The 141,344-nt window shown below is 51.2% G+C and overlaps 4 protein-coding genes and 1 long non-coding RNA gene across 10 annotated transcripts in view; 1 reads left to right on the forward strand and 4 right to left on the reverse strand.

The window, feature by feature from the left end:
- Positions 1 to 227, reverse strand: part of SCN2B (sodium voltage-gated channel beta subunit 2) — a 14,390-nt gene extending 14,163 nt beyond the window's left edge. Inside the window, exon 1 of the mRNA XM_070426156.1 lies at positions 1 to 227. This exon is cut by the window's left edge and continues 50 nt beyond it. Within this exon, the coding sequence (XP_070282257.1) occupies positions 1 to 20 (20 nt within the window). The 5' untranslated portion in view covers positions 21 to 227.
- An 11,594-nt stretch (positions 228 to 11,821) lies between these two features.
- Positions 11,822 to 52,046, reverse strand: JAML (junction adhesion molecule like). Of its 3 annotated transcripts, none has more exons than XM_070426158.1 (11): positions 51,702 to 52,046; positions 49,501 to 49,616; positions 35,959 to 36,020; positions 31,464 to 31,618; positions 29,866 to 30,091; positions 23,652 to 23,764; positions 21,128 to 21,356; positions 18,094 to 18,232; positions 16,637 to 16,697; positions 14,477 to 14,563; positions 11,822 to 12,204 (listed from the first exon to the last, which is right to left on the reverse strand). In XM_070426158.1, exons 3-11 carry the CDS (start codon positions 36,011 to 36,013, stop codon positions 12,121 to 12,123), a joined length of 1,149 nt encoding a protein of 382 aa, XP_070282259.1. In that variant the 5' UTR covers positions 36,014 to 36,020; positions 49,501 to 49,616; positions 51,702 to 52,046; the 3' UTR covers positions 11,822 to 12,120. The 3 variants fall into 3 exon arrangements, with proteins under 3 accessions (XP_070282259.1, XP_070282260.1, XP_070282261.1); XM_070426159.1 differs by lacking the exon at positions 51,702 to 52,046 and adding an exon at positions 50,237 to 50,989; XM_070426160.1 differs by lacking the exons at positions 49,501 to 49,616; positions 51,702 to 52,046 and adding an exon at positions 48,690 to 48,972.
- An 83-nt stretch (positions 52,047 to 52,129) lies between these two features.
- On the reverse strand, positions 52,130 to 77,114 carry MPZL3 (myelin protein zero like 3). 2 transcript variants are annotated; one of them, XM_070426162.1, is made up of 7 exons: positions 76,999 to 77,076; positions 65,350 to 65,441; positions 65,054 to 65,220; positions 61,445 to 61,655; positions 58,743 to 58,908; positions 57,119 to 57,179; positions 52,130 to 52,948 (listed from the first exon to the last, which is right to left on the reverse strand). In XM_070426162.1, exons 2-7 carry the CDS (start codon positions 65,381 to 65,383, stop codon positions 52,922 to 52,924), a joined length of 666 nt encoding a protein of 221 aa, XP_070282263.1. In that variant the 5' UTR covers positions 65,384 to 65,441; positions 76,999 to 77,076; the 3' UTR covers positions 52,130 to 52,921. The 2 variants fall into 2 exon arrangements, with proteins under 2 accessions (XP_070282263.1, XP_070282262.1); XM_070426161.1 differs by lacking the exon at positions 65,350 to 65,441 and having other exon boundaries at positions 76,999 to 77,114.
- Positions 77,115 to 78,246: 1,132 nt separating this feature from the next.
- On the reverse strand, positions 78,247 to 95,306 carry MPZL2 (myelin protein zero like 2). Of its 2 annotated transcripts, none has more exons than XM_070426164.1 (6): positions 94,916 to 95,306; positions 93,925 to 94,091; positions 93,202 to 93,412; positions 88,429 to 88,576; positions 84,936 to 85,011; positions 78,247 to 78,457 (listed from the first exon to the last, which is right to left on the reverse strand). In XM_070426164.1, the coding sequence occupies exons 1-5, from the start codon at positions 94,971 to 94,973 to the stop codon at positions 84,948 to 84,950; spliced, it is 648 nt and encodes a 215-aa protein (XP_070282265.1). In that variant the 5' UTR covers positions 94,974 to 95,306; the 3' UTR covers positions 78,247 to 78,457; positions 84,936 to 84,947. The 2 variants fall into 2 exon arrangements, with proteins under 2 accessions (XP_070282265.1, XP_070282264.1); XM_070426163.1 differs by lacking the exon at positions 78,247 to 78,457 and adding an exon at positions 81,009 to 82,282 and having other exon boundaries at positions 94,916 to 95,299.
- Positions 95,307 to 95,795: 489 nt separating this feature from the next.
- LOC139018325 (uncharacterized) lies at positions 95,796 to 99,672 on the forward strand. 2 transcript variants are annotated; one of them, XR_011472907.1, is made up of 5 exons: positions 95,796 to 95,890; positions 95,984 to 96,480; positions 96,915 to 97,054; positions 98,133 to 98,974; positions 99,480 to 99,672. It is a non-coding gene; the product is annotated as an uncharacterized lncRNA (long non-coding RNA). The 2 variants fall into 2 exon arrangements; XR_011472906.1 differs by having other exon boundaries at positions 95,796 to 96,480.
- The last annotated feature ends 41,672 nt before the right edge of the window (positions 99,673 to 141,344 follow it).

A 141,344-nucleotide genomic window follows, 5' to 3' on the forward strand; every position in this document is an offset into this window, starting at 1 on the left:
AGCCAGGCATGTCTGTGCATTTCCAGAGCCTGGGAGCACTGGGATGAGGGCGAGGGCAGCTGAGGGCTACGCGGGAGGAATTGTTAGGGGCCAAAAAAATAAATAGGATACACGGGAGTACTGCAATGACACACACGGCATTAAGGAAGCTTTATTTCCATCTCTCTAATATGGCCGGCCTGTATGTTGCTGCTAAAAAGAACGAGGGAGTGTGTGAGGGAGAGAGAGAAAAGGGGGATGGAGTAAATCTTGTGGTTGTTGGATTTCAAACGGCAGGTGGGAGGGCGTAAAAAAGTCTTTCTGAAAAGAAGCAAGTTCCCCGGAAATGTTTACCCTCAAAAACAAGAACTAAAGCAGACCCTGCCTTTCTTCTTGGTTGGGTTTTGAAAGCTGTTAGAGGAACCCCTTTATTTCAAAGCTGCTGTAAGGGTGAGGGGACACCCCCAAAAAGGAGACACTTGTTCATGTTATTTGGAAAGCATTCGGGGAAGTGAGTCAGGAGACTTTGGGGAAGTAGGGACTTCCTCATTATTCTGGCTTTTTCACTGAAATCAGAGTATGTCAAAGCGAGCTGGTGCGAACGCACCTAAGCGGTCTTACAGGAGATGTAAGGCACATCCACAGCCCTGCGGGGAGGGGCCATGCTAACCTGATGAGCTCGGGGAGGCTGCGTGGCGGCCTTGCCACCTAGAGCCCCAGAATAACCACAGAAGGTGGTCTGAAATGAAAACTGTTTAACTAAAAGCCGTTTAAGGCAGGTGTCATGTCCGAGGCTAGAATCTTCCCTGATAAAGGCCGGTCTTTTTATTGTTGAGAGAACACACATGTTCCCGACTTTTCTCCCCTTTGCCCCCCTCTGCCAGCTCCCGCCCACCCCAGGCCTTCACCACACTATGGCCTGTGTCTGTGGCTATGTATGTATGCACTTCCTTGGTCACCTGCTCCCACCCACCGCCCTCTAAGAGCTGTCATTCTGTGCCAGGCGCCGTGCCTCTGGGTCATTTGTCAGTTTCTTTTATTCATTAGATTCCACACATGAGGGAGATCACGTGACACTTGTCTTTCTCTTACTGACTTACTTCACTTGGCAGAATGCTCTCCAGGTCAGAGATCCTTCATTTTCACTGCTGCATAGTATTCCATGGTGTAGATGTACCACAGCTTTTTATCCACTCGTCTGCTGATGGGCACTTGGGCTGTTTCCAGACCTTAGCTATTGTAAATTGTGTTGCTATGAATATAGGGGTGCATATATCCTTTCTGATTGGTGTTTCTGGTTTCTTGGGATATATTCCTAGAAGTGGGATTACTGGGTCAAATGGCAGTTCCATATTTAATTTTTTGAGGAAACTCCATACTGTCTTCCATAGTGGCTGCTCCAGTCTGCATTCCCACCAGCAGTGCAGGAGGGTTCCTTTTTCTCCGCATCCTCACCAGCACTTGTCAGTTGTTGATTTGTTGATGGTAGCCATTCTGACAGGTGTGAGGTGATATCTCATTGTGGTTTTAATTTGCATCTCTCTGATGATCAGTGACTTTGAGCATTTTTTCATGTTCTGTACATTCTCTTTGGAGAAGTGTCTATTCAGATCTTTTGCCCATTTATTTTTTTTTTTAAGTTGGGTTATTTGTCTTTCTTTTGTTGAGCTATATCAGTCCTTTATATATTTTGGAAATTAACCCTTATCAGATGTGTCACTGGCAAATATGTTCTCCCATTCCGTGGGTTTCCTGTTCATTTTGTGATGGTTTGGTGTTTGCTGTGCAGAGCTTTTTAGCTTCATGTAGCCCCACTTGTTCATTTTTCCCTTTGTTTCTCTTGCCCTAGGAGACGTATCAGCAACATCTTTTTAAAGATAGAGGAAAAGGGTAATAAGCCAAGGAATGTGGCCGTGTTTGGAATGGAAAAGGCAAGGGATGCTCCCCTACAGCCTCCAGAAAGCAATGCAACTCTGCCTCTGCCTTGGTTTTAGCGACGTGAGACCAGTGTCAGGCTCCTAACCGACAGAACCGTAGGATAATAAGTTTGTGTTGTGAAAACCAAACAGCCCAGCCAGTGTGGCTCAGTGGTTGAGCATCAACCCATGAACCTGGAGGTCATGGTTCCATTCCTGGTCAGGGCACATGCCTGGGTTTTGAGCTCAATCCCCAATCCGGGGCGTGTGGGAGGCAATGGATCAATTATTCTCTCCCATCATGGGTGTTACTATCTCTCCCTCTCCCTTCCTCTCTCTGAAATCAATTTAAAAAAAATTACTCTTCAATGGTTTCCATGCTCAAATAAAGGTCACTCTTTACCTCAATGGAGCCTGTCTGTGGTCTTTTGCATCTAACAGGCCTTTGGAATGTCAGGGTGACTTCCCTTCCTCCAGACCCCTCAGGGCACAGCCACTGCACCAGAGCAGAGACTACAAATGCCCTTGTTGTTATTTTTATGTTAACTGTTAACTACTATCCTGTGCCCACTGTTAGACCCGAGCGAGGACGAAGGGCGGGTACAGAAGGTCACCAGTGCAGAAAGCTCCAGGTGCCCAGCAAGGGGCAAAGCTGGGAAAACAAGCGCCTCGCTCCCGAGGTGACCCCTCTTCCCCTCCCACATCACTGGCCTGCGGTTTGGACCCCGATCTCTCATATCCCTGTGAGGAGGTTTAGACCCCGACCTTCCCTCCCTAGAGATAACATCGAGGCCTCAGTTGCATTTCGGCTCCAGGCCCAGAAAAGCAGCAAAACCAGACAAGTGACACCGTGGCTGCCTCAGGTCCAACTCTACTGACCAATGACCCCTGGGCTGGCCAATGACCCCTGGCCCTGGTGCTGACCAATCAGTGGAGACCACGACCCTGAAAGAGCTCACCTGGGAAGCAGATGAATTTTCTATTAAGGCCCTGAGCCCTCCCCTAAGATTCCCACCAGCAGGAGAGAGAACTATGCTCAGAGCAAAGGACCCCACGTGCACTCTCCCTCCAAGGAGCACGCCTGTGCCCTTCCCTTCCCCTCTCCTTCCCCCACAGGCACGTCTCCCCTAACCTCTAAGGGCCCCCATGAGACTGCAACCAGGGAGCCGTGGACAGTGGTAGCTAGTCCCGGGCTAAACCCCTGAAGCAGTCTCCAGCCCCATCCCCTTTTCCTTAAATAAATTCAATTTTCTTTAATCACCATCTGAGATGGACCACTGACCTTAACCTTTCACCCCCTGTGTAGGTGTCTGTCTATCATTTCACTTTTTATCCAATCCCAGAGACGCCCTCTCCTTGCACTTTGCTTCCTCCCGCCTCCCTGACCTGTCACCAATGGGTCTCCTGTGCCCACTTATGTCTCCTCTGTTGGTTGTAATGTATAAAACAAGGTGGGAACTGCCGTTCCCTGGGGCATTATCTCCATGAGGTGAGACTTTGCTTCCCTGTCCACAGTTTAGCTCAAATAAACTCACAGAAGTTCTCCACAGGTTTGAATGTTTCTTGCGTGGGCAGTAAAAAGACATTCCCGAGACAATTGGGGGGAAATGCATATAGTCTGTGTAATTGATTATATTAATGTAAGTTTATTAATTTTGTTAGGTATGAAAAGTGTTGTGCTATGTGCTCTGAGAGCTTTATCTGTCACACGCCAGAAATTTTACAGGTAAAATGATATGATGCCTGGAATTGGCTTGGAGATATTCCAGGGGGACAGGCAGGAGGGCGGTGGTGTCAGTGTTGGAACTGGTGGTGGGGCCACGGTTCATGACAGTTCTCTCGTCTGTTGCATATGCTTGACATTTTTCTTTAAAAAGGAAGGAAAAATAGGCTAATACCAAGAGTAGGAGAGCTTGGGGTGGAGTCCCAAGGGCCTCTAAGCAGAGAAGATCACCCCACTTTCTGGGAAGACATCTAAGTAGGTTCTCAGGCCGCAGCCACACGCGGCCGGATGGGCTGCCGATGCCCCACGCGGAGCAGCTGCTATTCTGAGCATTAATGCTGCACCGAGCTCCTTCCACGCGATTCCTCAGCTTGTAACCCCGGGGACGGTGGCTTCTTCTTCATCTTTTTTTTTTTATTCCAATGAGGAAACAGCGGTTGGCAGGTCTTAGCCACCGGGGGTTATTTGTGTATGTGTGTGTTTTAAATATATATTTTTTATTTCAGAGAGGAAGGGAGAGAGAGAGAGAGAGAGAGAGAGAGAGAGAGAGAGAGAGAGAGAGAGAGAAACATCAATGATGAGAGAGAATCATTGATCAGCTGCCTCCTGCATATACCCCACTGGGGATTGAGCCCACAACCAGGGCACATGCCCTGACCTGGAATCGAACCAGTGACCTCCTGGTTCATAGGTCGATGCTCAACCACTGAGCCAGGCTGGCCGGGCCTAGCCACCAGTTTGACATGTGTACGGTAGCCAGGTAGTCAGAGCTGGGGTTCACGGCGTCTGTGTGGAGCACTGGGCATTCCCAGCATGCCGCACTGCCACCAAGAGGGGGGCCTGGCCTCGGCTTGTCTAGGGCCACAGAGGGGCCAGGGCCCTGCCTGTGCTGAAGAGGAAGGAGCCAGGGCAGGGCCTGCAGGAGCAGGGCAGGCGGGCTCAGGGCTCAGCTCAGAGCAGACTCTCAATACACAGGAGCTGCGTGGCTGCACAGCCCGGCCCCGCCCCCCTGAGTGGGTGAAGGAATGGATCTGGAGAGGGAGTGAGGGGAAGCAGCCATCATGGTGAAGTTAGTGGGGCCCAGCCTCGGCCTTTGGGTCAGAATGGGGAGGGAAGGAGGCCAGGTGTGGGTGGCAGATGCTGGAGCCAGAGGGCTGATGGAAATGCTGGGGCTCTCTCCCCGCTGAGGGGTGTCCATGCCTGGACCTTATACAGACTCTGTCCTCAGGTACCCTCGTCGGTACGGCCCCCGCTGGCTCATCCCAGGACACACAGCCCATGGGAATGAAAATCAGGGAAGGAGAAAGGGGGCGACCCAGGGAGAAGTGCCCCCCACCCGCACCCCGTGCCCTTGGCCACAGCAGGCTCCTCCCGGCTGCCCCCTCCCCGCCCCCCACCTGCAGCCCAGCCCCTGCTGCCTGTGCAGCCAGGGCCTTGCTGGGCTCAGCCTCCTTCATGTCCCAGGCTGCACCCAGCCGCCCAGGCTGCCGCAGGCACATGTCAGCCGGAGAGTTTTGGTTTGACGTGGCCGGCCTCCTCCTTTTTCGCAATGCAGCTGAGGGTGCCCGCGCCCAGGGAAGCCACTTCTCCCGCTCACTTGGTCTCACACTGGGTCCAGGAGCTTCCATTTGGGGACATCTGAGATAAGAAGTGGATCCAACCCTGGTCAGGGTGTGGCTCAGCTGGTTGAGCATCGTCCTGTGCACCAAACAGTTGCTGGTTCCATTCCTGGTCAGGCCACATGCCCAGGCTGCAGGCTTGATGCCCAGCAGGGAGCAGGCAGCAGGCAGCCAATTGATGTCTCTCCCTCTCCCTTCCTCTCTCTTTAAAGTCAATAAAAACATTTTTTTTTTAATTTTAAAAAGAAAAAAGAAGTGTATCCAGAAGTTCCCTCTGCTTCCATTCAGTATTTGACCAAGAGAAACCAGGTACGTGATGTACAGCAGAAGGGTCAGAGGTGCTGAATCAGGGGCGAGGTCCCTCACAGTGTGACACAGAGGGGGGCTCCCCAGAACCACATCTCCCCCCCCCCCCCCCCCTCCGCTCACTTGAGCCTCCGGATGCCCTTTTGCCCGGGAAGAGTAGGTCTTCCCAGGAGTAATGAAACCCGGGAAGCAGGAAGTCAGAGTTACTTTGCAGAATGAAACACCAAAACCAAAATGGGCTGCATTTCTACCAAGTACCACACATCCTGCAGATTTTACCAGATGACACTCAGGTACCTGCTCTGCTGGGAGAAGCGGTCTTACACGTAACCCAGAGGAAGATGGCTGTCGGCCTTCGGAACGCCTACCTGAGGCACAGAGAGCCTCCCTCGCTGCACTGGCCTTCGAGCCTCACTTCTCAGAGCGCGGTCCCCAGGCCGGCATTGCCCCACCACCTGGAAGCCCAGCTCAGACCCAACCAATCAGAATCTTCATTTCTAACAAGAGCTCCAGGTTATGCCTGAGCACAGTGAAGTCTGAGAAGTATTGCCTTCAGCGAATATGAAAAGGTTTGCATCCGGGAGCAAGGGGCCGGGTTTGGGGGTTGGAGAAACGGGACTGGTGAGCAGGAGCAAGCTGAAGGGTAAATGCTGGCCTCGGGGACCTGCAAACACCGCGCTGGCTCAGGACACCAGGGCTTGGCAGCTGGCGGCTGGCGGGGGTCGGCCGCTCCCCTCTCCGCTCTGGCCCATGCACGTCCCAACCATCCCATTCCAGGGGAGGTTCTCTCACCCACATGGGGCTTCACCTCTGGTGTCTGTGTCTCGGCAGCCCCTCCTCCAGGAACACCCTCCCCTCCATAGGGGCACCTATAACCTGGTAGATAGAGCATCTTAATCTGAAACGTAATCATATTATTTAGATCTTAGAACACATATACTTATGTGACTAGGGGCTTAAGTTTCTTATATATGAACTAGAGCCCCAATGCACAAAATTCAAGCAAAGGTAGGCTTTCACAGCCTCGGCTTCGGCCCCAACCCCCACCCACTGGTCATTCGGGAAGGTCCTTCCACTGTCCAGTCTGATTAGCATGTTAGCTCTTTATTGTATAGGATGGGGGGTAAGTTTTTCTTAAAGCTTCCTTTTCCAGACCTTTGGGAAGCAATTAGGGAGGTGACTCAGCTGTGAACCCACCAAGCAGAACCAATAAGCAGACTCAGGGTCAGGAGTCAAACCATCATCTCAACATCATCTCATCGCCTGATGACTAGTTACAATAGCTGACATCTGCGGGACCCCCAGCCTGCACGTAGCTGTACCCCTCACCCCAGCCCCTTCCCCTATATAACCCTGCCCCCTGTGCCTTGCGGGAAGGCAGGATTTGATGCTTGTAAGTGCCCTGTCTTCTTGGTTGGCTGGCCCCAATAAACGCCTCATATGATTCAACCCCTCCTTCGTGAGTGGACACAGCGACAGGCAGCCGGAGCCCGCCCGGGGGGTTCCCGGTAACACTCTCTTGCCTGCTCAGCCAACTCCTAGTCTTCCTTTAAGTATCTGCTGCAGGGTCACCAACTTCCCATCTTCTAACCACCTCCTCTCTCTTTGCTCCTGTGACACAAGGCACACTCACTCATTTGTTTATCAAGTCCCTCATCCAACAAACTCGAATATCTATTTAATGCCCCGTACATGCCAGGCACCCACCTGGAAACTGGAGACCCAGCAACGAGTGAGCCACAGCTCGCCCCGAGAGCTCCCAGTCCAGATGGGGAGACAAAGGCCTAAGCTCTCCACAGAGCGAGGAGCACAGCCCGTTGCCAAGGACGGACACAGGCGCTCCTGGCATTGCTCGGGCCGTGCCGACCAGCGGAGAGTGCTGTCCGCTTTGTGACACTCCCACCCTCCCAGGCAGACTGAGCTCTGTGAGGACAGGGATGTGTCTTACAGCTCTGAGTCCGTGCTGGGCCTGGCCTGGTCCCCCAGCAAATGCGCATGAACAAATGCCTGTTTTACATCCAGAGAAAGGCAGCACCCCGCCACCCTGGCCTCGCGCAGCCTCGCACAGGTGGGCCAGGTGGCAGCAGGCGCGGCTCCTGGGCACGCGGGGCCTCTCCGGCCCTGGGAACTGATCAAGGACGGATTGTCCCCACGGGGTCCCTGCTGACCCGACACAGGTCTCTAAGAGCTTAGGAGCTCTGCGAGAGGTTACAGCCTCGCTCCCATAAAAATAACTAGAGAGCCTCAGAAGATGCACTCCGAAAAGCAGAAACATCCAGAAGATGTGAGAGCAGGAGCTGGGCCCGGCGGGCAGAACTCAGCCGCCCCTGAAGGCCTGCTGACGGCCGGCAGGAGGGAAGGGCAATCCAGGCAGGGGGCACCAAGAGCACAGGCACAGGAGCAGGAAAGACACAGGTGTTTGTATCAGAAGATTCCTGCCATGGCCCTGGCTGGTGTGGCTCAGTAGATGGAGCATCGGCCAGTGGACTGAAGGGTCCTAGTTTGATTCCCATCAAGGGCACATGCCCAGGTTGCGGGCTAGATCCCCAGTGTGAGGCCTGCAGCAGGCAGCCAATCAATGATTCTCTCTCATCATTCATGTTTCTCCCTCTCCCTCTCCCTTCCTCTCTGAAATCAATAAAAAAATATATTTTTTAAAAATAAGATTCCTGCCACGAAAACAGAGGAAGGGGCGGCTGGGCCGACAGAATTGCACCTGCCTCCAGGAGCGCAGGCACCGAGGTGGGGCTCAGGCAGGCGCTCCGAAGCTTCCCGGACGGCACACCACAGTTGCTCTCACACGAAGGCCTTTGCTTTCTGAGAAAATGCGAGTTCCCTCACTTCTTAAGAGAGAAGAGATGTCTTGCGAGTTGGTTTTACAGAAGTGGTAACGATTGCCTGACCCCCCTGTGGAAGACCAGACCACATTTGCAAACCCACTGGCTGGGACGGGTCGGTCGTCCTGGGAAACTGGGTTATCCTTAGGGAGAGGGCCGCCGGTCTCGTGGGAGAGAACTTGCAACCTAAGGTGCTTTGGGTCTAAGTCACTGAGCTGATTCAGCAGCTGCCTGACCCCTGCCGCGCGCGCGCGCACACACACACACACACACACACACAGTGGGGTGTGTGTGTGTGTGTGTGTGTGTGTGTGTGTGTGTGTGTGTTAAAGGCTAATGTAGCCCTAGCTGGTTTGGCTCAGTGGATAGAGCATCGGTCCTCGGACTGAGGGGTCCCGGGTTCGATTCTGGTCAAGGGCACGTACTTTGGTTGCAGGTTCCTCAGCCCAGGAGGCAACCAATTGATGTGTCTCTCTCTCTGTCTCTCCCTCTCCCTTTCACTCTCTCTAGAAATCAAGGAAAAATATCCTCGGTGAAGATTAACTAAAATAAATAAAAAATAAATTAATTAATTAAGTAAGTAAAACAAAAAACTTTTTTTAAAAAAGGCTAACGCTGACATGTCAGCACACTGACCCGGCAAAGGGAAAAAAGAGTGGGGTGGCAGCGAGCAACGAAAGCCTGCAGGGCTGGCGGCGGCGGCAGGCCAGACTCTGGTGCTACTAGATTCTTCATGACCCTCACGCAAGGATATTTCCCACTGATTTTTAGCGAGAGTGGAAGAGAGGGGGAGAGACCGAGAGAAACGTCGATGTGAGAGAGATGCATCGACCGGTTGCCTCGTGCACGCGCCCCAACCGGTGCTCGGGATCAAACCTGCAACCAGGTACATGCCCTTGACCAGAATCAAAGCCACAACCCTTCAGTCCGCAGGCTGACCCTCCAACCACTGAGCCAAACAGGCCAGGGCTGGATTCTTCATTGTTTATGGGCAGCCCCACCCTCTCCACCTTTAAGCTGCTTTCTATTGGCAAAGGCCTGTGTGCTTCTAGGAACTTAAAATACAGCAAATTCATGTAGAACACTGCTGCTGCAGGGCCTACCACAGGAGGCCTCGCTGCTCCTCCGGCCCTTTCGGAAGGTCCCTCTGAGAGTGCAAAGCTCTCCCTGAGCTCAGCTCCTAACTCTCTCTCTCCAATGGGAAGAGGAACTTGGGTATTTTGGGTTAAAGAGCTTCCTGCACAAAGAATAAAACGTGAGTGAGAGCCCAGCCCGCGTGGTGCAGTGACTGAGCCAGGTGGTCACAGTCAGACTCCCGGCAGGGCACATGCCTGTGTTGGGGCTCGAGCCCCAGTGTGGGGCCTGCAGGAGGCAGCTGATGGATAACTCTCTCTCATCACTGATGTTTCTCTCTCCCTCTCCCTTCCTCGCTGAAATCAATAAAAATATATTTTTTAATAAAAATTAAAAAATGAATGAGAGATGGGGACTGAGTCAGCAGAAGAAACACCCCCCTGGGGAAACCACTGGAGCGGTGGAGGCTCGGACCAGCACTGTCCCTAAGGGACCTCGTGTAGTCCCCCCAAAATGCCCGCGCCCCCATTGCCTGTGTAGGGCAACAGCCTCCGAGAGCTGAAGTAAACACTGCAATGCTGAAGAGAGAGCAGGATTCGAACTAGGCTCGTTGGACCACGAAGCCCATTCCCTGCGCCTAGGCCTCCAGGCTCCTGCGTGTGACAGACAATCCCAGGAGAAGGCACGCAGGGGTAGCAGGTCTTCCTCTCGGCCCCGGAGGGAGATGGGTTTTAGGCAAGGCTCGTTTCTGAGAGCTGTGGGCTTCCTCTCAACCGTGACTCCGTCCTGGGACAAGGGGAAGGTTCATGGGGAGGTAGGATCGGGGAGTGGGCTTCCTCCTTCTCCCCCCTCAGTGACAGCTGCTGAGCCCAGGATAAAAGCCAAGCCTTGAAAGAATCAAATTCAAATCTGGGCAAGTCAGACCCTGGAGGGTGTGTGCAGAGGGCAGGGCCTGTGGGAGCTGCTCGGCCACCCGCCAGCTCTCGCCCCAGCTACTCTCTTTGACCCAGAGCAGCAGTTGCGAAACCACCGTCCCCCCACCTACCCTATGCAGCCAGGGTTTGAGGAAGTAGAAAAGGCCACCTAGCCAGGACAACACATTGCTTAATAGCCCAGAAAGGAAGCCACTTCCTCGTGTCACCATGTGTCCCCGCTGGTAAGTCGTGGACAGGGTATTGCCTTCAATGCACATAGTGAAACTATCGGCACTGTCTTCATTTAGAGTTAAAGGTAAGAAGACAATATTTTTTATTTTTTGTAATCCTCACCTAAGGATATTTTTCCATTGATTTTTAGGGAGAGTGGAAGAGAGAGGAAAGACAGAGAGAAACATCGATGTGAAGGTAACACATCGATTGGTTGCCTCCTGCGCGAGCCCTGACCAGGAACCTGCAACCGAGGTACGTGAGACCGGTCAGAATCCAACCCAGACCCTGCGGGCGGCAGGCCCACGCCCTAGGCAGAGCCAAACTGGCCGGGGCAAGGAGACGGTATGTAATGACCCTTAGCCCTGGCTGAGCAAGAGCAAGAAGAGGCCTCCAAGTGGAGACCCCGGAAGAGCGGGAAAGAGGCGTTGCGGGTGGGTGGTGATGAGAGGGCGCTGACGGTTAGAGTTAGAGGACGCTTTGACAGAGGTAGCTCCACTCGAACTTGTACCAGAAGCAGAGAAGCGTGACGGCCCCTTCCCCCGCCCTGACAGCCCAAGGGGAGGCCGGGGGACAGAGGACGAGGAGGGGCCCACAGGAGGCGAGAGGGGATGTGAGCTGAGCCCAGGCTAGAAATCGGAGCTCAGAACCAGAGATTTTAAAAACTAACCGTAGTGAATCTTGTAATGGTAACCAGAGGTATAGGGACCTCGCATTTCAGACCAACAGTTAAGTCGATGGCTATGTACCTTGGCAACCTGTGAGCGTCGCTTCTGAAAGAGACAAATGCCCACGCTCCACCCGGGACTTCCGGGGGCCTCTGTGAGGCTCCGCAGAGCCACCAGCCACTCTGAACCCAGCCAGAGTTAAGAAGCACTGGTGTGCCCAGCTGGCATGGCTCAGTGGCTGGGCATCCACCTATGAACCAGGAGGTCAGGGTTCAATTTCCAGTCAGGGCACATGCCCAGTTGTGGGCTTGATCCCCAGTGTGGGCCTGCAGAAGGCAGCCCATCAATGATTCTCTCTCCCCCTCTCACTTCCTCTCTAAAATCAATTGTGTGTGTGTGTGTGTGTGTGTGTGTGTGTGTGCGTGCTTTAAGGAAGCGCTGCCTTACATTTTAGAGGTGTATTCATACCCCACTTCCAACCCTCCAAAACTTTCCCAGTCCCCTCGGCTGACTCCGGGTTCCCCCCCTCTGGCCTCAGCCAGGGGACGACAGGATGACATCCACAGAACACATTTATTTAGGGACGATGTGCCACAGGAAACATTCGGGTTGGTTTTCACTGCGATTCTTCCGGGGGCCACATTCAACCTGAGGGACTGATCGGATGGGGCGCTTGGTGCAGCTGGGGCAGCTCAGCCAGGGTCCGCTCCAGAGGGCCCCCGTCTGTGGCCATCTTCAGCCTCGGGGCAGCGAGGGAGGCAGGACAGCTGGGGGGGGGGGGGGGTCTGCATGACTGGCACAGGGACAGGCCACACAGGGACGCCTCTGCCTCATGAAGGTGAGAGGACTCTTCTTAAAAGGCTTGCCCTGTTAGGGGCACTCCCTCGGCCCACTTTTTCTCAGGCGGGTAATTCAGTGCTGAAGGCCACACTGGGTGCTGCAGGGAACGGAAGGAAGCAGCACAAAGCAATTTGTGAAACGTATTTAAATCCGAACAGTCACCCCGTACGGAGCCCTTTCCGCCCATCCGGCCCCGACCCGGGAAGTAGGTAATATTATTCCCATTTTAAGGATGAGAAAACAGAGGCTCAGAGACGCTGAGTTACCTGCCCAAGGTCACCTCGCTTCTAAGTCAGAGTCAGGATTTGGACCTGTGGGTCAGCCCAGCTCCAAAGCTGTGATCTTAGCCACTTTGGGGTACAAGCTGAGAAAGGGGCCCGGTATGGGGCCCTTCGTTTACATCAACTCAACAACAAAATCAAAGGCTCTGTGCTAGCCCTGCTGCCTGCCCCTGAGGCCCAGACGCGTGGCCGCAGGCGGAGTCGCCCGAGCTCATTTCGTTGGCGCAGAGTGTTGTACAATAACCCGACCGGCCCTGACGGCCCGGGAGTTGGCGGCCCATTTTCAGAGGACAGAGGTGCTATTTCCTGCAGTTTAAATTATAAGCACCGCTCCGGCCAGTTGTGCTCAGTGGATAGAGCATCGGCCTGTGGACTGAAGGGTCCCGGGTTCGATTCCAGTCAAGGGCACACACCTCAGTCGCAGGCTCCTGGCCCTGCTCAGGGGCATCAGGAGGCAACCAATCCATTGGTGTTTCTCTGTCTCTCTCTCTCCCTTCCACTCTTTCTAAAAATCAATGGAAAAATATCCTCAGGTGATAAAAGTAAAAATAAAAAAGTAAAAAATTAAAAAGTAAAAATAAAAAATAAATTAGAAGCACCTACCACTGAACCTGGGCAGGGAGCTTCGAAGACAACTCGCACCCACCTCCTCCCACAGCCTCTGTGAGCCCCTCGGGGCAGGAGCCAGGGCGGCTGCGTCAGCAGGTCTCAGGGCGGCGGGGCCGGAGGTCCCTGCAGACCACACGGCAGGTCACAGGGCAGTGATGGCCGAGGCGGGTGACTATATCCGACTGTGGCTCCAGAGAGGAGCTACTGTTCCAGCCGCAGGCACCAGGCCAGGCCCTGACCTCGCGTCCCTGGAGAGCCTCCCGGGCTGTGTCCGCGGGGAGTCATGTGTCCTCAGCCCCGGGTCAGCAGGAAGCGCACGAGCCATCACCCGCACAGCGGAACCTGCGCTCCCGGGGGCCTGGGCCTGTGATTAGTCCACAAGCAGCCTGTCCTGCCGCTCACCCTCTGTCCTGCCCCGCTCCCTACACCCAGGTGCCTCCTCCAGCTGCTATGCTTCCCTGGGGAACTGAGCCAAGAGCGAGAAGGAACCAGCTCCTCATGATTCTATGGGATCCAGTGTGCAGCCCTCCCGGCAGTTAGGTGAGGCCAACGCGTAAGAAGTCGCTCTCAGGGTGAAGAAATCCAGGAGCTGGGAGGGGCCCCCCTCTGCCCTCCTCCATCTCCACCGCCCTCCTCAGCCACCGCCACACTGCTGTCCGTGGCCATGAGTTCTCTTCTCTTCCCTCAATCCCCCACCCCCAGACCCTCCCCCCTCCCCAGCCCACAGCGCTGTGTGCCTGCCCACCATCTGCGAGTCTGCCCTTACAACAGCGCTGTCCAAAGATCAACGGCGCCCCTTCATGAGGGTGTATTTAACCTGACATAGGACCTAAGCAAGGACCCATGGTGCCCTCTTTGTCAGGCCCTATTGATGGGGCAGAGGCACCCTGTCATCCCACATTGAAGTTCCCTCTCACCCCTAAAATCCACCACCTCTGGCCTTCATGCCCCTCGTACTCAAGGCTGGGCGTGAAGGCACCTTGGAATGACTCTTCTATCCAGCAGAGCTTCAGCGTCTGACTTTCCTGCCGCTTAGAAAACTCTGCCCTCAGCAGCTCCCCCCCAGGTCCTGGCTGTATCCCACCCCTCCAGGTCCTGGCCATCTCCTCCCCCATATCCTCCCCCCAGGTCCCAGCTGTATCCTCCCGCCAGGTCCTGGCTGTATCCACACACACACACCCAGATCCCGGCTATATCCCCACAGGTCCCGGCTGTATCCTCCCTCAAGGTCCTGGTTGTATCTTCCCTCCAGGTCCAGGCTGTATCCCCCCCATGTCCCAGCTGTACCCTCCCCCCCAAGGTCCTGGCTGTATCCCCACCCCACGGTCCCAGCTGTATCCCCCCCAGGGTCCCAGCTGTACCCTCCCCCCCAGGTCCTGGCTATATCCCCCCATCTAGGTCCCGGCTGTATCCCCCCCATGTCCCAGCTGTACCCTCCCCCCCAGGTCCTCCGCCTCCAGACACCCGGCCCCTCCTCACCATGGTCATGTAGGTGGCCTCTGATCTGTCACTTGATTCTTCTTCCTTGGTCACCTCCCACGTGTTGATTGAGGAGTAAATGTGCTTCTACAGGGGAAAATGGTAAAACGTTCCTGAAAATCAGTGGTTCTACTTTTTATATATATACTAGTGGTCCAATGTATGAAATTCGTGCATGGGGGGGGGGGGGTCCCTCAGCCCAGCCTGCACCCTCTCCAATCGGGGGCCCCCTGGAGGATGTCTGACTGCCGATTTAGGGAGATCAGGCCATCTCTCTTGCAATCTGGGACCGATGACTCCTAACTGCCTCTGCCTGCCAGCCTGATTGCCCCTAACTGCCCTCCCCTGCTGGCCAATTTGGTTCTGATTGGTCAGTTTCTAGCCAGTCAGTGTCAAAAGCTCCAACTCCTAAGCAGCCATTGGCTCCTCACAGTTCACCCAGATTTGGTTCTGATTGGTCGGTTTCTATGCCAGTCAACGTCTCCAGGCCTATCTCCAGGCCTGATCAGAGAGGCGGGGCTGATCAGCAGCCCAGCCGGAGGCCCAGAGAGAAACAGACGTGGCTGCTGGCAAAGCCCAGAGAGAAAGAGAGAGGCAACGGCTGATCAACAGCTGCCATGGAGGCTGCAGATCAGACCCTGCCTCTCTCTCCGGGCCTCTCTCCAGGCCTGATCCACACCCCCCTCAGCAGTCAGTGCTGGGTCGCTACACCCACAGTGACTACAGGACTGACTTCCGGTGTTGGGTCAAGCCTTTGGTTGGTTGTTACGGATCCTGGGTTTTTATATATTAGGATTTATATTGATGTCAGACAGGAAGGGAGAGGGAGAGAGAGATAGAAACATCAATGATGAGAGAGAATCATTGATCGGCTGCCTCCTGCACACCCACACTGGGGATCAAGCCTGCAACCAGGGCATGTGCCCTGACCGGAATTGAACCCTGACCTCTTGGTTCCTGGGTCGATACTCAACTGCTGATCCACCCCCACTGGGCTCAGTGGTTCTGTGACAGAGAAAAGGCCACCTGGTATGATTCACAAGGCATCAGCCACCCACACGGGCAGGCGCAGAGGGTTACTGAAAGCCAGAGAATTATCATCAATAACGATAATTCCATGTCAATGTTCCAGAAAATTAAGAAAATTAACTCATCAGCAAAGAGCACTATCTTAGGAACCAAATTCTTTGCCAAACAGTCTTTGTTTGATGGGCCTTAGGGAGCAGCCCGAATCCTTATCTCACCAAATCAGATCTACTCCATGGTTACTTCCTCCTCATTAATCCTGGTGGGGAGGCCGGCACCAGCCAGCCACTGACCTGTCGTCCAGCCTTTCAGAGTCTTCGTGGCAGGTCGGCCTCTCAGAGCCTCTCACCTGGGAGACTGGGGCACTGGCGATGCCCATTTCCGTCTTTACTTGGGGAAGCAACGTCATCCAGTGGAAGACTGGGCTCTGGAGGCCCTGCATGTGAGGAAACCCCACTCCGGGCCCCGACAGACAAAAGGTGGGAAGTCCACATCCCAAAGGGGGTTTTAAAAGTTAAAAAAAGAAAGAAAAAGGAGTTCAAAGGAACAAATCCATTTCTCAGTCCCTAGCTGTAACCATTCACAGCTCTGTTACAACGAAAGCAGAAGAAAAGGGCTGGTGGGTCCTCGCTGTCTAAGGGGCCTGGGTTTTCCCCTTAACCAGGGGCTCCCCCAGACACTCCCCAATGCGCCCTGATTCCCCCTCCTGTGCACACAGCCTCAGCCATTAGGAAGCACCTGCGTGTCACCCCGACACCTGAGCCCACGGCAGGGCAGGTCTGGGTGCCCTTGTCCTGCTCTTACTGATGACAAACAGGCTCAGAGAGGGCGCAGGGCTGGGCCCGCACTGGGACTGTCTGGCCCAAGTCCAGTGCTCTCTGCTCAGGACCCCCCCCCCCCCCAACCCCGGACACGCTCACACACTGGGCAGCCCGGCGGCCCACACCACCCCTGCCAGGGGCTTTAGTCCAGCGCTGAGAGGCCGGAGCCAGGCTCTGTGCCAGCCGCTGGCCCACGTGCTGAGACGCAGGATGAGTGAGATGCGGGTGCAGGAGTGAGGACAACACTACCCTGATAGGCACAGGGCTCACCGGGCCTCGCCGGGCACAGCCAAGCGGCAGAGCCTCCTCTTACCTCGGGGGGAGCCTTGTCCCTGTCTTCCAGGCTCTTCACCAGGGCCGTGGACGTCCCGGAACTGCAAGGCAGGAGATGCAGGCGGTTAGCGGCCAGGACTGGCCAGTCCAGGTGCTGACGGCGCTTGGGGAAGAGGCACCAGGGCAGGGCTGTTCTCCCTGGACTCCTCCCCAGCTCACCCCGAAGCCGAAGCCCGTGGCGCCTCCCGGTGAGCAGAGAGCATCCTGAGACTGAGAGGCCGGGCAGCAGCTCCCCCTTCCCCACTGTCACCCTGACTTTCTGTCTGTAACCATGCAAGTGGGTGCACAGAGCCGGGCGACAGGCTACCGGCTTATCTCCCAGGACCAGGGAGGTGCCGCTGGGCCAGCAGGGGAAGCAGGTCAAAGGCCCAGCCGAGTTACCCCACAAGCACCCCACTGTGCGCTCTGACCCCTTCCCACTCCTCAGCCTTTGATATCTTTGGCCATTTGCCTTCTGCATTTCCCATTGAATACACTTTTTTCTATTTTGGCCTATTTTCTATTTTCACTCTCTCCCTCTCCTTCTCTCTCTCTCTAAAAATCAGTAAAAATATTTTTAATCATTTATCTCAGGCATTGAACGGCACCATTATAGTTTGTGCTTAAGATTTATACTCTTTAAAATTTTTTTAAAAATATGTCTTTATTGATTTCAGAGAGGAAAGGAGAGGGAAAGAGAAATAGAAACATCAATGAGAGAAAATCATCGATTGGCTGCCTCCTGCACACCCCCTACTAGGCATTGAGCCCACAACCCTGGCATGTGCCCTGACTGGGAATCAAACTGTGACCTCCTGGTTCATAGGTTGACGCTCAACCACTGAGCCACGCCGGCCGGGCAAGGTTTAGACTCTGAATCACACTGCACCTAGACCACCTAGACCAGTGGTTCTCAACCTTCCTAATGCCGTGACCCTTTAATACAGTTCCTCATGTTGTGGTGACCCCCAGCCATAAAATTATTCTCGTTGCTACTTCATAACTGTAATTTTGCTACTGTTATGAATCATAATGTAAATATCTGATATGCAGGATGTATTTTCATTGTTACAAATTGAACATAATTAAAGCATAGTGATTAATCACAAAAACAATATGTAATTATATATGTTTTCCAATGGTCTTAGGCAACCCCTGTGAAAGGGTCTTTCGACCCCCAAAGGGGTCGCGACCCACAGGTTGAGAACCGCTGACCTAGACCACCATTTGTAAAGGAGCTGCTAATCTTTGTAAAACACCGACTCAAAGGAGGCGGTGTGGGAATGCGCACGGCCTCGGGAGCAGGGGGCGGGTGGCTATGCCAAGGGCATCTCACACCACATCGTCCACAGAGGACATTCCCTTTTGAAACAGCCCTTCTGGGAACAGGGCACCGCTAGGCCGGTCTTCCCTCCCCCCTCGGGGGAGAGGCAGCCTGGCACCACCAGCAGCCTGTACCTCTTACTCCCATGGATCCTCCTCGCAGTCAGGATGAGCACAGGAAGCAGCAGGACAGTGACGCAGACAATGCCCACGATGATCACCAGATGGTTGCCGCCCAGGACCTCGGGACTGCGGGCCACGGTGGTCACCAGTGCTGGGGAGGGAGGAGGCAGTGAGGGCCTCAGTGCACAGGAAAGGGCTGAGGCCCCCAGTTATAGACGCAGAGCCACAGCCAGGCAGGAAGTGGGGGAGAAGGCCGGCTCCACTCCGTGTTGAAGCACTAGGGCTTCTGCAGTCCCTACAGATTGAGAACCAAGCCTGACGCCCTTGCTTACGGGGGAAGGAGAAGAGACGGCACCTCACCTAGAGCTCCCTTTTGCGTTAACAATTCGATCTTAAAACTTGGGTCACAAATGACGTAGACATAACAGACTCTTGGACGCTACTGATCTTTCTATGGGAAGTGATTTTGTTTTTTTAAATATATTTTATTGATTTCAGAGAGGGAGAGAGAGATAGAAACATCAATGATGAGACAATCACGGATAGGCTGCCCTCCTGCACGCCCCCCACTGGGGATCAAGCCCACAACCTGTGCCTGTGCCCTGACTGGGAACCAAACTGTGACCTCCTGGTTCATAGGTCGACGCTCAGCCCCTGAGCCGCACAGGCCGAGGGAAAGTGCTTCTTTTCAAGGCTCCGTGCTGCCAAGCTCAGCCCGTGGTCAGGGCGCCACGTGAGGCCTTCGGAGGCACTTTCCTGCACTCGTTTCCTCATTCATTCTAAACACACAAATACAGGGTCTGGCTTTTGTCCTGGAGGCAATGAGAAGCCACTGAGAGGACATCGCGATGGGGCTGAGCGCTTGGACCTGTGGCTGCTGCAGGAAGAGAAGCCCCAGCCAAGCATGAAAGCAGAGACCAGTCAGAGGCCTGAGCTCAAGACGGAGATAAAGACACCAGCACGGAGGCGGCAGGATGGACAGGAAGAAGGCAGATTCAGAGTCAGGCACAGACAACAGGACCGTCCACCGGGTAGACGGGGACTGGGAACGGGAAGCAGCGCGCACAACGGGTACGAGGCAGCATTCATGGCGGGTGGGGGGTGAGGTGGGCTGGGAAGAGGTGGCCGCGGCTGGATGTCTTGTATTTGAAGGACTTGGGGGGCACTGGGGTGGACCGCATACAGCTCTACAGAGATGGACAGAGATGGACAGAGATGGACTGTGTCCCACACGGAGTGTGTGGCGTCCAATCCCACGAGGAAAGGGGGCGGGATGTGCCGAGTGCCGTCAGATCGGAGCCGAGTGAGGAGCAGCGGCAGCCAGAATGCGGTGAGCGGAGGAAACGAGACGATGGGCAGTGAGACGAGAGATGCCACACGCAGCCCTGCAGCAAGCATCTCGTCAAACCACACACCCGATGTGGTCAAGGCTGCACAGCTCTGAACACCCACCACGAGCTGTGCACTGAGTGGGTGCGCTGTGTTCATATCTCAATAAAGCTGTTTTAAGAAAAAGGAAGTGCCCTGGCCGGTGTGGCCCAATGGATAGAGCGTCGGCCTGCGGACCGGAGGGTCCTGGGTTCGATTCTGGTCAAGGGCGTTTACCTCAGTTGCAGGCTCCTCCCCAGCCCAGGCCCTGGTTGGGGGCTTGCAGGAGGCAACCAATCAATGTGTTTCTCTCACATCGATATTTCTCTCTTCCCCTCTCTCTCTAAAATTCAATGGAAAAATATCCTCGGGTGAGGATTAACAAAAGAAAAAGAAGAAAGCTACAGGATGCGAGCTAAGCAGAGGAGCCTGGGGCAGGAGGAAGAGGTGAGCATTTATTTACTGAACCTTAGGAGCCACTGATGTGAGGGGGAAGGAGCGGGAAGGCACCTGCACACAGGGCTGGAGGCAGGGCAGGGCCAGAGGGTGGCGGGCGACAGAGACCACTGTGGGGAGGGCTTGGGAGGTGAACGTGCTCCCACTATGGCTGGTCTTTAGTCTGTGACGTTGGGATAAGATTCCGGAGATGGAGAAGGCCGTCTGTCCTGCTTCCCTCTGCAGCTGAGACCCTTTGCTACGGACAAGAAGGTGCCTCCACAGACTTAAGTCCCAGGCCAGGGGCATCAGGTAAGCTCCATCCTGCCCCCAACCCCCCTTCAGCCAACCACAGCCAAGCGCTGAGGGCCCTCGTGCAATGCAGACTCCACAGCCACATCCTGGCTGCTAACTGGGTTAAGGTTTAACTCTAACCCTCACTTAGCAACCTCTCAGTCAACACAACCCAGCCTTTGTCCTCCTCCACGCCGGCCTCAATGCCTGTGTTTCCCAGAACACAGCGCCTTTGATCAGAAACCCCCCCACCTACTTCTGGTTCTGGTGCCTTCCTGTTTCTCTGTTCTTTGCTGCTCCCACCAGCTCAGGGTCCCTTCACCCTCCATCCCAGAGCACACAGTCAAAACGGTCTGAACTTCAACTCCAGTCCACCTGCGGCCCGGACCTTTAAGCTGGCAGACGTGCTGGCCACCGGGAGGCCTGGCAGCGGGCCGGGCTCCCTGAACGTATTGGCTCCTTTTCACTGACCGACCAGCAAGGCCAGAACTAGGGTGAGGCCCCCAAGCTGCCCAGGGCACCACATTCAAAGAGGCACCAGCCACCGAAACCGGTTTGGCTCAGTGGATAGAGTGTCGGCCTGCAGACTGAAAGGTCCCAGGTTCGATTCCGGTCAAGGGCATGTACCTTGGTTGCGGGCACATCCCCAGTGGGAGGTGTGCAGGAGGCAGCTGGTCGATGTTTCTCTCTCATCGATGTTTCTAACTCTCTATCTCTCTCCCTTCCTCTCTGTGGAAAATCAATAAAATATATTTAAAAAACAACAACAAAAAAAACAAAAAACAAAAAAACCAAAGAGTCACCAGCCTCAGGGCCGTGCTAGTTCGGGGGCAGCACCCGCGAGTGACGCCTCCTGACGTTTCGCACCCTGTGAGCCCCGGGCTTCGCTAGTCCTGGTCCTGCTAACCAGCCACGCCCCCCACCCCGCTCCCCAGCACACGCTACACACCTCGGGACTCTTCCTGAATCACGTGCAGCTCAAAGGTTTTCCTGAAAGTCAGGTCCCCCAGGTGGATGCTGCAGGTGTAGCTTCCTGTGTCGGACTCCCGCGCTTCTCGGAGCAGGACGGAGGCCTTGTTGTGCGCGGTGTCCCCCGCCAGGGCGACGCGGCTCCCGAAGCGGCCCCCGCTCTGGGAGTACCCCGCGGGCCCGGCGTGATAGCTCAGCATCACCTCCTCCTAGAGGCAAAGGAGAAACGCGTGAGCTTGGGGGGGGGCGCGCAAATGTGTAAGCAGCACCGGTGTTGTCAGCAAGGACGGTGTGAACACACGCGGGCCCGTGTCGTCGGGAAGGACACTCCCACGTCAGGACAACGGTCCGTCGGGAGAGAGGGACGAGGAAGTGAGAACGGGCTTTCGCTTTCCACTCGTCTCCAGGACGAAGAAGTACGGCGCATTCACGCTCGCTGCCCTGTCCAGGTGGCTTCCCGGGAAGTGGCAGCGGGGAGCACTGCGCTCCGGGCTCCCGCCCAGGCCTTCCTCGACGGTTCTGTGAGCGGCGCCTTCCTCACAGGCTCAGGCTGCACCTCTCGGAGTCACCCTCGCTCCCTCCTCCTTGAACATCTCACCCCTCACCGCGACCTTCCCCGGCACCTCACCTCCAGCCCCTTCCCACCTCCTCCTCGGGCCATTCCTCACCCGGACTCCGCACTGTCTCCCACGTGCTCCCAAGCCGTCCAATCCCAGGAGACGAGTCGTTAGAAACGTAAGTGACCGCATGTTCCTCCTCTGCAAGCCCTCCGATGCGCCTGCTTCCACAGGCCCCCTCCTCGGAGCCCATCGCCCACTGGCTCTCACGCCGACTTGGGTCACTGCGCTCCAGCCTCACTGACCTCGCTGCCCCTTGAGTCTCGGCCTCAGGGCCTTCGCACGTGCTGCTCTGTACACCTGGACACTCCTCTCCCCAGACATGCACATGGCTCATCCCTTCCTTCCTCGGACCTCTGCTCCGATGCCACCTGCTCGGCGAGGCCTCCCCTAGGCCTGTGCAAGCAGCAGCAAGACCCTGCGGCTCCTTCTCCAGGTCTCCTCACTGATGGGCTGCAGCTGCCCCTGCATTAGCTGACTGTGGCTCCCCCCCCCCCCCCCCCGAGGGGGGCGGGGTCCCCATCAGGGCGGGGCTTTCACTGCACAGCAGATGCCCAAAAGCACTCATTAAATGAGGACATGTTGGCATTTTTAAAATAAGGAACATAAACATTCGAATTTTTCAAAGCTTTTAGGAGAAGAACGGGGATGGCTGTACAGACAAAGACGAATCAAAAGGCCTCGCCCTAACCTCTTACCTCTTGTGATTCAAACTCACAGCTCAGAATGTCCATTCTCACCTGTTTGCTGTGGGGACTCACTGGTGGCTGACATGTCAGTGCATGACAAGCTCCCAGCGGTGGCCTGAGACTACTCGGACCTCCCCGCAGGCCACTCGATGCTGCCCTTCCTGACCCTCAGAGCAGAGAGGAATCGAGTGAATTTCAGTGACTTTTTATAGGGATGACCTCGGTCTTAATTTATAAAAGCTAAAACTTGCATAAAGTGTCCGCCTTGACTTATATTAACCGTAATATATTATATTACACAGCGGGGCCCAGGAGTACCTCACCTGCCACAGTGACATCCCTGGTTTCGTGAACGAACGTGCTATTTTACAGCTTTGGGGTTCGCAGGACGTGCCCCTCGCCCCGGCCCCTGGGAGCTACAGTCCCAGCATCTGGAGCTCCTGACGACAGGGGGTTCTCCACCACATGAGTGGGGCAATGGCGGGCAGAAGAAAACTCACAAAAGTAACCACATAAGAACACAGTTGTCATTCTTCTCTCCGGCCCATAGCTTTCCTGCCTAGGCCACAGAAACCCTGCCTTCTCTCCCAGGAACTCCACGGAGAGAAGAAGGGAGAGAGGGGGAAACGATACACAGTGGCTGAGCCATGCACAGATGCCTCACACGCACCACCTCATACAAGTCTCCACTGCCATCCGAGCTATGCATTTCCTCCTCCTCCTCCTCCTCCTTCTCCTCGCCCTCCTTCTCTTTCCTCATTATCTTTTTTATTTTTTTTATCCTCACCCCAGGATATTTTCCCATTGATTTTTAGAGAGAGTGGAAGGGAGAGGGAAAGACAGAGAGAAACATCGATGTGAGAGAAACACATTGATTGGTTGCCTCCTGCATGCACCCTGACTGGGGCCCAGGCTGGGGAGGAGCCTACAACCGATGTACGTGCCCTTGACCAAAATCGAACCTGGGACCCTTTGGTCCGCAGGCCAATGCTCTATCCACTGGGCCACATCAGCTAAGGTTCCTTCTTCATTATCTTATCATATTCATTAGAGTTATTTTTCCCACCAAAAAGCTGAAGTGGCCCAGCCAAGTGGCCCAGTCATACCACCACATGGCACCGGACACCTAGATTCCCCCACCGTCCTGATACTGCCAGCCAGGGGCTCCTACCACACAGCTGCGGTCCCTCCTCCTTACCTTGGCATGCTTCCCTGGTGAGAACGTCCAGTCGACCTTGGTCATGAGCTTCTCTTCCGTGCTCTGGAAAGCACAGCCCATCAGAGCTGAATCACCCACATAGACCCTGAGCTCTGAGGATAAAAGGATAAATCAGGTCAAACCCAAGAAACAATCAATAAGGCCATAGAACTTCTAGAAGAGATAACATTTAGCCGAAGATTCTCCACAGTAAGGTCAACATTACCAACCAACACTACACACATCCTCTCCACGGATGGCCCAGATGGTCCGGATGGACCACGAATTCAGAAGCCTCCCCTCACAACACACGGTGCTCCCAAGGAAAAGAGCCCCTCCAGCCACCCATGCACATCAAGGCGAGAGTCCTGTTGTCTTCGTACGACAAACACTTCCTGGTCTTCAGTTCCCTTCCCCTCACATGGGCCCCACTCCACTTCAAGTTCCTATTGAAGACAGTACAAGAAAGTGTGAAGGCCACCACCTTCTGACCACCTCTTGAGGTTCCCACATCTGCTTCACATAAACAGGAAGTGGGAAGGTACAGCACTCTCATTCTTATACATATACTAGAGGCCCGGTGCACAAATTTGTGCACGGGCAGGGTCCAGCCAGCCCAACCCAATTAGGGCTGATTGGGCCAGGCTGGCGGCGGGGGAGGGGCCACAGGCAGTTGGCTGGTGGCCCTGCCCCCTGGTCGAACTCCAAGTTGAAATCCCAGTAGAGGGGACAATTTGCATATTAGCCTTTTATTATCTACACCAGGGGTCCTCAAACTATGGCCCACGGGCCACATGCAAATACAAATATTGTATTTGTTCCTGTTTGGTTTTTTTACTTCAAAATAAGATATGTGCAGTGTGCATAGGAATTTGTTCATAGTTTTTTTTTAAACTATAGTCTGGCCCTCCAACGGTCTGAGGGACAGTGAACTGGCCCCCTGTTTAAAAAGTTTGAGGACCCCTGATCTACACTAATAAAAGACAAATATGCTAATTGACCATACCTTCGTTACGCCCACCAGCCAATCAGAAGAGTATGCAAATTAACCCAACAAAGATGGCAGTTAATTTGCATACACAGGGGCCCAGTGAAGACTGAAGACAGTGTAGAAGGAAGCCAAGCACTGCAGAAGGGAGCCAAGCGACGGAGAAGGGAACGGATCGGAGGTAGCAGAGACAGGAGGGAGCGAGGTGGCAGACAGGGGAGGGAGGTGAAGCAGAGGACATGGGCGGGAGCCGAGGCGGTGGGGAAGGGTGGGAGCGAAGCCCACCTCCGGCTTTGCTCCCTTCTCTGCTTCGCTCTGGCCTCAGGAAGCCCTGTTCTTGCAGGAATAGGCCCGAGGAAGCCCTATTCTTGCAGGAATCTTCCTGCAACAGGCCTCTAGTATAGGATAACCCCCTGGGCCCCGGCTGAAGAACTCAGTCACAGGTGGCTCTCCTCTACTTCCTTTCTTTCTACAAGTTGCCTTAGGACTTGCTTAGGACAGTTCTGGCTACAGAGCAGGTCACAGGACTCCTTACTAATTAGGCCAAGACAACAGACAGTTTTCCTCTGGATGTTGTTTCTGTTTCACTCCCTGCCCCACCCTCCGGCCTGCTCCCACTTCCCCTGCTTCTGGCTTTGCAAGTCCTGGGCTCCTCTTCCGCTTATTCTGTGCGCAGCTGACCCCATCACGTGTGTACTGTGTAAGTCACTGCAAGAGGCCCTTGGAAAAGAAAACAACGAGGAAGATGTGCTGATTTTTTTGATGCTGCCCAACCCAAATCAAACACAAAGCCAGTGAAGAAAGGGAGGGGAGAGTGGTGCTCAGGGAGGCACGAGCCCAGGTCTTAACTGGACAAAGCTCCTTCCAAAGAGCACTAGCGAAGCTCAGGAAGGAGCAAATGGCACACAGCCACCTCTCCACCCGTTCCCCGCCGAGAACGAGCCTCCTGCCCAGCAGGACAAATGCAGAATGAGAGCGAAGCCAATGAAAACATGAGGAACTCGGAACTCTGCAGAGGGAGTTGTTCTGAAAGTCATAAAAATTCACTCTAAAGACACCAGGAGAGGAGTGGACGCCCTCGAATTCTAGCCACGCATTTCAAACTGACCTCTAGCTCTGCTGGTGGCTCCGTGGTTAAAGCGTCGACCTCTGCACCAGGAGGTCTCGGTTCGATTCCCGGTCAGGGCACATGCCAGGGTTGTGGGCTCGACCCCATGGGGAGTGCAGGAGGCAGCCGATCAATGATTCTCTCTCATCGATGTTTCTCTCTCTCTCCCTCTCCCTTCCTCTCTGACATCTACACTAATAAAAGAGAAACATGGTAATTGGCATAGGACCGCTACCCTTCCCATTGGCTAATCAGCATATCCTATGCAAATTAACTGTCACCCAAGATGGCGGCCGGCAGCCAGGCAGCTTGAAGCGGAACATAAGGCTTGCTTGCTCCAGTGACGGAGGAAGCCAAGGTTCCCAGGCCTGCTGCCGCCTGGCTCTGAGCTCCTGAAGCAACAGCTCCAAAAGATACAATGTTTCAATTATAGAAGCTAAAAATGGCGGTTAATTTGCATATACCAGTTGCGAGGGAAGACTGAGGACAACATGGAGGCCAAGAGGTACAGAAGAAAGCTAAGTAGAGGCCTCGAGGACAGAAATGGACCCGAGGCTGCAGAGGTGGGAGGTGGGAGGTGGTAGGTGGGAGGGCAAGCCCAGCCACAGCGGCTGCAAGGAGGGGCAGTGGCTCAGAGGGGAATGGGCAGTGCCCGTGAGCAGGAGGGAAACCGGCCACAGCGCCCGGGAGCGGGAGGGGAAACCTGCCTGAGCTCCCCGGAGCAGGAGGGGAAGCCCGCCTGGGCGCCCGGGAGCGGGAGGGAAACCCACCAGGGCGCCCGGGAGCGGGAGGGAAACCCACCAGGGCGCCCGGGAGCGGGAGGGGAAACCTGCCTGAGCTCCCCGGAGCGGGAGGGGAAACCTGCCTGAGCGCCCGGGAGCGGGAGGGAAACCCGCCTGAGTGCCCGGGAGCGGGAGGGAAACCCACCAGGGCGCCCGGGAGCGGGAGGGAAACCCGCCAGGGCGCCCGGGAGCAGGAGGGAAACCCGCCAAGGCGCCCGGGAGCAGGAGGGAAACCCGCCTGAGTGCCCGGGAGCAGGAGGGGAAACCTGCCTGAGTGCCCGGGAGCGGGAGGGAAACCTGCCTGAGTGCCCGGGAGCGGGAGGGAAACCTGCCTGAGTGCCCTGGGAGCGGGAGGGAAACCCGCCAGGGCGCACGGGAGCGGGAGGGAAACCCGCCAGGGCGCCCGGGAGCGGGAGGGAAACCCGCCTGAGTGCCCTAGGAGCGGGAGGGGAAACCCACCTGAGCGCCCGGGAGCGGGAGGGAAACCCGCCTGAGTGCCCTGGGAGCGGGAGGGAAACCCGCCAGGGCGCCCCGGAGCGGGAGGGAAACCTGCCTGAGTGCCCGGGAGCGGGAGGGGAAACCCGCCACGGCGCCTGGGAGCGGGAGGGGAAACCCAGCAGGAGTGGCTGGGAGCAGGAGGGGAAACTGGCCACAGCCCTTTCACAGGGAACGGCGTCCTCTGGAGCCAGGCCGCTCTGAGCCTGTAGGCCTGTGCATAGGCCCTGAGCGGCCGAAGTCCGGAATGTCCGGCCTAAGCTTGCAGGTGCCAAGCGGCTGGGGTTGGGGTGGGAACATCCCTAGGACCCAGGCACTCCAAGCTGGCGCACACCCAAGCGGCCAGGAAGGGGGTGGGAATGTCCCCTGCAGCAAGTGAGCAGACAGCAGGGCCCTGCTGGCCACTGGCCGTGGCAGCCAGGGGCAAGCAGTCCCTTGCAGGGCCCCCACAGAGAGCAGACACCAGGGTCCTGCTTGCCCCTGCAGTGGCGAGCCAGAGAGAAGACAGCAGGGCGCTGCTTGCCCCTGACCCCAGCGGCGAAGGACAGGCAGGCCCCTACAGAGAGCAGACACCAGGCCTACGGTGGCGTCAAGCAGGCAGGTCCGCAGAGAGCAGAGCAGGTCTAAGCCGTCAGTAGGACATCCCCTGAGGGCTCCCAGATTGGAGAGGGTGCAGATCCGGCTGAGGGACCCCTCCTTCCCCGTGCACGAATTTCGTGCACCGGGCCCCTAGTCAATAATAAAAATGTGTATATTTTTAAAACTGAACTGTTTTTTAAAGGCAATAATAATAGAGAACCCTCTGAATCCTCCCAATGCAGCAGGCATGCGGGAGGCACCCGTGCGTAGCCTGTGACTGGGCATTACAATACTTGGAGCTACTCACTCGGGCCCTCCCCATGCACAGAGCGTGAACCTGAGAGGCCAGGGCCGCCTGAGCGGGCACACGCCCAGCTTTCACTCCCTCACTTCACACCTCAGAGCGGAAGGACGGCCGCCCCAGAGCAGCCGAACAGGAACTGGTATTGTTTTTATTTGTAAGAATATTGTCTATAGTGTTTAAATAAGAACGGTGAAAAAAGAACTAAAGCCCTAGAATCAGAAAAATTACAAGCTGAAGGGTCACTTGGTGGAGAAAATCAGAGCCACTGCACAGACGGCGCTGTCCAGGGAAGAGGGCAGCGGCATGGGCGCGCGAGGAGGAGCTGGATCTACTCTCACCCGGCGCGAGGGGAAAGTAGACACAACCCTGGGGAACATCTAACTACCCCACAAATGTCCCCACTGTGCGGACGGGTTCAACGCCTGGCGTCTGCTCCTTTTGGTTCGTTCCCTCTGCGTTTCTTCTAAACAGGAAAAGGCCCTGTTTTGTGGGCCACACTTGTGTGGACACGTGTTGGGGCGTGGCATCAGAGACAGAGCAGACAGCCATGGCCCCGAGGCAAGCCCAGGGGACACGGGCAGCTGATTGCTGTCCTCTTCCCAGAGGTCATAGATTGGGAATCAGAAAAATGACAATTGAAGAAAAGTAAAATAAATAAATACATACATAAATAAATTAGGAGAGAGGCCAGAAGCCACCGTCTACAACTCCAGTTTTCAGACGCCAAACTCCAGTGAGGGGCACATTCAAGAATCTCATTCATTCATGTGTTTGTGGATCGCTCCCTCTGTGCCCGTCAGGGGACAAAAGGAGCCGGTCAAGGCTGGTAAGGGGACAAAAAACACAGGCCCAGGTGACGGGGCAGACACAGCTGAGCAGGGATGAGCGTCACCAGCGGGAGGCGGGGTGGCGGGAGGAGCTCTCTAAAGGAGGGTCCCAAACAGCCAGATGGGGGCCGGGGGAGCACACTCCAGCACCCCAACTAGACCGCGAGCGTTCCTGAGGCCACAGACGTTTCCTTCTGTCTCACACTTGCAAAAACTGTGCAGAATTCTGGGGTTTCCAAACCTTTTAAAGGAGCAGAATTCTTTCTTCAAACAAAATCTTACCTGGCGGCCCCATAATAAATCAGGAACAAGATAAGGGCTGAGTTTGTAGGGGAGGTGAGAGCGTGAGGTCCTACCTGGCCAGGCCCTCCATCCGCCCTCCCTGCTCTCATCCTTCGAGCGCCCCTAGGCTCCACAGAGCAGCTCTCACACCACCATCTACTGAAGCCACTCGCTCCATTTACCAATGGGAAACTGAGAACCAAAGAAGTTAGGGAAACCTGCTCGCGCCCTGCATGCCCTGAGCGCTAAGTGCAGGACCCACACACCGCGGCATCAGCGTGGGTAACGCGGGAAGGGTGGGCGCGGTGAAAAGGGCATGTCAGAGGCCACAGGATCAAGCGCTGGATCTGCATTTACTAAACACGGGCGGAAGCCGTCACTGGGCCTCTGAGCCTGTGAGTGGAAGGAACGCACTTCCCCCGCAGCACTTCCAGGAGCATGAAAGATTCTAAACTAATAATGTCGGTCAGCCTCGTTTTATTTATTTTTTAAATATATTCTATTATTTCGGAGAGGAAGGGAGAGAGAGAGAGAAACATCAATGCTGGGAGAGAATCATGGGTTGGCTGCCTCCTGCACACCCCCTACTGGGGATCGAGCCCACCACCCAGGCATGTGCCCTGACTGGAATCAAACTCGGGACCCTTCAGTCGCAGGCCCACGCTCTATCCACGGAGCCAAGCTGGCTAGGGAATTCCTCCTCGCTCTACCTGCAGAGCACTCCTGACTGCAGGCTCATGCTGTGCTGAGCACGGAGCCCAGGGCTGGCGTCTACCGCAACATCCGGCCCCTGTCCGGTTCGCCCTCATGTCTCCAGACCCTCCTCCCCTCTGAGCGGCGGCCACGCACCTCTGGGCTCCTCCGGCAGCACATACAGCGCCACTTCGGTTTTGAACACGCGGCTCTCCCGTTCCAGGCGGATCTCGCAGGTGTAGGTTCCCTGGTCGGCCTCCTGCACGTCTTGGAGCAGGAGAGAACCGTCGTTGTGCGAGAGGGCGCCCGCCAGGCGCGCCCGGTTCTGGAAGCGCCCCACCGGCACGCTGAGGTTGGCGTAATAGTACAGCACGTACTCAGCCTGGAGGGCACAGCATCAGGGGCCTGAGTCGGCTGATGTGAATCATCAGAAGGTGCTCATTCAAAGGCAGATATTTTGTTATTATTTTTTTGCAATTTATTTTTTATGGATTTCAGAGAGGAAGGGAGAGGCAGAGATAGACACATCAATGATGAGAGAGAATCATTGATCAGCTGCCTCCTGCACGCCCCACACTGGGGATCAAGCCTGAAACCCCGGCATGTGCCCTTGGCTGGAATTGAACCCAGGACCCTTCAGTCCACAGGCTGATGCTCTATCCACTGAGCCCACCGGCCAGGGCGAGAGTGAAATATTTTGAGTGGGATTCAAACATCATCATGTGCCAGGAAGCATCTCACATGCACACGCTCCACGGCTCACAGAGAGCAGGATGGAGAAAGAGGGGCCACACCTTTCGGCCCTGACCTTGGGGGTGAAATGCAGCACCCACTCTGAAGATCGCCCTGGGGGTTCAGACTCAGCTCGTGGGAACCACCTCCCATCTTCACCCCGTCTTCTGCCACAGCCCTGGGAGCAGCTGGCAATCGGAGGCACGAAGGGACGCCCCGGCTGGCTGCGTGAGAGTCCCAGCCTGGGCTGCCACTCGCCCCCCGTCCGCCCCCTCTCGGCAGCTTCCAGTGAGGCACGAGGAGCCATCAGTAGGAAGTGCCGCACAGGCCGGAGGGACAGGCCTGGGGGATTCTCATCTCTACTTACACATGGGACATCCCTCCCGTAACACTACACAGCCATGAGCATTGCAGCGAGCGTAGCATTCTGGGAATAACATGCCCTGAGCTTCAAAAATAATATTTCATTTGCAAACCTTGGGAGCTTGTTGTTAATAACATGCTAGTAGGACATTTTCCCCAAGTGATCCTGACATAGAAGCATCGCCGCAGAAGCTCTGCTTCCTGCTCCAAAGAGCCCACCAAACCTCCTCCGCAGCCGTGCTGCACCTGCCCACCCCCACGGGGCACACAGCTGGGAAGGAGGCCGAGAGGATTCTCCCGCACATACATGCTGAGGTCACAACCGACTGTGCAGACCAGCTCACTCCACCCCCCCTCCGCGCCCCCAGGCACCTGCGCTGCTCCACGGAGGGCAACATTGAGAAAAGAAACGGAAACGTATGTGCACGCCTCCCATGAGCTCCCAATGATGACCTCAGCTTCCTCGCAGAGGGAGGCGGACGCGCAGCGAGGCTGGACGTCCAGGCGGAGAGGGGTCCTGACGTGCTCCAGAGCCTGAGCTCCTGAACACTCACCTCACGGCCCCTGGAGAACTGGCCCCCCCCCCACCCCGCCCCCCTGCCTCGCGTCCCGACCCCGGGCAAGACTCCCACAGCTCGGCCCTGTGTCCTCCTCGTCACCTGGGCGTGCTCCCTGGGTGAGAATGTCCAGTCGACCTTGGTCACGCATTTCCCTTCCACGCTCTGGAACACGCAGCCCAGCAGGGCGGGCTCACCCGCGTGCACGGTCAGCTCCAGGGAGGACACGATCAGGTCGTTCAGGCCCAGGAAGTACCCTGCAGAAGCCAAGGCAAGAGGAGGCGCCATTAGGAAAGCGCCCCGGACGACACAGATCAGCGTTCATCACCAAGGGCCACACCGCCCTCCCAGGTGGCCCAGCAGGGACAATAAGCTGAGGCCCTCGCTTATTAGCCTCTAGTTACCACAGGGATCAGGTAAGGGCTCTGCGACCGCCACACTCCACACACGCCACCTGGCCTCCTCCTACCTGGCCTTTCCCCTTTCCCAGAACCCCTCCCCAACCCCCCTCACTTCCTTTCCAAAGAAAGAAGAGAAACCCTGAGGTCCCTGCTGTCGGAGGTATTTAAACGCCTACGCACAGGAGCGATGTCCCTTGTTCTTGGTTCCCCATCTGAAGAAATGACTCCCAGGTACTTTCCCTTCCCTCCTGTTCGCTCTGCTCTTTGGTTCCTTCACAAAAGCTCATCTCTGCATTCGCCGCTGCTTCTGGCTGCCGTGCGTGCGGGTCCTCGGAATCAGGCCAGCGCAGGGCATGGCTCTCCCTTGCGGGGCCTTTGTGTCCACCTCCTCCCAGGCGCCTACCCCAGCCCTGCCAGCAGCCCTGGCTCCCAGCCTCCGGGGCTTGGCACGCACGGTACCAGCCCACTATCCCTGCACCTGCTCCAGTCATTCCTCTTTTCACTAAAAGGGAGAACCGTTTGATGGATATTCCTGTTTTCAGAAGATATGCTCTGTTTTCACACAAAGAGACAACCTTGTCAAGAAAGACACCTTTAGAGATGATGCTGATGGGGGGGGCGGGTGCTGGGGAGAGGGGAAGGGATTGAGGAGCACCGACGGGCAGTTACAGAACTGTCCTGGGATGGGAGGCACACACAGGGAACAGTCAGTAATCTATCTATATAAAACCCTAATGTGCAAACAGACAGAACACTGGAACAACCGAACAACCGGTTGCTATGATGTGTGCTGACCACCGGTGGGGGGGGGGGGGGGGGGGCGCGTGTGGAACATGGCAGGCATCGGCAGCAGGCAGCAGAGCATGGAACATTGTGGCCGTCAGCCGTGGCAGGATGGAGGAGCAGGTGAGCGGTGGGGGGGGGGCGGGGGGGGCACCAGACCAAGGCAGGGCGCTAGTTGCTGTCATTGGGGTGGGCCTCTGGTGATTACTGAAAATTCTTTGCTCCCGTGTGCCTGTCCCACCCAGTGCTCACACCTACTGCCAGCGCTGGCCCTGCTGGCACCCACTGCTGATGCCAACCCCAATCGCTCTGTGCCCGTCAGCTGGTGCAAGCGAGAGGCAGCGGGAGCGGGGCTGCCGGCAGACAGGGAACTGGGGGCCACAGCAGGAGGGGCCAGACAGGGTGCAGAGGATGGGCCGAGACCCGCCCCTGTGCCCACCACAGCCTCACAGCCCACAGTTCCTTTTGAGATGCACAAATTTGTGCACTGGGCCCCTAGTATTGTAAAAACTGTGTATGGTGCCTGGTGGGCACTGGGAAGATTGGGGGGCACACTTCCTAAAATGTGTGACTGTCTGAGCACGATGCTGTAAACTACAACTGAAAGATGAAATTTAAATTAAAGAGAAAAGAAAAAGAAAGACAAGGTTAGATACTGGCCAGTTTCTATCAGAGAAGAGCCAAGAGCACTCACGGGGAATGAAGACTGTGTGGGCTTTTCATCCACGTTGCAGCCGAGGCTGAGTGCTGCTGCCCTGCCAATAGCCGGCACACAGTGGGGGGACACAGACAGCGGGCACACAGTGGGGGGACACAGACAGCGGGCACACAGTGGGGGGACACAGACAGCGGGCACACAGTGGGGAGACGGAGACAGCGGGCACACAGTGGGGACAGGGAGACAGCAGGCACCCAGTGGGGGGACACAGACAGCGGGCACACAGTGGGGAGACGGAGACAGTGGGCACACAGTGGGGAGACAGAGACAGCGGGCACACAGTGGGGGGACACAGACAGCGGGCACACAGTGGGGACAGGGAGACAGCAGGCACACAGTGGGGAGAGGGAGACAGCGGGCACACAGTGGGGACACAGACAGCGGGCACACAGTGGGGACAGGGAGACAGCGGGCACACAGTGGGGACAGGGAGACAGTGGGCACACAGTGGGGACAGGGAGACAGCGGGCACACAGTGGGGACACAGACAGTGGGCACACAGTGGGGAGAGGGAGACAACGGCACACAGTGGGGACAGGGAGACAGCGGGCACACAATGGGGAGAGGGAGACAGCGGGCACACAGTGGGGACAGGGAGACAGTGGGCACACAGTGGGGAGAGGGATACAGCGGGCACACAGTGGGGACAGGGAGACAGTGGGCACACAGTGGGGAGACAGAGACAGCGGGCACACAGTGGGGAGAGGGAGACAGCGGGCACACAGTGGGGACACAGACAGCGGGCACACAGTGGGGACAGGGAGACAGCGGGCACACAGTGGGGAGACAGAGACAGCGGGCACACAGTGGGGGGACACAGACAGCGGGCACACAGTGGGGAGAGGGAGACAGCGGGCACACAGTGGGGAGAGGGAGACAGCGGGCACACAGTGGGGACAGGGAGACAGTGGGCACACAGTGGGGAGAGGGAGACAGCGGGCACACAGTGGGGACATGGAGACAGTGGGCACACAGTGGGGACAGGGAGACAGCGGGCACACAGTGGGGACACAGACAGTGGGCACACAGTGGGGACAGGGAGACAGCGGGCACACAGTGGGGAGAGGGAGACAGCGGGCACACAGTGGGGAGAGGGAGACAGTGGGCACACAGTGGGGAAGAGGTAAAAGGAAATGTGGACTCTGGACCCTCTGCAGAGAATTACTTAGAAAGAAATCAAAATGAGCTCCAAAAACAGTCTGGAATTTTCCTGTCAGGAAGAACTGAGCAAGTCTGCATGCGTGTGGATGATGGTATGGAGGGACTGTGATTTCGCATGGAGCATGCTGTGTGCAGGTAAAATGGGGTTGGTAGGAAGGCAAGAGCGGCAGCCTAAGCAAAGGGAAGCTTAGAGCTGCCGGGTAACCTCTGTAGAGAAATGGCTGAGGAAAAGGAGACTTTCTAAGGGGGAAGCTCCCCGCCCGGGCACGAACCCACCAGCCAGGAACACAGCGGGCGGCCTCCTCAGGCTGCTGGGTAGCCCCTGGGAAATGGCTGCAGAACCTCTGAAAGTGCTTAAAACCCCGGAGAAAAGCTCTCCGACGCATACACTTCCATGTGCGCGTGCTTGTGCACATGTGCGCTTTATGTGTGCGTGTACATGTGCCCATGCATGTGCACATGTGTGTGCATGTGTCCACGTGTGTCCATGTGTGTGCACGTGCACCCTGTTGCCTGGAACTAGAGCAAAGGCGGTTCTTTCGTGTACCTGCTGAGTCCGAGTTTGGGTCACCATCCCAGTTACAAACACTGAGAATGTGAAAAAGGAAAGGCCATGGGAGTAGGGTCTGGTCGTCTGTTCTCACAGAGACACCAGGGGCCGTGGGAAAGACGGGACGCGACAGGAAGGTGGGACATGGGACCCTGAGAAAGACAGGACGCGACGGGAAGGTGGCACACGAGACGGGCAAGGGCACCCGAGCTCTCGGCACCTGCAACAGGGAGGCCGTTGGTGGCGGAGGCAGCCCGCAGGCATGGGGACCTGGAGGACAGGCGCCTCAGGCAGGCGGGGAGAGAGGCTCAAGGCACAGAAACCACCCAAACCAGGAGGAGCTGGGTGTGACAGGAGCCACAGAAGGCTGCCCTGGATGAAGCATGAAGCAACAACAGGGATTCTGGGACTTTGTTTGGTGATTTCATTTCCTGATCTGACACCAGCGGTGAATTTAAAGATGACAATTTGAGCTCTGGCTGCTGTGGCTCAGTGGACAGAGCGTCGGCCTGTGAACCAATGGGTCCCGAATTCAATTCCGGTCAAGGGCACATACCGGCCTGGGCCCTGGTCAGGGCTCGTGCAGGGGGCAACCAATCGATGTGTATCTCTCACATCGACATTCCTCTCTGTCTCTCCCTCTCTCTTTCCCTCTCCCTAAGAATCAATGGGAAAAACTCCTCGGGTTTAAAATAAAAAATAAAAAATAAATAAAAAGATGCTGATCTGAAGGGCAGGAGGAGGGAGGCTTCTCTGTGTCACACAGGAATGAGCCTGGACCTTCCAGGACAGACCTCGGCTTCTGAACCCACGGTCCCCACCGACGGTGCCACTCCAGCTTAGGGTTTCCATTTCCAGCAAACCGAGGGGAAGTGAAAACACCCAGACGGCTTTCCCATTGCTCACGGGGCCTATAAGAAATCACACCCCCCGCCCGCCCCCCCCCACCCCCACCCCCCCCCCCCACCCGCAGCTTCCACTCACCCAGCAGCACTGGCCTCAGGGTGAGTCTCAGGAGGCAGAGCACACCGCTCTTCATCTTCAGCCTGAAGAGAAAAGGGAAAAGTCAGGAAACAGTTTCAAGAGATGTTCACTCACGGCACCCCCACAGCGGGACCCCCAGCGCCCCGCCAGGCTCTGGGCGCAGCACGGAGGGAAGACAGGCAGCGGCTGCGTGGGAGCCAGAGGCGAAAAGCAGCCAACAGCGAACAGAGCAGCAGGGGTGGGGCTGCCGTGAGGCCTGGGAGTCGCTGGGGCTGCCTTAGTTGAGCTGGAAGGGCAGATGGGATGAAAGTTGCTTTTCAAGAGAAAAAAAGCACATGGTTTGAGAATGCCCTGGCGAGGACAACCCTGGACATTCTACAGCCTGAGTTCCACCTGGACAAGGCGACGGGACGCTCGGCCTGAAATTAATGTGACCACCTTCAAACCGATGAGGGCCGCCCAGGCCTTAGAGCAGGGAGACTCTGTAGCCGGGTGCGGGATCACTCAGCTCGATGGCACAGAAGCCACAGGAAGGAACGCCTCCCGCTTTCTCTGTGAAGCCTCCTCAGACAGGGCCGCCTGCGCAGAACGAGAGCTGGGCAGCCCTGGCCGGTGTGGCTCAGCTGGTTGGAGCATCATCCCATAGATGTTTCTCTCTCACATGGCTGTTTCTCTCTCTAAAATCCATAAACAGCCCTTGCCAGTATGGCTCAGTGGATAGAACATCGGCAAGGGTCTCGGGTTCAATTCTGGTCAAGGGCACATAACTCGGTGGCAGGCTTTTCCCCAGCCTGGACTCTGGTTGGGGCTCCTGCAGGAGGCAACCAACCAAACTATCCAGGTGAAGATTTAAAAAAAAGATCTAAAACAGTCCTTACCTGTATTCTAAACAACCACAGCTCCACAAGGAGCACCAGGGTCAAACTGTCCGAGAAGGTCCGACCTGGTCCCAACTCCGAGGAGAAGTCAGGTGGAACCCTGAACCCCGATCCTCGCCTATCACACCGGCTGCTAATGCAGGGACCAGCGCTGATAAAGCCATCGTGCTTTGAAGAAGATAACGCATAACCACAGAAGATCCTATTCTTTCTAACCTGAAAGGCAATAGTCTGCAGCTTTCAGGGGAGAGGATGGGGTTGCAGGGGTGGGCAAACTTTTTGACTCGAGGGCCACAAGGGTTCTTAAACTGGACCGGAGGCCGGAACAAAAGCATGGATGGAGTGTTTGTGTGAACTAATATAAATTCAAAGTAAACATCATTACATAAAAGGGTACGGTCTTTTATTTTTTTAGTTTTATTCATTTCAAACGGGCGGGATCCGGCCCGCGGGCCGTAGTGTGCCCACGGCTGGGTTAGAGCCTCTACCGTTAGAAGAATAGCAAATAATTCATTTAAATGAACTGGAAACGTGTGAGTTTCCATGTCTGAATCCCAGCCCGCAATGTCGATGATGACGACACTGACTCAGATACACCAGAAGTGACGGTAAGTTTCCCCGAGCACAAGTACCTCTAGGCAAACACGGGCCCCTCCAGGTCACCACAGCCCTATTCCTGCTCCGTGACACCCACCTCACCCCCACACACGGTGAGCATGATAAAGGGGGCCCTTCTCAGCATGCCACACCCCTGGGACCTCCTCAGAGTTCTGGATGAATTACTCTCCAGGGAGCTGTGCTCCGCCCCTGCCCGGCAAGCAGCTTCCGGAAGCTCCCCACACACCGCACCATCTGCACGGAGAGGTGGTGCTCGATGTACGTGACTAACACCAACCACATTCCCTCTACACGACTGAGAGCAGGCCCACACAGCTGCCAAAAGACCATCAGATGGAAATCACCTTAGTTCCCCTGCAACTGCACCCCGCTATTGTCAGGGGAAACCAGCAACCTCCAAAGGACCCTGAATCTGATCACCAAACTCAAGTCGCCCAGAGCCACACCCAAACCATTTCAAACAACCCTAGAAACTGGGAAAACCATCTGATGAATAACAGAGCCATTTTCAGTTCTAGATACTCAAATGCATCACTCGCTGTGTAAATGAACAGAGAAGCAATGATTTAATGAAGGGGGAAAAGCACAAAATGAATTTTTAGAAATGATTGTCCCAGGTCAGATCTTCCATTAACTAATTCTTTGATTTGGGGAAATCACTCAATATACCTACGTCTCTTCCTTCACAGTAAAGGCTCGGACTTTTTTCATTGTTGTTAATCCTCACTCAAGGATATTTTTTCCATTGATTTTTAAAGAGAGTGGAAGGGGGGAAGAGAGAAAGAGAGAGAGAAACATCAATGTGAGAGAGACGCATTGATCGGTTGCCTCCTGCAGGTGCCCCAACTGGGGCAACCACGGTCAGGGATCGAACTGCAACCCAGGTACATGCTCTTGACCGGGGATCGAACCCGTGACCCTTTGGTGCAAGCGCCAACACTCCAACTACTGAGCAACACAGCTAGGGCAAAGGCTCGGACTCTTTCACCCCCCTAGTTAGTATAGCACCACACTAGACATCAGTAGCCGATATGCAATAAACTAGAGAGCGTTCCACACCAGGTATTTAACGCTCACAGCAGCCCTATGAGGTTTTACAGATGGGGAAACTAAGGCGAAGACTGGTGAGTGACTTGCCTGCTAACACACACCAAGTGGCAGAACCAGGATTCAAGCACTGCACCTCCATGTCTGGGAGAGGAACCAGCTCCCGGCTTCAATGCTGTCCCACCCCCTCCCCCTCGTTAACTGGCTCATCGTTCAGACCTCAGACCTCGGGTTAAATGTCACTTCCTCGGGGAACCCTCTCCGGAGAGCCCTTCCTAGGTCAGATGCCTGGGCCCAGGTGTTTTGTTTTTGTTTTTGTTTCTGTTTCTATTCTGTTGTTTTTAATAATTCTTTACTGTTAGAAGTATTACATATGTCCCCTTTTTCCTCCATTGACCCCTTCCAGCCTGCCCCGCCCCTGCCCCAGGCCCTCACCACCCCACTGTGTCCATGGGTTATGTATATATTAATACAAGGTCTTTGGTTGATCACCTCCCACCCACCCAGCCTCCCCCGCCTTCCCTCTGAGATTCCGAACTCTGTTCCCTGCTTCCATGTCTCTGGGTCCCCTCCGTTCATCAGTTTATTTTGTTACTTAGATTCCTCATATGAGTGAGATCATGTGACACTTGTCTTTCCCTGACTGACTTACTTCACTCAGCATGATACTCTCCAGGCCCCTCCATGCTGTCTCAATAGGCCCAGGTTTTAATAGCGCTGTTGATCATTCCTCCAGGGCATCTGTCACCATTCTGATGATCTGGTGCTGTGCATGCTTGTTTGATTAAAGTCTTCCTCTCCAGCCGCACCCATCCAAGACTGTACGCTCCAGGAGGCCAGAGCTGTGCTGTGTGCCGCCCCTCCACAGTGCCCGCAGGGGAAGGCCCAGGTGGGGCCGGTGGCCACTGTCCCAGGAGGCAGTGGCACAGGGCCAGGAACACGCTAGTCAAGTTTCAATGTCTAGTTAGTTGGCAATTACTCAGAAATTCCTATCACATATACAGGTGTCCCAAAAACGTATACACACTGACTTCTATTCCATTTTGAAAAGGAAATGTATTTTAATAAATGCTGCCTTTATAATGATTCAAAGTGTATATATATATATATATATATATATATATATATATATATATAGTCACACACATATGTATATAGTCACACACATATGTATATGATAGGAATTTATTTTTTCTCTTTATTTTATTTTTCCCATCACCACTTGTCCCTCCTACAGCCCTCTACATGCCATAATCACCACACAGTTGCCGTGTCCATGAGTTCCTTCTGTTTTTCCTTTTTTGTTCAATCCCTCCATTCCCCCTGCCTTTCCCCCAACCTCCCTATCAGCTGCTCTCTGTCTATAAGTCTGTATTTTGCTTGTTAGTTCAGTTTGTTCATTAGATTCCACATATGAGTGAGACCAGATGGTGCTTGTCTTTCTCTGACTGGCTTATTTCACTCAGCACAATGCTCTCCAGGTCCCTTCAAGCTGTCGCACTGGGGAAAATTTTCTTCCATTTTTACGGCTGAGTAGTATTCCATTGTGCAAATGTACCACAGATTTTTATCCACTCATCTTCTAGGGGCACTCGGGCTGCTTCTGAACCTTGGCTATTGTAAATAGCACTGCGATGGACATAGGGGTGCACGTATTCTTTACGATTAGTGTTGAGGGTTTCTTCAGATAAATGCCCAGAAGTGGAATGACTAGGCCATAAGGCAATTCCATTTTTAATTTTTTGAGGAACCTCCACAGTTTTCCACAGTGGCTGCACCAGTCTGCATCCCCACTCACAGTGCACAAGGGTTCCTTTTTCTCCACGTCCTCGCCGCCATTTGTCATTTGTGATTTACTGACAATGGCCATTCTGGCAGGTGTGAGTGGTACCTCATTGTCATTTTAGTTTGCATCTCTCGGATGATTAGTGACACTGAGCATCTTTTCATATGTCTATTGGCCTTCTGTGTGTCCTCTTTGGAGAAGTGTCTATTTAGGTCCTTTGCCCATTTTTAAATTGAATTGTTTTCTTGGTGTTGTTTTATAAGTTCTTTATAAATTTTGGATATTAAGCCTTATCAGATGTATTATTGGTGAATATGTTCTCCCTTTCGGTGGGTTATCTTTTCATTTTGCTGACGGTTTCCTTTGCTGCGTAAAACGTTTTAGTTTGATGTGGCCCCACTTGTTTATTTCTGCTTTTGTTTCCCTTGCCTGAGGAAATACATCAGAAAAAATATTGTTGTAGGAAATGTCCAAGATTCTACTGCTAGGTTTTCTTCTAGGAGTCTTCTGGGTTCAAGTCCAACATTTCAGCCTTTATTTCATTTTGAGTTTAGTCTTTTTAAAAATATATATATATATTATTGATTTTTTACAGAGAGGAAGAGAGAGGGATAGAGAGTTAGAAACATCGATGAGAGAGAAACATTGATCATGGGGATGTGCCTGCAGCCAAGATACATGCCCTTGACTGGAATCGAACCTGGGACCTTTCAGTCTGCAGGCCGACGCTCTATCCACTGAGCCAAACCGGTTAGGGCTTGAGTTTAGTCTTGCCATGTGTGTGGTGTAAAAAGGTGGTCTAGTTTCACTTTTTTGCACACATTTGTCCAAATTTCCCCAACACCATTTATTGACCAGACTGTCGTTTCCCATTTATGTTTTTGCCTCCGTTGTAAAATATTTATTGACTGTGAAGATGTGGGCTTATTTCTGGGCTCTGTATTCTGTTCCATTGATCTACGTGTCTGTTTTTATGCCAATGCCAAGCTGTTTTATTTACTTTGGTTTTGCAGTACAGTTTGATATTAGGTAGTGTGATTCCTTCAATTTTGTTATTCTTTCTCAAGATCGCTGTTGCTATTTGGGGTCTTTTGTGGTTTTGTATAAATTTGTGGAATATTTGTGATATACACCCTGGTGTCTTGACAGGAATTGCATTGATTCTGTAGACTGCCTTGGGTAGTATGGACATTTTAATGATGTTAATTCTTCCTATCCATGAGCAGGTATATGTTTCCACTTATTTGTATCTTCTTCAATTTCTTTTTTCAGTGTCTTATTATTTCCCAAGTACAGGACTTATACATCCTTGGTTAAATTTCATTCCTAGGTATTTTATTCTTTTTTTAAGCACTGTAAATGGAATTGTTTTCTTAGTTTCCCTTTCTAATGATTCATTATTGGTGTATACAAAATGATTTCTGGATATTTCTTTCATATCCTGCTACTTTACAGAATTCATTGATCAATTCTAGTAGTATTTTTGGTGGCATCTTTAGGGTTCTCTATATACAGTATCATGTCATCTGCAAATAACGACAGTTTTATTATTCTTCCTTTCCAATTTGGATGCCTTTTATTTCATCTTCTTGTCTGATCGCTGTGGCTAGGACTTCCAGTACCATGTTGAGTGAGAGTGGTCAAAGTGGGCATCCCTGTCTTGTTCCTGATCTTAAGGGGAACACTTGTCGTTTCTGCCCATTGACAATGATGTTGGCTATGGGTTTGTCATATATGGCCTTTATTACATTGAGGTATGTCCCCTCTATTCCCACTTTTCTGAGAGTTTTTATCATAAATGGGTGCTGGATTTTATCAAATGCTTTTTCTGCATCTATAGATATGATCATGTGGTTTTTATTCTGCATTTTGTTTATGTGGTATATCACATTTATTGATTTTCAGATATTGTGTCAACCTTGCATCCCCAGAATAAATCCCACTTGATCATGGTGTATGATCTTTTTAATGTATTGCTGGACTCGGTTTGTGAATAATTTGTTAAGGATTTTAGCATCTATGTTCTTCAGATATTGGCCTATAATTTTAATTTTTTGTAGTGTCTTTATCTGGTTTTAGAATTAGTATAATGCTGGCCTTGTAAATGAGCTTGGGAGTCTTCCCTCCTCTTGAATTATTTGGAATAGCTCGAGAAGGATATGTGTTATTCTTGGAATGTTTGGTAAAATTCTTCTATGAAAGCCAGTGGTCCAGGACTTTTGTTTGTTGGGAGTTTTGTTATTATTATTACTGTTTCATTTCAGTAGTTGTAATCTGTCTATTCAGATTATCTGGTTCTTCCTGATTCATTTTGGATGACTGTATGTTTCTAGGATTTTATCCATTTCGTCCAGATTGTCCAATTTGTGGGCATATAGCTGCTCATAATATTTTCTTACCATCTTTTGTATTTCTTTGGTGTCAGTTGTTACTTCTCTTTCATTTCTGATTTTATTTATTTGTGTCCTCTCTCTTTTTTCTTGTTGAGTCTGATTAAAGGTTTGTCGATCTTGTTTATCGCTTCAAAGCATCTGCTCTTGGTCTCATTGATCTTTTATATTGTTTTTTTAGACTGTTTTGTTTATTCTGCTCTGATCTTTTCCTTCCTTCTGCTCACTTTGGGAATTGTTCGTTATTCTTTCTCAAGGTCCCGTAATTGTCAAGTTAGATTGCTTATTTGAGCTTTTTCTTGTTTCTTGAGATAGGCCTGTAATGCTATGAATTTCCCTCTTAAGACTGCTCTTCCTGTGTCTCACAGGTTTTGGGTTGTTGTGTGTTCTCATTTTCCTTTGTTTCAAGGTATCTTTTGATTTCTTCCTTGATCTCATTGTTAGCCCATTCACTGTTTAGTAAAATGTTATTTAGCCTCCATGTCTTTGTGTGTTTTTTCAGTTTTCTTCTTGTGATTGATTTTTAGTTTCACAACATTATAGTCAGAGAAGATGCTTGATGTGATTTCAATTTTCTCAAATATGTTGAGACTTTTATGTGTCCTAACATGTGGTCTATCCTAGAAAATGTTACATGTGCACCTGAAAAAATGTATATCCTGCTGCTTTGGGGTGAAATGCTTTGAAGATATCATTTAAATCCATTAGATCTAATGTGTCATTTAAGGCTGCCATCTCCTTGTTGATTTTATGTCTGGAAGATCTATCCATTGATGCTAATGGGGTGTTAAAATCGCTATTATGACTGTATTACTGTCAATCTGTCCCTTTATGTCCATCAAGATTTGGTTTACATATTTAGGTGCTACTATGTTGGGTGCATAACTGTTTACAAGGGTTATATCCTCCTGTTGGATTGATCCCTTTATCATTATGTAGTGGCCTTCTTTGTCCCTTACTATAGGCTTGCTTTTAAAGTCTATTTTGTCAGATATAAGTATTGCTACCCCTGCTTTTCTTTTTCCTTTCCATTTGCATGAAATATCTTTTTTCATCCTTTTATTTTTAGTCTGTGTCTTTCTTTCGCTCTCAGGTGGGTCTCTTAAAGACAGCATATGTATGAGTCTTGTTTTCTTATCCATTCAGCTACCCTATGTCTTTTGATTGAAACATTTAAGCCATTTACATTTAAAGTAATTATTGATAGGTACATATTTACTATTATTTTATTTTTTAACTGTGTTCCTGGGGTTTTTTTCTTTTTCCTCTTCTTCTTTTTTCTTCTTCCTCTTTCCTCTTCCTTCCTTCTCTCCCTCCTCTTCCTTCTTCTTCTTAAAGCAAGCCCTTTAACATTTCTTGTAATACTGGTGTGGTGGTAACAAACTCCTTTAGCTTTTTCTTGTCTGGGAAAACATTTCTCTCTTAATTTTAAATGATAGCCTTGCTGGGTAAAGTAGCCTTGGTTGTAGGTCCTTGCTTTTCAACATGTTGAATATGTAATGCCAATCCCTTCTGGCATGAAATGTTCCTATTGAGAAATCAGCTGACAGTCTTATGGGAGCTCCCTTGTAGGTAACTAACTGCCTTTCTCTTGTGGCTTAAGATTTCTCTTTATCTTTAACCTTTGGCATTTTAATTATGCTGTGTCTTGGTGTGAGCCTCTTTGAGTCCCTCTTGTTTAGGACTTCTGAGCTTCTTGGACTTGTGTGTCTTTTCCTTCACCAGGTTAAGGAAGTTTTCAGTCATTATTTCTTTAAATAGGTTGTTAATCCCTTGTTCTCTCTCTTCTCCTTCTGGTATCCCTATGTTGTGAATGTTGTTATACTTCCTGTCCCAAAGGTCCCTTAAACTATGCTCATTTTTTTTAAATTCTCTTTTCTTTTTACTCCTCTGATTGGGTGTTTTTCCCTACCTTGTCTTCTAAATCACTGATTTGATCCTCCACTTCACCCAACCTACTGTTTTTTCCTTCCAGTGTATTCTTGATTTTGGATATTGCATTTTTCATTTCTGACTGGTCCTTTTTTGTGGTATCTATGTCCTTTTTCATGCTGTTGATCATCCTGATAATCATTACTTTGAACTCTTTAGCAGATAAATTGCTTGGGTCCATTTCATTTAGCTCTTCTTCTGGACAATCCTCTTGTTCTTTCATTTGGGGTCTGTTCCCTTGTCTCCCCATTTTGGCTGCCTCTTTGTGTTTGTTTCTGTGTATGAGATAGATCTGCTATTACTCCCAGTCTTGTTAGGGTGGCCTTATAGAGTAGGTGTCTTGTGGGAGCCAGTGGCACAGTTTCCCTGATCATCTGAGCTGGGTGCTCTGGAATCCCCCTTGTGTATGTAATGTGGGCCCTCCTCTTATAATTGAGTCTTGATTGCTATTGGCCCATTCATGCATGGGATCAACCCTCTGGCTGGCTGACTGTGATGCTCAACCCTGACCATGGTGTGCAAGCTGCTGGGCAGGTGCTGATCACACGAAGCGGAATTCCCTCAGCAGGGTTTGGTGCCTGTTGAGATTTCCCTGCAGATATGCTGCTTGTGACGCTTACTGGATCCCTGTTCTGTTGTTGTCTGAACCAGCAGGTGTATTGACTCTGGGCCTTTTCAGAGACTCCAGTGCAAGCCAATTTCAGACACTGCCTGTGGCTGGCCCTGGGCAGCCTGTTTGAAGCTATCAGTGATACACAGCTTATGGCTCTCTCTGCTGGGCCTGGTTGCACGTGGAAAGCACTAAGCTGCATACCAGGCTGGCTTTCGGCAGCACCAGGCCTGGGGGGCAGGTCAGCAAGTGTTTCAAAGCTCAGAGAGATCTGCCTCCGCCTGCAGGCTCCAGTTAGACTTAGAGCCTCTCGTTGTACTCCTCAGCAAGGCATACGCTCCATAGGGTGGGGAGAGAGGTGTTCCAGTAGGTGGGGCTATTGCTGCCCCACAAGCTATGTGTATGGACCAGATTTCCCTGCCCGAGAAAGATGGCTTCTACAGTACAAAGGAATGACTCAGCACAGGGATCCTGGTGGCTGAGCCCTTAGCTCTCTCCCCAGAGCCACCAACCTCAGACTCTCCTCATGAAGCTCTAGTCCACTCTGCCCTCCCTCCGCCAGAGCCCAGGGTAAGTGACTACAAACAAAATTTGGGGCATTGGCCCTTTAAAGAGGATGTCTGTGTCGCTAACCATCTCTCCCTAGTGGACAGAGACCCCATTGCTTTTCATAGCTGGATGCTACGTGGGCTCTTGTCCCAGTTCTGGTGCTCTAGGCTGGGGAGCCTGGCTTGGAGTTTAGACCCCCCACAGCTGAGATATCCCTCCAGAACTTCAGCTGCTGCCTATGACAGCCCAGTCAGCCCTCTTATACCTCTGCACTTCTTCCAGTCTCGATGTGGCTCCTTCTCAAAGTCCCTGGTTATATGGCTTCTCTCCAGCTAGTCTTCAGTTGGTTATTCAGGATGATTGCTCTATAATTTAGTTGTAATTCCAGTTTGGTGCTGGGAGGAGGTGAGTATAGCTTCCACCTAATCTGCCACCATCTTAGTCTGCCTCAGGAATTTCTAAATACACATGTGTGTATCTATAAATTCAGGAGTATATATCTGACTAATAAAATTCTGAATTTTACATGTGGGTTGAGGGTGCAGACCCTCAAAAATCCAAGTATAACTTTGGACTCCCCCCAAACTGAACTACTAATAGCATTTTTATAACATACAAAGTATGTATTAATCGACTGTTTGTTATTAAAAAGTGCTAGTAAAAATAACAAGAGAAAATATAGTTACAGCTCTATACATATTTATTTTAAAGACTACATATAAGTGGACCCACACAGTCCGAATTCATGTTGTTCAATGGTCAACTATTGATACACATCGGCCCTCAAATAACCTCATTTTTTTCAACATCATTTCATTTATAATGTTGATATTTTTAACAATGATTCCCACCTGTCCGGTGTGGCTCAGTGGTTGAGCATCAACCTATGAACCAGGAGGCCACAGTTCTACTTCCAGTCAGGGCACACGCCCGGGCTGTGGGCTCCATCCCCAGTGTGGGGCCTGCAGGAGGCAGCCGATCAATGATTCTCTCTCATCATTGATGTTTCTATCTCTCTCTCCCTCTCCCTTCCTCTCTGAAATCAATAAAAATATGTATATTTTTAAAAAATGATTCCCAGCCAGGGCCACTGTCTGTGAAGTTCGCACTTCTCCCCATATCTGTGCGGGTTTTCTCTAGGGAGTCGGGTTTCCTCCCACATCCCAAAGCTGGGCTCGTTAGGTTAACTGGCACAGCTCCATTGTCCTGTGCTGAGCAGGTGGGTGTGGGTGTGCGTGGTCCTGTGATGGAAGGGGTCCTGTCCAGGGTGGCTCCTTCCTTTCCCATGAGCTGCAGCGATAGACACAGCCACCTGCGACCCTGAACTGGAGAAAGTGATCTGGAAAGTAATTATCTTACTAGTTTTTATCAATCTTTCCTAAACGTATGTGTAGCTCACTTTTATTTCAATGTTTAATATCAGAAGTGTTTGGGTCTTTATTTAGACGTTAGGTGATGCTTTCGTGAGTAGGAATATGCTGTAAGAATGTAACTCTTGATTATATCAATCTATAGCAAGATCAGTTTCAGTATACATCATTTCCTTTAAAGTCACAGTTCCCAAGAACTTATTGATGACATGAAGTAAGGACATACAGTATATAAAATAAATCTCAGTCTTTAAAAATCCAGAAAAGCATTCAGATGCACCTTAATAATAACAGACTCCCTTTGAATTCTCAACTTCTGCCCTGCTTCCTTCTCCACAGACTGATTTATCTCCTCAGCAGATACCTTTGAGATAATTCTGCAGAGTAAGTTGTCTCCTACCTTGGCTAAATGTTCCGACCTGAGCTCGTGGCTCTTGCAGTTATAAAAACTGGCAAATATCTGTCACCCCTGGGGACTTGTAACTCAGGACCCACTTCCCCATCATTAAACGTGTAGGGGAGTTGTTATCTTTGACCCAATTATGACAGAAAAAAATCTTCAGAAAAGAGACTCGGAACAGTAAGACCCCCACATATTTCATTACAATACAAAATCGGGAGAGGTGCTGTCTCAAAGTGCCTGCCCCTCGTAAGGACAACCAACCACTGAGCAAAAGCACTGCACAGCCTGCCCTTCTCCACAGCCGTCCGCCTGCGTTCTGTGTGCCCTTCGGGGTCCCCAACGGCTTTAGATATATGAGTCCACACAACAACCATGAGGCATGAACCTCTTAAAATATGTCCTCGTTTTTCCTATTAAGACCATTTAATGCAGACTGACAGGTCACAGGCTTCTTGACCACCGTCTAGGTTACAGCCGTCAACACTCTACTATCAGTGAGGCAGGAGCGTAAGAAGCTGGGGAAATTCCTGGGCAAGTGCAACCGGGAAACTGAGACGAGATCATTAAACAAGGCCAAACAGTTTGAACACTTACAGTGACTCTATCTTCCCTAACCAAGGCCACTTGAGAGCAAATGGTTTCTACCTCCCCTCCCTAACCAGAGAACACAGAGCTTAATCACGCTGGTCAGGCAGACAGATAACAAAGGCCCAATTTATGCCAGTTGTGCCAGCCAAACCCAAGGACAGATGGAGTCAGGGGAACAAATAACCAAAACAACAACTAGAGCCAGACAGACCCAAGATAAAAGTAAGGCAGTGAGGGTGACCAGAGAATAATCCCAAACTCCCCTATAGGCTCACCGTGAAGTATCAACATTTCGAAGGCCACACCTGGGAAACTAATGAATATTCTGTAAGACCCTCCCCTGAGACCTCCCTAGGACTCCCGCCAGCAGAGAGAGAAAAACCCTCCAAACAAAGGCCCAGCACGCCCGGCCTCTTCTCGGGCATGGACTGTTTGCTTTCTCTCTCCTCAACTCTCAGGGTCCCCACAAGACTTGCTCTCTGGGGTGTAGCAGGCAGCAGCAGTTCATCCCAAGCTGACCCCAGCTGAACCCGTCTCCAAGGCCCCCCTTCCTGACTTACCAGTGAGTGGCTCACTCCTCTCCCTGTCACTTGTGCTTCCCAGTGAATTCACGCAGCCCAGTGTGGCTCACTTCTTTCCTACTCTTTACAGAGCTAAGCACAGCCCCGTCTGGCTCACTCCTGCTGTGACTTCTACCTAAGCCTTCCTGTCTCTGACCCAGCTCTGATGAACACACTCACAATCACCTGCACTCGCATTGTGAAATCTTTCCCGCACGCGGTCAGGAACCCACACCCTCCGGGCCGGCCTCAGCAGACCGCTCCGCCCAGTGTCCTTCTGGTGACAGAAGGGGACCTGGAAGTCTTACTCCTGCTCACCCTCTGGACCAGGTGACCTACCCCTGCACATCCGTCGTTCCCGAGGCCAGGGCTACACAGAGGTGGCGAGCACGGACACGGCCTGGCTCTCTTGCGAGGTCTACGTCCCTGGCTTCTTGAGGTTAAACGTTAGTCTGTCTCAGGCTGAGAGGGAACAGGGAGAGTCTCGCCATGAGGCCCAAGACAGCCGTCGGGCTCTGCCTGAAGCCGCAGGTGTGTGCTTTTCTGCACTGAGCTGAGCTTCAAAGCTTGTCACCATTTACTCTTCTGTTAAGAGCAAACCTCACTCCTCTGTTCTGAGGTCTTCACAGAAGTCACTCTCCACTGCAGAAAGGCAACTGCACCCCCGCCAGGCGGCCTCTGATGGTCCCCCCACCCGGAGCCCGAGGTCTGTGATCGAGGCCTCGCCATCCCAAAGGGCTACCGCTAAGGTTCAGCTCCTTCCGAGAAGAAAGTGCAATTGCTGCTCAGGAAACACAAAGCAGCCACTTACCTGAGAGGAGGCCGCCCGAGTGTCTGACAGCCACCGCGCTGCAGCCGCTCGGGTCTGATGCCGCCGGCGCCGGGTAGGTGCAGTCAGAGCAGGCAGATGCGTGCGTCCCGAGGTGGCTGCGGAGGCAAAACAGGAACCTCTGCGTGCAGGTTCTCCTTTCCGTCTCTGGCCCGCTACCCCGTTTTCGTGAATGCTCCCAGGGGAAATCCCTCTAGGAGAGCAGAAGCTCAAGCCCAGACCCTGAGGGTCCCTCCGCCAGGTCAGCAGCTCTCCGAGGGGGTCCCGAGTGGCATCGGCAAGCACCCCTGAGCGAGCAGTCAGCCTCGTGCACACAGCGTGCAATACATTGAAGATGAACACAGAACGTTTAGAATATACCCACCTCTCTGATCTCTCCCAGACACCCAGTGCCCCGCTCACCACCCACCTGCTGTTTCCTCTGCCTGCACGCATCCCCCAGAAGCCCGGGCGTGACCTGCACACCCCAGATAAGAACTCAAGGCTTCTTTGCTTCAAGGAATCTTTTGCTTTTCAATCACCGCTTCCCAATCAGTGTTCCCAGGCGCAGGCCTTCTCCCGCCGCCCCGCCGGGCGCGCCCGGTGCCGCTTGCTCTTCCCAAGGACTATGCCCGCGGGTCTCAGCAGCGGTGCTGGGAGCCAGCCTTTCCCTAATGCGCCTGCATGGCCCGCTGCACGCCACCAACACTGGGACCCGAGGGTTTAAAAATCCCTGAACCTTAGCAGCCGCTCCAGCCCCAGGAGCGGGGCCTCACTGCTCTGTCCGCGCAGGCCTCGCCGGAGAGCAGCTCAGGAGCCGCTGCTCGATGTGAAAGCCACAAACCTGCCCTTTCATACGGCGGTTCTCATCTCACATGTCAATATGCACCAGAAAGTGCCGAGACGGTCACTAACTGATGTGGCAAAGAGATCAAGGGCTACGGTGTCTGCGCGCACGGCACATCCTCCTACCGAGACAGAAACAAAACCGCAGGGAAATGGCAGTTCCATCCAACAGCGCAGCGCGGGCCTCGGGTGGAGCAGCCTCTTCGCTGCGAAGGCGCACGCGGTGTGACAAGATGGCAGCCTGGACCCGCCCCGTGGCTCTCTCCACGGCCCCTGGGACCCTAACGGAGTGACACCCAGAACCTGCCGTCTAGGGATGTGGCCCGTTTTCAAGGCAGGAACGTGCCCCTAGGAGCCCCCGTGCAGAGATGAGCTGCTTCCCAAGAAGCCGCTGGGCACAGGCTTGTGTGAGCTCACACTCTGATGGAATTAAGGGGTCAACGCACAAAACTCATCATGTCACGTAACCGCACAGAAAGGCTTCATCGGCCAGGGACTTCTGAAGGCCTTCAGCCCCCTGCAGACGGCAGGATTCAATTCCTCTTCTAGACCGGCCTGGTCTCTAGTGTGACAGAACCTCATGGGCATCGGGAAGAAAAAGAGGGAGACTGGCACCCCAGCCATGCCAGAGCCGCGGGTTAAAACCAGCCCTTTCCCTGCTTCCATCCTGGGGAAGCCGCTGTCCAGCTGCTCTGCTCCTGTGAGGGGAGCGGTGCCTGCCCCTCGGGGAGGAGGAAGCTGGTGGCCGTGCTGTGAGGTGAGCACAGGCCCAGGCAGCAGACTGAGCCACCAGCTGCTCTCCCCTGTGAAGGGCGCTGTTGTTCATTTCTGGAGGAAGGAACTGGTTCAGACCACGACCAAGGCCACAAAACAACATGACTGCGGAACCCCCAGGGCCTTTTGTCTAAGGTGACAGACATATCACACGGGCCTGCCCCCCACACAGGCCTGAAGGAAATGACAAGCAAACGCAGCGAAAACAGGTTCCTCCTTCAATGGGATGTGGACTTGGCGGGGTTCCCGTCACAGCAGCTCGCTGTCGGAGAAACGAGGGCCCACAGAAAGGCCGCCTCGCCGTGAGAGCTCTATCTGGCAGTCCCCCCGTGGCCACGTGATTTCTTACTGTTCACACTGCTCTCCTCTCCGAGAGCGGCCTCTGACAACCACCGCCCCACCAAGCAGGCCCAGATGGAGGTGTAACCGCTGGAAATATAACCTGCGAACCCTGCCTTGCCACTTCGACCTCCTCGCCCGACCAGGGTCCATCGTGATGTCTACGAACCCATCAGACTCTCATCTGTGGACCAGGATAGCAAAAGAGGGCGGGGCAAGTCCAAGAGGCAGAGCTAACAACCCACCATTTATAACCAGATCTGGGCAAAAACTGTAAAGGTGGTTTTTCATGACGTCCAGTGTACGGTGCCGTCCTAGGGACACCTCCCGCCACCTGGGAGGCGCGTGGAGGGACCGCCCTGTGAAAACGAAGATGGGAGGAGGCACCGTTTCGCTGTCAGAACCGAGACGTGAACCCATCGCTCTGGCACAGGGGGCTGCCTGTCGTCCTTCCTGATGGGCCCACACTCCCTAACGGCTTAGAGAAACCCCAGGCGGCGTCTGCAGGAAGTGGGGGCCGCTGGTGAAAGGCTTCGCGAGACCAGAAGGGGGAGTGTAGCTTATGCACAGCACCAGTTCCCTGTCTCGCACGTTACAGACCAACCGTCTGTCAGTGCCTCAGCTCACGCAGACTTGGTGCATTTTAGAAATCAAAGACGTTCTGAAGAGTAACACGGGTTAAAAGAATATTTCATTGTAAATAACCGGTAAAATTACTCTATACAGTCCCGCAGAATCTGCTGAAGGGTTTTTCTTGCCTCGGATCTTAAAAGTCAAGAAGGAAGCCAGAGGTAAGAGAGTGAAATGACAAACTGCGCCCGGCAGGACAAAAGGAAGGCCTCCCTCTGCCTCGCCGTCCCTGTCCCTTTACTTCGCTGGGGAGCCGGGTCAGAGCGTGGCTCCTGGTCCGACCACCAGGGAGGCAGATGCCGTCCACGCCACGTCGCCCACGTAACTGCCGATGCGTCGCTGAGCGGCGAGGGCAGGCCGTGTGCTCACTCACAGCTGAAAATGTTCCCGGAGCAAAACCAGAGAACGCTTATCCCCAACGCGTCCCGTCCGCCAGCACATCAGGAACCCCGAGCTCCATCTCCTTCCAAATAAAAGGCTCTGGCATCAGCAGTGTGGCTAACAGGTAGGGCTCTCCCTCAAAAAAAGAAAGAGAAGGTGTAATACATCTAGAGCACGGCGAAATAAAGTCTCTCTCCTCAGGAAAAGGGTTCCTTCATTCGATTAGAGGATGTGTGACTAAGGGGGTCATTAGGAGTCTCTTCTGCAAGTTTCTGAGCAGTTCATAAATACAACAGAAATCGCCAATCAGTAACTGGTTCCTAAAGTCTTTACTGATGGGTTCCAGAACCTCCGTCCCGACTGTCCGGCCGGCTCCACTCCTCCGAGGGCTTCCGTGCCGGGGGCGATACTTCTCAGTGATTCGGTGATTCTCCTGACGTTCTGCAAACTTCCCTCAGTACGTGTCCTCATAGTCTGAGTCCTGGAGAGGAAAGGGCAGTGGCTGTGTGAGTACGGGAAGTATCATTAGAGTCAGAATTTAGCCAATGGCCACACATTAGGACCCCCCAAAGGAACCCAGTTTGGGGCAACATCAACATGAGGTGGCACTGGCTCAACCCACCTACATGGTCTCATGGCGAATTTCTGCTTTGAAACCCTAAGCGTTCCCTTTTCCTCGGTGAATACTTTTTAAAACCTCAGCACTCATAGGAAGGCGCCCAGAGGCTGCAGAACATGCAGGGCTGTGGCCTGGCGTTTAGGCCAGGAGTCAGGCTCCCTCTGAGTTTCAATCCCTTGCTGGCTGGGTGACCTTGAGTCGCACTCTTTAACTTCTCTAAGCCTCAGTTCCCTCATCTGTAAAATGGGGATAATAAAAATACTGACACCACATAGAACAGCTCCGAAAACGGCATGAGACGATGTCTGTAACTCACCAAACACTGCCTGGCTCTTGGTAAGCTAAGCACCCGTATTCCAACTTGTACTCACTGCTTTGAACCTGAAGCGGGCCGTTTGGCGCTCCCAGCACCCCACACCTCTGCAGGCCATTCATTCTCCTGTTCTCCTAGATGACTGCGCATACCTTCCCCTCTCCCGGACCTCCAAAACCGCTTCCTCACTCTCTTTGCAGCTGATGATCTTGCTTCCTCCCATCATGGGAACAGAGAAGCAGTCGGTAGTGAACTTCCGCAAGCTCCCATCACCATAGTTACCGACCCCCGCATCTAGGCCCACCTACTTGCCCTTCCCAGCTCTGCTGAAGGATATACTGCCCTGCTCTTATCTAAGCCAATGTCTTCACTGGCGCACCAGCGCCTGGAGTCCTCCAGGGCCCTTACCTCTCAAGGGCAGAGTCTATTTTTCCTTCCTGCCGCTTCCTCTCCTCTCACATACAAATGTGCTCTCAATTCTCCCATCTTAAACGGAAAGCAACTCTCAACACCCACTCCCTCACCTAGTGCCCGATTTCGATGCCTCCCTCCACGGAAACCCCATGAAACACTGTACACTCAGTGTAACCAGCAACATGCTGGTCCAGCTTTCACCCCACTTTTCCCTGAAGCTGCTTTAGCCAAAGTCACCCATCACCCCCACAACCCAGGTCATCCAAGAATCAACGCTCGTCGAAACCGGTTTGGCTCAGTGGATGGAGCGTCGGCCTGCGGACTGAAGGGTCCCGGGTTCGATTCCGGTCAAGGGCATGTACCTGGGTTGCGGGCACATCCCCAGTGGGAGATGTGCAAGAGGCAGCTGATCGATGTTTCTCTCTCATCGATGTTTCTGACTCTCTGTCTCTCTCCCTTCCTCTCTGTAAAAAGTCAATAAAATATATATTTAAAAAAAAAAAAAAAGAATCAACGCTCATGTCACTCAACCCAACTCAGAGCGACTGGCACCCCCGTTCTCTTTCCCTTTTCAAACACTCTTCACTGGGTCCCCGGAGTCCACTCTCCCGGTACTCCCGTACCTCAGTGCACAGTCCTTCCAGCCTCCTTTGCTGACTCCCCTTCCTCTCCCGACTCTATCCGCCTTGGAGAACCCCAGGCCTCAGGCCTTGGGTGTCCACTCTCTCTATACTCATTTCCAGGGTGGAAACAGCTCTCCCAGTCTCTGTCTGCTATTGACACCTACACCTGTATCACCGGTCTAGACCTCTCTTCCGAACTCCACACCTAGAGAACCAACGGCTACTCCACATCTCACCCTGGGTGTTTAACAAGTGTTTCAAACGCCATCCACCCAAACCAGGCTCTGGCTCTTCCTCCTAGAGCTGTTGCCCCTCAGAGTTGTACATGCTAGAAAGCAGCAACTCTGTTCTACTCCTTGTTCAAGTCCAGGGCCTTGACTCCTCATTCTTTCACACAGACATGCAACCCACCAGTAACGCCGCTGGCTTTACCTTCAAACTATAACCAGAACACAGTCACTTCTCACCAACCCCACCCTCTCCTCTCACTGGCACTGCTGCTAAAGCCTCCTAACCGGGCTCGCTGGTTCCTTCGTGGTCCCTTACCACCTAGGCTCAACCCAGAAGCCAGAACGAGCCTTTTATTTTATTTATTTTTTTTAAATATATTTTATTGATTTTTTACAGAGAGGAAGGGAGAGAGATAGAGAGTTAGAAACATCGATGAGAGAGAAACATCGACCAGCTGCCTCCCACACATCTCCCACTGGGGATGTGTCCGCAACCCAGGTACATGCCCTTGACCGGAATCGAACTTGGGACCTTTCAGTCCGCAGGCCGACGCTCCATCCACTGAGCCAAACCGGTTTCGGCAGAACGAGCCTTTTAAAACATACATCAGTTCACAATCTGTCAAAAACCACCAATGGATTCTATTTCATTAAAAACAAATGTCCAAGTCATTACAATCCCTACAACGGCTACAGAAATGACATTATGTCTCTGAAGAAAAAGGGGTGGGCAAAAGGAGCTTCACAGTGGTGAGCACATAAAACAGCTTATTCTTGTATTATTATTTATCTACTAGGTGTGATAGTCTTACTATTTTTTATATCCTTACTTTTGATTTATCTGTTAGGTAATAATGATGGCTGGTAATTTCAACAATGACCAACAAAAGTGGAAACAAACATCATGGGGGTGCCAGAAGGAGAAGACAGAGATCAAGAAATTGAAAACCTATTTGAAAAAATAGTGACAGAAAAGTTGCTTAACCTGGTAAAAGAAATAGACTTACAAGTTCAGGAAGCACAGAGAGGCCCAAACAAGAGGAACCCAAGGAGGCCCACACCAAGACACAGCATAATTAAAATGCCAAGGGTTAAAGACAAAGAGAGAATCTTAAAAGCAGCAAGAGAAAAGCAGTTCATTACCTGCAAGGGAGCCCATATGACTGTCAGCTGACTTCTCAACAAAAACTATGCAGGCAGAGGCCAGGGCAAGAAATACTCAAAGTGATGGAAAGTAAGAACCTACAACCATCAGACTGTCGGCACCTGGGAAATGCTGCTCTCACTCTGATGGGGACACAGCTACTGGGAGGCCCCAGAGACCAGAGGAGGGACTTGAACCTCCTCCGTGCAGAGCTCGGTCTCCTTGGGAAGGAAAAGAAGAGGCTCCGGGTTGACGTGTGGTGGGAAGTAGAGAGGAGCCGGCGTTTGCACCGTCCGCAGTCACGTGCAGACGTGATGGAGGTGTCACACGGGCTTTCCTGACAAGATGAGGTCTGTGCACACGCACTGCCCCATCAATGTCGATTCAGGAGGATGGCTCTCTTGTGGAAATCAGAAGTTTCTTGGGGGGAAAGTACACCCACAGGGGTCAAATGGGGTCAGGTGTTGCTTGTTCAGTATCTCAAGCCCAGAAAGATTAGTCGATTCTTGAAGGAAATGACATTGGACTTGTATCAAATTCAGCTGCTTTGATTCAGCGAGCCACAACAGTTAAAGCAAGATCAGAAAATGTTTGGATGGTATCTATGTTTCTTTAAAAAGGACCAGTTCCACGGGCTGATGAATAAGATCTAAGTTGTCCAGCTATAGAAACAGCAAGATGCCAGGTGATTCCTCAGACAATTTGCAATTATTTTAAAGATGCAATGCCCGGCCGGTGTGGTTCAGTGGCTAAGCATCACGGTTTGATTCCCGGTCAGGGCACATACCTGCGTTGTGGGCTCGATCCCCAGTGTGGGGCGTGCAGGAGGCAGCCAATCAATGATTCTCTCTCATCATGGATGTTTCTATCTCTCTCTCCCTCTCCCTTCCTCTCTGAAATCAATAAAAATATATATTTTTTTAAAGATGCAATGAAAGCCATGTAATGAAGGAAAAACCCAAGGGTCTGCAGAAAAGTTCGATTCCGGGCTCTGGATGCAGCCGGTCCAAGTCTCCTAGAGTGAGCGCAAGGCAGAGGACACCCTCCATCAGCAGGTCCCCTGTCACCAGCGGAGACTGCGCGGCGGAGCCCCTACCCCAGTCCAAAGCCACCACTCTGTGCCCAGGAGACAGAAGACAAAACACAACCGTTAGAGCTGAGGGGTCCCCTGAACCCGAACAGACCTCGGTTGCCACCATGCTCTGGACCTACCGGCACGACCCTCTGCGGCCACCGAAGGCAAAGGGTCCCCGTAAATGAGCCAAGAAGTGACCCAGGAACAGGGCACAGAAGAGGGGCGTGGCTTACCAAGCACTCGGCACAGCGGACGCAGAGCCTGGCCATGCAGTCGCCCTCCTCTTGGTCAGTGCTGCAAAACAGGACACCCCCCCCCCCCCCGAAACCATCACTGGCTCCGCACGGCACAGCAGGCACTGAGGTCCACAGCTCTGCTGTCAGACCCGGCTCTGCCGTCTTCGGCAGGGTGCCTGGCAGGTGACTTCAGCTCCGGCACTGTTTCCTCATCTATAAAATGCAGATATTAGCCTGGCCGGCAAGGCTCAGGGGTTGAGCGTCAACCTATGAACTAGAAGGTCATGGTTTGATTCCCCGTCAGGGCACATGCCTGCGTTGTGGGCTCCATCCCCAGTGTGAGGCGTTCAGGAGGCAGCCGATACATGATTCTCTCTCGTCATTGATGTTTCTATCTCTCTCGCTCCCTTTCTCTCTGAAAACAATTTTAAAAATGTATTTTAAAAAATTATTGGCTTTAAAAAATAAATAATAAAATGCAGATATTACATCTAGGCTTAAAGCACAGTGGTCAGGAGTAAATAAAAAACAAATACACATCAAACACATACCACAGTGCCTGGCACATAGTAAGTGCTCAATAAACGGGAGCTGGTCACAGCCACTCCTTTAGAAATGTACGAGCACCAGGCATGCCTGAGGCCTCGTGCCGGGCGGGGGACAAGGCCATCGCTAGAGCACAGCCCCTGGGAGTGTCCCGCCTCCTGGGGCGAGAGGCCTGCTGAGCCGTAGAAGCTCGCTCTCATGCAAGGCCACCAGGGTTTGAACAGTGGAGGTAACCGCCGTGGAGCAGAGAGGATGACTCCCCCTCCCTGAGACTCAGGAAAACTCAAGAGAAGGGACGTTGCCACTGGGTCTTGGAGGGTGAGGAAGAGCGTCCCAGCGAAAGAGGGAAAGGAGGAGGGGCCCAGGGGAGAGGGAGGGTGTGGCGGGAGACGGGGTGCCCGGAGTGCAGCTTGCGGAGAGAAGACAGAAGCTCGCTGTGGCTGGAACGTGGAGCACACGCACGGGAAGTGGCCGGGGACACAGCGGCTGTGGGAATCCTGCTGGTTCTGAAGGAAGGAGGCATCTACTTCACAATTTAAGTTCAGAACCAAAGGACCCATCGTCCGATTTCCAGAGCAGGAAGCTCGTACCTGCTATCACCCCACCTTTCCCCCAATCTGCCCCCAGGCTTCACTTTCGGCCTCCCGTCCCGTCCAGTACTGCTCCCCAGAACTAGCCTCTTCGAGGGAAGAGTTCATAAGCCAAACCGAGAAGACAAACATCACGTGGTCTCACTGAGGAACCTAATGAACAAAGGACTTGACCAACCAAATAAGACCCGAAGCAGGAGGCCTGGGACAACTGGCACAGCTCGATGTGGGTGGGGCGAGAAGAGACAAACCCAAGGACTTACGTACTTACATGCATAGCCCAAGGGGGGGGGGGGGGGGTGGAGATATCTGTAATACTATCAACAATAAAAAATATATTAAAAAGAAAAAAAAAGGACATTTCACCAGCAGAACTAAGCTTAGCTGGGAGTAAGAAAAGCAAGGATGCAGGGGCCTGGCACCGTCCACAAGGCAGGGATCTGAGAGGGTTAGGGTTCACCGCTCGGGGCTCCGGCTGCACTTACTCATCTGAAACCTCGATGGACGACTTCTTGTAGCCGGACTTGCTCCTCTTCCTCAGCCCCGCAGACTTCCTCACCATTCTCACCAGCAGCAGAGCCACCACCACCGCCGAGGGGACGAAGACGAGGATGGAGAGGAGAGCCACGGAGGACAGCATGGTGCCGAAGCCTGCGGGAGGAGCAAGCAGAGGAGGCCCTGCAGACATGTTCCTTTGACATGAGATGGGTCTCACTTTTGCACTCACACTTTTCTCGTAACAAAAGGAATAGATTCAACAGACAGAAAGGTAAGAACTAAACACGCAAAACGGGTAAAAGCTTACCCGGAATCCTACTACCTAGAGCAGTGATGGCGAACCTTTTGAGCTCGCATGTCAGCATTTTGAAAAACCCTAACTTAACTCTGGTGCTGTGTCACATATAGAAATTTTTTGATATTTGCAACCATAGTAAAACAAAGATTTATATTTTTAATATTTATTTTATATATCTAAGTGCCATTTAACAAAGAAAAATCAACCAAAAAAATGAGTTCCCGTGTCACCTCTGACACGCGTGTCAGAGGTTCGCCATCACTGCCCTGGAGTAACGCTTTGTCATCTACCCGTCCCATCTGCTTCCTAAGACACGTGACTAGGGTTTGCAATAGGGAGGCCAGTGTGTGTTTTTAAAAGTGTGAGTCGTATTTTACGTATCATTCCCAACCCCTAGTTACTCACTGCACAAGTACCTTATATGTCAGTAAAGGTTCCTTCCAGATCTGACCTTTTGTAAAAACATTTTTTATTGGCTTTTAGAGATAGAGGAAGGGAGAGAGATAGAAATAGAGACAAACATCGTCAATCGGCTGCCTCCTGCACTGGGGACCAAGCCCACAACCGGGGCATGCGCCCTGACCGGGAATCGAACTGGTGCCCTCTTGGCTTCTGGGTCGACGTTCAACTGCTGAGCCACACCGCCAGGCGAGACCTTTTTAATGGCTGCGTAGTATTCTATCGCCCTGTGTAGTTTATGGACTCAGTCCTCGAGTCCTGAACATTCAAGTCACCCCCATTCTCTGAAGTTATGAATGACGTTATGATGATCATCCTTGTACATAAACCTTCATGTTGAGCTCTATTTCTTTAAGGGAACTTTTTAAACAGAATTCTAGATGGAAGAGTGCGCACCATTAAGACACCCGATTCACACTGCCAGCTGTCTTCCAGAGACACTGTGTCCCTTCTGCTCCCACCACCAGGAGGAAGGTGCTCAGGTCTTTGAAATGTATGGGTGATTGTCTTTAAAAAAATCATATAGTCCAGTATCTCTAAGCCTTCGGTTCAAATCCAACCAAGGGCTGGGATGCCACTTGTCCCCGGGAAGTGAGGCAGATAAAAAGGGAGTCCTCAGCCTGTTCTCCTGTCACTGAAAGGCAACTGCTGGTCTTCACAGCACAAAGGCGCTGCCTCCACCACGGGGCGGGGGGACCCTCCACCACGGGGCAGGGGGACCCTCCACCACGGGGCAAGGGGACCCTCCACCACGGGGCGGGGGGGGCCCTCCACCACGGGGCGGGGGGACCCTCCACCACGGGGCGGGGGACCCTCCACCACGGGGCGGGGGGGCCCTCCACCACGGGGCGGGGGGGGCCCTCCACCACGGGGCGGGGGGGGCCCTCCACCACGGGGCGGGGGACCCTCCACCACGGGGCGGGGGGACCCTCCACCACGGGGCGGGGGGACCCTCCACCACGGGGCGGGGGGACCCTCCACCACGGGGCGGGGGGGGCCCTCCATCACGGGGCGGGGGGGCCCTCCATCACGGGGCGGGGGGGCCCTCCACCATGGGGCGGGGGGACCCTCCACCACGGGGTGGGGGGACCACGGGACAGGGGGGCCTCTTCAGGACCCAGGCAAGCACATGTCTCATCACTGAGGATGAGAACACATTAGGGAAACCAGATGACTTCTGCTTCACAGAGATAACCATCCTCCGTTTACTCAAGGATTTGTCACACATTGTTCACAAGACCCCTGGTCACCTGGAGTCTAAAACAACAAAGAGAAATGGAGAGACTATGGCAATATCTGAAGAAAGACTTCAGTTTGGCCCTAGGCAGTGTGGCTCAGTGGATACAGCATCGGCCCGAGGACTGCAAGGTCCCAGGTTCGATTCTGTTCAAGGGCTCATGCCTCGGCTGCAGGCTCGATTCCCGGCCCCAGTCAGGGCACCTGGGGGAGGCAACCAATCGATGCATCTCTCTGATGCGTCTCTCTCACATCGATGTCTCTCTTTCTCTGTCTCTCCCTCCCTCCTTTCCACTCTCTCTGAAAGTCAATGGGAAAATATCCTCGGGTGAGGATTCACAAAAGAAGGAAAAAGAACAACGTCGGTTTGCAGAATAAAGATTAAAAAGTGCATCCTAATGGACAACTCAACTGGCTTAAGACAGGTGGCTCCGCTGTCATGGTCTCTCCCCAGAGCGCAGCCCCACACCCTCAGGGGCTGGAGGAGGCTCACCCCTCTCTGACTGTGAGCCCCTCAGGGGCTGGAGGAGGCTCACCCCTCTCTGACTGTGAGCCCCTCAGGGGCTGGAGGAGGCTCACCCCTCTCTGACTGTGAGCCCCTCAGGGCGGTGGGCTCACCCCTCTCTGACTGTGAGCCCCTCAGGGCGGTGGGCTCACCCCTCTCTGACTGTGAGCCCCTCAGGGCGGTGGGCTCACCCCTCTCTGTGACGGTGAGCTCCGTTGCGGGAATGTTATGGTGCACGTCTGGGGGGTTCTTCACGGCGCAGCTGAAGGTCCCGTTGTCCCTGGTGGTGGGGTTGCTTATGCTTATGGACGCGTCCCCTTTGTACACGTCTCCGACCCAGGAGATCCGGTCGCGAAACGTGCCTGCGGTGCTGGGGTACTGGAAGGACTGGTAGTGGAAAATCTAAGAAAGCAGCACAGGAGAGAAACAGTTAATTCGAAAAATGCAACGACGGAAACGCAAGGGAAAGCTTAGAGATCTCAAGTAAAATAAGGTGTGTCAGAGGTCTTCTCCATTGCGCACTGTTTTATTCTTGGTTTGCCTCCATCCCGTAGGTTCACAGAGGCCAAGGAAACAGAGGCAGGCCTGACGGAAGGCTTCCCCCGCACCCTGGAGCCTCTTCTACGTCTCCCTCAAGTCCTGAAGCAGGAGCTCTCAAAGGGCGGGCGGTCTCGCCTCCGAGGCCACGGCAATGTCTGGAGACAGTTTTGCTTGTCGCAACAGGGGGAGTGCTGCTGCCATCCAGTGGATGGAGGGCAGGATCTTACTAAAATCCTACGATGGCCTGGCCGGCGTGGCTCAGTGACTGAGCATTGACCTATGAACCAGGAGGTCACAGTTCAATTCCCAGTCAGGACACATGCCTGAATTGCAGGCTCGATCCCCAGTGTGGGGCGTGCAGGAGGCAGCCGATCTCATCATGGATGTTTCTATCTCTTTCTCCCTCTCCCTTCCTGTCTGACATCAATAAAAAATAGATTTAAAAACAAAAATAAAATAAAATCCTATGATGCACAGAAGAGCCTCCACCACAAAAGGTCCTCCAGCTCAGAACGGCAGCAGTGCCAAAGTCGAGAAACCCTTTTCCAAAGTAGCATCTAATCCTATATAATAAAAGGCTAATATGCAAATTGTCCCCTCAACTGGGAGTTCGACCAGGGGGTGGGGCCGGCCAACCGCCGGAGACCCCTCCCCCCTGCCAGCCCAGCCCCATCTGCCCGATCTGGGCGGGCAGGCTGGGCCCCACCCATGCACAAATTCGTGCACCAGACCTCTAGTCTTCGTCTAACACTGTAGGGTTTACAAATGACTCCTATGCATTTGCCCATTTGAGCCTCATAACAACTACATTTGGGGCAAGTATAATTCTTCCAAATTTATAGAAAGGAAAACAAGGTCCAGAACAAAAAACTAAGTGAGTTCTCAAAGGCATATGGCCAGTAAGTGAAAAAGGGGGATTTCTGTATATTTTCAAAATCACCAGGAGGATATGATATAACCAAGCCTCCCTCAAGTTACCTATCTTGGCAATTAACAAAAGCCTGGCTGATGCATGATCAGCACTCAGTCCCACTTGTGGCCAAGGGCAGAGGGAAGTAAGGCATGTGCTGAATTACAACACCGCTGCCTCAGGAGGGTGACTGGACGCTTCCTAGCAAAGCACCTACGTACACCTGCTGGTGGCCCGGCAGCTCCTGCGACACCACACGATCGTCTCAGGCGGGGGCTAGCTGTCCCCTTTCTCTGCTTACTTGGCACCTCCCCACTTCGGAACCACTGCCCAATTGTGAAGAGCAACTTCCCAGAGAAGATGCTGAATCACTTATGGGTCCCTTGTTCATGCATTCATCCAACAACTACGTACTGCACACCCACTGTGTGCTATGCCAAAGGAGATAATGGGAGCCACAGAAGCACGGGCCCTGCTCTCATGGAGTCTGCAGTCTGGTGGGAAACACAGGCATTAATAAATAACAACATGCGTGCTCTGTGTTCCACAAAGGGACACAGAGAACGCCTACTGCTGCCCTGGCCCGTGTGGCCCAGTGGATAGAACGTCGGCCTGCGGATCAAAGGGTCCCGGGCTCTATTCCAGTCAAGGTCACAAATCTCGGTTGCAGGCTCCTCCCCGGCCCAGGCCCTGGTCAGAGCGCATGCAGGAGGCAACCAATCATGCAGGAGGCAACCAATCAATGTGTTTCAATATTTCTCTCTGTCCTTCCCTCTCTCTTACACTTTCTGGGAAAATATCCTTGGGTGAGGATTAAAAAAGAAAAAGAATACCTACTGCTGATGATCAGCATCAACATAAAAGAAAGGGTCTGAAACTCCCTACTGACCAAACAAGGCCTGCTGTGCACTTAGAGATGGATGTGACCTCGAATTCCAAGTTCAGTAGAGGTGCAAATCCTGGTTAGTCTGCCAGGACGTAACTGCAGCATCACTTCATGTGCCTTTAAAGGCCCAGGAACTCCGAGCTGGTGAACGGGCTTCCTGACCAGCTCACAGGAAGCGCCACACAAGAACCCTTGCTGTTTGCATCTGAGGTTTCTGACCCAAGAAAATCCCCCTTGCTTCTTCTGTCCTACTTTTGGCCACGGGGGCAGAGCGAAACAAGGCCAGCCACAGTTTCCAACCACTCAAAATAAAGTGAACTATTTTAAGTTCAAAGAAAAAAAGGACCATGAATACAGCCTGGTTTCCTTCACCAGAGCCCCCGGCCTAACCCCAAGCTTCCTGGCATTCAACAAGGACTCCTAACACGAAATGCAAAGCTACACGTTAAAATCAATCGGAAAGTTTTCCCAATGAAGGAAAGCAGATTAAAGGGACTTCCAATACTACAGTCCTATACACAGCTGACACCCACATTCCTGACCGCAGCTACCCTGGGCTGAGGGTGCTGCTGGAGACATAACAAGGGGGTTTTGTTTGCTTGTTGCTGTTGTTAATCCTCACCCGAGGATATTTTTCCATTGATCTTTTATAGAGAGAGTGGAAAAGAGAGGAAAAGACGGAGAATAACATCGTTGTGAGAGAGACTCGTCCATTGGTTGCCTCCTGCACATGCCCCGACTAGGGCCCAGGCCAGGAGGAGTCTTTAACCGAGGTACGTGCCCTTGACCGGAATCGAACCTGGGACCCTTCAGTCCAAGGACCGACCCTCTATCCACAGAGCCAAACCAGCCAGGGCAAGAGAAAGGGCTTTTTAATTAGACCTCCACATGGGATCTGAACCATAAATGCAGTCTCTATGTGACACAAGGATACTGCTTCTACTATTAACAGACCATCTGTCACCGACAGCATCTGTCAGTCATCAAAGGAACCACCTAAATCAGTGCTGGGGTTTACACTACGGGCGCCGCCAGCGAATCCACAGAGCACAGGTCCAGAGCAGACACGCCCACTGAGGCCACCTGGGCGGCAGGACGTGAGCAGCTGGGAGAGAGGGATGCCTGCGCTGGGACCCAGAGAACCTTTCTCCCCACCGGTCCTGCAGGACCACTGAGCACACGGAACCTGAAAACGAAGCTACGAAGCCAGGCCAACAGAAACCACCAAGAGGGAGCATGTCCAGCCACATGTCCTCTGAACTTCGGACAAGCTTTTTCCTGTCGCTTATTTGCAACTCTTGCAGCGAAGAATGAACAGCCTCACGTGACCCAGTGACGGTCGGGCAGGTGACGCACATCCTCCAGTCTGAGACGGACGGCGGAGGGGCGCCTGGACTCGGGGTGAAAGGGTCCCCGGCTGCGGAGCACAGGAGACGCGAGGACAGCTGTTTGCCACACACTTACTGACTCTGTGCGGCTGCTGCTGGGGGGGCGGTAGGTCCAGTCTATGGTGAGCTTGTCAGTGACAGACGAAGTCGACTTGAAAATGCATTTCAACTTGATCTTCTCTCCAACGTAACCCCGGACATGTGCATCCACTTTAATCTCCAAGGTGAGGACCGTGTGAACACCTGATCAAAGCAAGCCAGACATTGGGAATGTGTTCATTTGGAATATAGAGATGACTGAACGATATAAACGTGCTACTTATCGTTTTTCAGGCTCTCATAAACACCATCGCAACGAACACCTCCCCGTACCAGCCCGGGGGACCAGGCGGACATCCGCATCCATCACGGCAGTGTTTTTGTCGTTTTACAGTATGAAGTCGTAGGAGGAATGCCGGGTGAAACTGTAAAAGTGGGTTTTCCCAAACACAGATGCGTGGCTGGACTGGTGCGAACAAGTGGGTCAGCCCACAGCACGCCAAGCGGCACCACCACCCACGCCCCTCACACTCCTCCAGGAACATGTCGCTATTGTGGTCTGAGGGACTTCCCCCAGGACAGCGTGGCTGCAACCTGCAGCTGCCACTGCCTCAACCACCGGCACAGTGCGAATAGGGAAAAAAAAAGCAGGACTTTATTTTTTGGTTTGTGTGTGTATGTGTGTTTTGTTTGTTTGTTTTTCAAAAAATCATATAAAACTGCCCTAAGGTTCTATCTAGCTCTGTTTTGGTTTTTCGGTCTTAAAGCTGGTTAATGACTCACACATCCACTAAAAGTAAACCAGGGCACCCTAGCCGGTTTGGCTCAGTGGATAGAGTGTCGGCCTGCAGGCTGAAGGGTCCCGTGTTCGACTCTGGTCAAGGTCACAAGCTTGGGTTGCAGGCTAGATTCCCAGTGGGGGGCCTGCAGGAGGCAGCCAATCAACGATTCTCTCTCATCATTGATGTTTCTATCTCTCTCCCTTTCTCTTCCTCTCTGAAATCAATAAAATATATTAAAGAAAAGAAAAATTTAAAAGTAAACTAGGGGGAGGGAAACAAAACAACCTAATGCATTCTAAAATCTATCTATCTACAGGCAGTCCTCGGGTTACGTCGGACTCAACGTACGTCGTTTCATGGTTACATCGCCAGCTCCCACCTAAACTAATAAAAGGGAAATATGCTAATTAAACCGGGAGACCTTCCAGACAAAGCCATGGTGGAGGGGCCGAGGCAGAGGCGGTTAGGGGCAATCAGGCCAGAAGGGGAGGGCAATTGGAGGAGAGCAGGCCGGCCGGGGGTGGGGGTAGTTGGGGGTGAGCAAGCCAGCAATGGGGGGCAGTAGGGTCCATTCAGGCCGGCAGGAAGGGCAGTTGGGGGCGAGCAGGCCGACAAGCAGAGTGGTTAGGGGTGATCAGGCAGGCAGGCAGGTGAGCAATTAGGAGCCAGCGGTCCCGGATTGCGAGAGGGATGTCTTACTGCCACAGGGATCGGGCCTAAACTGGCAGTCGGACATCCCCTGAGGGGTCCCAGATTGGAGAGGGTGCAAGCCAGGCTGAGGGACACCCCCCACCACTCCATGCAAGAATTTCATGCACCAGGCCACTAGTTTATAAAAAAAAAAAGTTGCATCATTTCAACATATGTACATATGTGCTTTATGTTTTTTTTTATTTATTTACCACAAGTAAAGGTCAGGAATTGTTATCTTTCTTTTAAATTTTTTTTACTGTTTCTCTTCATTACCGCTGTGTATGTGCTCCATGTGAGTGACGTAGGTGCTTATGTAGGTGGGTTCTGACTTACTGCGAAAATTGCGTCACATCGCACCATAGGAACGGATCTCTGACGTAACCCAAGGACCTACCGTACATAAAACCCTAATATGCAAATAGATCGAACAGCAGAACCACCGAACAACTGGTCGCTATGACGTGTGATGACCACCAGGGGGTGCGCGTGGAATATGGCTGGCGTCAGCAGCAGGCAGCAGAGCACACCACATGGCAGGCATCAGCTGCGACGGGGTGGTGGAGCAGGTGAGTGGGGGCGCCAGACCAAGGCGGGGCGCCGGTCACTGTCATTGGGGCGAGCCTCTGGTGGTTACTGAAAATTCTTTGCTCCCATGTGCTACAGTTCTGCCCAATGCTCGCACCTGCTGCCAGCGCCAGCCCCACTCACACCTGCTGCCAGCACCCGGTGCCGGCCCTGATCACTCGGCACTGTCTGCGGGTGCAAGCAGCAGCTGCTGGCCCCAGTCGCCCCTTAGGGCTTCTCCACCTCCCCCTGCTCCTGAGGGGCAATCAGGACTGGCAGCCACCTCTTGCACCCGCTGCCAGTGATGGCCCCGCTTATACCCGCAGCCGGCCCTGCTCACACCCGCAGTCCGTGCCGGAGCCGCCACTCACACCCACTGCTGGCACCCAGTGCCAGTCCCAATCGCTTGGTGCCGTCAGCAGGTGGAAGCGGCAGCCGCTGGCCCAGATTGTCTCTGAGGGCTCCTCCACCTCCCCCTGCTCCTGAGGGGTGATCGGGGCAGCAGCTGCCACTCGCACCCACTGACGGCGCCGGCCCCACTCGCACCTGCTGCTGGTACCAGCCCCCATCGCTCCGGCTGTCAGTGGGTGTGAGCGGGGCCGCCGCCGCCATTAGCACATGGGAGTAGCAGCAATGGGGGTGCCGGCAGACAGGGGACCAGGGGCCATGGCAGGAGGGGCCGGGCGGGGCACAGAGGATGGGTCAAGACCTGCCCCTGTGCCCACTGTGGCCCACAGTTCCTTTCAAGATACACAAATGCATGCACTGGGCCCCTAGTGTAAAAATAAAAGCCCTGGCCAGTTGCCCAGTGGTTAGAGTGTCAGCCTGCAGACCGAAGGGTCATGGGTTCGATTCCTCAGGTACCTCAGTTGTAGGTTCCCCAGCCCCCATTGGGGCAAGTGGGAGAGGCAACTGATGTGTCTGATAAACCAGGAGCCACAGTTCGATTCTCAGTCAGGACACATGCCGGTTGTGGGCTCGATCCCCCGTAGGGGGCATGCAGGAGGCAGCCGATGGATTGTTCTCTCTCATCATTGATGTTTCTTTCCCTCTCCCTCTCTCTTCCTCTCTGACATCAATAAAAATATATATTTTTAAAGTAAAAATAAGATATCATTTTTAAATTCTCTAGAGACTTACTCTTTCCAAAACCACCTCACATATCCAGCTCTGAAGCTCCACCCCCCACAAGAGTCGGCCCTTTCTTCTGACCGATCCCCTCTGCCTCGGAGAACAGTGAGCGGAACTCTGTCTCCCACGTGGGCGCCGGCTTTGAGGAAAGCAGCCGCTGGGGCTGTTTCTTGCTCCTTCTCTAGGCAATGGCCCAGGCTCTGGGCTCACAGAGCAGGAGGCTGAAGGCAGCAGCCACACATGACCCCAAAGCCAAGCTCCCCAGGCAGCAGCCGGGCGCATCCCGGCCCATCGCTCGCCGGCCGTGCCCTTAGCAAGTTACTTTCCTGCTTCAGTTCCTCGCTCTGTGGGGATGATCACAGCACGTCTCCCAGCAGCTCGGGAGGAATACATGAGTTAAGACACGTACAGCCGGAGAAGCCCAACCCACCCAGAGCGAGTGCGCCACGCTCCATCAGAGCCTCCTCAGTCCTGCCCACGCTCCCAGACAGGCGGCCCCAGGCAGGCGTCCCAGCCAGGCCTGCCCTTCCGCTGCCTCAAGCCCTTCTTCCTGCTCCTCTCCAGACAATCCAGTCCGTTCACATTCCTCTGGAGGGAGGACACCAGGGCTGCTCACAGCTCTGCTAAGACCTGACCCGCCCCACGATGACAGTGAGGATGACAGTGACTTCTGGTTCGCCCACAGTGTCCTCTCTGCGGCCAGGCGCCCCCGTCGATGCCTCTGGGATGCAGTGCTGCCTGGAAGGCCTCCATCCCTCCGCCCAGCTCTCTCCGGGGGCCTCACCCTTGAGCCACCTTGAATCACTCAAGAAGCAGCTGAGAAAATGCCAGGTGGGAATGGATGGGTAAACTACGCTCTCCCGGACCCCAGTCCTTTCTTCTAAAGCATAAATGTAGCATTTTAACGTGTGGGTTTAGAACTAGACAGATTGGGGCTTCGATTTCTAGCCCAGCCACTTTTAGCTGTAAGACCTGGATCACAGTCACCTAATCTGCTCAAGCCTATTTCCTCTGTTGGCAAAGGGGAATAACAAGACCTACTTCACCGGATCGCGGGGAGGAGGCAATGAGATCAAATAATAACCACAAAACGCGCAACACAGCACCTGAAATAGAAGCTTTCCATGGAGGTTATTATCATTAAAATAAACGTCACAGGCATTCAAAACCCTCCAAGAATTCTCTATCGGGCTGTAGAATAAAATCCAAAGAGCGACACCCTGACTCAAACCTTTGCTTCTCCACCCCACCACCCACCCCCACCCACCCCTTTCCTGGCCCTGAACATCCTGCCATTTCCTACATGTACTGTTCTCCATTCACACTGTGTGCCTTGCCTTTGTCCGGAAGGATCTCCCCACCCCTACGAGTGCTGCCTGGGCTGCCCCCATCACACCAAGGTCACAGGCCTTCAAAACCCAGTCGAGCAGCTGCCCCCTTTGACTCCCGCCCGAAGGCCGAATGCAGCTCCCTGCATTTCTGAATGTTCTCACTGCATCGAGTACACAATGCTCCTCGAGAGCATACACCGCTGGTTAAACTGTTTCAAAAGACGGTTTCTTCTGGGGCGAAACACCGTTTACAGTGTTTCCAACATTCTCAACCCCTGCGCTCCTGGGCCTGTGGCTGATGCGCTCCTGGGCCTGTGGCCGGGGCGCTCCTGGGCCTGTGGCTGATGCGCTCCTGGGCCTGTGGCCGGGGCGCTCCTGGGCCTGTGGCTGATGCGCTCCTGGGCCTGTGGCCGGGGCGCTCCTGGGCCTGTGGCCGGGGCGCTCCTGGGCCTGTGGCTGATGCGCTCCTGGGCCTGTGGCTGGTGCGCTCCTGGGCCTGTGGCTGGTGCGCTCCTGGGCCTGTGGCCGGGGCGCTCCTGGGCCTGTGGCTGATGCGCTCCTGGGCCTGTGGCCGGGGCGCTCCTGGGCCTGTGGCCAGTGCACTCCTGGGCCTGTGGCCGGGGCGCTCCTGGGCCTGTGGCCGGTGCGCTCCTGGGCCTGTGGCTGGTGCGCTCCTGGGCCTGTGGCCGGGGCGCTCCTGGGCCTGTGGCCGGTGCACTCCTGGGCCTGTGGCCGGGGCGCTCCTGGGCCTGTGGCCGGTGCACTCCTGGGCCTGTGGCTGATGCGTTCCTGGGCCTGTGGCTGGTGCGCTCCTGGGCCTGTGGCTGATGCGCTCCTGGGCCTGTGGCTGATGCGTTCCTGGGCCTGTGGCCGGTGCACTCCTGGGCCTGTGGCTGGTGCGCTCCTGGGCCTGTGGCTGATGCGCTCCTGGGCCGGTGGCTGATGCGCTCCTGGGCCTGTGGCCGGGGTGCTCCTGGGCCTGTGGCTGATGCGCTCCTGGGCCTGTGGCTGGTGCGCTCCTGGGCCTGTGGCTGATGCGCTCCTGGGCCTGTGGCCGGGGTGCTCCTGGGCCTGTGGCTGATGCGCTCCTGGGCCTGTGGCTGATGCGCTCCTGGGCCTGTGGCTGGTGCGCTCCTGGGCCTGTGGCTGGTGCGCTCCTGGGCCTGTGGCCGGGGCGCTCCTGGGCCTGTGGCTGGTGCGCTCCTGGGCCTGTGGCTGATGCGCTCCTGGGCCTGTGGCTGGTGCGCTCCTGGGCCTGTGGCCGGGGCGCTCCTGGGCCTGTGGCTGGTGTGCAGAGGGAGGAACTCCCACCACCGCACAGACAGTCACCGCAGAAACTCCTGAATCCACCCCCAGCGGAGCCCTGGATGAAGCCGGGGGCCCTCTAACCAGCCCTGGCCAGCTCCTCTGTCTGACTCTTCAAACTGCCTTCTCTCTCACCCTCTGTGCCCATAAATCCCTCCCTCTCAGAAGACAATGTCTCCTCTTCTTCAGGAAACTTAAGGCCATGAAAAGGGCCCAGCTGCTCACCTCCCCACATCTGCAACCATCCTTGCTTCCCACCTCCTTTTCCTCTGCAAAGCCAGCTCCTCTGCGCAGCCCTGCGTCTCCCTGCAGCCCTGCGTCTCCCTGCAGCCCTGCGTCTCCCTGCAGCCCTGCGTCTCCCTGCAGCCCTGCGTCTCCCTGCAGCCCTGCGTCTCCCTGCAGCCCTGCTCCAGCAGAAAGCCCTCTCCACCGCCTCCAGCCTCCCATTGGCGGAGGCGCTCCCTCCCTCAGCCTCTGAGCACACAGTCTCTCACCTTGAAACACAAGCGAACCAATAAATAGCAACGAACAGAACAACAATCACCTTTCCTTGCCCTGCAATACTATCGTTATCAACTACTGCTCTCTTTCCTTCCTAAGCCCGGGTCTACACCGCCATCTCCCTTTCCTCCCATCCCATCCACTTCCGGAACCTGAAAGCCCAAGCCGGACCCCCTACCACTTCTGGCAAAGGGCATCGGGTCTGACAACTGCAAAACACACGGAATTTTCTCTCCCGATTTTACTGGCTGTCTCCGCAGCAGCGACTACTTGACTTTCTCTATCCCAAGCTCCCAGGACAAATTCTCTCATTCATTCGCTCAACCTTCAAACATATATTTATTGAGCATCTGTTTTGTGCCACTTTCTCAGCAAGGAATTAAATGTGAGCAAAATAAATACACACCCAGGTTTGGAACTTAAAATACAGAAATTCAATACATTAATCAAATCATAATGACAAACTTCGGTAAGTACTATGAAGAAAAGACAAGAGAGTGGCTATGAAAACCCACCTGTGTGGTAGGGGAGCAGGGAGCGGCTAAGCAGGCATCCCTGAAAAGGCTACTTTTGAGATGAGTCCTGAAGGGCAATAAAGTGAGAGAGGGAGGGTGTTCCAGGCAGAAGGCACAGCATGGGGGAACTGAAATGCAGGCAGTATGGCCTTAACCCAAAGTGGGGAGAGGGGGAGAGAGACAGAGAAAGACAGAGAGAGACAGAGAGAGAGACAGAGAGAGATGAGGTGAGGCTAGGAGGTAAGCAGGAACCAGATCATGTAGGATCTTAGAAATTGAGCCCTTATTCTTAGAGTAAGGGGAAGCCATGGGAAATGAGCGATAAGAGACATGACAAGGTCTGCATTTGTAAGAATGCTCTAGGGAAGACAATGAGGAGGAGCCAAGAGGAAAGAGAAGATGACTTAGGAGGCCACTGCGATAGTCCAGTGAGGACCAGGGAGCTGGAACTACGTTGGTGGCCATGGGCATGGAGGGGAAGACGATACCTTCGAAGTAAAATCAGCCAGAACTGGTGACAGATCCGATGTGGATGCTAGAGAGAGAGAGGTGTCAAGGACGCTCTCAGGTTACTGACGTGGGATTGCCATTCGCTGACGCACTCAGGGAAGACTAGAAAAGTACCAAGCTTGGAAAGAAAGAAAACGAGTTTTATGTCAGAGAAGCTTAAGGTGCCTTGGATATATGTGAGGGATAATGTCAAGCAGGTAGCTGGTTGAGGGCGGGGTCAGCAAACTATGGCTCATGGGCCAAGTCAGCCCACAACATCCACAAAAAGACATCACACTGGCTCACTGCTGTACTGTCTCCGGGCGCTCTAGTGCTGCTCCGGCAGAACTGAGCAGTTAACTGCAAAAGACCACAAAGCCTAAAATATTTATTCTCTGGTCCTTTACAAAAGGTTGCCAACCTTGGTTTAGAGCAAAGAATGTGGATTAGAGTTACAACCAGAATCTCTTTAGTCTCCCTCCAACCAACTCTCCACACTGATTGTGTTACACACACACACACACATACACTTCTCCATCTCTGATCGTTTTTATAAAATCTCTTTCTAAGGCTCTTCCTTTCCTGCCCACCCCTTAATACTGGTGTTCCTTAGAGCTCCACCCTGAGCCCATGGTTCTTCACACAACACATTTTCCTGGATAATCCTGCCCACTTTTATAGATGCAACAACTGCCAACTGGCCAATAATTCCCCAACCTGTATCGCTAGCCACGACTGGCCTCTGGGTGCCCACGTGTGACTGGGCCTACCCCTGAGTACCGCCACGGCAGGACCTCAAGTGGAATGGAATGAACTTGGTTGTGAGTTCGATCCTTTCCCCTCCTCTCCTTTCCTGACAATACACAGACTTGCTCTGGATACCCACCCTTTCCCGTGTAGCCCTGGGGAAGATGCCTCGGGCGGACAGGACCCAGGCAGGACACAGGAGGCATATAAATGCTGAGATTTTGAAAAGCATATGGGCCACTTTTCAAAGGGACTTTTCAAAAGGTCAAGAAAGCCGACAAAGGCACAGCCCTTGGCCACCCAAGCCTGAAGGAACAAAGGAAGAAAATGGTGTTACCAGAGCCTGGTAGAGATGGCGTTACGGCCACCTACTAGGGGCTGCAGCCATGGAGGGCCTCGGCCACACAGGCCAGGGCACCACGGCAAGGAGGGAGCAGGGAAGAAACACCCTGATGTCTTTCACCTCCTGCCCTCCAACCTCCTGCCAGTGCCACCCAGTGACCAGACCTACGTGGAAGCCAACGGCAGAGAGCCCGGCTGGTGCTCTGAAGGGTCAGCCTTCCAGGGAGGAGAGAGCAGAGCGGGGAAGTGAATGGATCAGGTGAGCGGAGCAAATGAGGTATAACTAGCAACTGACCCTACCCCAGCCTGGGAGGTGGGGGCAGGACCAGATGGGATTAAAACAATCACTTCATCCAGAGGTGTGCTGGTAAACAGCTACAAGAAAAAAAATTCAAGCCCGGCCAGCATGGCTCGGCGGTTGAGTGTTGACCTATGAACCAGGAGGTCCCGGTTCGATTCCCAGTCAGGCACATGCCGGGTTGCAGGCTAGGTCCCCAGTGAGGGGCGTGCAGGAGGCAGCTGATCAATGATACTCTCTCATCATTGATGTTTCTCTCACCACCCCCTCCCTTCCTTTCTGAAATCCATAAAAAAAATTTTAAAAATTCAAATATGTAGGGTTTGACAATTTCTGTGTTAAAATATTCCCACATGGCTAATTTCAAGATACAAAGGTGAAGTCTCCGAAGGCTGTTAGGACGACATGTGCATACCGGCTCCTGACCACAGGGATGTCTGACCACATTTGTGCTTTGAGTTAACCCAGTAAAAATATGTTTCAGAACATTTGCTTGGCGAGTTATTTAATGCTTCCATGTCTTGTTTGTGTTCCTCTGTATGTCTGGAATCCTCATTCCCTATCTCTAAGTAACTTTCATGCTTCTTTTCAGATTTAATTTTGTCCTGGCCAGGTACCTCAGTTGGTTAGAGCGTTGTCCCCATACACCGAGGTTGCAGGTTCAATCCCAGTCAGGGAACATATAAAAATCAACCAACGAATGCATAAATACATGGAACAACAAATTGATGTCTCTCTCTCTCAAACATAAGTAATTTTAGACATGGAAGAAATTTTTTAAATGACCAAACTCCCAATTTTGTACTCCCAGTTTTCCAAAATATAAATTTGTCAGCCTTTGATTCATAAAACTGCCCATTTAAATGAAAAAGACTAACCGGTTTGGCCTGTGGACTCAAGGGTCCCAGGTTCGATTCCGGTCAAGGGCATGTACCTTGGTTGTGGGCACATACCCAGTGGGGAGTGTGCAGGAGGCAGCTGATCGATGTTTCTAACTCTCTATCCCTCTCCCTTCCTCTCTGTAAAAAAAAATAAAATAAAATAAATAAATGAAAAAGAGATAAGTGTAAGAACCTGAGGTGCCTAATCAGTTTATAGTACTCAGACAACTGATACAGCGGGACCACATTATAACTTAGGGAGAATTCAAGTACGCTAATAAATTAATGGGTCCTATCTTCGAAGAGTAAAGACAAATAAACATGGTATGAAACAAAGGTATCACCTAACAGATTCAAAAGATTGTTTTTAAAGGCTGAACCTTGAAAACACACTCGTTGAAGGAAGCTAGTCACACACGCCTACACTCACAAATCCACATATTACAGGATTTCATTTACCTGAAATGTCCAGAAACGAAAATCCATAGCAATGGAAAGTAGACTGACGTATGCCAGGAGCGAGGGGAAGGGGGGATGGGGAGCGACTGTTCGTGGATATGGGATTTCTCTTCGGGGCGATGAAGATGATGCCAAATTGACTGTGCTAATGACTGTACATCTCTGTGAATACACTAGAAGCCACCAACTTGTACACTTTAAATGAACACATTGTATGGCATGTGAATTATATCTAAAAAAAAAAAAAAGTTATTTATAACCCAGCTGGCAGTGGTTGAGCATCCACCTATGAAACAGGAGGTCATGGTTCGATTCCTGGTCAGGGCACATCTCCAGGTTGTGGGCTTGATCCCCAGTGTGGGGCACCCAGGTGGCAGCGGTCAGTGATTCTCTCTCATCATTGATGTTTCTCTCTCTCTCTCCCTCCCCCTTCCTCTCTGAAATCAATAAAAATATATATTTTTTTAAAAACAACTTATATTTAAAAGACAAAAGATAAATCAATTCATAAAGTACTCAGATCATAAAATCAACTTTTAATGTTTGACTTATTTGGTCTGCCAGATTTGATGCAGACTACATGTGAAATGACGTCAAGTTTAAGAACCCACCCACCATTTCTACTTTTTTTCCTCAATGTGACAATATTTGAACCTTACTGTGGGAGGGGTCTGGGATTATGAGGAGTGACAGGTCAACCTAAGTATTCTGTTGCAAAATAATTTAGCTGAAAAACTGGTCACTTGTAATGACAGCGGCAGCTGGGAGGGATCAGGGAGTGGCTGGCAGCAGGAATATTACTCATCAAACAAATAAAAACTTCCCCGCCTTCCGTGCTGAGATTTAGCACACCTTAAGTCTTCATGCTAAAGGTCCCCTTCAGAAGTTCCCATGACCCATAGGGAAATGTTACCATGGTAACGAGTCACTCTCCTGCTAGCTCTAGTAACAGGATTTCCCAGAAAGATACACACAGACATATTTTCAAAAATCCAACAAATAATTGCAACGTAAAATTAGACAATTAAGCTGGATTGAAATTTCTGCAATTTGGGAACTGCGTGAAAGCAAAACTTACCCAAATTTTAAGATTAAGTCACAGTGTGGATACTGTACTTCTGATATCAGTTAATACTATACATTAAACTTCTAACAGAATCGATGTGCCCTTTCTTGTATTTAGAAAAATGAGCTATTAAAATGCTAAATCTTTTTCAACAAAACCAAATCACAGCACGTCTTTCCTGTAACTAACAAAAGTTTTGTTTCCTAGGCTCTGATAATCGCCTCCCAAAAATAAAGTTACCAGGTCATGTTTTTCTTCCCCAAAATCCTGGGACAAGCTCCTGAACACTAGGACTGTCCCTGCCTAATCCTAACAGAGCCCGCAAACCCGCAGCCTAGCCGAGCCCCCGAAACCCGCACCAGACCGCGGTGTGCCCTAACCCGGGCCTCCCGAGCCCACGCGGCCCGGCCAGCGGGTCAGTCCCGGGCTCCCCAAGGTGCGGACCAGCCGAGGGGGTGGTGATCGCAGGGAGAGAGCATCCCCCCACGCCCCCTTCATTCCTGCCCCCGAGACCCCCTCGCGGAACCCGACCCGCCCCCGGCCCCCAGCTCGGCGCGCTCACCCCAAGGAGAGAACGCCCCCCCCGCCCCCCCCCCCCCGCTCACCCCGCAGAAGCAGGACGCCCCCCGCCCCCCGCCCCGCGCTCCCCGCTCACCCCGGAGGAGAGGACGCCCCCCGTTCCCCGTCCCCCCCCCCCACTCACCCCAAAGGAGAGGACGCCCCCCGCGCGCCCCCGCCCCCAGCTCACCCCGGAGGAGCAGGACGCCCCCCCGCCCCCCACTCACCCCGGAGGAGAGGACGCCCCCCGTCTCCCGTCCCCCCCCCCAACTCACCCCAAAGGAGAGGACGCCCCCCGCGCGCCCCCGCCCCCAGCTCACCCCGGAGGAGCAGGACGCCCAGCAGCGCGAGCGGGACGCGGCCTGGAGCGGCTCCCCGCGGCTGCATCCCGACCGTCTCCCGTCCGCGCGGCGCACCTTGTTTACCGCCCGTGACAGCGCAGGTGACACCGGAAGTGGCGCAGCGCAGGTGGCGGCGGAAACGCGTGAGATGGCGGTTCCGAGAGGCGGGAAGGGCTCTCCCGGGACCGCGCCGCACCTGCGCACGACCCCCCACGCGGCGGGTGGTTCTCTGCTGCCTGGAACCGCGGGGGCCGGGCCTGGGCACTCCGAGTGCCCATCTGAATGCCCATCTGAATGCCCATCCGAGTGCCCATCCGAGTGCCCATCCGAGTGCCCATCTGAATGCCCATCAGAGTGACCATCCGAGTGCCCATCCGAGTGCCCATCCGAGTTCCCATCTGAGTGCCCATCCGAGTGCCCATCCGAGTGCCCATCAGAGTGACCATCCGAGTGCCCATCCGAGTGCCATTCTGAATGCCCATCTGAGTGCCCATCAGAGTGCCCATCCGAGTGCCCATCCGAGTGCCCATCTGAGTGCCCATCTGAGTGCCATTCTGAATGCCCATCCGAGTGCCCATCAGAGTGACCATCCGAATGCCCATCCGAGTGCCCATCTGAATGCCCATCAGAGTGCCCATCAGAGTGAAAATCCGAGTGCCCATCCGAGTGCCCATCCGAGTGCCCATCTGAATGCCCATCAGAGTGCCCATCCGAGTGCCCATCCGAGTGCCCATCTGAATGCCCATCTGAGTGCCCATCCGAGTGCCCATCTGAGTGCCCATCCGAGTGCCCATCCGAGTTCCCATCCGAGTGCCCATCCGAGTGCCCATCCGAGTTCCCTTCCGAGTGCCCATCCGAGTGCCATTCTGAATGCCCATCCGAGTGCCCACCTGAGTGCCCACCTGAGTGCCCACCTGAGTGCCCATCTTAATGCCCCGGGACAGACTTCTGTGGCAGCTCAGAGATAACCTGGGATCACGATCAGAACCGATATGCTGGGCCTGCGCGGTGACGGCGCCTTTAGGTGGAGCTGCTAGGTCACCAAGTCAGCACCTGCTTGAATTGGTGTTTATTAAAGTGCTGTTGACGGTGCAGTGACAGCGGTTCTTAACCTGTGGATCGATCCTTTGGGGGTCGAAGGACCCTTTCACAGGGGTCACCTAAGACCATCGGAAAACACATATATAATTACATATTGTTGTGATTAATCACTATGCTTTAATTATGTTCAATTTGTAACAATGAAATTGGGGGTCACCACAACATGAGGAACTGTATTAAAGGGTCGCGGCATTAGGAAGGTTGAGAACCACTGGATTAAACCATTACAGCATGGGAGGGGGGAGGAGACACTGATGTTTGTCCCTTCTCTGGGACGATGAAGAGGTAACGTTTTCACGGAGCTTGCCATGAAGTGAAGAGATGGTCTCACGTTCTTCTGAAAAAGAAATAGATGGTACCTGCTTTCATCACTAGTCAACCTGGCATCTCAGGATATTGAATGAAAGCAAGAGGGGAACTGAACTCTGTTCAGCTTTTGGGGAAATGTCATAACTTTCCATTTTTCACCTCTCATTCCTCTAGTACAGTGGTTCTCAACCTTGGCTGCACATTAGAATCACCTGGGAATCTTTTTAAAATCCTGATTTCTGGGCTTCATCCTCCGGAAATTCTGTTTCTTTGTTATGGGGTGGGGCCACAACATTAGTAACAAAGAAACAGAATTTCCGGAGGATGAAGCCCAGAAATCAGGATTTTAAAAAGATTCCCAGGTGATTCTAATGTGCAGCCAAGGTTGAGAACCACTGCGTGAAAACTGGTGGTTTTCACCTTTAAGAAGCTAATGCAGGAGTCCCAAATGGAATAGCTGATATATGCCCTTGAAAGTACAGGAAATAGGCCTCTGCGGTCCATCTCCAGCATAGCCAACTTTTAGTGCAGACAACTAGCAGCATGTTGCCAGTTGTTACTGAATTTTCAGGGTGGGGGTTCGGGGGAGGCGGAGCAAAGGATACAGGGAGGAGGGGAAAGGGTATGAGCATAAAAAACTGTGTGCCGACCAGCAGCGCATTTTCCAGGAAGATCTGCCTCCGCAGCTAGACAAGGGGAGGTGGAGACAACTAGGAAAGGCCTCAGCCCATTTTTAAAATAATCCAATAGGAGACAATAAGACCTAGGCAAGGTTGGGGCGGGGCGGGGGGGGGGGGGGGGGCCGGGACTGCTAACCGCACAGTACTCTCAGCCAATGAGCAGCCAGGGAAGGGGCTCCGGGACTAGGGATAAACTGCCTGGGATCCACGCTCCCAGGGTGCCTGCTCAACCAGACACCCGATCTTGCAAGACCACATTAAAAGTCTCATTTTTTGCTATTCTTCTGTCTCCAAGTCTGTTATCTGAATTCAGACAGGTGAGCATTTCTCACAAAGAATCCCCAACTAGGCAGTTTGTTGTGCCGGATTCTGAGTTATCCATGGCAATGTGAAAATTCTGTGAAACTCCCTGTCAGTTTATTTCTCCAGTAGACATTAATTCTGCCCATTATTAACTTCCAGGCTGCCAGGAAGAAAATTTCCAGTGAAGATGAAATACATATCCATCTGTTTTCTGTTACCTGCTACTTAAAATTTAGATGTGTATATAAAGCCAATTGTATAACTGATAAATCTTTATTGCTAAAGGTTATTTACATAAATGTTTAAGGCAGAAGAAAATTACAAATCACAGAAGTTCTGTTTGGGAAGAAGACACTGAATAACTGGGTGTTTGGCCTAGACACAGCTACGAGTTTTGCTGAAACACATTCCCTGAGTTTGTAACTACTTTTCATTGTACTGTGGGTCACCTTCCAGGCCATCTGTCTGAAGAAACATCAGTGTTTATATTTTTAAAGGGTGAATTATGAAGAAAAAATAGAAAATGTGAATTAAAAATAATATTGACTCTAAATCTAATTTTTAGTTTCAAAACTGGGTATTGAAACTTTACTTTGTCAGTGTAATGGGCAAAACAAGACAGGTATGGAATGTATTTGTGAATCAAGGTTTGTGTGTAAATTACACCAATTTATTTAAGAACTCTTGGGGGAAAATATCAAAGTTCAGTGTTAGACATGAGCAGACCAAGGACGAAGGGCCAGGTACAGAAAGCTCCAGATGCCCAGCAAGGGGCAAAGCTGGGAAAACGAGCGCCTCGCCCCCAGGGTGACCCCTCCTCCCCTCCCACATCACTGGCCTGCGGTTTGGACCCCGATCTCTCATATCCCTGTGAGGCGGTTTAGACCCCGACCTTCCCTCCCTAGAGATAACATCGAGGCCTCAGTTGCATTTCGGCTCCAGGCCCAGAAAAGCAGCAAAACCAGACAAGTGACACCAGTGGCTGCCTCAGGTCCAGCCACATTGACTAATGAACCCCACCCCACCCCCACCCTGGAAACAACGAATGGGGGGGAGACTACAACCCTGAAAGAGCTCACCTGGGAAGCTGATGAATATTCTACTAAGGCCCTGAGCCCTCCCCTACGATTCCCACCAGCAGGAGAGAGAACTATGCTCAGAGCAAAGGACCCCACGCGCACTCTCCCTCCAAGAAGCACGCCCGCCATTCCCTCACAGGCACGTATCCCCCACCTCATGAGACTTGGAACCAGGGGAGCGATGGCAGTGACAGGTGGTCCGGGACTCACCCCCTGACCCTGTCTCCAGGCCCCCTGTGCTCTGACCTCCCAGTGAGCAGAGCAGCGCAGCCTGGACTCTGCTGTTGCTTCTTCTCTGCCTTCCTTGCTTCACTGTCCTGAGTACATCTCGCTGCCATCATGGGCCCCGTGCCCTTTGGCTCAGTGCTATGCAGCCTTTCCCTTGGGTATCCCCAACCTCCAGCCCCTTTTCCTGAAAGAAATTCCATTTGTCTTTATTCGCCGTCTGAGAGGCCGCTTTGCCTGCCTGCCCACCACTGCGTTTAACCTTTCATTCAGTATCTTTAAATACAGATCATCTATTTGAAAATTCCAGTTTATTAAAAGAAATAACGTCTTTAGCCTAGTCGGTGAAAACTGAACATATCATGTTGTAAAGATTTGGGGGGAGCCTAAACTTTTAGATGTTTCCTGTCTTCTGAATAAATGCTGCTATAACTTGTTTGGAAATAAGCCAGAAAACTAGACACTTTTTTAAAAGCTCTCTTTTTTTCATAGCTCGCTTAGAACGTGTCTTTTATCTATTAGTATAAGAGAAAAAAGAATAAAATTGATTTCATCCTGTTAGTGTTGGCATTTCCTTGCCCCACACCAAATTCTCCCCCAGAACAAGTGAATTTTAAAAAAAGAAAGAAAGAAGTAACTTCTTCCAGTTCTCAGAGCTTTGTGTACCATTGAACAAAATGACCATCATTTAGGGTTGATTTTTTTTTCACCTGCCCTAAATTTTTAAAGTCATAAAATCCATTTCAGAATTCTTCTATTTAACTGCTTGATGATCCCCGGCTACAAGCGAATGAGCATACTTTGCTGTTGTTACAGATCATAGAGGTGGGGAGGGGGCAGGAGACAGCCATCACTGCTCTGAAAGACCTGCGCTGTCATGGCTTTTCACAAAACAGAAAAAAGGTGCCGGTGACGAGCAGTTCGCCCAGAGAGTGGCATTTGTCACCTGTTAGCACTACGGTAACCTTTCCTTAGCGACTCTGTGATTTAGACGGTGCTCTCTGGTAAACTTTTGATCAATTGACAAAAATAGGAAAAAACTACCATCTAGGGATATTGAAAGGAAGGTCATACGGTAAGATGTGTCCCAGATTAAAGGAGCGCCGTGAAACCCAAACTGCTCTGCGCCGCTTAACTACGGGGTTTTCTGTTCCTAGAAACAGCTGGGAGGTTCGCCTGATTCACTGCGAGGAGGGCAGGTGAACCCACCAACTCCAGCCGCAGGAGCGCTGCTCCCGGAGCGAATGGAGAGGAAATGCGGGGTGGACAGGGGCTTTCCTCGCAGGCGCTGCCAGGGCGCAGAGTCATCATCACCGAGGACTGCTCGGGCCAGAGCGCCGCTTCCCAGGGCACAAACGCTCACTTGAAGTTGCTTGCGCTCTAACTAACAGAGAAGAGGTCCTCAGCGAGGGGTGCTTTGGCCGAGTCTCCCCGGGAAGGCTCGGGGTGCTTGTCTGGGTGGTCCTGGGCAGAGCTGGTCGGAAACAGGTCACCAGGAAAGGGCCAGCGACAAGCTTCCCTCCACTTCGGCTCCTCCCGGGGTCTTCTCTTGGCCTCCTCCGCCTCCTGAAACACAAAGCTTCTGTGGGCCATGCACTTGGGGAGGGGCGCCGGGACCCCTGGCCCGCGGGCCATGCACTTGGGGAGGGGCGCCGGGACCCCTGGCCCGCGGGCCATGCACTTGGGGAGGGGCGCCGGGACCCCTGGCCCGCGGGCCATGCACTTGGGGAGGGGCGCCGGGACCCCTGGCCCGCGGGCCATGCACTTGGGGAGGGGCGCCGGGACCCCTGGCCCGCGGACCATGCACTTGGGGAGGGGGCGCCGGGACCCCTGGCCCGTGGACACTGCGAGCCTCCATTTAACAGACTGGGTTTAACGGACAGAACGCCGGTCCGTGTGTCACATGTGAACATGAATACCTGTTCATTTTAAAGTGCTTTTAACCGAGATTTGCATATAATTAAATCAACAGGTTGTTTTTGTTGTTGTTGTTATCAATTCACTGTTGTTTTTAACAAGTCTTCGTGAGTGGGCCACATGTTGGAAAAAACACTGATTTCGCCGACATGAATAAATATTACTACAGTGTCTGCAACCACAGCCCAGCATTAAATGCAGAGTCGCTGCTGGCAGACAATGTAGGGGAACGGCCAGCCGCCACACGGCCCGCACCCGGCATTGCTCCTGTGGTCCCCGCCGCAGCCTCCCACCCAGACCACGTCCCCGCGGCACCCGCGCGGTGCCCGCCTTCTCGGTGACCGGTGACCGCGTGCACTCACCAGGCCCGTTCAGCATACACTTAAAGCTGCAGCACACAAATAGAAACCTTCTCTGCGAAGTTAAACCTTTTCTACATGATTCTAATGACACAAATGTGTCTACATACGTAAAAGCAGGTGGTAAACTATCGAATTTGTCCATTTTGTAGCATATGAATTGGGAAAACCTACCTTCTCATATAAGGGACTTGGGGCTTTACCGGACACCCCCGCGCCCCAATTAGTCTGTTACGTTGCGGTTTTACTGTACATACGTATTGATAGACCTGTTCTCCATTGTGAATGAAAATATTCTTAAACGCATGTATTCTCCCCTAATTTCACTTTTAAAAGACGTTTCCTGATTCTTATTCTCAGTCAGTACCCTTAATTCATCGCCACTGCCTCCTGTGGACACTGGTGATCTATACTCACTCACACATACATTCTCCTCTCTTTCCCTCCCTCCCTCCCTCCCTCTCTTCCTTTAATTGGAAGCAAAATCAAACAAACAGAAAAGTAGATGCTAGGCATTCACCCATCACCTAATCTTAAAGCATTTTGCCTTACTCAAATTTTTTTTGGCTGACATTTTTTCCCTGACAAATATTCCAATATGCATTTTTAGAATAGGAACATTTTCCTATATAACCACAACACCCTTATTATACCTAATAAAAATTAATAATAATTTCCTAATATCCATATTCAAATTTTTCATATTCAAGACTCCCAATTGTCCCCCAAATCTTTTTACAACTAGTTTGTTCAAACTAGTGCCATCCAGTCAGGGACCACACATTGCACTTGACTGTGTTAGCTCGTTACATTTCTTTGAATATAAAAGAGCCCCATCTTTTTTCCATGGCCCGCATGTTGGAGAACCTGCTTGATTTTAAGAAGAAAATAGCCTTTGGCAAAATCTCTCTGATACCAAATTCGTCTTTCTGGGTTCACGATGGAATTGCTTCTCTCCATAGTCTATTTTATAGATCCTGAAGGTACTTTCACCGGAGTCTCAGGCTATAAAAATGTGACTCTTTTTACAAATAATAATAGTGGACCTACTTCAGAGAATAGAAGAAATTCTGATCATATAAAAAAATAAATCGCCCTAACCAGTTTGGCTCAGTGGATTAGAGCATTGGCCTGCGAACTGAAGGGTCCCAGGTTCGATTTTGGTCAAGGGCATGTACCTTGGTTGTGGGCACGACCCCAGTAGAGAGCGTGCAGGAGGCAGCTGATCTAACTCTCTATCCCTCTCCCTTCCGCTCTGTAAAAAATCAATAAAATATATATATATATATATATATATATATATATATATATATATTTTAAATCATCCTATATTTCAAGCCTGATAAACCTGAAAACTAGAAAAACAAAATCACACACTATTAAAACTGGATTCATGGTCCCAATAACTAAATGAGAGGAATTGAATAGTTCTGTCAAAACGTCGGGCCTATCTTTTTAAAAGCAATATTAGAACCTGGCTGGTAGCTCAGTTGGTTAGAGCGTCATGCCGACCCCAAGGTTTCAGGTTCATCCCCAGTCAGGACACATTCAAGGGTGAACCAATGAGGCAGAAATAAGTTGGACACACACCGATCTCTCTCTCTCTCTTTCTCTCTCTTCCTCTCTCTTTCTCTCTCTCTCTCTCTCTCTTCCTCTCTCTTTCTCTCTAAAACCAATCAATAAAAATATATTTATTTACATGTTGAGTTAATTTGTTATTCTTAAATAAAGAATTCTCAAATCTTAGAATTCTCTCAGTTTAACCGCCTAGCTTCCTAAGACTTTGCACAAATCACACTCAGAGGAGAAGCCGTCCGTAACGCAGACTTTAACCTCCCCTACCCAGCGCCTCCCATTCACATGGGAAACACTTAACAGCCATATCATCGGGGAGATCCGCATTGGAGACGAGCCTGAAAGAAGGGAACCATCTGCGACCTCACCGTTGAGGAACATTAGTCTATGTCTTCCAGGTAAACCGCGACCTTCTTCTCTTGGTTGAGTCTTTCTTCTTCTTTTCTGTAAGAAAGAAGCAGAAACCAATGTCAAGCCAACAAGAACAGAGCAAGGGAGGCGAATCTTACATAGCTTCGGGCAAGGCATCCTTCCCCACATTCTGGGGAGAATTACATGCACCTGGAGATAGAGCCCAGCTTCCAGAGCCAGGGCACCAGTGCCGCCTCACCTCTCACACTCAGTGCCTTCCCGTGACCTGGGTGTCCGAGCTCAGACACTTCCCAGAACATCTGTAGAAGGGAGCCGCGTAATTAGGGAACTCCAGGGATTTAAAGCAGACACCTTAGTTTACTATTGGTATCTTACCTCTAATTCTACTCCTTATTCAAAATAGAAAAAGTATGAGGGGAGGGAAGGAGGTGAAAGAATTAAGTACAAATTGGTAGTTACAAAATAATCAAGAGGGTGTGACGTAGAGCATAGAGAATACAGTCAATGACTACGTACGGGGCCAGGTGGGTGCTGCCTATCGAGGGGAACACTGTGTGAAGTATATGATTGTCTAGCCACTACATTGTACACCTGAAACCAATACAAAATAATATTGAAAGTAAATTGTATTTGAAAAATTTTAAAAAGACAGAAAAAGTTTTGTGTTAACCTAGAAGTCATCTTTATTCATTACTAGTATATTCAGTTTAACCCCTAGAGTGCTGGAGAGCGCGATCTCGCGCCTCCTGTCTTTCGCCAAAAGTGCCGGGAGCGCTATCACGCTCCTCCTGCAGTGTCACAATTAGATGCTAGTAGCTCACTCTTTATGTGGGAAAAAAAAATTTTAAACCTTAACTCAAAATGCCTTGGCAATGTTAGCATAGTTCCTAGGATATTGGTTGGCACTCAAAGGGTTAAACCAGAACCTCAGAGGTGGGTGGTTAGGCTCCTTAAAATCAATTCTATTTATTTCAGTAAATATTTCTCAAAGAAAAGAAGCAAATGGTGCTGGGAGCACCAAAAAACTGCAACCTGTGCAAAGGAATGAATTTGGACTCCTACTTCACACCATCTACAAAAATTAACTCAAAATTCATCAAAGGCCTAAATGTAAGAACTAAAACTGTAAAACTCTTAGAAGAAACCATAAGCACATATCTTCATCATGTTGAGTTAAGCAATGGTATCTTCAATACAACACCAATAACATAAGCAACAAAAGAAAAAAAATGATAAATTGGACTTCATCAAAATTTTAAACTTTTGTGCTTCAAAAGACACTGTGAAAAGACAACCCACAGAATGAGAGAAAATCATTGAAATCATACATCTAATAAAGCACTTTTAGATATTCTAGAATATATAAGGAGCCCTTACAGTTCAACAAAAAAAGACAACCCAAGCCCTAGCCAGTTTGGCTCAGCGGATAGAGCGTCGGCCTGCGGACTCAAGGGTCCCAGGTTCAATTCCGGTCAAGGGCAAGTGCCTTGGTTTCCGGCACAACCCCAGTGGGGCGTGTGCAGGAGGCAGCTGATGGATGTTTCTCTCTCATCGATGTTTCTAACTCTCTATCCCTCTCCTTTCCTCTCTGTAAAAAATCAATAAAATATATTTTTTGAAAAAAGACAACCCTATTTTTAAATAGGCAAAACATTTGAATAGATATATCTCCAAAAAGATATACAAATGGCCAATAAATACATGGAAAGATGTTCAGCATCACTAGTCATTAGGAAAATACAAATCAAAACCTCAATGAGCCCTGACCAGGTATCTCAGTTAGTTAGAGCATCTTCCCTATACACCAAGGTCGGCAGTTCGAGCCCCAGTCAGGACATATGCAAAAGCAACCAATGAATGCATAAATAAGTGGAACAACAAATCTCTCTCTCTTCTTCTTCTCTCTTCTTCTCTCTCTCACTCAAATCAATAAGTAAAAAATTTTAAAAACCACCTCAATGAGAAGCCACTTGACATCCACTATGGCTATAATCAAAAGGACAGACAATAATAAGTGTTGTCAATGATGTGAACAAACTGGAATCCTCATACATTGCTGGTGGGATGTAACATGGTGCATCTGTTTTGGAAAATAGTCTGGGAATACCTGGAAAAGGTAAACATAGAATTACCAAGTATTTTAGCAATTTCACTCCTAGGTATATACCCAGTAGAACTGAAAACATATGTCTAGGCGGGAGTGGCCAGGGAAAGGTCATGGGGGGAAAGGGAGTCATATGTAGTACTTTCAACAATAAAGAATTTAAATTTTTTTAAAAAGGAAACATGTCTACACACAAATTTATAGACATATGTTCATAGCAGCATTAGTCATAGTAGCCAAAAGGTAGAGAAAACCTAAATGTCCATCAATTAAATGGATAAACAAAATGTGATATATCCACAGCGTGGAATGAAGTGCTGCTACATGCTATAACGTGGATGAGCTTTGAAAACCCTATAATAAGTCAAAGAATCCAGACACAAAGGCCACATATTGTATGATTCTATTTATAGGAAACGTCCCAAACAGGCCAATCCACGGAGACAGAGAGCAGAGTAGGCAGGGGCCGGTGAGAGGGGGATGGAGGGAGTGACAGCAAGAGGGTGTGGGGTGTCTTTTGTGAGTGATGAATATATTCTGGAATTAGTGGTGACTATGGAATATTAAAAGGGTGAATTTTATAGTGTGTAAATTTTATCTCAATAAAAAAATATTTATTGAGCACCTAATAGCAGCATGGCTGACTTCCCGAGGTACTGATCCACAGTGACCTGCTGACCGCCCAGTGGTTCTTAGAAATGTATGCTTTACATTAAAGGTAAGGAGTATTCTTTTTTTCTTTTTTCTGTTTTGGTTAATCCTCACCCAAGGATATTTTTTTCATTGATTTTTTAGAGAGAGTGGGAGGGAGTGAGGGAGGGGAAGAGAGAGAGAAAAAAACAACAAGGGTCTGAGAGAGACACATCAATTAGTTGCCTCCCGCAAGGGCACCGACCAGGGCCAGGGATTGAACCTGCAACCCAGGTACATACTCTTGACCGGGAATTGAATGCTGGACCCTTAGGTGCACAGGGTAATACTGTAACCACTGAGCACACTGGCCAGGGCAGGAGTGCTCTAAAAAAGCTTTGTCTAACAGATAGGAGTTTCTTAGCCAATATTATATTAGTTTCAGGTGCACACCCCAGTTAGACATTATGTAACTTGCTAAGTGATCCTCACGATAAACCTCATACCCATCTGATGAAGCAGATTTCAATATCAAATCCTCCATCATAAAGAAAGGCCATCATGAAATCTGTAAAACCAAGAGCCTTTTGTAAAGTCCCTGATCCACCCTAATGCGCTCATCCTGGGAACCTGAACCCTTTCCTCTAAGATGTACTCAAAGGGCAGAGCCCCGCGCCCCAGTGACCAGCCTCCCTGTGAGTGCCAGGTGCCACCCTAAGGGAGAGGAGGAGACGGCCCGGGCTGCCCAGCCTTACGGTGTGATCTCCACCACCTTGTGGGCCCTCTCGGCCCACCGCCGCTTGCGGAAATGCTGGAAGAGGACCACCCCGATCACTATGATGACCATCAGGGCGCAGGCGGAGCCAATGGCCAGGGCCAGGAAGTAGATCTCGGAGAAGCGCACTGGGGAGAGAAAAACGGTCCAGTTAGGGTTCTCTAACAGAAGAGGACTGTGATGTCACCTAAAGGTACAATAGGGATGCACTTTTTAAAATTTTTTTATTGATTTCAGAGAGGAAGGGAGAGGGAGTGAGAGATAGAAACATCAATGATGAGAGAGAATCACTGACTGGCTGCCTCCTGCATGAACCCTACTGGGAATCAAGCCGCAACCCGGGCATGTGCCCTTGACCAGAATCGGACCATGACCTCTTGGTTCAGAGGTCAACGCTCAACCACTGAGCCACGCCAGCAGACGGGATATACTTTTGTCATTAAATGGAATCGTTCACCTACCGTGTTACCTTGTAAATTCTAGTAGCACAGGAAAGCCGACATACTCCTTTGGTGGTTCTCAGACTGTGTCCCAGGAGGACCAGCAACAGAACTTTGAAATACAAATGACCAGGCCCCGCCCCAACCTACTGAATTGCAGGTGGGGCTGGCCGTTTGCTCTAACAGTCCCTGCAGGTGATGATGCCCGCTAACCTGTGAGCACCACTGGGCCGGTTGAGTAAGATTATTGCTGACCTAGTCCCATCGAGGGCCCAAACCTTTCTCCCTCAGTCCCTCTGCCATTCAGTCAGTCGTTTATTCACATGTGTGAAGGGCCTACCATGTTCCAGGCACCGATGGAAACACCAAGCCAAAAACTGACATCACCTTCAAGGAACTCACACCTCTGGGAAGACAGGCGGGTAAATCAGTGACTACACTGGTGCATCGTTAACAACAGGCCGCTTTCTGAGAACTGCGTCGGTAGGCAGTGTTGTCACTGTGCAGACATCCTAGAGCTCCTTACACACCTCGGCTGTCTGCACAGCCCACTGCTCCCAGGCTACAGCCCTGGCCGGCACGTCACTGTCTGAATTCCGTAGGCAGTTGTAACACAGTGGTATTTGTGCATAGAAACATATCCACACGTAGGAAAGGTACAATAAAAACACGCTATAAAAGCCAGGCCGGGTGGCTCCGTGGTTGAACATCAACCTATGAACCAGGAGCTCACGGCTCGATTCTGTCTGGGTTGCGGGCTCTGATCCCCAGGAGATGGAGCATAGGAGGCAGCTGATCGATGATTCTCTCTCATCATTGATGTTTCTATCTCTCTCTCCCTCTCCCTTCCTCTCTGAAATCAATAAAAATATTTTTTTAATGTTTTAAAAGAATAGTTTATTGAATTTTAGAGAGAGAGGAGGGAGAGGGGAAACCATCGATTGGAGAGTGCAGCATCAAGCGGCTGCCTCCTGCACGCCCACCACCAGGGGTCAAGCCCGAAACCTGGGTACCTGCCCTGATTGGGAATCACCCCGAGACCCTTGATGCCTGGGACCACGCCCAAGCACCCCGGCCACCAGGCAGGCCCACGTTTTCCAGCGTTTTAAGGAGCTTATTGAGGCTGCAGAGGCTCCTGCTAAGCTTCCCTGTGCGTTTTCCTGCAGCCTTATTCTTGCCCAGCAGTTTCCTTCCTCTGCCTCCACTGCAGCCGTGCTCGCTGTGCCAATCCAGCCCCGCCCCGTCCGTCCATCCCTCAGGAGCCAGGCCAGGTGCTCCGGGTGGTCCTCATCACGCTGAGGCTAACGTCGTTCCCCATGGCAACCACATCCTTGTTCTTCACAACCTCTGTGCTGTGATGTGAAATGGCTACAGTGTCACCGGGGGGGTGGGAATTTTTCGGCTCTGTGGTCACTGTGTGACCGCCACTGCACATGTGGTCCACTGTGACAGAAGCATCATCATGTGGCACAGGACTGACAGTCTAGCGGGTGAACGATGCAAGAGGGACCCCACAGGTCAGGGTCCCTAAACCAGGGACCTTGCCCCTGTGACGTCTGGGTCTCTGTCTTTCTTTTTTTTTTCTTTTTTTAAATCCTCACCTGGGATATTTTTCCATTGATTTTTAGAGAGAGGGAAAGACAGAAAGAAATACCACTGTGAGAGAAACACATCGATCCCAGGCCAGGGAGGAGCCTGCAACCGAGATACATGCCCTTGACCGGAATCGAACCAGGGACCCTTTGGTCCGTAGGCCGACGCTGTATCCACTGAGCCAAACCGTCTAGGGCTTGATTTCTAGTTTAAAATTCAATAAACCCTCAGAACCAGCAAGGACAGTAGAGATGTCTAGTTCGGGGGCTCCCAGCCTGGAGTCCACGGCTTACTGTGTGTGTACATTCTCTGTGTACCTGCCCTGGGTACAGGGCCACGGCTTACTGTGTGTGTGCATTCTCTGTGGGACGCAGGGCCACGGCTTACTGTGTGTGTGCATTCTCTGTGTACCTGCCCTGGGTACAGGGCCACGGCTTACTGTGTGTGTGCATTCTCTGTGTACCTGCCCTGGGTACAGGGCCACGGCTTACTGTGTGTGTGCATTCTCTGTGTACCTGCCCTGGGTACAAGGCCACGGCTTACTGTGTGTGTGCATTCTCTGTGTACCTGCCCTGGGTACAGGGCCACGGCTTACTGTGTGTGTGCATTCTCTGTGGGACGCAGGGCCACGGCTTACTGTGTGTGTGCATTCTCTGTGGGCCACAGGGCCACAGCTTTCGTTAGATCTCAGAGCAGTGATCCCGTATGTTTAAGAACCATGTGTCTTGTCTAATCTGTTCGGTTTGCAGATGAAGAAACTGAGGTCCAAGGATAGGATATTACTCCTTTCAGCACTCAGATTGCTTCTCCAGCCGCACAGCTCTCTCCTGACAGGGCCTGGAGGCCGGTGCTGGGGCGGGAAGGAGGAAATTACACCACTTTACAGGGCAGTGATACTGTGTTAGTTCAGAGCACACAGCAGAGAAAGCTCGGTTAAATACCAGCTCCCCCACTTTCTAGCTGTGCGACTGGGGTAATTAACTTCCTTGAGCATCCATTTCCACCATGTATAAAATAGACATAACAATACCCATTTCTTGAGTTCTTACTAAAAACAAAATTGTTCATTTAAATTGTTCCCGGCTGTGCCTCCACGTAATAAACAGTCAGCATACAGTAACTACTATAAATTTCAGTATGATTCAGAGTTTGGGGACTTTTTACATTTGTTACCTCATTTTATCCTCACCCTAATCCAGGGGTGGGCAACGCCTGGCACACGTGCCAGACATGGCACGCCAGTAACTTTTGCTGGCACTCGAATCCTTCTCTTATAATCTTCCATTTACAATTGTGAATCTTTGTTCTCAGTGATGAATTTTGTTAAGTCCCGTAATAGGAGTAGCCTGACGCATGAAAGTAGTAGCTCATGTATATCTCTGAAGGTCACGAAATATAAACCTGATGTAAAATCTCTGTCATCAGTGATGCAGCAGCAAAAGTCTCACTGATGATATCAAATGGAGTCATAAAGTTTTCTGTCGGACTATCTGTACATGTATACATTAAAAAATAAATGTATTTTTCATCATCATATACTGTGTTTTTGTCACTCAAATGAATTTTATTATTTCGTCAAGGTTCTTCACATACGTACACCTTAAGAGATATCAAGTAGGCGTAACATGTTCTCAAAAAATTAGGGTTGGCATGCAGAAGAATTTTGAGTCAGAGATTTTGCTGGTTTTGGCACGCACTCACAAAAAGGTTGCCCACCCCTGCCCTAATCCTCGCTGTATTGTTCTCACTTGCCTGGAGGGAAATGATTCATCTACAGCTGCAGAGCCGCGGTCTTTGCTCTGTTACCTGGCACCGCTGGCCGGGCTGGGTCATGGGACGCAGACAATGCGCAGACGATGCAACGCCGTTGTTGGGAGCATCATTCTGGAGCCAAAGATGCCCCACCCACCAGCTATGTGACTGTGGACAAGTGGACAAGTGACCTCACCTCTGTGAGCCTCAGTGTCCTCATTAGTAAAATGGGGGGGGGGGGAGGGGGGGAACACCAAGAACACAAGGAACTGACGTGATACGTGAAGATTAAATAAGATATGCAAGGCCCCTGACAACGTTCGGTAAAAAAGGGCCCCGATCGGCGTGTGCGGTGAGGGGGGCTGTGAAGACCAGGAGACAGCGCCTCCAGCACGGATGGCAGGGGCCCAGCAGGCACTCGCTCGCCTCCTGGGAGGAAGTGGCTGAATGAACAGACCATGGCTACCCTTTACCGGGGAGTTGCTTCCTCTCCCTCCACGGTCTCATGCCATTTTTGTAACAGCTTCCTTGGATCCCTTGCTTTCCTTTCTGTTTCTCCCCACAAACAAAGCCTTTCTCTTTCACCCCAGGATTCCTCACTCTCCCTCCGTAGCTTCCAGATTGAAAGGGCTCATCCTTCTCTCTACACTTTCAGCCACCACAAAAGATGGCCCCTTTCTTTTCTTTTCTTTTTAATTATTTTTATCGATTTCAGAGAGAGGAAGGGAGAAGGAGAGAGAGAGAGAGAAACATCAATGATGAGAGAGAATCATTGATCAGCTGCCTCCTACAGGCCCCACACTGGGGATCGAGCCCACAACCCGGGCGTGTACTCTTGATCGGAATCCAACCTGGGAGCCTTCAGTTCGCAGGCCGAAGCTCTATCCAGTGAGCCACACCGGCTAGGGCTGCCCTCTCTTTCCTACAAGCTCCCAGGCTTCCCCAAACCCTTCCCCAGCGGCACCTACCGGTCTGCACGACGCTGAGCCGGATCTCCCCGACGAGCCCGTCCACGTCGGGCGGGTTCTTCACCTGGCAGGTGTACGTCCCGTTGTCGTCGAACCGCAGCTTCCAGAGCATGATGGAGGCGTCGTAGCGCTCGGGGTTCCCGTCCCAGACCACCCGGTCCTTGAACCGTCCGCTCATGGGTTTGAAGGGGTCCATGTGGTAGTAGAAAACCTGGGAAGGAGAAATGGCAAAGGTCTTCCTCAGGGCCAGGGCTGGGGGGTGTGTGGGGGAGCAGAAGAGACCCCGCCAGCCTCACGGCCGGCAGCTCTCAGCAGGAGCTCCCGGCTCTCCCTGCCAGCGGCCTCTGTCCTGGAACTGCTTCCCGGCCCTGCCCTGCCCTGTGCTCGTTGCTAAAACTGTAATAAATACATAACTGGCCCTGGCCGGTTTGGCTCAGTGGATGGAGCATCGGCCTGCAGACCGAAGGGTCCCAGATCGATTCCCGGTCAGGGTACAAGCCTGGGTTGCGGGCTCAATCCCCAGTGTGGGGTGTGCAGGAGGCAGCCGATCCATGATTCTCTCTCATTTTTGATGCTTCTATCTCTCTCTCCCTCTCCCTCTCTGAAATCAATAAAAATATATTAAAAAATAAAAAAATGAACAGACACAGGAAGGGCCAGGAGAAACAGACCGGCTTGTTTTCCTAACCCAGATCCCCGAGAAAATGACGCCCATCTACTTACAAACTGCTCAGAGCCCCCATCCTGGGGGCGGAAATTCCAGGTCACGGTCAGAGCGTCGCCCACGGGGGCGAAGCTGGAGAAAGTGCACTTCAGCCGGACGTCCGTGCCGTTCACAGCCTCCAGCACCCGGGACGTGTAAATTTCCACGGCGGCTCCGGGCCCGAGAGCTGCGGCAGGAGCAGGAGGAAGAAGGGTCAACAGGCAGGAGCAGAGAGCTGCTGCCTCCGCCAGAGTCCCGTGTGAGCGGGCGCAGAGCGGCGCTGAGAGGCCTCCTCAACTTTCTCCACCCGCCTGCCTGCTGGCATGACACCCACTTCAAACTGTTAGGAGAAACCTCAGCCATCGGCAAATCAAAGGAAAGCAGAAACCAAGAAGTCTACACGGATCCGAACATGCACTGGCCGAGGGTTCGAGTGCAGCGGTATGTGCTGCGTGTGACGGTCCTTGCGCAGGGAGTTGTCCAGAGGGGCCCTTGCTATGTCTTCTGCAGAAATTAAGTTCAAGGCCAGACGGTTCGTGCTGGCCGGACCCTGACGCTTCACACCCGGCCTCCTGGCCTGACGGTCACGCTCAGAACGGCGTGGGGCGGGTCAGACCACCCGGCCTCTCTCCGCACAGTGCGGCTCCCCAGCGCTGCCCCGGGCTCCCAGCGGCCCAGACCCGACCCACAGGAGGCCCGCCCAAGCCCCGCCTGAGAGGAGGTGAAGCAGCGGCAGGAAAATGGTTGGTAACCTGAGATTTGAAAACCCTCTCTGTGCCGGGCCGCTGGCAGCCCAGTCTCACCGAAACCTGTTTGTCCAAAAGCAGTTCCTCCAAGCACCCACTGACTTCGGTTTCAGTAAAGTCCACCCCAAAGCGGCTGCCACTGTGGCTCAGGCTCCAGATGAAAACTCTGGCTCCTTCCTAGACAATTCGCTCCCTTCACGGGGTGGGCGGTGAGGGGGGTGCTGCGGGAGCCCCCCCCCCCCATCCCCCGCTCCCCGGCCCTTACCTGTGAGCTGTATGCCCAGCAGGAGCAGCGCAGCGCGCGGGAGGCTCCGGCCATACATGAGGAAGCCCAGCCCTGGCCCCCAGGCCAGACGGGCAGATGGAGGGCTGCAGCCCCCTGCCAGGCTGCGTTGTCCGGAGCGAGGCAGCCCCTCACCTGTGGGAACCCGAGCGCCCGCGCCTGTGACTCATCCCTGCTCCGCGGGTGCACTTTGCTGGAATGGAAGGTGGGGCCTCCGCTCCCAGCGCCTCCCCCCTGCCTCCTCCCTCCGCCCTCTGCCCTGAGCGAGTCTGCACAGAGCCCACAGCCGCAGCCTCGCTCTCCTGCTCGGCTCCTCTGGGCGCTGGCCTCTGGGTGGCTCGGAAGCGGCGGGGAGGTGGTGCCAGGTTGCCCGTCCCAGCTGCCTTGGCCTTGGCCCCTGCACACGCTTTTTACAAACAGGCTGCAGGCCCGCCTGGGAAGGGAGTGTTGAAACTGCCTCGCTGGGATTGGCCTCCGGAAGCACCTCCCTGCTCAGCACCCTCTGTGGGCAAAGTCCTGCAGTGCCTGCCCTCAGCCTGAGTCACATGTGCCCATGCGGATTCTGAGCCTTTGCGAGCCCGTAGCTTCCCCAAGACCCACCTGAGGTACAACCAAAGCAACCTTCACGTCTAATGACCCTCCCGCTTTGCAGCATTTAAAGACCATCCAGATGGCATCCCTGCCCGGCTCCCAGCCGTCCCCACGCAGCCCGCAAAGCGCTTTTTTGCCTGTTAGTGCATCTCTGCGATCCTCCCGCGGTGTTCCCACCCCACCTGCAAGGGTGTTCCCACCCCACTGAGAGGGTGTTCCCACCCCACTGAGAGGGTGTTCCCACCCCACTGAGAGGGTGTTCCCACCCCACTGAGAGGGTGTTCCCACCCCACCTGCGAGGGTGTTCCCAGCCCACTGAGAGGGTGTTCCCACTTCACCTGCAAGGACTCGAAGAGCCCAGAGGAGGTAAACGTTTTGCCCAAAGTTGCACAGCCAATAGGCAGCAAACCTGAAACTGTTTGGAGTCTTAAACCTAGTGCTCTTTTTACAAAATAACAGGAGTGTGAACAACCAACACAGAGGACTCTGCAGGAAAGGCCTTCAAAATACGTCACTGCCTTGGGCCTCCCAGTTCACGGGCCCCTTTCAGGGCTGCCCGTGGGAGGAAGCTCAGGTAGAGGAATTCCGATGCACCAAGGCCTCCCTCTCCAGAAGGAGGTCTGTGACCAGCCCTGGCAGCAGCGCAGGGGGCAGAGAGAGAAAGGTTTCGCCTGCAGTGAAGACGTGGGCTGGGCTGGCCCAGGAGCCTCTCCCCCAGCGCGGACGAACTGCCCTTGCAAATGCGTTGGTGATTCTGAAAATTCTGCCAGTTAAATCCTGGACAGAGACGTGGCCAGGGGCTGGAGGCAGGGGCAGTCGGACTGGAAACGCTAAAACATGGGGAAGAAAAGAGAAAACTCTACTGAGAAAGGAAGATTACAAAAGTGAAGAACAAGAAAAACAAAAGAGGAAAGAAAAACAGGGGGCGAAAATACGGTCACGGAGAAGGAAGAAAGGTAAGAAACAACAGAAGTCTGTGTGAGAGCTGAGCCTCACACCAGGCTGCCCGGAGGCAGGGCCCGCACCCAGCGGGACGCGGGGAGGGTTTCTGAAAACAGTGAGTGTGTGGCTCCTTTGTCAGCCCCCAGGTCTGCGATCAACCTAAAATCAGGGTGCGGGGGCCTTTGAAACAGCGAGAGGACAAAAGAGAGCTTTTCTGGTGGAGAAGTCCCGAGAGTTCAGCTCCAGGACCTGAAAGAAAGGAGTTAGGGGAACGGGATCCCCTGCTGGCGGGCAGCTCTCAGGAAGGCAGCCTGACGGAGAGGGAGAGCTGAGGCCCAGCCAGCCGCCCAGTGTGCTGCGAGGTCGGGTTACCAGCGCGGCGGGAGGCACGAGAAGCAGCAGGAGAGGAACCAGGGCCAGAAGCACTGAACAAACTGCCTGTTGTCAGGAGAGAAGAACGCCCCCCAGGTAGCCCGCCGCCTGGGGACACAGCCAGCCCTGCCAGGAGGGCCAGCAGCTGCCCGGGGCCCCGGCTCAGCAGAGTTCAAGCGCCTGGCCTCGTGCCCAGCGACGCCCAGTTCCTTCCAGGTAGCAGGAGTGGCTGGGGTCACCCAGTTTCCCTCCCTGGGTGGGCCGGGAGGAGGCCAAGGACGGGGCTAAGTAGAGAAAACACACATGAAAAGGAGGTTTGCCCCTAAGAGTCCCAGGATGCCGGTCAGCAAGACTCTGATAGAAGCTGGAGGCATCGGCTGGGTTCTGCGCACTGGGGGGAGGCCGCTGCTATGGGAGACCCCTTCTGTGGGAGACCCCTGCTGTGGGAGACCCCTCCTGTGGGAGACCCCCATTGTGAGAGACCCCTGCTGTGGGAGACCCCTGCTGTGGGAGACCCCCCCTGTAGGAGACCCCTCCTGTGGGAGACCCCTGCTGTGGGAGACCCCCTGTAGAAGATCCCCCTGTGGGAGACCCCTGCTGTGGGAGACCCCCTGTAGGAGACCCCCCTGTGGGAGACCCCCCCTGTGGGAGACCCCCTGTAGGAGACCCCCTGTAGGAGACCCCTCCTGTGGGAGACCCCCCTGTGGGAGACCCCTGCTGTGGGAGACCCCTGCTGTGGGAGACCCCCTGTAGGAGACCCCCTGTAGGAGACCCCTCCTGTGGGAGACCCCCCTGTGGGAGACCCCCCTGTGGGAGACCCCTGCTGTAGGAGACCCCCCTGTGGGAGACCCCCATTGTGGGAGACCCCTGCTGTGGGAGACCCCCTGTAGGAGACCCCCCTGTGGGAGGCCCCCCTGTGGGAGACCCCCCTGTGGGAGACCCCAGTGGAGCCACCACCACCATGTCTGACCGGGAGGCAAGACCGTCACCTGAGGACTTGGGGGTGAGTAGGAAGGAGAAGACATTCAACTCAGAGTCCGTGGACAGGAGAGCAGTGAGGGTCACTTCCGAGTGAAAAGGACCACACATCCCAGGAAAGTCAGGGCCCCAGTGGGAGTCCAGGGACTGCACTCGGGTTCTCCCTGAAGGTCAGAGAGCGGCTGGTGGTCACGCCCCAGGGGGACAGGCAGTGGAGGGGATGATGGGGTTGAAGTCCATCAGGGGCAAACAGGGGGTCATTCCTTTTGTTCTGGTTTTTATTCTCACCCAAGGATATTTTTCCATTGATTTTTAGAGAGAGTGCAAGAGAGGTGGAAAGACACAGAGAGAAACATCGATGTGAGAGAGACACATTGATCGGCTGCCTCCTGCCCATGCCCTGACCAGGACCAGGTATTGAGCCTGCAACCGAGGTGCATGCCCTTGACTGGAATAGAACCCGGGACCCTTCAGTCCACAGGCCAACACTCTATCCACTGGGCCAAACCGGCTGGGGCTGCCCTCTCCTTTGGAATGTTGCACATGTGCACAGGGAGGACTGGTGCTTTCTGGCTTGTGATAAATAAGGTGAGTTGATGCAAGTGTCATAGTCTAACAGCCTGGGTTCCAACCTGTGACTGCTTCGCTTCAGCACTGGGCCTTCCCGGGGGAGGGTAAGTTCCCAGAGACCTGAACTCTGGGAAAATTATCTTTCCTCAACTTGAAGCTTCTTTTAAAATTTGAAGGTCAAGCCCCAGCCGGTTTGGATCAGAGGATAGAGCATTGGCCTGCAGACCGAAGGGTCCTGGGTTCAATTCTGTTCAAGGGCATGTACCTCAGTTGCAGGGTCCTCCCCGACCTGGTCCCTGGTCGGAACACGTGCAGGAGGCAACAATCGATGTACTTCTCTCACATTGATGTTTCTCTCTGTCTTTCCCTCTTTCTGAAAATCAATGGGAAAATATCTTTGGGTGAGGATTTAATCTGAAGGTCTGGACCAAAAGAAGAGGAGCACCAGGTCGGAGTCCGGATGACAGGCTGGGTGAGATAAAGACGAACTCCAAAGCTGCTTCACTAAAGAGAAGGCATTGGAAGAAGAAGGAAGGCTCTGCCAGAAGGTCCCAGCGCAGCGCAGCTCCGTCAGCTGTCCGTGCAGAGGTGTGTACAACAGGACACTGCTCTTTTCATTTTATGTCTGCTTTTGGGATATAGGCTTTCAATGGACATTGTCTGCACCAGCTTTATTAAAATGAACAAAATATTTGTAAAAATTATTTAAAAAAACAAACAAAAAACAACAACTGGAGGCATCCAGGTAAGGCCTAGGTTATAGTTAGTGTCTAGGCCAGTGATGGCGAACCTGTGACACGCGTGTCAGAGGTGACACGCAAACTCATTTTTTTGGTTGATTTTTCTTTGTTAAATGGCATTTAAGTATATAAAATAAATATCAAAAATATAAATCTTTGTTTTACTATGGTTACAAATATCAAAAAATTTCTATTTGTGACACGGCACCAGAGTTAAGTTAGTGTTTTTCAAAATGCTGACACGCTGAGCTCAAAAGGTTCACCATCACTGGTCTAGGCAAATGAAAGAACAGGAAGAGGAATTCTAGACTAAAAGGGGGGGAAAAGTGAAGCTCCTCCCTCTGTCCCAACAGCCCACACATATCCCGACACATGGCTAGCGGAGCTCGGCCTTGGCCAGGAGGGGCTCGCAGGGGCCCAGAAGACACGGAGGACCGAGGGCCTGGATCATCATTTGTAAAAATGGCCGTCTCAACAGCCCAGGCAGAAGTGGTTTCCTCGCCACAAGATGAAACTCGCCTCCTGTGAAGCACGGTAAACTTAGCTCTCTGGGTAGTTCAAATAAAGTGTGTGTTTACTCAAAGGTTCCTGTCCATGTCTTTCTTACTAGTAAAAGTTTTATTAAATTGCTGTTATATGCTGGGCTAGACATGTAAAGTAGAATGAGACATTTCTGCCTGGTGGGGGGGTGATCAGATCTAAAGAGGAAGTGAAGTATGTATATAAATAAATAATTAGCACATTTGTGGCTTTTGAACTGAACCCTTAAAAGACCAATAAGAATTCTGGAAAGATGCCCGGCTGGTGTGGTTCAGTGGTTGAGCGTTGACCTAGGAACCAGAAGGTCATGGTTCAATTCCCAGTCAGGGCAACATGCCCGGGTTTCGGTCTCGATCCCCAGTGTGAGGCGTGCAGGAGGCAGCTGATCAATGATTCTCTCTCATCATTGATGTTTCTATATCTCTCTCCCTCTCCCTTCCTCTCTGAAATCAATAAATATATATATATATTTTAAAAGAATTCTGGAAAGAGATGAGAAACAAAGGTAATCCTGTTGGGACAAATGGGTGGGAATATGGTGTCCCCTGGGGACTCCAAGCAAACCCTCAATACTGGAGGAGGGCCAGGCCAGGAGGCGGAAGAGAGATGCAGGGCTCAGATGTGGAGGGTCCTCATTGAGCCTGAGGGGAAATAGTGAGGGGCAATAGTGAGGGGAAATAATGAAAGTCTTGAGACATCAGCACCACATACTCTACAGTGTTCTCATTAAAAGTAGAAACTTAACACGAGTTTTCAAAAGACTCAGAGATTCCCAGTTTTCCCTTACCAACAATTCATATTTACACCTCCTTTAAAAAAAAATTCCTCTGGTTTAGAGAGCCTTTTAACGATGAGAGAGGGAGGTGAGGATGCCACAGTCCTAGATGAAAGGCAGCTCTTGGCCCCCAAAGAAAAGGTATGTTCCCTTTGGTCCTCTTCCTTGTCTCAAGTTTCCTAGGGATACTCCAGAGTAGGTGTGGGTCTGAGACTGAGCTCTGACAGCTTAGAAGACCTGGGAGGGCCTGGCCCATCTCCCCTCACTGCAGCAGAGACACCATCCAGGAGAGCCTGAGGCTCCTTCCTAATTAGAGGAGAGACCAGGCTCCTATTAACTAGCTTCTCTGACTAATAGCTTCTTCTATTCTGAAGGGCTAGAGCGATGGTGTGTCTTTGAAGGCAACTTTGAATCTCCCAGGAGAGTAAAGGGGCCTTGATGGATGCATTTGCCTATCTTTCTCTTCACCATATGGGCCATGCCTACATAATAGGTGAGAGTTTACATTTATTCTGTGTTTATTGATGAACACAGTATCTCTTGGTTACCATGACCACTTTTTACTCTTAGGAAAGTAATTCATTTCCTGAGAAAAGAAATAGCAATTTTTAAAATATATTTTTATTGATTCCAGAGAGGAAGGGAAAGGGAGAGAATGATAGAAACATCAATGATGAGAGGGAATCATTGATTTAGCCACTTTTTTTTTTTTGCTACTAAATACCAAGAGACATGAGGCACAGAATCTGTAGTCTGACCTGCTTAGATCCAAATCCAAGCTTGACCACTGACCTTGGGCAGTTGGGTGATTCTCTGTGCCTTAATTATCTCACATGTGAAATGAGAACAATAACATCTGTCCAGTAGGCGTCATATAAGAATCACTGTGAAATACTGTGTTTACATAAGCTCTATGAAGAACCAAGATGGCAGCGTAGACAAAGGCAGGTAGTCGCTGCCTCCCACAACCACATCAGAATTACAAACTAAAATGCAGAACAGCCGAAACCGGTTGGGCTCAGTGGATGGAGCGTCGGCCTGTGGACTGAAGGGTCCCGGGTTCGATTCCGGTCAAGGGCATGTGCCTGGGTTGCGGGCACATCCCCAGTGGGGGATGTGCAGGAGGCAGCTGATTGATGTTTCTCTCTCATTGATATTTCTAACTCTCTATCTCTCTCCCTGCCTCTCTGTAAAAAAATCAATAAAATATATTTTTAAAAAAATAAAATAAAATGCAGAACAACCATCATCCAGAACCACCTGAAAGCTGGCTGAATGGAAGTCCTACAACTAGAGAAGTAAAGAAGAAAGCTCACAGATACTGGTAGGAGAGGCAGAGGCACCGAATGGGCTGGACCGACACCCATGTGTGCCGTTCTTTTTAATCGGGAGGGATATCTCGGCTGCAGAGGCCTCCCATGAGGAGCAAGGGGTCCCAGCCCCATACCAGACCCCAGCCCAGGGTTCCAGAGCTTGGAAGAGAAGCCCTTATAACTGCAGGCTGTGAAACCAGCGGGGCTTGTGGCTGAGGGACACGAAAGCTGCTGGAGACCCAGGTGTTCCTATTAAAGGGCTGGCACACAAACTTACTCAGACCCGATTCTTCTGGGCTCCACTGCCGGGAGGCTTTGGGGGACCCAGGGACATACAGGGAGGAACTGGATTGTCTAGAATCATGGCAGGAACTCGGGGGCAGCTTTTTCCCAGACAGGGGTGCTCACAGGGGTCATTGTTCCTGTCCTGGGACCTCTGGGACCTCCCCCATCACAGAGCTAACTGGCAGCCATATTTGACTTTCCATCAGCAGGGCTCACACTGTTTGCTTGCCCTGAGACCCCATCCCATCCAATTTTCAGCACCACCCAAGCTGTTTGCAGTGGCTTCTCCATATGAATGGCCTCATTCAGGCTTCAGAGTTTGCTAAAATCTCTCAAACAAGCTGCAGGTGATGTCAGTGTGCCCCAAACCTATCAATAAAAGGACCAAGACTGGGCCCTAACACCAGTCTGCCTTCACAAATCCAATACAAGTAGCAGCCATCTGCAGACCTCTCTGTAGCTCCTGCCAGGTGGCCCCAGGCAGTGGCTGACTTTGCACCTCCCAGAGGCCCCAGAGCCAGTGTGCATGGTGGACGGCTTCAGACCACACACCAGATTACAACTCTATAAATCCACAAACAATACACTCAAGGGGCAGACTCAGTGAGCAACAAAGCCCCATTGAACCAAGTCCTAATCCATAGCTGCTCTTCCTACATAGCTTCTCTTCCACTGTAGTCACAGCTAGCCCTCAAAGCCAATTGGCCCAGAGGTCAATTCCCAATGATGCCAACAGTAATCAAGGCTCAACTACAACAAGACTGCTTACAGCTCGCACAGGAGTGCACTAGAGTGCCCAGAACAGGTGACTGAGCCCCTGGGTCCTACAGGACACCTACTACTAGATAAGGCCACTCTACCAATTCCAGGAGACATAGCAGCTCTATCTAATACATAGAAACAAACACAGGGAAGCAGACAAAATGCAGAGACAAAGAAACATGTCACAAATGAAAGAAATGGAAGCAAGCAAGCTACTGGATACAGAGTTCAAAACCATGGTTATAAGGTTACTCAAGGACCTTAATGAGAGCTTCAAGAGACTTAGTGAGACTTTAAAGGATCTTAGTGAGAATGTCAGACTTGAAAAAGGACCAGTCAGAAATTAAGCATACACTAACTGAAATAAATAATAATTTACAGGGATTCAACAGTAGAGTAGAGGATTCTGAGAATCAAATTAATGATTTGGAATATGAGGAAGCAAAAAACACCCAATTAGAAGAGCAAAAAGAAAAAAGAATCCAAAAATATGAAGACATGCCCTGACTGGTTTGGCTCAGTGGATAGAGCATCAGCCTGCAGACTGAAAGGTCCCAGGTTCGATTCCAGTCAAGGGCATGTATCTTGGTTGCGGGCACATCCCCTGTAGGAGGTGTGCAGGAGGCAGCTGATCGATGTTTCTCTCTCATCGATGTTTCTAACTCTCTATCCCTCTACCTTCCTCTCTAAACAATCAATAAAATATATATATTTAAAAAAAGACAGTGTGTTGCCCTAACCGGTTTGGCTCAGTGGATAGAGCGTCGGCATGCAGACTGAAAGGTCCCAGGTTCGATTCCAGTCAAGGGCATGTACCTTGGTTTCGGGCACATCCCCAGTAGGGAGTGTGCAGGAGGCAGCTGATCGATGTTTCTCTCTCATCGATGTTTCTAACTCTCTATCCCTCTCCCTTCTTCTCTGTAAAAAATCAATAAAATATATATATTTTTAAAAAAGACAGTGTAAGGAGCCTCTGGGACAACTTCAAGCATACCAACATTCACATTAAGGAGTGCCAGAAGAAGAAGAGCGCGAGCAAGATATTGAGAACCCATTTGGAGAAATAATGACAGAAAACGTCCCCTACCTGGTGAAAGAAATAGACTTACAAGTCCAGGAAACACAGAGAGTCCCAAACAAGAGGAACCCAAAGAGGCCCACACCAAGACACATAATTAAAATACCAAGGGTTAAAGACAAAGAGAGAATCTTAAAACTATCAAGAGCAAAGCAATTAGTTACCTTCAAGAAAGCACCCATACGACTTTCAGCTGATTTCTCAACAGAAACTTTGCAGGTCAGAAGGGAGTGGCAAGAAATATTCAAAGTGATGAATAGCAAGGACCTACAACCAAGATTACTCTACCCAGCAAAGTAGTTATTTAGAATTGAAGGTCAACCCTGACCGGTTTGGCTCAGTGGATAGAGCGTCAGCCTGTGGACTGAAAGGTCCCAGGTTCGATTCTGGTCAAGGGCATGTACCTTGGTTGCGGGCACATCCCCAGTGGGGCGGCGGGGGGGGGGGGGGGGGGGGGGGGGGGCGGGGGGGGGGGCGTGTGCAGGAGGCAGCTGATCGATGTTTCTCTCTCATCGATGTTTCTAACTCTCTATCCCTCTCCCTTCCTCTCTGTAAAAAATCAATAAAAAATATATAAAAAAAAGAATTGAAGGTCAGCTAAAGAGCTTCCTAGACAAGAAAAAGCTAAAGAAGTTCATCACCACCAAACCAGCAATATATATATATATATATATATATATATATATATATATATATATGCCTAAGCAACCATTACAACTGGATGACTAGAACAACCAGCCGACTGGTCACTATAACATGCACTGACCACCAGAGGACAGACACTCAATGCAGGAGCTGTCCCCTGGTGATCAGTGCACTCCCACAGCAGGAGCACTGCTCAGCCAGAAGCCGGGCTCATGGTGGCAGCGGCAGCAGCTTACAGCAGTGGTGGCAGGTGCCATGGGCAAGATGAGCGACAGCAGAGCTGCACCCAGCCTCGGCTGGGGCTTCTCCCCAGTCACCTGCCACTTCAGCACTGCTACCTCCCCCTAGGGGTCCCGGATTGTGAGAGGGCACAGGCCAGGCCAAGGGACCCCACCAGTGCACAAATCCGTGCACTGGTCCTCTAATATGCATATAAGATCTTTGGTTAATCTCTTCCCACCCTCCCCCCTCCGCCCTTCCCTCTGAGATTCATCAGTCTGTTCAATGTTTCCATGCCTGTGGTTTCTGCTCCTGCATTGAGCATCTGCCCCTTGGTGGTCAGTGCACATCATAGCTACTGGTCAGATGGTCAAACAGTCAGCCAATTGCTTAGGCTTTTATATATATATATATAGACTAGAGGCCCAGTGCATGAAAATTCATGCACTGGAGGGGGGGTCCCTCAGACTGGCCTGCCCCCTCTCACAGTCCTGGAGCCCTCAGGGGCAGGAGGCGACCAGGTGATCAGGGTAAGGCTATGCCCCCATCACACCTCTGCTGCTGCCACTGCCGGCAGCGCAAGCCTCAGCCGGCCCTGGTTACCTGAGCTTCAGGCGGCCCTGGGTGGCTGGGCAGCCACCATCTGAGGCTTGCCTGCACCTCGAGCTGGCCCTGGGCGGCTGGGAGCTGAGGGGACTGGGGGACTCTAGAGGCAGGCACCCTAGCGGGGCTGAGGGGACTGAGTGCCACCATCTTGTGGCTGTGGGTGCCACCATCTTTGAGGGCATGGCAGTCAAAGATGGACACCGCCATCTTTGAGGGTGGGGAAGTCTATTAGCATATTCCCTCCTTATTGGCTGTGGGTGCCACCATCTTTGAGGGTGGGGCAGTAATTAGCATATTCCCTCCTTATTGGCTGTGGGCGCCGCCATCTCTGTGATGGTGTGAGGGTCAATTAGCATATTCCCTCTTTATTAGACAGGATATGCATTACCTATGGACACATACAGGATGGTGAAGGCCTTGGGTGGGACATGAACCGGGTGGAGGGGGATAATGGGAGGGAAAAGGGGGGACATCTATAATACCCTCAAAGATTTTTTAAAAAGAGAGCATAAATAAATAAATAAATAAATAAAGCTCTATGCTCAATGCCCATAGAAAATGCTCAGTAAATCTAGCTGTTTGTAGTTATACTTAGGATATTGAAAACTGTTCCCATGACCACTTCAGGAAAGGTCTGGCAGTTTATATGTAAATATAAACCTAACCACCTTAACAATTCCACTCCTAGGCATTTATCCAAGAGAAGTGAAGGAATATATGCACAAAAAGAGTTGTATGAGAAGTTTTGTAGGAGCTTTATCATAACATCCCCAAACTGGAAACAGCTCAGGGGTCCATCGACAGAAACACGGGTAAATGCTCTGTGGAACACTCATGCGGTGGGAGACTGCTCAGCAATAAGAAGGAGCCACCTTAATACACTCAACCACATACATGAATCTCAAAAATAGGTTGAACAAAATTAGCCAGACATAAAGTACTATGTACTCTTTGACTCCATTTTGACGAAGTTCTAATGCAAGCAAAACTAATCTTTGGTGGAAAAAAAAATAACAATATTTTCTCTTTGGGGAGTAGGGGTAGGAATTTCCTAGAGGGGCATGTGTGAGGGCTTTAGCCCTTGTGGAAGGAATGAGAAGAAATAAGATGTTCCAGGACCACTGCAGAGTGAGAAAGGACAAGGTCCAAGGACAGAATCCACAGGCTGAGCAGCACCTCAGGGATGAGAAGAGAAGGAGATCCCCGGAGAGATGAATAAGTGTGTCCAGAAGAGAGGGAGGGGGAAATAGGAGAGAATGGTGTAACAGAAGCTAAGGGAAGAGGAGGTTTCAAAAAAGAGCCATCCAATGATACATCTGGTAAAGGGTTAATACCCAGAATACGTAAGGAACTCATACAACTTAACAAAAAGAAGATAAAAAATCCAATTTAAAAAATGGGCAAAGGATCTAAAGAGTCACTTCTCCAAAGCAGACATACAGAAAGCCAAGAGACATATGAAAAAATGCTCAAAGTCACTGATCATCAGAGAGATGCAAATTAAAACCACAATGAGGTTTCACCTCACACCTGTCAGAATGGCTATCATCAACAAATCAACAACTGACAAGTGCTGGCGAGGATGTGGAGAAAAAGGAACCCTCCTGCACTGCTGGTGAGAATGCAGACTGTGCAGCCACTATGGAAGACAGTATGGAGTTTCCTCAAAACATTAAATCTGGAACTGCCATTTGACCCAGTAATCCCACTTCTAGGAATATATCTTAAGAAACCCGAAACACCAGAAAGAATGTATGCACACCTATGTTCACAGCAGCACTATTTACAATAGCTAAGATCTGGAAACAGCTCAAGGGCCCATCAGATGAGTAGATAAAAAGCTGTGGTACATTTACCTCATGGAATACTGTGCAGCTGTATAAAAGAACAATCTCTTACCCTTTGAGACAGCATGGAGGGGCCTAGAGAGTGTCATGCTGAGTGAAATAAGTCAGTCAGAGAAAGACAAGTGTCACAATCTCACTCACATGTGGAATCTAAGTAACAAAATAAACTGATGATCGAAGTGGACCCAGAGACATGGAAGCAGGGAACAGTGCAGAATCTCAGAGGGAAGGTCCTTGGATGGGAGGTAATCAACCAAGGACCTTGTATGCACATATGCATGACCCATGGACACAGACAGTGGGGTGGTGAGGGCCAGGGTTGCAGGTGGGAGCGGGGTGGAGGGGGTTAATGGGGGGAAAGGGGGGGCATATGTAATAATTTCAACAATAAAGATTTATTTTTTATATCTTTTAAAAAGAGCCACCCTAAAAATTAGCGAAATGCTGTATAGAGTCAAGTAAACCAAGGACTGGAGGTATCCACCAGATCTCTCACTTGGTGATTTGGTGAGAGCGGTTTCACCAGAAAAGTTCACCAGAGGCCATGTCTCGCAGATGCAGGGGGCGGGGCGCGGGGAGGAAGTCCTCTCCAAACAGCAGAGCTCGTAAGGGCAACTGCAGGGCAGAGCAGAAAAGGAGGTAGGAAGGAAGTTTTTTAGTTTGGGGCTCATTTGTTGGTTTCAAGAAGGGAACGCTGTGCCGTGTGAAAATGCTTATAGAAATGAGCCAGTAACAGGAGGAACAGTCCTCTTTCTTTGTGGACAAGAGGTTAAGAATGTGCTGGCTACTCACATCAGTGCTGGTTCATACCTGTTGTCCTGCTGTAATGATTAATAGTTCCCCTTCCACACCCTGTGTGACCCCGGACGGGCACAGGGGTGGCCATCTGTGAAGGTAAAAGGGACCAAACATGGATGGAGTGTGTGTGTGTGTGTGTGTGTGTGTGTGTGTGAATAAAGTGGTTATTTCCCCTCCCGAGGGAATTCTCATCTACTTCAGTTAGATGAGAACTAGCGTGAGACAAGGAGATGGAGGAACAGAAATCTGAAAAAAGAAAAAGAAGGGAAAAAAAGGAGGTCTGACAGGGTTAGCAACAGGAATGAGAACAAAATTAGCCATAGCCTGGGACTCGGAGCTCAAGAGGCATTCTCCCGGTTAGCTACGTGGGCGTGGGCGTTGGGAAGGAATTTGTTCGCTCATCTGCACACCGGGTGGCTGAGCCTGGATGGCTGCAGCCCCCAGTGACGGGCGTCCGAGGGCTTTAAAGGAGTTTTCATGGGCCTTTCTGGGCGGAGAATTCTCTTCGCACGTCCCGAGGGAAGATAATGGAATGCGGTCTCAGCAAGTGAAGTGTGGTCTCAGCAAAAGGGAAGGTCCATGTGAAATGGCCTGACGCTCAGTTCCTGGGGGAGGGCTATCGATCAAACCTCACACGAGGGACATGGTCAGACTTCAAAGCCAGGCCTGCCTAACTCCCAACTGCAGAGCCAACGCCAACTCTTTCGACAGCGCCAGCCTCTCTTCCTCATTAGACTTCTCTCCAGGGTCAGCCCTCTATTGCACTCTGACCACTGGGACCTTCCTTCTCTCCCAGCCACTGTCGCCTCCAAAAGGAAATGAAATGAACAGTAGGCATCCTCTTTTCAGCATCGCTCCTAAAATAAAGGATTTGATGAGGAAATACTTGTAAATTGTGTCTTAAGTAAAGTTTAGACTGTGCCAAAAATCTTGTCCCTTCTGTGAAATTTTGTTCCTTCTGTGTCTTATTACTCATTTGTTTTTTAAAAAATAGTTTTGAGCAACTAAGTGTAAGCCATTGTCCTCAGAAAGTCAAGGGTAAAAAAAAAGATAATATCTTCGCCCTAGCTCCGCGGTCGGCAAACCGCAGCTCGCAAGCCACATGCGGCTCTTTGGTCCCTTGAGCGTGGCTCTTCCACAAAACACTACGCGTGGGCGTGCATGTACAATGCGATTGAAACTTCGTGGCCCGTGTGCAGAAGTTGGTATTTTGTGGAAGAGCCACACTCAAGGGGCCAAAGAGCTACCTGTGACTCGAGAGCTGGGGTTTGCCGAGTCTCAGTTTGCCGACCACTGCAGCTGGTTTGGCTCAGTGGATAAAGCATTGGCCTGCAGACTGAAGGGTCCCAGGTTCAATTCTGGCCAAGTGCACATGCCTGGGTTGCAGGCTCAGTTCCCAGTAGCGGGTGTACAGGAGGCAGCCAATCAATGATTCTCTCTCATCATTGATGTTTCTATCTGTCTATCCCTCTCCCTTTCTCTCTGAAACCAATAAAAATATTTTTTTAAAAAGATAATATCTTAGCCCTTACAGAGTGATCAGGCTAAAAAATAAGGCAGCCGCAATACAGGTTGATAGGCAGTAATAAAGCACCTGCTAGTACACGTGGTAGCGCAAGAATCAGGACAAACTCTGGCTGGAGCACAGGGAGGGCTTCTCTGGGAAGGTGAAACAGACAGTGATTCCTGGAAAATGAAGACCAGCTGGCAAAAGGGAAGGGCACTCCGGGCCAAGGCCTGGATTAGGGATGAAACAGCACGATGCTGTAGGAACTCCAAGTAGGATAGTGTGGTGTGGTGATGGCATAACTACCATGTGTTACATACCTTACCTTTAATGTCTTTATATCTCACAACAACCTTAGAAAGTACCTTATTAATATTCCCATTTTACAGATGAGAAAAATGAGGCTGGGAGATTTACTAACTTGCCCATGGTCACACAGCTGGGAAATGGCATAGCTGGGCTTTAATTCTAACATCTCTGATCCGTTCTCTACAAAACAAGCTTAGCTTGTAAGAGGTAGAACAGCAGGAAAGGAGCTATTGAAGGTGAGATTCTTTTTTGTTGTTGTTGTTTATTTTTTTTGTTGATAATATTATAGATGTCTCCTGCTTATCCCCCCCCCCATTTTATTCCCCACTCCTAGGTCTTCACGACACTATTGCCCGTGTCCATGGTCTATGCATATCTATATAATAAAAACCCAGTGGACGTAATGCCGTAACGACCAAAGACTGGTCACCAGGAGATCCATTGAGGGGTCCCGCGGCACCGGCGGGACTTGACACTGGGTCCCACGGGTGCTGGGTCTGGGTCTCACATGATTTCGAGTGCTAGGCCTCTAGTAAGTATACAAGTTCTTTGGTTTATCTCTTCTCATCCCCCCACCCCCATATCATGGTATGTCAGTCTGCTCCATGCCTCCATGCTTCGGGTCATATATTTTTTTTTACTTTAGCTTTCTTTTTTTATTATTGTCTAAAGTTTTACATGTGTCTCCTTTTTCCCCAATTGACCCGCTCAGCCATTCCCACCCAGGGTAAGCCCCCACCGTCCCAGTGTCTATGTCCATTGGTTATGCTAATATGCATGCTTACAAGTCCTTTGGTTGATCTCTAACCTCCCCACCTCCCCTGCCATTTGTCTCTGGATCTATTTTTGTTCATCAGTTTATGTTGATTATTATACCCCACATATGAGTGAGATCATGTGATATTTACCTTTCCCCAACTGCCTTATTTTGCTTAGCATAATGCTCTCCAGTTCCATCCATGCTGTTGCAAACGGTAAAAGTTCCTTCATTTTTACAGTGGCGTAGTATTCCATTTGTGTAGATGTACCACAGTTTTCTAAACCATTCATCTGCTGATGGGCACTTAGGCTGTTTCCAAATCTTAGCTATTGTAAATTGTGCTGCTATGAACATAGGGGTGCATATATCCTTTCTGATTGGTGTTTCTGATTTCTTGGGATATATTCCTAGAAGTGGGATCACTGGGTCAAATGGGAGTTCCATTTTTAGTTTTTTGAGGAAACTCCATACTGTTCTCCACAGTGGCTGCACCAGTCTGCGTTCCCACCAGCAGTGCAGAAGGGTTCCTTTTTCTCCACATCCTCATCAGCACTTGTCATTTGTTGATTTGTTGATGACAGCTATTCTGACAGGTGTGAGGTGGTATCTCATTGTCATTTTGATTTGCATCTCTCAGATGATTAGTGACTTTGAGCATGTTTTCATATGTCTCTTGGCCTTCTGTATGTCCTCTTTCAAAAAGTGTCTATTTAGGTCCTTTGCCCGTTTTTTGATTGTATTGTTTATCTTCCTTTTGTTCAGTTGTATGAGTTCTCTGTAAATGTTGGAGATTAAACCCTTATCAGAGAGAACATTGGCAAATATGTTCCCCCCTGCAGTGGGCTTTCTTATTGTTTTTGAAAGGGTGAGGGCTACGCCCTTCATCTTGCCTCAGGGTAAGGGCTACATCCTTTCTCCTCCCCTTACTCCAACCCCCCCCCATAAAGCCCGTCTCTACGCGGGGGTTCCCTCTCTCGGCCACTTGGCTTGCCATTGTGTCGGCGAGTCTGGTGGATGGGGAGCTCAAGCTAGCTTGAAATACAGATTCTTATGCTTTTGCATCGGACTGGCTGGCTCCCTGGTGTTGGTTTCTTGGGGATCTTGAGATCTGGGCATAACAGTTTTATTGATGGTTTCTTTTGCTGTGCAGCTTTTTATTTTGATGTAGTCCCATTTGTTTATTTTCTCCTTACTCTCCATTGCCCTAGGAGCTGTGTCAGTAAAGATATTGCTATGATATATCTCTGATATTTTGCTGCCTATGGAGTCTTACAGGATTTTTATGGTTTCCCTTCTTACATTTAAGTCCTTTAGCCATTTTGAGTTTGTTTTTGTGTCTGGTGTAAGTTGGTGATCTAGTTTCATTTTCTTGCATGTATCTGACCAAAGCTTTGGGTTATATTTTAGTGGTCAATCCATTTTGTTCATTAGATTCCACATATGAGTGAGATTATGTGATACTTGTCTTTCTCTGACTGACTTATTTCACTTAGCATGATACTCTCCATGTCCATCCATGCTGTCTCAAAGGGTAAGAGAGCTCTCTTTTTTACAGCTGCATAGTATTCCATGTGTAAATGTCCCACAGTTTTTTTATCCATTCATCTATTGATGGGCCCTTGGGCTGTTTCCAAATCTTAGCTATTGCAAATTGTGCGGCTATGAACACAGGGGTGCATACATTCTTTCTGATTGGTGTTTTGAGTTTCTAGGATATATTCCCAGAAGTGGGATCGCTGGGTCAAACGAAGGTTCCATTTTTATTTTTTGAGGAAACTCCATACTGTTCTCCACAGTGGCTGCACCAGTCTGCATTCCCACCAGCAGTGCACTAGGGTTCCCTTTTCTCCACATCCTCACCAGCATTTGTTGTTTGTTGCTGGTAGCCATTCTGGCAGGTGTGAGGTGATACCTCATTGTGGTTTTAATTTGCATCTCTCTGATGATCAGTGACTTTGAGCATTTTTTCATGTCTCTTGGCCTCTGTATGTCCGTTTTGGAGAAATGTCTATTCAGGTCTCCTGACCATTTTTTAATTGATTGTTTGTCTTCTTTTTGTTGAGTTGTATGAGTGCTTTATATATTTTGGAGATTAACCCTTTATCAGATGTACTATTGGCAAATATGTTCTCCCCTGCAGTGGGCTCCCTTTTCATTTTGATGGTGGTTTCTATTGCTGTGCAGAAGCTTTTTATTTTGATGTGGTCCTGTTTGTTTATTTTCTCCTTAGTTTCCTTTGCCCTAAGAGATGTATCAGAAAAAAATTCTACTATGAGAGATGTCTGAGATTTTACTGCCTATGTTTTCTTCTAAGAGTTTTATGGTTTCATGCCTTACATTTATTTAAGTCTTTCATCCATTTTGAGTTTATTTTTGTGTCTGGTGTAAGTTGGTGGTCTAGTTTCATCTGAAGTTTAGATTCTTTTGTATCCATTGTATTACATGACTTTTCAGTTAAATTCTAATAATATAAGAGAAATTTTATACTCTAGAGCAGTGGTTCTCAACCTGTGGGTCGCGACCCCTTTAGGGGTCAAACGACCCTTTCACAGGGTCGCCTGAGACCATCGGAAAACACATATATAATTACGTATTGTTTTTGTGGTTAATCACTATGCTTTAATTATGTTCAATTTGTAACAATAAAAATACATCCTGCATATCAGATATTTACATTACGATTCATAACAGTAGCAAAATTACAGTTATGAAGTAGCAACGAAAATAATTTTATGGTTGGGAGTCACCACAACGTGAGGAACGGTATTAAAGGGTCACGGCATTAGGAAGGTTGAGAACCACTGCTCTAAAGTAATGGAAATTTAAATGAGAGGGAAAGAGAATGGAATAGGAGGGAAAACCAAGATGGTGGCATAGGTAAACACCGGAGTTTGCTGCCTCGAACAACCACTCCAAAAATACAACTAAAAGACGGAACGGACATCACCCAGAACCACAGGAAGGCTGGCTGAGGAGAGACTCTTCAACTAGAAGGAAAAACAACAGCATTACGAGGCTTAGAGGAGGCGCAGTGTGGAAAATTTAAAGGTACGGTGGTGCGGCGGTGCGCTCGCAAAGCGGGCTGGTGGCTGAGGGCGCGGTTGTCGTTTTCAATCAGGAGTGAGTCTCAGACTCTGGGCTACAGATCCGGGCGAGTCTCTAGGGACCCAGACTCAAACGGGAGAAGCGGGACTGTCTGGGTACGGTCCCTCCGAGGTTTGCAGCGGTTGTGGGGACAGAGAGGCAGAGCCCCTGGAGACGGACTGAGAGCAGCCATAGCTGCTCCCTCCCCCCGCCTGTTGAGCCGGCCCCGCCCAGACCCTGCGCAGAGCCATTTGCTGATCGCCTCAGGCAAAGGCTGGACTAGCGCCTCCCCAGAGGACTGAAGTTTTCCACACAGCTGATTCCTACAGCCAGTCGGCCTGGTGGTCAAATCCCTCTAGTGTTAACTACAACAATTAAGGCTTGGCTAGAACAAGACTGCGCACAAAGACCACCAGGGGGTGCACCAAGAAAGCATAAAAGATGCGGAAACAAAAAAACATGACAGAAATGGAGGATATGGAGCTAAGAATTGCAATTTTGAGGGCTTGCTATAAACTTGAGCAGAGCCTCATGAAAACTAATGAGACCCTCGATGCTACGATAAAGAAATTAGAAAGTAAGCATACACGGACTGAAATAAAGAATATTATACCCAATAGCAGACCAGAGGAGCACAAGAATCAAACCAAAGATTTGACAAAAAAACACCCAACTGGAAAAGCAAAATGAAAAAAGAATCCGAAAGTGTGAAGATGGTGTAAGGAGCCTCTGGGACAGTTTCAAGCGGACCAATATCAGAACTATTGGGGTGCCAGAAGATGAGAGACAGCAAGATATTGAAAACCTATTTCAAGAAATAATGGCAGAAAACTTCTCCCACCTGGTGAAAGAAATGGACTTACAGGTCCAGGAAGCGCAGAGAACCCCAAACAAAAGGAATCCAAAGAGGACCACACCAAGACACATCATAATTAAAATGCCAAGAGCAAAAGACAAAGAGAGAATCTTAAAAGCAGCAAGAGAAAGAGACTCAATTACCTACAAGGGAATACCCATACGACTGTCAGCTGATTTCTCAACAGAAACTTTGCAGGCCAGAAGGGAATGGCAAGAAATATTCAAAGTGCTGAATACCAAGAACCTACAACCAAGATTACTTTATCCAGCAAAACTATCATTCAGAATTGAAGGTCAGATAAAGAGCTTCACAGATAAGGAAAAGCTAAAGGAGTTCATCACCACTAAACCAGTATTATACGAAATACTGAAAGGTATCCTTTAAGAAGAGGAAGAAGAAAAAGGTAAAGATACAAATTGTGAACAACAAACATGCATCTATCAACAAGTGAATCTAAGAATCAAGTGAATAAATAATCTGATGTACAGAATGAACTGGTGATTATAATGAATCAGGGACATAGAAAGGGAATGGACTGACTATTCTTGGGGAGGGAAGGGGAATGGGAGATTCGGGAAGAGACTGGACAAAAATCGTGCACCTATGGATGAGGACAGTGGGTGGGGAGTGAGGGCGGAGGGTGGGGCGGGAACTGGAAGGAGGGGAGTTATGGGGGGGGGGAAGAGGAACAAATGTAATCTGAACAATAAAAATTTAATAAAAAATAAAAAATAGCCGAAACCGGTTTGGCTCAGTGGATAGAGCGTCGGCCTGCGGACTGAAAGGTCCCAGGTTCGATTCCGGTCAAGGGCATGTACCTTGGTTGCGGGCATATCCCCAGTAGGAGATGTGCAGGAGGCAGCTGATCGATGTTTCTCTCTCATCGATGTTTCTGACTCTCTATCTCTCTCCCTTCCTCTCTGTAAAAAATCAATAAAATATATTAAAAAAAATAAAAAATAAAAAATAAAGAAAACTAAAAAAAAAAAAGAGAGAGAGAGAGAACGGAATAGGACTTGTCAGTGATGCTAAGGAGGCTTTGCATTTTTCTAAAAGTAATAGACAGCGGTGAGGAGTGTTACACACGGAAGGGGTTCGGTATAAATAGAAGTGGTTGCATCAAGCACTCACTGGACTATGACGGCAGGAGGGAGGGCGGATAACCCGCTGGTTAGTGAAAAGACGGAGCCTCCACACGCACTACACGGTGCCGGGCTGGGTGGGGAAAGCTTCGCCTTTTCCAACACCTGCAAGTATTTTGCTCCATAAACATCGCTGAGACGTGCGCTTACCTCTGGAAACGGACCGGAGCCCCTTGGAGGACGCTGAGCGAGCAGTGAGCCTGCTTGCAGGGCGACGGCAAGGGGCCGGCGGCTCACCAAGGCCCCGGGCAAGACCTGAGCGAAATCCGCATCAGCCATGTGTCCTCCCGCCTCCGCCTCAGCAGCTGCCTGTCCAGGCTTCTTGATTGACTGAAGCTCCGCCTTCTACTCTCTGCTTGTTCTGCAGCGATTCCGGGGAGGGAGAGGGGCCGCATAGGCAGTAGGTGTGAGGTCACAGGACACCGGGGAGAAGCGTGGAACCTGCACCCCACAGAAGGAGCTGCCTGCTCCCAGGGGCAGGAAGAGGGCGCAGGGCCCAGAACGCAGGAACTCTTGGAGGCCTGGGCCCTAGCACGCCCTGAGGGGCACTCAGACAAACGCCACCCCTCGGCGAGCAGGCTTTGAATGGAAAAAAGACCTATCTATACTCAAAGGGAAACGCTAGGCTCAATAAAATTAAACAGATTCTTAATTTCGTTTTGTTTTGTTTTTACAGTATGTTAACATGGGACACGTTTGGGGTGGTTGTTGTCATTTACACAGCACCTATTAATCTTTCTAGAACTTTCTGTTCACTGAACAAATTAGAAACAGTGCTTCTCAGCGCGTGGACTGCAGATCACCTGAAATGGCCACTGGTCCTCAAGGAGATGAATACAAAACCTGAGAGTGTCTAAAGCTATTACACGTCATTTGACGTTGCCACGATATCCAAGGCCGTGGGCAGAAGACTCGTCGTGTGGGCAGCGAACACCATGGGTGTTGCGCATTGCACGGCAGGAGGCATATGGTGTGAGCCTCCTGCTAGTCACATGCACTGGAACCACATCTCCTTCACGCGCTGGCCTTTGCTAAGGAAACTGGTTAGGAAACACTGACAGGCCCCATCTATACTGGACACATGGGCATATTGAATCCCAGAGAGAGAGCATGACTTGTTCAAGGTCATGGAGGTCAGTAGCAAAGGGCTCGCCCTCCGGCTGCCAATTGAGGGGGTGGGGGACAAATGAAAGAAGAGCCAGTTAAGAATCTAAAAATATAAAAAACAGAAGGATGTGACTGGAAATGATTACATGATGGTAATTCTGATTTTATGATCCACTGAGCCAAACCGGTTAGGGCAAGTAATTCTGATTTTAAATGGCATCCAGCTAGCAGGTCTCCAGGCACTCCTCCCAGGATTCCTACAAAGATGTAAAATGAAAACTATGACAAACAAAACAAAACTAACCCAGCTGGTGTGGCTCAGTGGTTGAACATCGACCTAAGAACCAGGAGCTCATGGTCCGATTCCAGGTCAGGGCATATGCCCGGGTTGCAGGCTCGATCCCCAGTGTTGGACGTGCAGGAAGTCTCTCTCATCATTGATGTCTCTCTCTCTCTCCCTTTCCCTTCCTCTCTCTAAAATCAATAAAAACATATTTTTTAATTAAAAATAAATAAAACAAAACTAATGCCAAACTCTGAAAGAATCTCCATCAACTGGATTGAGGAAAATCAGTCTTGAAATACTACATGCCTGAAAGATGTGGGAAAGAGCTTGTAGGTCTATCCTCTCTTAGCATTGACCCAGACCCGGAGGTAGACAGGTAACAGATTGTGAAGCTGGTCATCTGTGAAGTGAGAGCGGCCGTGGCAAACAAGAGACAACATGCACCCATCCACAGGTGCACTGCTCCCCAGCTCTAGCTAACTGTTGACGCAAGAAAGGCCGATCTAGCCCTGGCCGGTGTGGCTCAGATGGTTGGGCATCATCCTGAGCACTGAAATGTTGCTGGTTCGATTCCTGGTCAGGGCACGTGCAGGTTGGAGGTGTGCAGGAGGCAGCCAATTGATGTTTACCTCTCACATAAATGTTTCTCCCTCTCTCTCCCTCTATCTCCCTTTCTCTCTCTCTCAAAATCAGCTTTTAAAAATATTTTTTAAAGAAAGGCAGCCCTAGGCAGTTTGGCTCAGTGGATAGAGCACGGGCCCATGGACTGAAGGGTCCTGGGTTCGATTCTGATCAAGGGAATGTACCTTGGTTGCAGGCTCCATACCCAGCCCTGGTTGGCGCAGGTGGGGGAGGCAACCAATCAATGTGTTTCTCTCTCTCTATGTGTCTCTCCCCCTCCCTTCCACGCTCTCTAAAAAAGCAATGGAAAAATATCCCGGGGTGAGGATTAACATACATACATACATACATACATACATAAATGGCAGGCCTCATATTGTCACATCTTTTTTAAAATTCTTAATATATTATTTTTTACATTTAATTAAACATTTTATTTTGAGATACTTGTAGATTTACATGCAGCTAAAGAAATAATACAGAGAGATCTCCTGTACCCTTTACTCAGCTCCCCCAGTGGTAATATCTTACAAACCTCTAGTGCAACATCACAACCAGGATATTGTCCTTTTCTCAGTCAAAACACAGAACATTCCATCCCCACAAGGAGCCTGTCACATTCTTCTTTAGAGAAGGGAGAGGGAGAGGGGTTTACTGTTCCACTCACCTCGGCATCATCGGTTGATCCTTGCATGTGCCCCGACCAGGAAGGCACCCACCGCCTTGGCGTATGGGGGCAGTGCTCTAACCGCCTGAGCCACCCCGCCAGGGCTCATCTATAAAGAAACAGAAAACCTGGACTTTGGTGCAATAACCCACTCTGTTAATGTTACTAATGAATTTACATGTTTTTAAACCCTATGAATATTCACTATATGATGTCATTTATATTGTGTTCAACAAATGGCAAAACTAACCCATGTGGTGAAAGGGGACTAGCTGTTCTCCTCGGGGGGGACAGCCTGGGGGGCCTGCGGTGGGTCTCTGGGTTCCACCCTGCTGCTTCTCGCTGTGGGTGCTCTCCCTTTCCCTCCCTCTAAGAATCAATAAAAACATACTTTTTAAACAACAGTAGGTGTTCAGTAAACATTGGTGAGTGAGTGAACGGATCTCGGGCTGGCAGAAGTGAGCATGTTTAGGGTATGGTGGAAGCACACCTTTGGACTAAAAATTCTTCCTTCTTGACAAAAACCAAAACCAGATTGTGCAGGGCTTTTCCTTAAAAAAACAAACTACCATTTTGAGTTTTTTCATTAATCTAGTTTGTTTCTTTAGTATTTTTATGTGAATGGTTTGTAGTAATTTGTTTGTAATAGCCAAACAGAATTTAACCATAGCACTAGTAATAAGAAACTCCAAAGTAACTAAGATTTTAAACTTTAGATGAGTTGTTCTCTTATTTATCTTGAGAAGCAAAAAACTCATGAAAGAAAATGTAGGTTAGCAACAGAATCCCTGAGAGAGAGAGCCGATGCTAAACCCATTCTTACTTTCACCTTCGTGCCTTTCCATACTGTTTCTTCCCTCTCACGTCTCTTCTCGCTGTTCTCTGCCTATTCACAGCTTTGCTTTTCTCGGAAGGTAGGGGATGGGTGGCCATAGAATTCATCGTCCAACCTGGGACGCTCTTGCGAGTGGAAGTGGCATGACGATATTTACACGGGAAAAGCAGGGCTGTCCCCGGGGCACGCAGGCAGACGCACCGTGTCGTTGCTGTAGTTGTTGTTGCGCGGTTCTTGCTGCTCCCTATTTTAAACTCTCAGGACCTCAGTTTCCATGTTTAGAAAACGAGGGGATTGGACCAGGTGACTTCCAAGGACCCTGCCAGGCCTTTGCATTCTAAGAGTCTACTGTTCTGATGGAAACGCTTCATCATTAAAACTCAGTCTTGGCCTGGCTGGCATGGCTCAGGGGTTGAGCGTCGACCTATGAACCAGGAGTCGGGGTTCAATGCCCAGTCAGGGCACCGGCCTGGGTTGTGGGCTCATCCCCAGTGGAGGAGTGCAGGAGGCAGCCGATCAATGATTCTCTCTCATCATTGATGTTTCTCTCCCTCTCCCTCTCCCTCGCTCTCTGAAATCAATAAAAAGATATATTTTTTAAAACTCAGTCTTCCTCAGAAACAAAACCAAAGTTGGGAGTTGTCCTTCCACCCAAAAGCCCGCACCGGCTTCGGACCGCTTTCTTCCGTCCTCGTCTGTGGGACACCGAGCAGGCAGAGGTGCTGCGCTGGCTGCGTGCCAGCCTCTCCGCCCTCCCTCCAGGCCCAGGAGGCCCGCGCCTTCCAGGGAACCAGCGGGTTGGACCTGTTGGCTCAGAGGGCTTCCGTGTGGAAAGGAGCCAGCACGGGCCCAGCAAACAGGATGTGAGTCTTGTAAGGCGAGTCAGAGCAGGAGCAGGAAGCCCTGCCAACCAGCCTCAGAGGGAGACGCAGAGTCCGGGCAGCGCTGTGCTCTCCACCTCCGTCCAGGTTCCATCCCCTGAGAGTCCGTGTCTGTGAACTACGCCAGCAGGAACCAGAGGAAACGTCCTCTTTCATTTTTGTTTTTTTAATTTATCTTTATTGTTGAGAATATTACAGATGTCCCCTCTAAAGACAGAGCCAAGCCCTGGCCGGTTTGGCTCAGTGGATAGAGCGTCAGCCTGAAGACTGAAGGGTCCCAGGTTCAATTCTGGTCAAGGGCACATACCCAGGTTGCAGGCTCCATCTCCAGCAGGGGGGGTGGGGTGCAGGAGACAGCCGATCAATCAATGATTCTCTCTCATCATTGATGTTTCTCTCTCTCCCTCTCCCTTCCTCTCTGAAATCAATAAAAATAATTTTTTTTTAAAAAAAAGACAGAGCCAAAATAATCACTCAAAGCGGTCACCTTGAGGGCAAGCTTTGACTCTAATGATGCTGACACTTTTCCAAACATGTCTAGGATGATTCTTTTGGAATTGCCTCAGAAGCCTGAACCACAGCTTTTCTTGAGATTCTTGACGATGGCAAATCTTCATGCTCTTAAGAGGGTGAGTCTGATTTATTTGACACACATTTAAAAGCATATATAGCGCAGAGAGCAACCAAGATGGCGGCATAGGTAAACACCTGAACTTGCTGCCGTGCACAACCACATTAAAACTACAACTAAAAGACAAAATGAATATCATCCAGAACCACGGGAAGGCTGGCTGAGTGGAAATTCTACAAGTAGAGGGAAAGAGAAAAGCGCACTGAGTCTGGTAGGAGGTGCAGAGGTATGGAAGTGTGGAGGTACAGAGGTGCGAGTGAAAGGGGCTAGCAGCTGGGTACGCTGTTGTCTTTTTCAATTGGGCGGGAGATACAAGTGCCCAACTGCTTGAACTCCAGTTCCGGGAGAGAATTTGGGAATCCAGACTCATACGGAGAGAAACTGGACTGTCTGGCATTGGGCCAGAACACAAGGGTGGCTTTCTCTCAGAGGTGCTTGCAGTGGTCATTGTTCCTGCAAGGGGCCGTGGGACAGAGACCCCGGGACCTCTCCAAGGCAGAGCAGACTGGTAGCCATTGCCGTTTGCTCTGCCCTGGTGATTCCCTGAGACCCCGCCCCACCCAATTTACAACCCCACATAAGCTGTGTGCAGAAGCTTTTGCATATGAATGGCCTGGCCTTTCTCCACCTAAAAACCTGTCAAACTGCAGCTGGGTCAGAGAACCCCAGAGCTTCGAAAAGAAGGCCAAAGGCTCGTCAGCAGCCTGCATTGCTTCACAGCTGTGCCTCACCTGGGCACCTCCAAATCCCAAACAAAAAGAAGGAATCTGCAGATCTCTCTCTAGCTCCTGCTGGGTGGCCTCAGGCAGTGGCTGACTGCACCTCCTTGGAGATCCAAGAGCCAGTCTACCCAGTGGTCAGAGTGAGACCATCCAGATTACAACTCCTCAGATCCATAAGAGACACACTTGGGGGGCAGACTCAGTGGGGCCAAAGCCCCACTGAAGCAAGTCCTGCCCCATAAAGGTGTCTCCAGAACAGAAGTTCTCCCACTGCAGACACAGCTGATTCTCACAGACAATTGGCCTGGAGGTCAATTCCTCCCAGTGATACCAACAACAATCAAGGCTTAACTACAACAAGACTGTGCACAAAGCCCACAAAGGGGTGCACCAAAAGTGTCCACCTCAGGTAATTAGGGAGGCTGAGCCACTGGGCCCTATAGGACACCTAGCACACAGAGCCACTCTACCAACACAGGGAAGCATAAAAAATGCGGAGACAAAGAAACAGGTCACAAATGACAGAAATGAAGGAAAGCAAACTACTGGATATAGAGTTCAAAACCACGGTTATAAGGCTACTCGAGAATCTTCTAGAAACCACCGAGAAATATAGTGAGACCCTCAAGGATGTGAAAAAGGACCAATTAGAAATTAAGCATACACTGACTGAGATAAAGAATAACATACAGAGATCCAACAGCAGACTAGAGGATTCCAAGAATCAAGTCAAAGATTTGAAATATGAAGAAGCAAAAAACACCCAACCAGAAAAGCAAATGGAAAAAAGAATACAAAAATATGAAGATAGTGCAAGGAACCTCTGGGACAACTTCAAGCATACCAACATCCGAATTATAGGGGTGCCAGGAGAAGAGAGAGAGCAAGATATTGAAAACCTATTTGAAGAAATAATGACAGAAAATTTCCCCTACCTGGTGAAAGAAATAGACTTACAAGTCTAGGAAGCACAGAGAACCCCAAACAAAAGGAATCTAAAGAGGACCACACCAAGACACATCATAATTAAAATGCCAAGGGCAAAAGACAAAGAGAGAATCTTAAAAGCAGCAAGAGAAAAACAGTTAGTTACCTACAAGGGAGTACCCATACGTCTGTCAGCTGATTTCTCAACAGAAACTATGCAGGCCAGAAGAGAGTGGCAAGAAATATTCAAAGTGATGAATAGCAAGAACCTACAACTAAGATTACTCTACCCAGCAAAGCTATCATTTAGAATTGAAGGTCAGATAAAGAGCTTCACACATAAGAAAAAGCTAAAGGAGTTCATCACCGCCAAACCAATATTATATGAAATGCTGAAGGCTATTCTTTAAGAAGAGGAAGAATAAGAAAAAGGTAAAAATAAAAATTATGAACAAAGTGACAACAAATACATATCTATCAACAAGTGAATCTAAAAATCAAGTGAATAAAAAATCTGATGAGCAGAATAAACTGGTGAATAGAATAGAATCAGAGGCATAGAAAGGGAGTGGACTGACAATTCTCAGGGGGAAGGGAGTGTGAGGGGTGCGGGAAGAGACTGGACAAAAATCGTACACCTATGGACGAGGACAGTGGGGGGGGGGGGGGGGTAAGGGCAGGGGGCGGGGTTGGAACCGGGTGGAGAAGAGCTATGGGGGGGAAAAGAGGGACAACTGTAATAATCTGAACAATAAAGATTTATTAAAATAATAATAATAATAAAAGCATATAGCGCAATTCCAAAGAGAGTGAGACAGTGAGTCATCGAATCACAAGAATGAGAATCCTGGGACCTATAAGGAGTCCCTGAAGACCCTTTAAGAGACTCAAACACTGTGTGGGTTTTGTTTGTTTGTTTGCTTGTTTTTAAATATATTTTTATTGATTTCACAGAGTCAGGGAGAGCGAGAGAAACATCAATGATGAGAGAGAATTACTGATTGGCCCCACACTGGGGATCGAGCCTACAACCCAGGCATGTGCCCTGACCGGAAACTGAACCATGACTTCCTAGTTCACAGATTGACTCTCAACCTCTGAGCCACGCCATCTGGGCTAAAAAAAACTATTTTGTGCATAATTATGATAAGGGTATAGCTTCTCACAGAATTTACTTGAAGAACTCTCACAGTTACTGAGTTGAATATACGTGCTAAATGGCTCCTTCCTAGGCCCACTCTCTTTCTTCCAAAAAGAACTTTTCATTTTTGTACAACTCATTGGACGTCCTGCTAGTTGCTAGATGTGATGCTGCCTGATTCAGGAATTGCCTAGTAAAGCCAACGAGCGCTTTGATTTTTTACTTGGTTGAATTTTATTCTTTAACATCTGCTTCATTTCCTAACTAGACTATGACTACTTCTAGGGTGAGGAACTCCCTCTCCTACTGAATGGTTCCCCAGGAGACAGGTGGTGGAGGAGAGACCAGTTTTGAGCACAACGAGCTGGTTCACTAGCATTGTCCAATGTTACCAATTAGAGATATTTTTGTTTGTGTTTATAGTGTCATTATAAACTCCTGGCATTAAACATATCTAATGCATTTCAAACATCACAGATATTACCCTTATTGATTCTCAAGAGTCCACCATCTTTGGCCAGTGGGGGCCTCTTCAAATTGGCTCCTGAATCCTTGTAAGGTGTGTTTGTTGTATTATTTAAGAATATTCAGCCCTGGCCAGGTAGCTCAGTTGGTTAGAGCATTTGTCCCAAGGTTGCAGGTTCAGTCTCTGGTTATGGCACATACAAGAATCAACCACTGGTGGGTGGGTGGTGGGTGGGTGGGAAGAGATCAACCAAAGAACTTGTATGCATATATGCATAACCCACGGACACAGACAATAGGGAGGTGAAGGCCTGCGGAGGGGGAGGGGGTAGGCTTGAAGAGCTCAATGCGGGGGAAAGGGGGATGTATGTAATACTTTCAACAATAAAGATTTTTTTAAAGGAATCAGCCAATGGATGCATAAATAAGTGGAACAACAAATCTCTCTCTCAAATCAATAAATTTTTTAAAATTAAAAGTAGAAAGAAAATGTAACATAACAGAGGATTCACATGGCCGGTCTTCCAGCAGGCGGCACCCTATCCTGATGGGCTAACCTTCTCCGTCTCTTTCCCATTGCTCCTTGCTAAATGTTTTTAGTTGATTTAATTAAACCAAATGCTGTGAGGATCTTAATTTTGTCAGTGAGCCACTCTTTCCTGTGGCTTCTGGGGTTGCTTGTTATCTGGTATATAGGAGACTATGACAGCACCAAGGTGTTCCAGGCTCACCTAGTACACTTCCTACCCTGGACCCAAAGTCACCCGCATTCTCACAGATCCCTGATCACTGGCCATGGGCTTGGGGGTGCTTATTGCTACTGGGTTGGTGAAGTATTTTTTGAATTATGTACTTTTTATGTTATATAGACTTCTTAGTTCTTCCATTAAAATGAATAATTTAAAATTAGATATTCAGGCTCAGACCTGAATCTACCCTTTATACAAATAGTCAAACTTTGCCCTAGCCCAGTGGTCGGCAAACCGTGGCTCGAGTGTGGCTCTTCCACAAAATACCACGTGCGGGCGCGCACGTACAGTGCGATTGAAACTTCGTGGCCCATGTGCAGAAGTCGGTTTTCAGCCTGGGTGAGTCTATTTTGAAGAAGTGGTGTTAGAAGAAGTGGGGGGTCGGTCGGGCTACGGGAGATGGGGCACAGGCGGGCCACAGGATACACAGCACAGGGGGGCGGGGGGAGGCGCGCCCGATTCATGCACGAGTTGAGTGAGACTGGCTACAAGAGGAGTGTGGATGGGAGAGTTAGAAGGGGCCCGACCTCAGCGAACGTACCTCAATCAGATTGAGGACGTTTTTAGCAAAGGCCAGCTTAGGAGTACCCTAATTAAGTTAATAACAATGTACCTACCTACATAGTTTAAGTTTAAAAAATTTGGATCTCAAAAGAAATTTTAATTGTTGTACTGTTGATATTTGGCTCTGTTGACTAATAGTTTGCCGACGACTGCCCTAGCCAGTTTCGCTCAGTGGATAGAGCATTGGCCTGTGGACTGAAGGGTCCCAGGTTCGATTCCGATCAAGGGCACATGCCCAGGTTGTGGGCTTGAACCCCAGTAGGGGATATGCAGGAGGCAGCCGATCAATGATTCTCTCTCATCATTGATGTTTATATCTCCCTCTCCCTTCCTCTCTAAAATCTATAAAAATATATTTGGGGAAAAAAAGGCAAACTTTACAGATAAATGCCCGAATGGAAAAGGAATAGAGATACCAGATTTTGGGTTAAAGATAAACTGAACACATACATATTTATCTCCTTTCTCTCTTGAAACCCTACAGAAATGGCATATACCCATAAAAGACAGGGAAAATATGGAGATAACAGCAGATAGGAAATGGAATGTAGAAAATGAATTAACATGCTGGAAAAAGTGAAATTCTTCCAGAATATTGAAGAAATAAAATACTATTCAATTCATTCATTGGGACAACATAATAATCCTGATACAAAAACTGGATACAGACACTATAACAAAGAAATGTTAAGCCTATTTCACTAGTGAAAATAGAGGCAAAAATCCTGAACAAAGTATTAGCAAATGGAACCCAACCAGGCAAAGAAAGGAGGAGTCACCAGCACCAACTAGAATTCATCCAATTGTACAACAATGGTTTAATATCAGAAAAAAACCACCAATGTAACCCACTACATAAACAGATTAAGAGAAAAACCATGTGACCATCTCAATAGAAGCAAAAAAGCATTGACTAAAACCCCATGCCTATTTAAGATGAAACTCTTTATAAATTGAAACTAGAAGGGATTTCTTAGCCTGGTAACGAGTAACTATTAAATTCCTACAGCACGAATTATCCTAAGTGGGGAAATAGCAGATTTATTCCCAAACTCAGAGTCGAGAAGAATGCACACTGGCCCTACCCTGTCCAGAGAGCCTGTCAGTGCAGGACACAGAGGAAACGAAGCAGAGGCTTCTAAAACACAAAGAGGAAATAAAGCTAAGATTGTATGCAGGTGGCATGATTTTCCACATTAAAAATAAAAAGAATGTAAACAAATTATTAGAAAGAATAGGACAGCTTAGCAATGAAGATATCAAATTAATATATATAATGTTGATAACTATTTCTATGTCCCAACAACAATCAACTAGAAACATAGCTTAAAAAAAGATAGCACTAACTATCGTATCAGAGTATATCCAACAAAAATCTAACAAAAATATATATGACCTAGATAAGGGAAATTATAAAACAACCTTAAGAGACATTTTTCAATACTTAAATAAATGGAGAGCTAGACAATGTTTATGTATTCAGAGACTTAATATGATAAAGCTATCAATTCCACCCAAGTTTATCTAAAATTTTATTTCATTTTCTATCAAAATCACAGCAGAGTTTTTATGAAATTGTAAAATTATTTTGAAATTTATATGGAGAAGTAAAAAGCCAAGAATAGCCAGGACACCTCCAAAAAAAAAAAGAGTGGGGCAGAGAACTTATTCTATTAGATAGCAATCTATATATATAAAAGCCTAAGTGACCGTTATGACCGAACGACCGGAATGACAGGAATGACTGGTCAACCAGTCGCTATGATGTGCACTGACCACCAGGGTGCAGACGCTCAACACAGGAGCTGCCCACTGGTGGTCAGTGCGCTCTCACAGCCAACTTCCTGTGGCCAGCCAGCAGTGTCGGCATCTGGCATTCGTTCCTTCCGTGCCCAGCCCGGTAACCATCTTCTCCTCTCCCAACCCCATCGGGGTCTTCGGGCCCCAGGCTGGGTCAGGGAACCAGGGGTGGGTGGCGGCGAACACAGCCCCTTTCCCAGGGGGCCAAGGGCTGGCTTCCTCCTAGGGGCCTGCAGCCAACCTCCTTTGCCATGTCCCTCCCCCTGGCCAGCAGGCCCCGATCGGCCCGCAGTCCCTCCCCCAACCTCTCCCCCTGGCTGGCAGGACCCGATAGGCCCAGCCCTGATAGGCCCTGATTGCCAGCCAGGCCTAGGGACCCCACCCATGCACAAATTCATGCACTGGGCCTCTAGTCCTATATAATAAAAGCCTAATATGCTAAGTGTCCAGTCATCCATTCGACCAATCAAAGCGTAATATGCTAATAATATGCTAAGGGCACGCAACCAATCACTATGACGTGCACTGACAATCAGGGAGCAGATGCTTCTACCAGTAAGCTAGCTTGCTGCTGGGGTCCAGCCAATCGGGACTGAGAGAGATGAGCCAGAAATGCCCTGGAGCCCTCCCACCATGCCTCCCCAGCTGGCCAACCTCCTGCATCCTTCCTTGGCCCTGATCATGCACTGGTGGAGTCCCTCGGCCTGGCCTGTGCCCTCTTGCAATCTAGGCCGAGGGACCTCCCCCCCACCAAGTGCATGAATTTCATGCACCAGGCCTCTAGTCCTATCTAATAAAAGACAAAAAGGGTAATTAACCGTACCTCTGCTATGCTTCCCATTGGCTAATCAGCGAGATATGCAAATTAACTGCCAACAAAGATGGAGGCCGGCAGCCACGCAGCCGAAGCGAGCAGGAGGTTTGCTTGCTCCAGTGATGGAGGAAGCCAAGGTTCCCTGCCTGTCCCAGCCCAGCTCTGAGCTCCAGAAGCAACAATGTTTCAATTATAGAAGCTAAACAAACCCAAGATACCTGCTTTCTGCCGGCCGCGGCCTCGGAGCTGGAGCGAGCAGGATGGCAACAAAGTTTCAATTATAGACGCCAAACAAATCCCAGATACCTGCTTTCAGACAGCCAGCCTCAGAGCTGGGAGCGCCAGTGAAGGCAACAGAGTTTCAATTATAGAAGGTAAATAAATCCCAGAATAAAAGAAAAAAGAAAAAAAAGGAGAGGCTGGGAGCTTCAGTCAAAGGCCAGCCTGAAAACGGTCCTCAGCCCCTCACCCAGACTGGCCAGGCACCCCAGTGGGGACCCCCACCCTAAAGAGGATGTGGCCAGCCTGAAAACAGCCATCAGCCCCTCACCCAGTCTGGCCAGGCACCCCAGCAGGACCCCCACCCTGATCCGGGACACCCTTCAGGGCAAACCAGCTGGCCCCTACCTGTGCACCAGGCCTCTATCCTATATAATAAAAGGGTAATATGCAAACTGACAGTAACAGCAGAAAGACTGGGAATGACTGGTCACTATGACACACACTGACCACCAGGGGGCAGATGCTCAATGCAGGAGCTGCCCTCTGGTGGTCAGTGCCTTCCACATGGGGGAGCTCTGCTCAGCCACAAGCCAGGCTGATGGCTGCCAGTACAGCGGTGGTGGTGGGAGCCTCTCCTGCCTCCTCAGCAGCGCTAAGGATGTCTGACTGCAGCTTGGGTCTGCTCCCCGCTGGCAAGTGGACATCCCCCTAGGGCTGCCGGGCTGCCAGAGGGATGTCTGATTGCCAGCTTAGGCACAATCCCCCAGGGAGCAGGCCTAAGCCAGCAGGTGGTCATCCCCCAAGGGGTCCCAGACTGAGAGAGGGCACAGGCCAGGTTGAGGGACCCGCCCACCTCGAGTGCAAAAATTTCTGTGCACCGGGCCTCTAGTCCTATATAATAAAGCGGTAATATGCAAATTAACCATCACACACTCACACAAGATGGCCACCACAAGATAGCCGGCAAGGGAGGACAGTTGTGGGTGATCAGGCCAGCAGGGGAGGGCAGTTGGGGGCAACCAGGCCATCAGGGGAGCAGTTAGGCATCGATCAGGCTGGCAGGGGAGTGGTTAGGGGGTGATCAGACTGGCAGGGGAGTGGTTACTGGGTGATCAGGCTGGCAGGGGAGTGGTTAGGGGGTGATCAGGCTGGCAGGCAGAAGTGGTTAGGGGCACTCAAGCAGGCAAGCAGTAGAGTGGTTGGAAGCCAGCAGTCCCACAGAGATTGGGCCTATACTGGCAGTCAGACATCCCTGAGGGGTCCCAGATTGGAGAGGGTGCAGTCTGGGCTGAGGGATACTCCCCCCATGCACGAATTTTGTGCACCAGGCCTCTCGTATCTACACTAATAAAAGAGAAACATGGTAATTAGCGTACGACTGCTACCCTTCCCATTGGCTAATCAGCATATCCTTATGCAAATTAACTGTGAGCCAAGATGGCGGCCGGCAGCCATGCACTGAAGGGAACAGGGAGGCTTGCTTGCTCCAGTGACTGCGGACTCCAACGTTCCCCGCCTCACTTGCCGGCCTCTCAGCTGCAACTCTAAGCAACTATGTTGCAAATATAGAAGCTAAACAAAACCCCAGAAACCGGCTTTCAGCCAGCCAGGCTTCAGCCAGCCGGACCACAACATTGTATCAATGTTTTCAGCAGCGAGGCCTCAGAGCTAAAGCTGGCCCAGAAAAAAAAAGAAAAGAAAAAAAGGAGCTGTTGGGAGCTTCAGTCACCTGCCAACCAGAAAACGACCCTCAGCCCCTCAGCCAGCCTGGCCAGGCACCCCAGTGGGGACCCACACCCTGATCCAGGACACCCTTCAGGGCAAACCAGCCGGCCCCCACCCTTGCACCAGGCCTCTATTCTATATAGTAAAAGGGTAATATGCCTCCCGGCACTGGATCAGCGGAGCAGCGAGGCTCCCGGCACCGGGATCAGCGTGACAGGGGGCAGTGCCCAAACCCCCTGATCGCCTTGCAGCTCTGTGTGTAACAGGGGAAGGCGCCCCAACCCCCTGATCAGCCCTGCTCTGTGCCTGATAGGGGGGATCTCCCCAATCCCCTGATGCCCTGCGGCTCTGTGTTTGACAGGGTAGAGCCATAACCTCTCCATCAGCCCTGCCCTGAGTGTGACAGGGTGCGGCGCCCCAACCCCCCTCCACGGGCCTTGCTGTGTGTGACAGGGTAGAGCCATAACCTCCCCATTGGCCCTGCCCTGAGTGTGACAGGGTGCAGCGCCCCAACCCCCTGATCGGCCCTGCTCTGTGAGTGACAGGGGGCAGTAACCCAACCCCCTGATTGGCCCTGCTCTGTGCGTGACAGGGGGTGGTGCCGCAACCTCCCCATCGACCCTGCCTTGAGTGTGACAGGGGGCGGTGCCCCAACCCCCCAATCAGCCCTACCCTGAGCGTGACTGAGGGTGGCATCGCAACCTCCCGATCCGCCCTGCTCTGTGCATGACAGGGGGCGGTGCCCCAACTCCCCAATCGGCCCTGTTCTGAGCCCGACCAGGGGCTGCACCTAGAGATTGGGCGTGCCCTCTGCCACCCGGGAGCAGGCTTAAGCCAGCAGGTTGTTATCTCCCGAGGGGTCCCAGACTGGGAGAGGGCACAGGCCGGGCTGAGGGACCCCCCCTCCTCCCCCCCAGTGCACAAATTTTTGTGCACCAGACCTCTAGTAATTATAACAAACTAGAGGCCTGGTGCACAAAAATTTGTGCACTCAGGGGGGTCCCTCAGCCCGGCCTGTGCCCTCTCGCAGTCTGGGACCCCTCAGGAAATAACGACCTGCTGGCTTAGGCCTGCTCCTGGGTGGCAGAGGGCAGGCCCAATCCCTAGGTGCAGCCCCTGGTCGGGCTCAGAGCAGGGCCGATTGGGGAGTTGGGGCACCGCCCCCTGTCATGCACAGAGCAGGGCCCATCAGGGGGTTGGGGAGCTCCCCCCTGTTGTGCACAGAGTAGGGCCGATAGGGGAGTTAGGGCACTGCCCCCTGTCACACACAGAGCAGGGCGGATCAGGGGGTTGAGGCGCCGCCCTCTATCACCCACAGAGCAGGGCCGATCAGGGGGTTGGGGCACCGCCACTGTCACACTCAGGGCAGGGCCGATGGGGAGGTTATGGCTCTACCCTGTCACACACAGAGCAGGGCTGATCAGGGGGTTGGGACGCCACACCCTGTCACACACAGAGCCGCAGGGCAATCAGGGGGTTTGGGCGCTGCCCCCTGTCACGCTGATCCGGTGCCAGGAGGCCTCGTGGCTCCGCTGATCCCGGTGCTGGGAGGCATATTACCCTTTTACTATATAGGATAGAGGCCTGGGGGCAGGCTGGTTTTCCCTGAAGGGTGTCCTGGATCAGGGTGGGGGTCCCCACTGGGGTGCCTGGCCAAACAGGATGAGGGGATGATGGCTGTTTGCAGCTGGTCACACACCCTTCAGGGTGGGGGTCCCCACTGGGGGTACCTGGCCAGTCTGTGTGTGGGGCTGAGGACTGCTTTCAGGCTGGCGGTTGTTGACTGAAGCTCCCAACCGCTCCTTTTTTTATTTTCTTTTTTTTTTATTCTGGGCCAGCCTTAGCTCTGGCTCTAGCTCTGAGGCTTCCGCTGCTGAAAACAGGTATCTGGTTTGTTTGCGTTCTATAATCGAAACAATGTATAACTCCAGCTCTGAGATCCCGGCTGGCTGAAAGCTGGTTTCTGGGGTTTTTTTAGCTTCTATATTTGTTAGAATGTTTCAAACTGCCAGCTGAGAGGCCGGCAAGTGAGGCGGGGAACGTTGGAGTCCGCAGTCACTGAAGCAAGCAAGCCTCATGTTCGCTTCCAGCTGCCTGGCTGCCGGTCGCCATCTTGGCTGACAGTTAATTTGCATAAGGATATGCTGATTAGCCAATGGGAAGGGTAGCGGTCGTACGCTAATTACCATGTTTCTCTTTTATTAGTGTAGACTAGAGGCCCGGTGCACAAAAATTTGTGCGCTGGGGGGGGGGGGGGGGCAGGGGGGTCCCTCAGCCAGGCCTGTGCCCTCTCGCAGTCTGGGACCCCTCGGGAGATAACGACCTTCTGGCTTAAGCCTGCTCCCAGGTGGTAGAGGGCACACCCAATCCCTAGGTGCAGCCCCTGGTCGGGCTCAGAACAGGGCCGATTGGGGAGTTGGGGCGCCGCCCCCTGTCATGCACAGAGCAGGGCGGATCGGGAGGTTGCGATGCCACCCTCAGTCACGCTCAGGGTAGGGCCGATTGGGGGGTTGGAGCACTGCCCCCTGTCACACTCAAGGCAGGGTCAATGGGGAGGTTTCAGCGCCACCCCCTGTCACGCACAGAGCAGGGCCAATCAGGGGGTTGGGTTACTGCCCCCTGTCACTCACAGAGCAGGGCCCATCAGGGGGGTTGGGGCTCCGTACCCTGTCACACACAGAGCAGGGTCAATCAGGGGGTTGGGGAGCTCCCCCCTGTCATGCACAGAGCAGGGCCCATCAGGGGGTTGAGGAGCTCCCCACTGTCATGCACAGAGTAGGGCCGATAGGGGAGTTGGGGCACCGCCCCCTGTCACACACAGAGCAGGGCAGATCAGGGGGTTGGGGAGCTGCACCTTGTCACACTCAGGGCAGGGCCAATGGGGAGGTTATGGCTCTACCCCGTTACACACAGAGCAAGGCCCGTGGAGGGGGGTTGGGGCGCCACCCTCTATCACCCACAGAGCAGGGCCGATCAGGGGGTCGGGCGCCACCACTGTCACACTCAGGGCAGGGCCGATGGAGAGGTTATGGCTCTACCTGTCACACACAGAGCAGGGCCCATGGGGGGATTGGGTGGGTTGGGGCGCCGCACCCTGTCACACACAGAGCCGCAGGGCAATCAGGGGATTGGGGAGCTCCCCCCTATCAGGCACAGAGCAGGGCTGATCAGGGGGTTGAGGCGCCTTCCCCTGTCACGAACAGAGCAGGGCGGATAGGGAGGTTGTGGCCCCGCCCCCTGTCACACACAGAGCCGCAGGGTGATCAGGGGGTTTGGGCGCTGCCCCCTGTCATGCTGATCCCAGTGCCGGGAGGCCTCGCTGCTCTGCTGATCCTGGTGCTGGGAGGCATATTACCCTTTTACTATATAGAATAGAGGCCTGGTGCACGGGTGGGGGCCGGCTGGTTTGCCCTGAAGGGTGTCCTGGATCAGGGTGGGGGTCCCCACTGGGGTGCCTGGCCATTCTGGGTGAGGGGCTGAGGGTTGTTTTCAGGCTGGTGGGTTGACTGAAGCTCCCAACCGCTCCTTTTTTTCTTTTTTTTTCTTTTAAGTCTGGGCCAGCTTTAGCTCTGAGGCCTCAGCTGCTGAAAGCCGGTTTCTGGCCTTTGTTTTTCCTTCTGTATTTGATACAATGTTGCTGTCCGGCTGGCTGAAGCCTGGCTGACTGAAAGCCGGTTTCTGGGGTTTTGTTTAGCTTCTATATTTGCAACATAGTTGCTTAGAGTTGCAGCTGAGAGGCCGGCAAGTGAGGCGGGGAACGTTGGAGTCCGCAGTCACTGGAGCAAGCAAGCCTCCCTGTTCACTTCAGTGCATGGCTGCCGGCTGCCATCTTGGCTCACAGTTAATTTGCATAAGGATATGCTGATTAGCCAATGGGTCGTACGCTAATTACCATGTTTCTCTTTTATTAGTGTAGACTAGAGGCCAAGTGCACAAATTCATGCATGGGTGGGGTCCCTCAACCTGGCTGGCGATCAGGGCTGATTGGAGCCGTCTCGCCCAGTCCTGATAGGGGCCAGTCAGGGGGAGGGACTGCAGGAGGTTGGTGGCCATGGGAGGTTGTCTGTGGGAGCACCCTGACCACCAGGGGACAGCTCCTGTGTTGAGTGTCTGCCCCCTGGTGGTCAGTGCGCATCATAGCTACCAGCTAGTTGTCTGGTCATCCAGTCATCTGGTCATAAAGATGCTTAGGCTTTTATATATATAGATAATAAGATGCAGTGGTATTGATGGGAAAACTAACTGATGAAACAATGCATAGCCTATTAATTAGACCTGCAATATATGAAACTTTGGTATATAATACAGATGTCATGTCAGATCCGTGGGGAAAGAAAAGACCTTAAAGTTATGGAGCTTAGAAAAATGCTATATGGAACTACTGATGAAATTGAAGCAGTAATAAAAAAAAAACTTCCAGCAAACAAAAGTCCTGGTCCATTTGGCTTCACAGGGGAGTTTTACCAAACATTCAAAGAAGAACTAACACCTATATTCCTCAAACTATTCCAAAAAATCCAAGAGGAAGGAACACTTTCAAGCTCTTTCTATGGAGCCAGCATTACCCTAATTCCAAAACCAGATAAAGACACTAAAAGAAAGAGAATTACAGGCCAATATCCCTGATGAACATAGATGCTAAAATCCTCAAGAAAATATTAGTAAATTGATCTAGCAATACATTAAAAAGATGACCAAGTAGGATTTATTCCAGGGATGCAAGGCTGGTACAATATTCACAAATCAATAAACATGATACATCACATAAACAGCTTGCAAGACAAAAGTCACATGATCATATCAATAGATGCAGAAAAGGCATTCAACAAAATCCAACACCCTTTCTTGATAAAAACTCTGAACAAAGTGGGACTAGAGGGATCATACCTCAACATAAGAAAAATGCTGTATGGAAAAAATGCAATCAGATCTCTTGTTTACATCTGCACAAAAATTAACTGCAGGTGGCGCCAAAGGAACGGAGGAGGGAGGCAGGCAGGAGATTATTGGTTTCATGATAAGCCTGCAGTATCATCTGACTGTCGTGTTATTTTTATAAAAATAGAAATTAATTCTCCAGGCAGGTGTTGCTCAGTGGTTTGAGCATCGACCTATGAACCAGGAAGTCATGGTTTGATTCCAGGTCAGGGCACATGCCCAGGTTTCGGTCTCGATCCCAAGTAGGGGGTGTGCAGGAGGCAGCCAACCAATGATTCTCATCATTGTTGTTTCTTTCTCTCTCGCTCTCTCCCTTCCTCTCTGAAATTAATGAAAATATATTAAAATTGCAATATATATATATATATATATATATATATATATATATACTAATTCTAAAAATATAAATAAACTATTTTATTGATTTTACAAGACGGGGGGGGGGGGACATTGATTTGTGTCCCACTTATTTCTGCATTCATTGGTTGATTCCTGTATGTGCCCTGACTGGGGATCAAACCTGCAATCTTGGAGTATTGAGATGACACTCTAACCAACTGAGCTACTTGGCCAGGACCTAAATAAACGTTTTAAGAGAGAAAAATTTCCAGTGTTAACAAAGTTATGATGAAAATAACATTCATGTACTAATTGAGTATAAATTGGTACCATGTTTTGGGAAGGCAATTTGAAAATATCTGTCAAAGGTTAACTGCACACACCCGTTGGCCCAGCAATGTCTCTCGTTGGAGTTTATCCTGCAGACGTTCTTGCTGAAGAGGTGGGTCCATGGATGCTGGTTGCAGGAGTGTTTAAAATAACAGCAAAACCTCCACACAACCTGAATGCCCACCGGCGGAGGATTGCTCAGAGACATAGTGGTACTCTGGTCAATGGAGGATTTTGCAGACAGTACAAAGCAAAAGGTAAAGGGTGGGAACGTTTGACATTTCAGGCGGAGGGAAATACCAGGTGATGGCAAAGCCAGAATGCGCCCGGAGGAGTGTCTGAGTGGAATGGAAATAAAAGCCGCTGACGTGGAGGAGACCAAGAACTTGTGAAGCCAGAAAGTGGGAAGGCTGGCCCCTACGGAATCCCTCAGACGTTGAGGGTGGGGGATGCTGAGGGGCAGGACGGCAGCTCTTCAAAGCAGGAGGAGGAAGAGGCCAGACTTGGGAATTGATGCCACGGAGCCCAAATGAGGCCACGGGCGAGTAAGAGAGGAAGTACACCTGAGAGAGCATGACGCAGCCACTGACCGCCCGGGCACCTGGGAGTCACTCTCTTTGGAGTCCTCTGAGGAGCCATGGAGAATGGACTTCAGAAACGGTATTCAGACTGATGGGAGGCTGGGCCGGATCCACTGACTCCTCGCCATTGTTTGAGGGCTGCCTCTAAGGACATTAGCTTCCTGCCCCCACTCCCATTCAGAAGAGTGCCTGCCTGCAGACTGAGGCAGGAACGGCTGCATGTGTCTCACAGCGGGCTCTTGCTGTGGGACAATGTCTGTGTGCCAAGGGGTGACCGCAGCTGCAGTCACAAAGGGGTAAAGGACGCGCCAGAAGAACCGGCAGGCCAGGCCGGCCGCAGCGCCACCAGGGTTTCCCGGGGAGCGGGGAAGCAGTGACCTGGAAGAGGCCGTGAGGAGCAGAGAAAGTCCAGGCCTTTTTTCTTGATCCGTGGCCTGCAGAGGAGAGGGCACTTGGAGAAAGAGCAAGAAAAGCAGTTTTATGGCGAGAGGGAGAAGAGGAGTCCAGCTCCTGGCGAGATAGGAGGCTTGGGGAGCAGCACTGGGTGAGGCGCTGGGGGTCCCGGGCAGTAAACTGGGGAATTCCAGGTGGCCCCGGAAAGGGCTGAGGGGCACCCGGGGGCGGGCAGAATGTCGGGCAGTTATAGGGTAAGAGCAGGAGGCAGAGTGTGTGGCCGAAGGAAACGTCAGGAGGTTCCCAGTTCAGGCCTAAGCTTCCTTGGTGCCGGATCAGAGGGCCCAGCCACCCACGAGCGCTGCTTTGCCGCGAGTGGAATAACTCTCCACCTCAGGGCACGTCGCGTATCGAGGAGAACGCAGCATCAGCCTCTCGTCTAACTAAGATACTAAGATCTCGGTTCCACGCAGCCCCCGACCTGTTCCTTCGGCAAAGGGTTGGATTGGGGAGCGGCATCTCGCAGGACACATGGTCTAGAAGGGGGGAGGCCAAGAGCGAATGGTCAGGAGGGTGGCCTCGCCTGACCTGTGTGGGGCTTAGGGTGGGCTTCCCGCAGGAGGGCGTGTCCCCGCTGACCCCTGAAGCATGACTAGGAATCGCCCAAGAAGAGGGTGAATTTTCTAGGCGGAAAGAAAAGAGTATATTGAGGCTTGGAACGAAAAAAAGAAAAAGCATGGAGTGATTAGGCATCTCCTAATAATTTCGAATAACTAAAGCATGAAAGAGGAGGAGGGAGAAATGAAAGTCAGAGAATCAGGGACAAGATCCCACGCGCCCTTCACCACCAGCCTGGGCTCTGGGGTCATCCTGGGGGTGACAGGAGTGTTCGAGCATCACGCAGTGTGTGACAAAGTCGCCGGGGGGGGGGGGGGGGGGGGGGCGCGGGGGGGAGCCGCGGGTTGAGCTCACTCTGACTGACATGGAGTGGGAATGGCTGCGACCAAGCCTGGAGGCAGAGGGGCCGCCTGGCAAGTCAGGTGAGACTCACATGCTGACCCCGTCCTCCTCCTCTCCCCTCCCCTGAGGGGCTCTCTAGGCTGGCAACACAGGGGTCACTTCATGACACCAAAAGCACAGGCAACAACCATAGAAAACATAGGTAAATCGGACTGCATCAAAATGTAAAGCTGCACTGCAAGAGACACAGGCAGCACCGTGAAAAGGCCACCTGCAGCATGGGAGGAAATACTTGCAAATCAGATAGCTGATAAGGGGCTACTAGTATGTCTAGAACATATAAACAACTCCTACAACTCAACAAGAAAGAAAAAGAAACTCAATTAAAAAATGAACAAAAGACTTGAATACCTGCTTCTCCCAAGAAGGTATAAAATGACCAACAAGCACAGGAAAAGATGTTCAACGTCACTAATCATCATGGAAATTCAAATCAAAGCCACAATGAAATATCACCGCACACACCCATTGGGATGGCTGCTATAAAAAAAAAAAGAAAGAAAGAAAAAGAAAAGACAGCCTAGCTTGGTGCCTGGTGGCTCAATTGGTTGGAACGTTGTCCCATACATCAAAAGGTTTGATTCCCAGTCAGAGCACATACCTACGGTATGTTGCGGGTTCAATCCCTAGTCAGGGCACCTACAAGAAGCAACCAATCGATATTTCTCTCTCACATCAATGTTCCTCTCGGCCTCTCTCTCTCTTTTTCTCTCTCTTCCCCCCACCCCCTAAAATTAATAAACATATCCTTGGGTTAGGATTTAAAAAAAAAAAAAAAAAAACAGAAAATAACAAGTATTAGCAAGGATGTGTAGAATTTGGAGCCCTTGTGCACTGTTGGTGGGAATGTAAAATGTTGAAAAACAATATGGCAGGTCCTCAAAAATTAAACATAGAATTAACACATGATCTAGGAATTCCACTTCTGGGTATTGACCCAAAAGAATTGAAAGCAGGGTCTTGATGAGCTATTTGCACGCCCATGTTTGTAGCAGGATGATTCACAGTCAAAAAGTAGAAGCAACCCAAGAGACTATCAACAGGTGAATAGACAAACATAAATAGTATTCAGCCTTAATCTTGAAGACATTCGCTAAGTGAAATAAAACAAAAGACAAATACTGTATTACTCCATTTATTTTTTTAATATGTTTCTATTGGTTTCAGAGAGGAAGGGAGAGGGAGAGAGAAAGAGAGAGACATCAATGATGAGAGAGAATCATGGATCGGCTGCCTCCTGCACACCCCCCACTGGGGATGGAGCTTACAACCCAGGCATGTGCCCTTGACCAGAATAGAATCTGGGACCCTTCAGTCCCCAGGCCAACTATCTACTGAGCCACGCTACCTTGCACTGTCTTATTCCATTTATATGAGGTGCCTTGCATTGTCAAATTCAGAGAGACAGAAAGTAGAATGGAGGTTGCCAGGGGCTGGGAAGAGGGGAGGGTGGGGAGTTGGTGTTTAATAGGTACAGAGTGCTAGTTTCCCAGGATGAAAGAGTTCTGGAGATTGACTGCACACAAAATGAACGTACTCAACACTCCTGGACTGTGCACTTTGGAACAGTTATGATAGTAAATGGCATGTTATGCATATTTTACCACAATTTAACAAATAACAATCCTTAAAAAAACAGAGCCACTGCTTAGGGGCTGCCAGTCTGCTAGAGTCTGAGAGGAGGTGGGATTGTTGGGAAATCAGAGGGGGAGCACACATCAGGAGACCCCGTACACAGAGGAGCCCTCGGCTGGTCCCGTAGCTTGTGGTACAGGTTGAAGGCAAGGTTGGGAGGAACAGTCATCTCACAGCGAGCATTTGTTTGCCCATAATGCTGATTTCCTAGTCAACTGCTGCCTCCTTCTGTTCATTTTGGGAAGAAACTAGAGATTAGGTTCTATGAGCCCAGTATGGAGGAAGGCTCTAGAAGAGTGGTTCTCAACTGAGGTGGCACAGAAAAGTGTGGGTTGTTCGGGGGGAGGGGGGTAAAGGCGGGGAGGGGGGCGGAGTGCTAGAGGCACAGAGTCAACCAAACACTGGCATCTTACAATGCACAGAACAGGTCAGCAAAACAAAGTGCTGTCCTACCTCTCACGTGACTTTCAAATGGCCCAAGGGACATTCATGGACATAGCAATCGGCAGAACCCTCACCTCGGTTCCTTGACCTGTTAGTAAGAGCTATTATGTTAGGGAAAGCTAGTGAAACCCCCTGGCACCTCTATGATTCCCAGCTAAGATTGTAAATAATAACAATATTGCACCCGGCTGGCGTGGCTCAGTGGTTGAGTATCGACCCATGAACCAGGAGATCACAGTCTGATTCCCGGTCAGGGCACAGGCCTGGGTTGAGGGCTTGATCCCCAATAGGGGGCGTGTAGGAGTCAGCTGATCGATGATGATCTCTCGTCATCGATGTTTCTATCTCTCTCTCCCTCTCCCTTCCTCTCTGATATCAATAAAAATATATTTTTAAAGAAAACAATATTGCATCCTAAAGGGAAAGGTAGAGTTTAGTGCCGTTCTAAAAGGCTTACAGGATGCAGGGATGGTGGTCCTAACACTTCCCCATTTAACTCACTAATCTGGCCTTTGCAAAACATGAGGAATTCATGTGCATGAGTGGACTACTTCAAACTTAGCCAAGTACTTGTCCCAATCGCAGCCACTGCACCAAATGTAATATCTGTACTAAAGCATTCACACACACAACAATATACTGTCTTGGTCTTGCCCGGGGCTGTGTCCACTCTGTCATAACACAGTCGGAAGAGTCCTGGATAATCTGGACATTCCTCAGAGCATTGCATTGCTTCCCTGCCTCCGAGGCATCCTGCTAACCAAATCAAGGGAGCGAGACACGGCGAGTGCTTGGATAGCTTGGGAACGGGGCCTAGAATGGGTAAGATTAGAAGATTGGGGCAAGGAAATACAGAGAAGAGGCTTGTGTATGGGCCTGTGGGAGTAATAATAAAGTGTGAAGATCTTTGTGTCACAGGTTAACACACCAGAGATGTCCATCATGGAAGAGACACTACCACACAAAGCAGAAGAAAATGACTTGGCCAGCTAATGCCAATTAGCCTCTGTCCTTAATCACCCCAATGCAGGACAGTGGTTATGAGTGTAGTAGCTATGGTGACATTAGGGCTCCAACAGTATGGGCTCCCACTCACCAGGGCTGATCCACCTACTGCTGCTGCCAAAACAGAGTCCAATGCTGAGCATCCGATTTGGAACCATCCCTGGGGGAAACCAACCAGTCACTTCTTGGACAAGTTGATTAAATTGTACTCCTCCCCCAAAATGCTCATTTCATTTGATAGAAATTGATACATATAGATATGGGTTTGATGTCCTTGCCTGCAATGCCTCAGCTAGCCCTGCTATCCAAGAGTTCACATATTGTCTGATCCATCAGCATTGGATCTTGTCTAGAATCCCAACAGACCATGGGACCCACTTGATAACAAAAGTATTTAGACACAGAGGGACTTCCAGCCAAGATGGCAGCATAGGTAAACACTGCTCACCTCCTCCCACTACCACCTCAAAATTACAACTAAACTACAGAAATCCCAAAAAAATAAATAAATAAAAATAAAAATAAAAAAATAAACTACAGAAATCCACCATTCAGAACTTCCTGAAATGGAGCTGAATGGAAGTCCTACAACTATAAAATTAAAGAAGCCACATGGAGACTGATAGGAGGGGTAAAGGCATGGATAGGGCTGGTCTCACACCCATGTGCGGCTGATAAAAATCAGTAGTGATACCTTGGTTGTGGAAGTCCCCCCTGAGGAGTGAGGGGTCCCAGACCCACCCCCAGCCTAGGGTTCCAATCCCAGGAAGAGAAGTCCCCATAACTTCTGGCTGTAAAACACACACACACACACACACACACACATACACACACACACACACACAAA

This window comes from Myotis yumanensis, unplaced genomic scaffold (genome assembly GCF_028538775.1).
Source record: "Myotis yumanensis isolate MYYU_CA2020_CCGP unplaced genomic scaffold, mMyoYum1.0.hap1 SCAF_10, whole genome shotgun sequence".
In the NCBI taxonomy this organism is placed as follows: Eukaryota; Metazoa; Chordata; class Mammalia; order Chiroptera; family Vespertilionidae; genus Myotis; species Myotis yumanensis.

Coding starts and splice junctions, on each gene's coding strand:
- JAML (XM_070426158.1), bottom strand. CDS start 36,013: ATGAAGAGCGGTGTGCTCTGCCTCCTGAGACTCACCCTGAGGCCAGTG. Junction 23,765..29,865: donor GCTGCCGGAGGAGCCCAGAG/GTGCGTGGCCGC, acceptor TTTTATCCTCAG/AGCTCAGGGTCTATGTGGGT. Junction 12,205..14,476: donor AGGCCACCTACATGACCATG/GTGAGGAGGGGC, acceptor CGTTCCCTGCAG/CACCCAGTGTGGCCTTCAGC.
- MPZL3 (XM_070426161.1), bottom strand. CDS start 77,065: ATGCAGCCGCGGGGAGCCGCTCCAGGCCGCGTCCCGCTCGCGCTGCTG. Junction 58,909..61,444: donor GCTCACCGTCACAGAGAGGG/GTGAGCCCACCG, acceptor CTCCTCCCGCAG/GCTTCGGCACCATGCTGTCC. Junction 57,180..58,742: donor TCCATCGAGGTTTCAGATGA/GTAAGTGCAGCC, acceptor CCTGTTTTGCAG/CACTGACCAAGAGGAGGGCG.
- MPZL2 (XM_070426164.1), bottom strand. CDS start 94,973: ATGTATGGCCGGAGCCTCCCGCGCGCTGCGCTGCTCCTGCTGGGCATA. Junction 94,092..94,915: donor GCTGGGCATACAGCTCACAG/GTAAGGGCCGGG, acceptor CTCCTGCCGCAG/CTCTCGGGCCCGGAGCCGCC. Junction 88,577..93,201: donor GCTCAGCGTCGTGCAGACCG/GTAGGTGCCGCT, acceptor TTCTCTCCCCAG/TGCGCTTCTCCGAGATCTAC.